At 48.7% G+C, this 143,453-nt stretch overlaps 4 protein-coding genes across 7 annotated transcripts; 2 read left to right on the top strand and 2 right to left on the bottom strand.

The window, feature by feature from the left end:
- Positions 1-21,444: 21,444 nt before the first annotated feature.
- Positions 21,445-55,839, bottom strand: ALPK2 (alpha kinase 2; the record flags this gene model as incomplete). The annotated part of the gene is made up of 11 exons (XM_080362568.1): positions 21,445-21,727; positions 26,871-26,919; positions 28,660-28,877; positions 29,773-29,861; positions 29,984-30,258; positions 32,373-32,408; positions 32,498-32,625; positions 33,266-33,413; positions 35,258-38,132; positions 44,701-46,215; positions 55,693-55,839. 11 exons carry the CDS (start codon positions 55,837-55,839, stop codon positions 21,445-21,447), a joined length of 5,763 nt encoding a protein of 1,920 aa, XP_080218694.1.
- Positions 55,840-56,418: 579 nt separating this feature from the next.
- On the top strand, positions 56,419-77,528 carry MALT1 (MALT1 paracaspase; the record flags this gene model as incomplete). Its single annotated transcript, XM_080362569.1, has 17 exons — positions 56,419-56,621; positions 57,703-57,869; positions 62,138-62,259; positions 62,757-62,907; positions 63,734-63,912; positions 64,046-64,142; positions 64,858-64,890; positions 65,880-65,906; positions 66,757-66,792; positions 67,484-67,687; positions 70,987-71,164; positions 72,503-72,577; positions 73,185-73,312; positions 73,901-74,050; positions 75,164-75,321; positions 76,169-76,294; positions 77,058-77,528. 17 exons carry the CDS (start codon positions 56,419-56,421, stop codon positions 77,526-77,528), a joined length of 2,505 nt encoding a protein of 834 aa, XP_080218695.1.
- A 5,933-nt stretch (positions 77,529-83,461) lies between these two features.
- Positions 83,462-109,169, bottom strand: ZNF532 (zinc finger protein 532; the record flags this gene model as incomplete). 4 transcript variants are annotated; one of them, XM_080362623.1, is made up of 8 exons in its annotated part: positions 83,462-83,956; positions 84,865-85,012; positions 86,246-86,358; positions 91,719-91,997; positions 94,423-94,585; positions 99,347-99,523; positions 103,159-103,340; positions 106,815-109,169. In XM_080362623.1, 8 exons carry the CDS (start codon positions 109,152-109,154, stop codon positions 83,462-83,464), a joined length of 3,897 nt encoding a protein of 1,298 aa, XP_080218749.1. The 4 variants fall into 4 exon arrangements, with proteins under 4 accessions (XP_080218749.1, XP_080218747.1, XP_080218748.1 ...); XM_080362621.1 differs by lacking the exon at positions 99,347-99,523 and having other exon boundaries at positions 106,815-109,154; XM_080362622.1 differs by lacking the exons at positions 94,423-94,585; positions 99,347-99,523; positions 103,159-103,340 and having other exon boundaries at positions 106,815-109,154.
- Positions 109,170-133,820: 24,651 nt separating this feature from the next.
- SEC11C (SEC11 homolog C, signal peptidase complex subunit) lies at positions 133,821-139,547 on the top strand. The gene is made up of 6 exons (XM_080363126.1): positions 133,821-133,972; positions 134,685-134,794; positions 135,990-136,139; positions 138,175-138,294; positions 138,933-138,990; positions 139,360-139,547. Exons 1-6 carry the CDS (start codon positions 133,931-133,933, stop codon positions 139,411-139,413), a joined length of 534 nt encoding a protein of 177 aa, XP_080219252.1. The 5' UTR covers positions 133,821-133,930; the 3' UTR covers positions 139,414-139,547.
- The last annotated feature ends 3,906 nt before the right edge of the window (positions 139,548-143,453 follow it).

Genomic DNA, 143,453 nt, shown 5'->3' on the forward strand with positions numbered 1-143,453 from the left:
GCTCTGGTTGTTTCATCAGCTTTACAGATTAAACTTGAAAGTCTAAAGTGTGATAAAATACAATTAAAAAGAGAAACTCGTCACAAACATAAAGAAATCTCTTCTCCCCTGAGAGCCTTTCAATGTTATGCGTCTGGCTTATTTTTTCAAATTCAAATATTTTTTCAGCGGTGTAATAATTTACCACAATGTGTTGCAAATAACCTGGTTGAAACATCCACCATTTCCAGCAAGTTACACTGTGCAACTGCACAAGGTATAAGCACAACTTCATTTTTGCCACTTATGTGCGGAAAACGGTGGGACGAACGCAGAGCGTGTTCTGCCATTTGGAGCGACTGCTCCATTTGACACGTCTGCCCGCGCCCCTGCCGCGGCTGTGCCGTACGGGTTACCGTATGGGCGCCGCACGTTTCCTCCAGCCGCTGCACAGCCCGCTCCCGCCCTGCGGGCTCCCACCGCTGCCGCAGCGGCCGCAGGACACCACCTCCCTGCAAAATCAGCCTTTAAACATGTGGTAAACTTTGAACCCTGGCCTGAGGTTAAAGAATAACAGAGATGGACACTAAATCAATGCTCAGCAAATATTAGTCGCATGCAGTGGACGGATGCTTCTCTGCTGTACCTCTAAATATTTCGGTGTGATGCAGAACGCATCTTTAGTTTAATAAGGGTTTCTTTACATGGAACAACAACCAAAAACCTACACACTTGGAAGCAGCTGGATGTTAATACTTTGTGCGAGTCCAGGCACTTCCTTCCTCCGCGGTCCATGGAACCGAGGGCTGCCCGTCCCCACCACTGCCAACACTGCCCCTGCCATCCCAGCACCCTCCTGCACTGCATCACCTTCCTGCTGTGAACAACAGCAATTCAAAGCACTTCAGAGGGCACTTATAAAATATTCACCGTGGTTAGGAAGCGACGGTTTCTTACATTTTGTACTGAATGACAGTTCCATCTACAGCAGCCTCTATGGAAACATTCCTGGTGCGGATCGTGCACCTTCTGCCCACACCAAGGCAGCGGGCGCCACGAGAGAGCGCGGGCGGCACCAGGCACCCGCGGCACAGCCCCGCGCCACAGAGCCCCGGGGGAGCCCAGAGCACGCACAGCACGGTACCGCACCAGCACTGCAGAGACCCGAGACTCATCTGGCTGTCACAGCAGCTCTAAGTTCATCTGCAGAAACAACTGTCATCAGGTTTTCCTGTGGGACAGTTGCTAATAAAAAACGCCTTTTCTCTTTCTGGCCTCTCAGGCCAACGTGTAGACACACGTACACATCTGTCTCTCTCTCTTTGTTTGCCCACAGCCGCCCGTGCCCCGGGGCTGCAGTCCAACGACCAGAGCCCGTCCTCCGGTCACCCATCGCGTGTCCTGTTTGCTCTGCTCTCCCTGTCCCATTGGTGGGCAACGGTGGGAGGGGAACACCACCCAGAAACCCAGACAGGGGCTCAGCAAAGCCCTTCACACTGTGACATGTGAATTAGACCCTGAAACACATGGAAAAGCCTGCTACAGATCATGAGAAACTCCCAGGCCTGGTTCGTGGAGACCGTCCCCCGCGCCCCAGCTGCAGCTCCGGAGAAGCCATTCCCCTCCTCGCAGATACAAAGCCCCACATGAAGCAGACTGCCCCCTCTGGGTGCCGTGGCTCTCTCTGGGTTTGGGAGCCACGGTTTCTCCATACAAAAGCATTCCAACTCTTTCCCAGTACCATACTTCTTCTTTCCCACTAACTTTTACACTTTAGTATAGCCTGTCAGACATGCCATAAGGTCCACAAGGTACATAGGCTCATGAGGTCTGGCTAACAGCACATACGCTCATTCATGAGGTATAGCTAACAAGATGAAAAAATCTTTAAGTCTAAACTGTCACACCAACAGTTTCAATAGGCCAATCAAATGAACTTGTTCAAATGCTCATCCATGGAACAAAAGGTCCTCTGGACTGAAAAATTTACCCTTAAAATAGCTGAATTAAAGAAACACAGAGAGAACGTTGATTTTAATAAAAATTAGGGACACAGTCCAATACCCGTCACTTCAATAGGTGCTGGATCAGAGAGCTCAAATAAGCAACACATATCAGCCTTCAGTGCTGTGTGCCGTTTTCTCCTCTTCTCCTCGTGCCCCAACACACGAACCACAAACCAACCCAACCACACACTGCAAACCACACAAACCTTCACGCAAATAAAAAGTATCATTATTATAAATAACACTTTAAAGCACTATTTTTAACTGTAATTCAAACTGCATGATCTCCAGCCAGCTCCAGAGCGCGGCAGAGCCGCCTGTCCCAGCACCGTGGTACCTGCCCACGAATCCCGAATTAGCACGGGACTTGATGTTCTGCTGGTGCTTAAGAAGTGTCAAACAAACTGAATCTTGCTACACCAGCCACTCAGTTTCATTAACTGCCCCAGAGCGTTTGCTCATTTACCTGAACTCAAACCAGCCCACTGGCTTACTGCTTACAGAGGGCTGATAAGAACGATTAATATTTAACATTCTCAAGTTCACGTACATGAAGTAGCTCCAACAAGCTATCCACAAGAATATCGTACCCCAAATCACCAGTCACACTGGAAACGCAGGTGCAATTCCCCAGCAGAAGGCACATTTCACAACACCAAAACACAGGTTCCTCTCCACACCAGGGCACACCTGTTCAGCATACCGTCCGTCTGCTGAGTGCCAGTGTGGCAGTGACAACCCCTGCTACCCCAGAGGCACCAAAACCAGCCCCGCGCTCCTACAACCCACCAGCAGCTGGGGCTGAACCTGCACCGGGCGCCAGAACCGCAGCCGGTGCTGCTGAGAGCCAGCCCTGCCGGGCACCCAGAACCACAGCCCTGCGCAGTGACAGGACCTGCACCGGGCACCCAGAACCACAGCCCTGCGCAGTGACAGGACCCGCACCGGGCACCCAGAACCACAGCCCTGCGCAGTGACAGGACCCGCACCGGGCACCCAGAACCACAGCCCTGCGCAGTGACAGGACCTGCACCGGGCACCCAGAACCACAGCCCTGCGCAGTGACAGGACCCGCACCGGGCACCCAGAACCACAGCCCTGCGCAGTGACAGGATCTGCACCGGGCACCCAGAACCACAGCCCTGCGCAGTGACAGGACCCGCACCGGGCGCTGGCACCGCAGCCCTGTCCCATCCCACGTCCCAGCAAAGCCCCGGGCAGGCCAGTGATGTTGAACAGCCGTGCCGGGCACAGCCGTGCCGGTGCCACTTCCGCACAGCACAGCTGCCCCACGGACACCGCGACAGAGCCTCATGTCAGTGCGAAAAGAGCAGCTCGCGGCCACAGCAAATAACCCCCTTCCCCGGGGACACAGACGCAGCTCGGTGCATGTGCTGTTCTGCTCTGTCCACTCACAGTGAGTTCGCTCGGAAGACAAAGCAGTTTTCAGGAGCATTCTAGAACAGCGGGTGAGTTCTACATTTCATTTCATACACAATCTATCCTGCAAACTTTTTTTAACTTAGTAAGCAGAGAGAACAATTTCTGAATCCCTGAATGAGCCCTGAAAGGAAATCACGTGAAATTACTGCAAATTACATGTTTGAGTCCTCACTTGAACATGAAAATAACTCATTTTTACTTGATCTTTATATGAACTCAAGTCTGCGTTCTACTTCATAAAAGTAAAACTTAATTCACTGAGACTACTATTAATAAAACAAGAACAGCATGTGCTTAACTGACTACCCATACAACCAAAAACCAGCCAGAAGTAGGAAAGTGTTGTTTTAGTGCCAGTAGAAAGCTTTAGCTTTTAAAATAAACAAGCAAACAATCCCAAACAAAATTCAAGCTTCTGTAGATAAAAACGATTCCTCTGAGACTAAACATAGACGTGTAAACGTTCAGAACAGAGAGACAATGGCTTAGACAGACGCTTTGTGTCCCGACAAACACCAGAAGATGCCGCCGCGATCACAGGAGACGCGCCGTGGGGCATCACGGGGACTATCGATGCCATGAAACACATCCCTACGGGGCTATAGAGACTAACGCAGCAGATGCCCTGGTCCAAAACCAAAAATCACTGAAACACCTCAGCAGTATCTCCAAATAAAAACGTTCTCAAGGCAGATATTTAGAGCAGACACTTACTGCAAACCAAAGAGAATTTTCCTCTCTCCCCTCCCCACTTTTTTCCTTTAAAAACCCTCTTTCACAAGTGGATCTTCATTTCTCCATGTCAAATTAAAAAAAGGGAATTAGTTTGGCCAGCGAACTAGTTCCTCTTTCAAACACCAACACCGACGCAGTGAGGTATTAAACGTGAAGCACAAAAAAGGAAGCCTCAAATCCATTTTACTTCCAACTGTATTCTGAGCACAACATTGTGTAACCGGGCAAAACTGTGAGGTCATGGCAACAGATTCAAAGCTCTGGTGATCTGAACTGCTATGCAGTTACATAGGCAGATAATTCCTATTATTTGCATCCAATTGCTAATAGCTTTTCGAAAGTCAGGCGTGCTTTTTTAAAGAGCTCGTGCACACAGTCACTAACCCAACCCTCCCCTCCCCACCCACGAGACCGTAAGAAACTCTTCTGGGTTCCGCAGAGCTCGGGCTCCTCCTGCAAACAAGCGCACATTGGTGCGGCCACACACCAACAGTGAATTACAGGCATAAGGACCAGCCACATTACTCCCTGGTTTTGTTTCACAGCACGTGTTTCACAGTGGGCTGTAGGATAAGATGTTCTTTGTTCTCAGACACCAGCACATGCCCGTTGGTGTGGAGGCCCCAGCACAGCCAGACCTGAACCGCCGGGGCAGGATCGCCTCAGCCTGGGCCACCACGCTCAGCACAACGCTTGTGGGAGCTCTGTGCACACCACTCGGTTAGCGGCTGCAGAGCCCCCGCTTCCAGGAGCTGCTGCTCCATCCTGAGAACCTCACCCAGAAAGCCCCAGCCCGCTGGGAACACCAACCACAGACACCATCACACACGCTCAAGCCAAAACATGCAGCCCCCTCCGATCCCATTAACCACATCGGTTTTTGCACCACCCTCAGAGAGGGCATGAAGGATGAGGGGGTGGGCAGGGGAGGGCAAGTTTTCCGGTGATTTACTTCTAATCCAGCTCATTTCCCATAGATATCTATTCTATCAAGGGCATCAAATCTAACACGCACCACAGGCACAACACCTCCTCTTTTAATTACTGAGGACTGAAAGGTGAGTCACCCTGTAACAGCCAAAGACCAGAAGCCCACTTACTTGTCGGGCGTAAGCTCGCCCCGACGCAGCCAGACCAGAAGGGCAGTCTCAAGAAATCCAGAGCTGTGCTATCCAGTAAATTTAATATCCAACGCGAGAGGCAAACTCCTCCAGCTCACCAGAGGCTGTTGTGCAGGCCTCACCACGCTGACCTTCAGTTACAAACTGAAAAGCCTACAGCACGGCCGCTAAGCCTCCCTCACACCTGATCTCACTAATCTCACTAATTTGCTGTTTGTCCGAACACCTGTGGAGCTCCCAATCCCCGTTTCTACAGCCTGTAAAGTAGATAATTAATTCTTCTTTCAATACTTTTGTTAAATAGTGTTGCAGTTCTCAGTGCTTGGCCAGGAATTGCTACTGCTTCATTTTGTCTGGAGCTCAAGATCCATATTTTGCTCCCTGTTGTTTCTATGTGCAAGTTACCTGCAGCACGTAAACTGCTCATGGTTATCACGGGCCAGTTAACAAACGCTATAGCCATTCAGGCCTCCAACCAAAAACCAGCTTCTGCTTACTGAAAGAAAATACTTCCACAGCAGTAACAAATACGCTTTTCTTGCTTTAGTCCTCTCTCCACTTCAGAAGTCTCTTTGAACACACAAAGGGAACTCAGAATGCCTGGCGCTCAGCACCTGCACCGATCTGGGCGCAGAGAGACCAGCTGCACCCGAGGAGCCCGTTCCCCCGCGGACACGCGGTTCGCAGGAACCGCCACCGCAGGACACGCCAGGGAGAGAGACCAGTGCCTGCTGTCTGGGGTCCTGGAACCATCCTTTGTGACAAGTGCTTCAGTTCAGCAGAGCTGTAGCATCCAGGACCGGAATAAACAGTATATTAGTAAACGCGGGATCTGTATAGAGTTTACATTTGGTAAGGAAAGTGTCTGCAAGGTCACGTAAAACAATGACTATTTTTTTCTTTTTTTGTCACTACTCTTTGCCTCCAAACATTGATACGATAGCCATGTTATTTTTCCGTTTAGCTGGGGGAACAGGTGCAGAGGAATATAGAAAAGAAAACCAAACCAGCCTACCCAACTGTATTCAAGCAGCCCTACCATGGCCGCTTGCTGCCTTCTGCACGCACTGCGCACACGGGCCGCAGGGCAGGGTTCGGCCGTGCCCCTGGCTGCTCACGGGATGTGACAGGGAGGCCCAGCAACCTCCTGGGAAAACGCAGGAGGGACGGGAGGCTACAAAACCCTTCTGTCCTTCGTAAATGTCTAAGCGGCACAGTTGGCTGCGGTTGCCGTGCCAGGATCGGCGCTGTGCCGGGCGCTGTGCCGCCACGGCGGCTCAGACGGGCTGGGAGGGCCTGCGCTCAGGGAAGCACCGCGCTGCCTGGGCAGGCTGAGCTCAGCACCCCAATAACTGCGTCTGCACAGGGAGCAGGTAAAGGAACCCGAGTTTTAGCTGCTGGCATCTGCTTACATCAACCTTGCTTAAATTCTATTCAGAACTATTTTGCTGCAGAAACAGAAATTTCATGGACAGTACACTGTTTGTCAGACTTTACACCCCTAACACGAAGATAATGCTCAACCCGAATTCTTTGTGTCGCCCGTGTCAGATGCTGAATCGTTATGTGGAATGCCAGGATGATCTAGAACTGATGTAATGAGTCTGATGATTGGGAAACTCAAATCAATTTCATTTACTGAGCCCCAGGAGGAACCAGAAGAGATCATGGTTTCCAGGTTAAAAACCTTTGCTCTACTTCATGCTGCTCTAAGTTAATCTTTCTCTAGTAGTCAGAGTGGCCAGAACAGGTAATTTTTAACCACTAGCCATTGGCTCACGAGGGTCACAACACTTTCCCTCTTCTGACCTAAACTGTCCCAGCAATGTAAGCCTCGCCTTTGTCATACTGTGGGATTAGTGCTGGTAAATGTGCTTCTTTGAATGTTAGAGACAGCTGATGCCCCTTGAATGCTATAGTAACCCGGGATAAACACATAAATACCAGCTTTGCCCACTTCGAGCCCAAGAATTCTTGTAGCAATTTCCTCTTAAAAATCGTATGGTCATATCCTAAACTGATGCAAGTCAGCGTGGATTCACTGAAATTAACAGGTCATAGGCTCTAGTTTCCCATCTCCCTCAAAACTGCACCTGCCTTTAACCTGAGGTTTGTGATAAATGAGCTGGATGACACGGGGTCTTAGGCCACCCCCGTGAGGAAGAGAAAGCTCTCCCCACTTACTCTACATGCGCACCACGATCCTCCTCTATGTTAGTTTTCTTTCACATGAAGTTCAGACTATTCTAAGTATAGGGGAAAGAAAGACAAACAAAACCAAGGAGAACTGATTCAGGTGAGTCTCTTTCATGTCAAGTAAATGAACCTGATTTGAAAGTCCTCAGTTTGGACTGAATGGTGAAACTGGCTTTTGAAACCTAGCCCATATAAATAAAGTAATAACTGTGCTTTTAAAGCCCTTTCAAACAGGCTTTCTAAATGAGCTTTGTTGAACACATAATCTATTAATGGTGAAAATTACCCAGCTGCAACAGTTTATTCTTCCGAAGAGATATATACCACTCACAAACCATTTTGCAATAGAGTAAAACAATCCTCCTAATACACTAATGAGATCTTCATGCACAGAATATTTAACTCCTTTGTTTTTGCCAAAATTGTTGTTCTTCCTTTAAGAATTTCCTAATTAAGGTTTTGCAGAGCCCAAACATAGCTTCTTGCTGTTTGTTAGATCCTCCCAGTGTGAAAAGCTTCCTACCATAGCCTGATTTTTGCCCTGTGGTAAGTTGTTATTCCTTCAGTTCTGGAGTTATTCTTTTACTTTTCCAGACAGAAAAGACTCCATTCCTCAGCCTTCTATTTCCCCCCTCATATTCTCCACATTTTATATAAGAAAAATGATAGTGAAGAACTCCCGTACGGATTAAACGTTGACCTCGTAGAGGGCCGCCCTGGTCAACAGGAGCTGTGCGCTCCGAGTGGAACCTCGGGGTGCGGAACACGTGGGCTGACGGGCCTGCGGGGGTCAGCGCACCCCGTGCTGCCCTCAGCGGCGCCACTTCAAAGCCGGACCGTTGTGCTCGGGGTCATACCTACGTATTTTCAAGGGAAGCAAAGAGTTTGGACCTCCAACAAGGGTGCAATGTCTATTGCATTATTTGTCCTTGTGTCAACTTCAGTAACATTTAAGCAAACCAGTTCCCTTTTTTTTCAGGAATTTCCAAATAATGTGGCATTTCATGTCAAACAAGCGCGGGTGTCGCAATGCGGCTGGACTCGGCGCTGGCCCCGCGCGTGGCGGCCGCCCCGCGCTCCATCACCGAGCGCCATCTCTGCCCCACAAGCACAGCCCTGGAAACAGCAGGGAAGCAGCGTTTCCTCTGGGACTAAAAGCAGCACATTTTAGTCTTTCTCTGCTGGTTTTGGACAATCTGTGGCATTTTGCCTTTTTTATTATTATTATTATTTGAGGTCTTTTGCCCTCCTTTTTTGATTAAGCAAATTGTCAGATACCTTCTGTAGACTTAAAATGCACATCTGTATTTTCAGAAGGGCAGATGGAGTTTGCACACAGAACTCTGGTATAATTGTATAGGTAATTTTTAAATAAATACTTTCCCCAAACCTTGTTCTACTACTATAGGCAGACCATGAACTAGTACTACTACTACTGCGAGTAATTCCATCACCTTTATCCTGTGTGCACGCACAAGCCCCAAATGTGAAACTCCTAATGAAAAATAAAGCAGTACCAGCATCCAAAAAGCAATCAATCCCTGCTTCAGGAGGCTTTTCTGGATAGATCAAGGGCAGAAGGTAACACCAAGGCTGGGAGCACCACGGAAAAGCCCCAACCAGCGGGACTCTAATCAAGAAAACCGCTGTAACTGGGGGTATATTTTTCCCCATATTACAGGAATTCTCTCAGTAGTACCAACCAGGGCAGATTCTGCCCCCGCTGCACAAGTCTGCACGAAGAGCATACGGCCGTACGATGCTCTTCTGGTCTTTCAGCAGCCAGGGGAAACATGTGTTTTGGCTTCAGCAATGCTGGTTGGTTTGACATCTTAGGGACCGGCCAGACAGCGATTCACTCCAGAATCCCCCCACCACCTTCCCAGTGTTTCTAAGGATGAGAACGGAGACGGGACCGGTGCGCCCGAGCGCTGCCCAGCCCGCGGCGGTGACAGGTGGCCATGGCTCCGCTCCTGCGCAGCCCCTGCAGTCCGGCAGCACAGATCACTGCCACTTCTATCCTAAAGCGAGTGACGAGGGTTGTGCTGTTACAAAACGCTTGATTCCACTGTGTTTCTCCAATACCCCACCATACGGCACAGAGCGCGAAAGCTAAAACTCAGGCATGTGCTCTTTTTATCTTCCTGGCTCATTTAATTCTCTGCTTCCCTACTAAATGTCACCTGTTGGCATCACTAATCTGTGCTTTGTGCTAATGAAAATCTTTTTCTTTAACAAAACTGGAAAGGGGTACGGTGAAGCAGTCGGATCATCCACACTGGGCAACCCACATCGCTTTTACAACTAAGGTTATAAAAACGTGTCATTAGATCCCTGAGAATGATAGATTTTGGAGTTCTTTTGTAAGGGAAAAAACTGTTCCTGAAGTGCACAGGCAGTGATGAGACTGCTGAGAAGCTACAAACGCAGCCTCACCATTGCACGGGAAGCACAGGGCAGTGCCTTTGTTCAGGACTGCTGGCGGTATTTGTGTGACTGGGGTACCATAGGCTGGACGTACCCACGCTGTGACTGGAAACAGCATCTCAGCACACAGCAGGAGCTGTCCGACTGTGCGGTGGTTCTCTGACGCTGCATGGACACGTCCAGCCACAACCAGTGAAGTCACCTGGCTCCTCACTTTCGCGAAGCATTATATTGAAAACTATGCTTTCACATAAAATATTACTACTCCTTAGGACTGTTCCAAAATATTTGTTCTAATGGAACAGAAGCACAGTAATGGAAGTAAGCAATGAAACGCTAATTAGTTAACTCTCAGGAAGGTTACTGCACAGAAGCTGTGACTTTAATTTACGTTTAGAGAAATCTCAGGTTCCAATCCCAAACTGGCCTTCACAAAAAATGTAAAACTGATCATGCCCTAAGTGTGGGGTTTATGCAGCGCTCTAGCTGTTGATTATCCAGCTGAGCTCCTGAAACGCTTGTTTGATTCCTGGTTTTGCCACTGGCATCAGACAGGCTAAACTGAAGTCAGCCTTCCTCCCTGCTCTCCTTTCTGCAGGACAGGAAAGCCCAACAAAAACGTGACACGGTCCTCGAGACTTCTAGAGGCTCCTGCACAGAGAAAACCAGTACGTCTGAATTGAAAAATCCAAAACGATTTGTAAGCCCCAGAAGTGCAGAGTAAGATCAGCACTGTGACGTGAGGAACCGAGGAAGCCAGCCTCACTGAAGAGGGAAGCAATTGCTATGAAGAGAGTCAAGACTCTTCATCTCGGGGTTAATCGGTACAGGCAGCTGAAAGAAACCTGCCCTTTGCACGTTTCCCTGCCCAGAGATGCGCTCCGAAGGGACACAGAACACTGAGCCCTGAGCTCTCTTCCGTTCTGTAGCCTGTCTGACTAAAGGTGACGCCGGCTCTGGGCAGTGAGGGCCGCCCCCCTCCCCCAGATCAATATTTTAATATGACTTATCAGAAAGAGAATTAATTGTTTACTTTAAAACCTCAGGATCCCATAAAGGGCGAGGGAAAGGTGCGCACTGGAACCAGAGGCTTCCAACCCCTGCCGACGGCTGCTGGGAACTCGTAAAAGCAAACCAAGACGGCCAAGACCTGAACACCGTGATATTCAGCACAATGTCGTGCACGAGAGCCTCAGATGTGACGAGCCCTACCGACACACCAGAGGGTCATTTGGCAGTTGTGTCAGATGGTAAGTGCCTTCCACCGCTTCCTTCATCTGAGCAAAAGGAAATGCTAAAATGTACTAATGTAAATAAATCAGTGCAGGAGAATTCTGAATAGCAAGCACTTCAGCATTCTGTAATATCCACAAATGCATGTGGCCTGTCTGCGTAATTTAACAGGATTTAATGTCTTGCATCTGGCGATCTCTGCCTGGACTTTTAAAGAGACTGGCTTTTGTTCATGTCAGTGGGCAAGCACCCCATACGTTTATTGTTTCAAAAAAGGGGGTGGCAGGGAAGCCGACGGCTCGAGCTCCCCGGGGCTACAGGGGTGCGTCCAAGTCCAGATGCACAAAGGGGCAGGTTCTGGGATCCATCGGGACACTTCTTGAAAAACCCACTTGTTCTTCACATTGATCTTCTCAACTGGAACATTCTAACAATATTCTTTATATAAATGTCTAGCAAAAGAGAAGCAAAAAGTGGATTTTTTTCCCCCTAATGTTTATACTTGGCTTTCTCCCCGTCCAGTAACTTTCCTGTTCTTTCAGGTTTCTTCCCCCATTGTGGTACCAAAAACTAGAGGCCATTTCTCCTCCTTTCATTACCTATTGTCTTGGAAATATCTCTGTGGAATTGCTAGAAACCTCCACGTAGCTGTGGAACTGTAAAACCACCTGCTGGCAGCCGCACCGTTTGCCTGGCTATCCACCTTCACAGACATTTCGCAGGAAAGTCTAGAGGCGCTTCTGCTCTTTGCGCCGCCAGCAATAGTCACTTTTTCTCAGAGAGCTTAATTAGAGTAGGATCCCGCACGACCTTTCTCCTCTGCTGCAGAGAGAAGGCCGAATAAAATGTGTATGAGGAAAGTTAAGGGGAAAACACAATAACATTGTGATGAATTATAAAGCAAGGTACAGTACTTACGTTCCTTTGGCATTCATTTCCCCTTATCACCTATAGGCATAGGCACATTTATTAAAAACAGACTTGCAGACCTCAGGTCTAGAACTGCAAGCTGCATCCTAACTAGACAGAGCAGGTTCTGGGTGTGCCTGTGCATTTGCCGTCAGTAATTCAAAGCACGGAACGCTGCTTTGGCGCTGCAGCTCCTTACCTTCTCCAGGAGACGCCTGCTCTGCAGCTGTGCTGGCACAGCGGCCTCACCCGTGGACGTGCAGACCTGTCCCGCAGGCCTGTGTGTGTGTGTTCACACGCACACCTCTTTCCACTACAGCATGTACAGACTCAGAACACAGATAAAACCAGTGAAAGATGAAAAGCACGTGGAAAAGGTTCAGCTCTGCCCAAGCATCCATAGGATTGCTTCCTTGACAAGGATGGCAATGACAGAGCAGTCGTAACAACCACGTTTGAAAACCACACCAGGCTGCCCTGGCAACCAGCCAGTGAAGGCTTCTTTCTCTGCTATTACCAGCCAAGGGCCACTCAGAACTCAGCTGGATGAGCCAGTAGATGCTTCACTGAGGCTTCATTAGATGTACTTGCAAATCAGTAGCTACACTAGTCCAGACCCCAGTGAGTTTGCATTGACTGATCAACACTGGTTGAACCAGATTACATTTAGGAAAGAGATCCAGAAAAGACACAGGGTTGGATCAGAAGGTAAGGATCGCAGAGGAAATACCTTGCTACACTGCGCAGTGTGCTGGCGGTTCAGATGTATTCAGTCCATGCAGGCAGCCAGGTAGTTCGTGCATTGGTGTCTCCTCTGCTGGCACTTCACCTCTTCAGGCTGTAGAACAGAGTGAGCTGTATTTCCCTACCTGAAAATCTGCATACAAATATCTGTATTTGAGAGCCCCGTGCCCTCATCCTTAACCATGTCTTGCTCCAGCTCCTTCCAGGGCAGCCCTCGCCCTGCGTCTCGGCTGGCGGGCAGTGCTTTTCTGGATCATTTCCTCGGGAGGCTGCCAGCCCCAGGGCTTCAGCTGGCACACACAGAACCTCAGTCTGGGGCTCACTGAGGTGCGCTTGTCACAAACTGCAGCGTGCCCTCAGTCAAGCTGGGTTCTGCCTCTCCCGCTTACACAAGCTGGCATTTAAAACGGTGACCAGTTGGTCGCAACAAGCACAGAAATGTGATTTTCCTCCCTAGCCGTACCATGTTCAGTGTACGTACCTCAGACATTCAGATATTACAAACAGCGGGTGACAGACACGTGTGCCTCTCTCGTTTGTAGCTGGAACGCACAATGGGAGCGCTGACAGCACACTGGGAATAAAGCAGAGGTGTTTGGGGGTTAATGTGTGAGTGGGACACCGCACCGGGCAGTGAGGTAGAAACGCGAACAATGAGGCTGACAGGAAGGCGAAGTGACGGGTGGAGTGCCCTGAGGATCTGACTTCTGAATGCTAAAATGAAACCAGGTCCAGAACTACTGGAGTCCAGTTTTATTACAAATGGGTAAGAAACGCTGCCAATTATGTAAAAACGGGAATGCATTTACTGAGCTTAAAAAAAGAACCAAACAACTCCATCCCCTCCCATGGTGCTTCTAACCAGTCCACACAACATTCTTATTTGAGCCAAAAATTCAAGTTTTCGGTAGCTCCAAAAACATTTCTGTACTCAGCACATACAAAATCTACTCAAATTCACACAAAATGGAACATAAACATTTCATGTACTCTGCTCTCCTTGAAAGACTTTTAAGAGTTCCATGGGAATAAAGGAATTCCACTCTGCGGTCTGTCTCCCCTTCTTGGTTCCCCCACAAGCTGGCAGATCATCACATTTACCACGCAGCCGCTGGCACTACTTGTTACTCTGTCACTGCACGTTCCCCAGCTGGCCTGCACTGTCACTGAGCTACCTTGTCTGCACAGGCCACTTGTTTCTTCCAGTCAACAGCCAATACGATCTTGCTGAGGAAAAAGTGGATCCATGGCAGAATGAGATACAAAGGCTACTCCTATTCACTCAAGCTCTAGGTTCTCATCTCCTCCCTTCCCCGTGCTCCTTTCTCTGTTTTCTCTGCAGTATTTGGCTGTGATGATGACACGTGACTGAATTCCCATGGTTTAAGAAATCCCTGTGCATCGTGTGACCCTCAGGTTCTTAGTCCACTCCTGACCAACAGGATCTTTTAGGGGATTTTCCATACTCGCTGAGAATGTGCGGAAACATTATCAGACCTGCAGGCTAAACAAACGCAAACCCCGCTCTGTGCTACAGCCTGTTCTGGGCAGAGCCGAGCCCCGGCGCTGCGTGCTGGCTCCAGCGCCCACTGCTCTGCCGCAGAGCCGAGCCCCGGTGCTGCATGCTGGCTCCAGCGCCCACTGCTCTGCCACAGAGCCGAGCCCCGGCACTGCGTGCTGGCTCCAGCGCCCACTGCTCTGCCACAGAGCCAAGCCCCGGCGCTGCGTGCTGGCTCCAGCGCCCACTGCTCTGCCGCAGAGCCGAGCCCCGGCGCTGCGCGCTGGCTCCAGCACCCACCGCTCTGCCGCAGAGCCGAGCCCCGGCCCTGCTTGCTGGCTCCAGCGCCCGCCGTTCTGCCGCAGAGCCGAGCCCCGGCGCTGCGCGCTGGCTCCAGCGCCCACCGCTCTGCCACAGAGCCGAGCCCCGGCACTGCTTGCTGGCTCCAGCACCCACCGCTCTGCCGCAGAGCCGAGCCCCGGCGCTGCGCGCTGGCTCCAGCGCCCACCGCTCTGCCGCAGAGCCGAGCTCCGGCCCTGCTTGCTGGCTCCAGCACCCACCGCTCTGCCGCAGAGCCGAGCCCCGGCGCTGCGCGCTGGCTCCAGCGCCCACCGCTCTGCCGCAGAGCTGTTAACGGGCAGAGTCAAACAGGGAAGCGGGACTGGCACTACAGACCAACCCGCTGTCTGTCAAGCGGGCTAGCTCTAAAATGCTGGTAAAAACAAGTATATGGAAAACAAGTATAATCTCTAGCGTCGTGATTTCTCAGATCTAGCATAGCCCTGTGAAAGTCAAGCACTTATTCTGAGCTGTCTCCGTCAATAAAAGAAAGACGAGAGTGATTCAACCCTCCCTCCCTATCTTTGTCTCTTAGGACAGGATTATTGCCCCAAGGTGCCTGTCCACCTCCTCTGGACGCTTAAAGTTACTTAGCTTTAGATTACTACAGCTATCTGAGACAGAATATTCATCCCCAAGAAATGTGGAATCCTGCCTCCCACTTCCTTGGTGAGAATCCTGATACACCACGTATAAATACGCATAACCATGGTCTTCTCTCTGTGCTTTGCAGACCTGTGACGTCCGTGCTGAAGTCTGCGATGTGTATATACTACTCTGCTGCTGCCCGAGCTGTGGAGTGTGACAATGGTGTTTGTGTCCTGGCTATCAAACGCCATTATCACACTAAATAGCTACTGGTAGACAAGACATCAATTCAGACAAGTATGTCAACTGTAGCAATACATCTTCCCATCGTGCGGAGGAATAAATAAACTTTTTACATATATGCCAGGATGACTCCGCTCTTTCTTTTATAAGCAAACCCACCACAGTATGTGGGAAATAGACGTTTTGCTACATGCACTTCCAGATTCCCATTGCAAAGCACACGAGTCATATTAAGGAATCGTCAGTACAATGTCATCCTTAGGAATGTGGATTTCGTCAGGGCCAATGGGGTTGTGATCACCTCTGAAAAACCAGCCCAGCCTGGGCTTCTCTTTTTGCTGTTGGACTGACCATGACAATAGAACACTGAAGCCAGTCGGCTGATGTACTCAAATTCCGCCTCTTATTCTGGCACCAAATCAGAGCATACGTTTGGAACATTAATTGACTGAGATGCTCATGACATTTTTCAAACACAACACTTTCCAAGATTCTGATAAAAAGCTACTACCTCTAACTTGAAACATCATATATTCTAGTTTCAAATGCTTTCAGCTTTGTTCCCTTCTATGTCACAATGTACATATGATTTGAGCTCCACGCTCAAGCCCACTGTCTTATATTCTAAACCTACGGGTTTGGGCGGTGCCACAATTTCCTCATAAAAATTCTTCTGAGAGCTATTACTCCTCCTTTCTAATGTTTCCTGCCTTACATAGGATGGTCATTCAAACACTTTTCTGTAGCAGCAGAACCAGCCTTTTGGCGTGTGCCACAAAAGCCTCCTGCCGGCTCCTGATGACAAGTCCATCCCTGCACGTCACCCGCTGGATGTGCCCGCCAGGTCACCGCCCGCAGCTGTGACCGCCGTGCTGCCCCGTGCGCGCAGCCCCAGCCAGGGCACGCAAGCCGCTCTCCTCGCCTGACCCCGCGCGCCCATCGCAACAGCAACCGCACATCTGCTGGGTGGGGAGGGAACGTGAACTTCATGCGGCCAGTGAGCTTCAGTTGTGTAAAACGGCTGCAGGTTCTTTGTGGGCAGGGCGGAAAGGGAAAGGTGAGGGCTGGGCTGCCCCGTGCCAGAAGCCTGAGCCCTATCCGTTTCTTTAGATAAATGAATTGGACAGGCTGATGTAGTGGGCCAGATCCACAACATCTGGCACAGACTGGGCATCTGTAAGAGCACTAAGCAGTAACACCAATGAGGAACACTGTTCTGACACCATTGCAAACGAAGCAACCTCAGTCATTCAGAAACAGCCAGAATCCAATGGCAACAGAATCTCTCCAAAAGCCAGTATTCTCCTGTTGTCCAAGACTCAGCAAATCACAGCAATTTCACACCCACTGTGTTTTATGGCGCACTCATAGTGAAATCAGCAGACCTGCAGATAATTACGGCTTATTTCTCCAACGGTCTTTGCTGAGAACAAGCTTCTAACTGAGGGAATCTTTTTGCAGGTAACTCGAGGGCGGGAGTGAGCAAGAGAGCTGGAACTCCTTTCCCTTTTCTCTGGCTTTGCAGGACGAAAGGACAAGTGACCTCGTCTGCAAGGCCCCCTGTGTAACGTTTTCACAGCAGCTACTTTTCTTCTCAACCTTTGACTGAGAGAGAAATGAAGCCCCTTCCCTCCCTCATCATGCCTGCAGTGCTTTCCAGGGAGCCTGAACCAGTCTTGCTTGCCCTTCTGATTACGGGCACTGCAGTTTTTCTTATGTGAAGAACATCTTATGCTGTTTCTCTCCTCCCACTCAGTCAGCCTCGTGCTGCTTGCCTGAGCACAATATCCATATCCCATTAACAGTAGGAGCTGGGGACCGGGGCTGTCATTTAGTTCTACGACTTGCAATGTCACCACAGCATATTCCACATTGTTGGTTCTTTCAGAGATGCAGAACGGGAATCTCCACGGCTGGCAGCCCGGTGGTGGAATGGCAGTACAGGTTCCCCAGCTTCTACTTGTCATGTTACTAAAGGAAACCCATTCAAAATATTCAGTCAAACATCTACACGGGCAAACAGTTCCTGACCTTCCTCTGGCGCTCGGTGGCAGGATAACAGAGGAGATTAATTCTCTCGCCCTATTACGCTCTTACCAGTGTGCTCTTAAAGCTCAAAAATGGAAAGTTATTTCCTGAGGCTTTTATTGTAGAGCAACATGACCTTTACAACACCCACACAATGTTAGTGATGCTAAGTTTCTTGACAAGAAAGAAATGAAGGCATAATGGAGCTGCATCCCTGCAGGTCAGTGTGGGGTGATGTGAGGTTCAGCTGCGGGAGTTACACTGGAACGTTCCTCCAGTAAGAACTGCATGGAATTTGCTCTTGCTATGTGTTATAAGGAACGGATTGGGAAACATAGCTTGTTTTCTAATGGGGTTCTGCACCTTACATCTCCTTGAAGCAGCTCAATATGCAAGGCAGAGCATTCGGAACAGACCGGCTGCTCCAGCCACGTCCTCTGGAGAGCCGGGCCAGCGCGGCTAAAGCTGCTGGATGAGCCGGGACGGCGGCGCGAACCGCAGCGCTGCCATGGACGCCGTCGCTCACTGGGAACAGTCCAGCTGCTGCGGCAATGATCTACCGTCCCGCACGGGCTAAGAACTGCTGCGAACATTTTGGTTAAAAGTTTCTCAGTTTTCCAGTTTTAGAGAAAATTCTACTGCACTTTAAACACATGTCCCCGTATTTCAGGACCAGGCTGACCGACTTTCTCCTTGTGGGTGAGACTGTTATTTTAGACCTAAAGCTGGAACCAGAATCTGCAGCTGATTCCCGGCAACTGTGCACGGGTTTGCAGAAGTGCAGCCCGTCTCCTGGCAGCCCCGCAGGACGGGTGCTCAGCTTCCGAACGCGCCACACGCACTCAGGGTCCCACTGCCAAAGGGACAGAGGAGGCCAGGATTCACTGAGCCGGGAAGTACTGATGATCACACACTTGTTGAGCAAAGATCAAAAAGCATGTGCCTGCTGCTCTGTGGACATGAACCTATACACTGAAACCCCACAAGTGTTTTTGAAAAACATTTCCACTGGAGCTCAGATGTTTTCTAACCCACTTGCAAACTGCAGGGAAGAAAGAAAAAAGAAAAACCAGAATGATCAGTTTATCTCTAAGGACACATAGCTCTAAAAACCCAACACCTATAGGCCATTCGTGTGATTAATTACTTTGAAAAAGAACAAAAATCCTGCAGAAGCTTTACTGACTCCATTCTTGAATGTTTTACCATTGCTGCTCTGCATAATAGAATTTAAATCACGAAGCATTAGAGCTTCAGCCTGAACTACAGTGCTGCCCTACGAAAAGCGTAACATTTTAAAATTGCTGTGAGCGCACGGTGCAATTCATTCATTCTGTGTGCACTTAAGAGTATTTATTAATATAACGGCACAAGTGCTAGCAGCAAGAAGTAACCTCTAAGTGCTCCTTTAAAACATGGGTTCCACTTTCTGCTTTTGCCGGTGTCTTTGCTGAGATTAGAACACGTTTATATTCAGTTGACTTTGTCACAAACCCCACGCTTTGGTTCCCTCATGTAAAGGCAAAAAATAGACTTTGGCTCAGATTGGAACCCCGTCTGTAAACCAAACAGGTTGCTGGTTCTCCCATTCACCTCAACAGGCCATTAAATCTAGAGCCCAAAGAGAATTCTGATACTGTCCATGTCACTGCTCCTGATCCTGCGGCCATCCAGCTGAGGCGCGCTGGTAACCGCAGCTCCACCAGGCCCGTCCTTCTCCTGCCACTGCAGCCAGCTGACGGAAACTGCACCCAACTTTCTCCTCCCGGTCTGGTTTCCTGGTCTCTGCACAAAGTTCAGCTTAGATGCACTCAGCTTTCATGCTTTTTCAGACAGCCCAGAAATACTTCCTGATACAGGTGTATGTACGCATTTTCTGTCACAGCAAGACTAAGGTGGGTAGAGTGGCTTGCTATCAGTCTACAAAGAACAGAAATTCTTAGCAAAGTCGCTCTGTAGAAAGTCTGACGTGAGAATCTAGATGGGCAGATAAACAGTCTGTCAATCGCCATTTCCCATCACTTTCCGACGCGCACACTGGAGTTCTCTGTGTCACTGTCTGAATGTCAAACTCCTCCTATTGTGACCGAGACACGAGTGAGGAACTGGGGATGTTTCTGAGGGACCTGCACAGCCAAGGTGTTCCCGTCACAGAGCCAGACAGACAGGAGGACAGCACAGGGAGCTCAGCCAGCCTGAGAGAACTGGGCAACGAGGAACCAAAGAGCAGGCAAAGCCTCAGCTCCCCACTTGCCTTAGATACACCAGAGCAATCCCTCGAGTACCCCTACAGAGCGAGGGCTTAAACCTCGTCCCGATGGCTTGAACCCGAGGTAATCAGTCAAGTATTTTCTACTTTCGGTAGCTATTAATGTATAATTATTTCACTGTAATTGCTTGTGTAGCTGAACTCAAGGGCAACGACTGAGTTTTAACAGGATCGTGTGACATTATTATAATTGAAACTTCTGTTCTATTACAGAAAAAATGACTGCTTTAAACCAGTGTATTGCCAGGTTCTCCTGTTACCATCAGTTAGACCTTCCACTGACAGAAACTCAGGAATTAGCTTTTGAGTATAGATGTCAAGTCTAGTTGAAAGATGAATGAAAAATATCAAATCCAACCAGAAATATAACCAGAATGTAGGCACTTTTTGGCACAGTCGATCTAACCTATTTCAAACGTTTGTTTTTCAGATGACCTGCACTTTGCTCTAAACCCCACTGAGATCTCCATTAACCGCACAGGGAGCCCAGGGTGACCAGCCCAGATTTACATCTACACTGCAGTCAGATGAGTTTCTGCCCCTAGTGTCAGCGGGTCCCCAGGAGTTTCCCTCTTTTTCGGTATCCACTGATGATAAACACCAAGCAGAACCTAGTCTGAAATTGCCTTTGCCCTCCTGAGCACTGAGGGGACTCGCACACACAGGGGCTGGTTTCCGGCACCACCTGCCGTTCAGAAATCCCGCGGGACGAGCAGCGTGACGTGCTCGGGGTTTGTGTTCTGTGGTGGGCGCCGCAGGGCGGCTCTCCGCCTGCCGCCTCCGGTAGCCCTGCCGCATCCTCTGGCACGTGCCGCTCCCTCCCCTGCCTGCACAGCAGCTACACTTCGGTTCAAGGGAGCAGACCGTCTCCCCGCAGTTCGGGCGCTGCCTGGGCGTTCTGGATGAATTGTGCCTCCTCAGCAGACAGGTCCTTCAACAACAACTCTGTGTTGCACAGAAAAGCCCCTCTCTGTGTAATGGTTTGTTTCAGACGGCAGCTGTTTGGCAACGGCAGACTCCAAACCTCTATCCCACGCGAGGACTGGTGCACGCACCGCTGTCCTGTGCCACGGGGTTAACTGTGGATCCAAGGAAGCCTGCATGGACAGCAAGGACAATCCCACAAGTTGCCCATCTTTAAGCAGATGACATCACTTTGTGAGGACCTTAGAGATGCCAGCTAATGTGGGGGGTGGGGTGTGCAGAAGACAGATACATCCAATCATGAATGGCTTTGTCTTGTATTAAAAGACATGTAAGTGGAAGAAAAAAATACAAGAATAGGATTATAGTGGGATTACAATATGCAAAGGTCTGGGAAAGAAAACCATTTTTCTACAGCAGCCAGAGTAACACTACTGTGCAAAACTTGTGCTAAGTGGCTTCTTAAATATACTGATATTCATGTAGCAGCTTAACCCACAGGGCCACAGACACACAGAAAGGCAGATGTTCTCCTCAGTGTGTGGTGCACTTGAACGTACAAGACACGCGCAGATACCAATACACAGAAGGGCTGTAAGATAACCCAGGCTGATGGCTTAGCTTGCCTTCAAAACCTTGCCCTGCCCTTAAATCTCAGGTACCCAGAGCACAGAATCAGCCGCTTGCTTTGTTGTTGGCATCTGCATCAGGATGACTTCAGAATAGTGTCATGAGGCAAAGCTCTGAAGCTGGTGCCTATCATCAGCACGTATCTTCGAGAGGAGTTTTCGCGAGACGGGACAGTTCAACTCCGCGCTCTGAAGAAATGAAGTCTCTAGGTTCTCTTGCTTTCTTGGGCGCTGTTTTCTTTATAGTCGATGAGTTTGATAGATTTTTGCTTTTCATGGATGTTGTTTTCCTCTGTTTTTGATGAGTGGTTCGCAGAGATTTCAGCCCCAGCATCTCACAGTACTTATTGCACTGGTGGAGGGCTCTGAACTGCTCAATGAAGGAAATCGAGCAATTGCCTTTAAAACCTTTGTATCTGTAGCAACAAAGAAAAGAAAAGCCAGATGGGATTTGAAGATTCATTTTCAGCACAGGGAGGCAGAGAATGACTGCTGACTCATAAGCAACTTGAAAACATTAAGCAAGTCTCTTCCATCCATGCATGCTGCATCTGCTTTTTAAAGGAGCAAGTTTTGGTCAAATTACCAGGGCAGAGAAGGGAGAAGAGAGAGCAGGATGCTCCTCTCCTTTTATCAGTAACCTTAGGAAGCGCATGTTCTATTCTATTCTCGTGGCTCCCTGGACATATAACATCCCCAGAGGTGAACTGTGAGTTATCACTGCACAAAACCAAACAAACAGGTTTAGCACTGAAGTTAACACGACATGCTCACTGCACAGCATTCCAGAGAACTTATTTCCTCATGAAGATTGCACAGTGCTAAGAACACACTGGCGCTCTGAGAAGGTCAAACTCCTCTTGACAGATAATCATTGCAACATAGTTTGCCAAATTTTCTTAGAAAGAATGGTACCAGTGGTGAAAATATAACAAAATCCTTTGCAACAAAAGGGGACGATATCTGCCTCCATTTGTACCTGACTGTCCTATTTTGCATCTCCAGTGTTCCTCTACAGAGAAGAAGTCAAAAAGATGAAACCTCAGGCCGACTGCTTTCTTAGATTGGTAATTGCACCCTGGGAGGGAAAATACCTCTTTGGCAGATAATGCAAATCGGAAAGTTTCTCTAGTGTATCTAAAAGGCAATATTTATTGCTTATTCAGGCACGTACCAAAATGGTAACGCAGACTGGCAGGCCCCCTGACAGCCAAAAAGTCATCTATACGCTTTGCTGCTGCTTTTACACACTGTCACCATTGCCCACCCATGGAGGATGAATCCCGAGTGAGGGCAGACAATCTATTTCAGCCATGATGGTGAAGACTTTGCAGGCAATTGTAAGGTGAACAGCAGACCTTAATCTTCTAAGGAATTAAATTATTGCTGGTGGTTAACTTCAACAAGAAAAACTATTTGAGAGCTCAACTTTCTCGTCATAAGTATTTGGGAGTCCTTTTTGTCTAATCATACCTATCTTTTATTTTCTGATTCTTCTTTGAAGTCAGAGTTTTTAATGTTTCATACGTATCTCAACGAAATAAAGCTCCAGATGTATTCTGCTATCATTTGCCAGTGAAGCTGTTCACAGCAGACACGGCTCCTGTCCCGGCTGAAGAGCAGCCAGCCTGCCCCGCTCTGCAGAAACCGCTCAGCCGGCTTGCTGTACGCAGCCACAGAACCACAGGGCCTTCCCAACTCTCTTTTCCTCTCCAAGTAACTTCTGTGCTCGTTTACCCAAAGGAAGCTTAAGAGCAGTGCCATTGTTACTTCAGGACTTACACCCTGGAGCTCAGCAAGAGAATGAACTGTTCTCTCTCTCCTTTGGAGAAATAATGGACTTGAGGCTTCAGACATGAGCATCTCTAATAGAGCCAGCAGGTGTGTGCTCCAGACACACCAGCAGGACATTCAGTTCCACGGGCAAACTGTGCTCAGTGAAAAAACCTCTTTACATCAAGCACTGATCCTGACTCCAGAAACTAGTCAGAGCAGAGCAATGAACTGCCAGCAAAGAGCAACAACTTAGACCAAACTATTCTGATTAACCTATCATGAACATCCAATTCACCGCTGTGTCCTTGCAGTGAGTGCCCATGGCACCACAGCGCTGTGCCCGCGCTGCGGGTCCTCTGCTCGGCTGCGCGCCGCCCGCGCGTGTGCCCTGCAGCAACGACACGGAACCCGTGGGGCTCCCACTGCACCGAAAGCTGGCTCTTTCCACCTGTGGCCGTGCGCTCTTTTTCTTTCTCTCGTTTTCTTAGTCCTTTCTCCTACACAGCCATTTTGTTGCAGCTAAAGAAAATTTCTTCCTGTGTTTTTCTCATGCTATAAAATTCTGATAATATTAATTTCTTTGTGGAAATAATGTTGGAAAGAAAAAGGTGAGTTAAAAAAGGTCCATTTTTATAATGAAGTAAATAAAAGTCTGTCTAAATGTCTCTCCTATCTGTATCTGGGTTTTGTCCCTTCCTGTGCGTCTTTGAAGGAACATCTGAACTAAGAGCAGAAGCAGCAGCATTTGCTCCGATGATACTACCAGTAAGAGACACTTTACATGAACGACTGAATGCTCTGCTAACTAACTTTAGCTTTAGAATTCAACAAATGCCAGAAACATTTGCAGCCAAAGAACATAAATATCTTGTGAACAAGAGACAGAACGTTTATATTAAAAACACGTGATCATTTTTATTTTAATAGCTCTGCTCCTAAGTCAAGCCATCCTCATTTCCCCTCTCCTAGAGCAACAGGTTTGCATTGATCCTGTGGGTACGGATGCGGCCCGAGCAGCAGCCCTTGTCCGCTCTGGAAGGCGAGAGGCACGACTGCGGCTTGCATGGCTCTGGGGTGTGCAGACAGCAGCACGGCTCCGACCGGGCCAAAGCGAAATTCACCTACAGACAGGAGACCAAAGCTTTGCTCCAGAGCTCTCCCAGCTCCTGGTGCTTGTCCGTCACGGCTCCCAGAGCCCCGTGTGCCTCCACACGGCACGTGCTCTGGACAGACCTGACGGCCACGGCCCCGCTGCCACTCGCAGCACGGGTGAGCTGTGCTGTGTGCACCTGGGAACGTGCCGCGAGCGCGTGGCTCCCAGACTGTGCAGCCTGTATTGACATCACACGCCTTGTGTTCAACAACACCAAACTATTGACCGTTTCAAGCCTGGAAGAACAGGAATCTGTTCTTTTGCACAGCATGCGCTATTAATTCACTGACTAGACTGATAAATAAAACCCGGACAGAATTCCATCTCCCAAACTTGACAGCTGGGGATTGGCTCGAGCCAAATCTTCCTTAAATCTGAAGGGGGAAGGTTGGATTTGTCCCCAGTGCCTCTTGTTGCCATGCTGAGTAAAACTAGATTTGTCAGACAGACATTCAGATGCACCTTTGGCAAACAGCACTCCTGCTAATCAGCGTGGGCACGGGTCACTGTGCTCCTCGGTCCTTCGCTTTTGTGTTTACTGTTCTTGGATAAATACTTGAGCACTTGTGCACAGCTTCTAAACTGGCCGGGTTGTTTTGTTTGGCTTCAGCAAATGATCTACTGAGCAGCTTATCGGAGGACTGCTCGCCTGACTCTGGTGCACCCCAGTGGCTACACCGAGAGTATTTTCCAGGCTTTCTGGTTTCTAGTTGGGCTTCGCCCTCTACCGACAGAAACTGGTTTGCAGCTGCTTCAGTGCATTGAATAATGACCCTTCGCTTTGCCTTCCTTTGGTTTCCAATTCACTGGTAAATCAGACACAGAAAGGATAAAAGATCAGAATTAAAGAGTGCTAATTGTTGGAAATATGAATTTCTCCACAGCCTCTACAGGACAGGAGGGAAAGAGGAAGGCAAAGGATACAGAAATGCTTATCCAGAAATGGTTGTTCAGACTTGGAATACAAGTCTGAACCCAAAAAAAGGGAATGAGCAATGCTGAATAGAGGTACAGAATTTTAATAGATGCTGTTTATTGTGCTTGGTTTACAAGAAACACTGGGGGATACAGAATGCCATGAATAATTCATGACAAATTCATCAATTAGAGTTGTACTACTATATGAGATGATGTGAAAGCTTGACTATACTACGAGCCTGGCCATGGTGGGGGAGATGGTGGTTGCTTTGATTGTTTGTTTTTTTCCCCTGATCACAAGTTTAGAGTGGAATTAGAATTGTATTTAATTTACATTCCAACCAGGAACAATAAGAATGTTCTCCCATTCATCACAGAAGCGTTTCCCAAGGATATTTTTCATTGGCTGTAGGGTGACAGCTCAGGCTGCGAAGACCCGGAGGCAGGGGCCTGTCTGGGGTCAGGGAGGTCATTACCTCTGCAAAGCCTCGTCGAGGAAAACTCCGTCAATGTCTGTATGCCACACAGATTTATACCACAAAATCAGCCTTGTATCTTCACTAATAATACAGCTAAAATCTTAACAGTATCATACTATGGTTTTTAGTCTCCTAAAGTCTCCCAAAAAAACGTGAAGTCATTCTAAAACTACCAGGAAACTGGCCTCTTTAAATATTACAAACAGATCTTTTGTTTTATCTCAGAATTACTGCTTTCGAGAGAGAAGGGAAAGAGACACCATCAGATCCCTTAATGCATTTCCTTTTTAATCAGGTAAGTGGCCTGTACAACACTGAACAGACACCTTCGCTCCACCCGTGCAGCTGACAAGAACACAGGCTCCATAAAAGCTCACAGCCACTGCCTGCTGTACGAAGGAAAACTGACTCATAGACTGCTAAACTGAGACTCTTCATAAAAGCTTGTGTCATAAATACACATATTCTAAAGCTCGGGCGCTTTTGCTGGCTGCAAGAGGGATTTCAGCTGTGCTCTCAGTTCCCCTCAGGCACGTCCTGCCCTGGCTGCCCAGCACGGCGGCAGCTCCCAGAGCACGAGGGCACCAGGAGGGTCACCGCGGCTCCCGGCAGCAGGAGCCGCCGGCAGGGCTGGATTTGCATTTGCTGGGGCAGGTGCTGGCTCCAGCAGCGCTGGCTCCAGCAGCGCTGGCTCCAGCAGCGCTGGCTCCAGCAGCGCTGGCTCCAGCAGCGCTGGCTCCAGCAGCGCTGGCTCCAGCAGCGCTGGCTCCAGCAGCGGGCAGGGTCCGGGGGATGTCCACAAGAGCACAAGCAGCAGGGCTGTCATTGTCCCCCAGGCTGGGGCCAGAGCTGGCCCTGCGCCTTCAGCCCCACCTTCCTCCAGCTGATGGACCACCACGTAAAGAGCCTATTTGCTTGCAAGTCACCAGAGACCTGGATTTCACTCACAAAATGCCCTTCAAATACACCTACTTTAAGGGAGGCATGAAGGAAAAGCAATGCCCAGTCTACAGTGTAGCCCCATCCTTTTAGAATAAAAGAAACGTGTTTCCCTTATAGGCAGGTTCCCATAATTATGAACAAAAGAAGTGAAAAAAGTCAGATGAGGATTGTTTTCTTCCAAAGTTAAAACAGGAATATATTTCCAGTGCGCCCTCCCCCAGCGTGTTTACACTGTGAAGAGATTGATGTGTAAAGCAAAACCATGCTGTTCAGAAATAATCTGTCACTCACCCTTTGGCCTGCGTTGCTATGCCAACATCAGTTAACTTCATTCCTACACCTACAAGGCATCAAGGAAAGAGAGCTTATGTTACCCTGGAATTCCCAGGAACACCTTCGGATTCAAAAGCAGCATATATAGAAGCATTAAATATTATTTATTGATTCACGGTTTTACTCATTTGTCACCATTTTTTCAAACATTTTAAGGTACCCCAATGCACAAGAGGATGTTTGTGCTCTGTATCACTAGCGATTCCTAGAAGTCAGTCTCACGCTGGTAGTTTACAGACAGCAAGGTGATAAACAGAGCAGAACTTGTTTCCTGTGCCAGACAGTTGGTGGGAAAGAGGGGCTACCCCTTGATGACTGCTTGTAGGAAACATACAGAATCTTCGCTTATGCACCTGTCCTGACATTTAATTATAGGGTCTGTGGTTTTGATGCTTTGCAAACTTGAGTACAATATCTACCAGTAAGAACTGGGTATTTGCTTTGCCAATCAAATAGCAATAGGTCACTCCACCTTAGTTTTACTTTTTGAGTGAGAGATCCAAAATATCTTTTCTCGCTCAGTATTTCCAAAAACTTGGGTATTTAACCTGTCCCTCTGTTGAGTTGTTTATAGGCAAAATCCAGCCCTGCAGTATGCAATTTTTTCTGTACAGGAAAATGAAGGTCCGAAGGCCATTTTCCTCCAGGAGCACTCTCAGAAATCTCAACTGGTATGCCTGAAAAAGACTCAAATGAAGATGACCAGAGGGGAGGGCTGCTCCTCTTCAACAGCAGCAGCTATACTGACCCTGGTGGCAGCAATCATTAGAGAGGCCCAGACACCATCTCTGCTGTTATGCTTCACTCAGGCTAGGATTCTGTTCTTTCTTCTCCCTTTAAATAATTTCAGGAGTTTTGCTGCTGATTTTCCTGCCCTCTCTTGTTAAAGAGATATTTGGGATATTTTCTAAGATTCCACCTTTCTTTGATTTTCTTTACCAAGAGCCTCTTTCCCCATTTCAAATAAACTTTCGCATATGCTGCCCAGCAATGCAGCAGCTGGGAGGAGTCGCGCCCTCAGAAGCTCAGGGCAGCATTTACTGAATGTGAGAAGGGTGTTCCTTCACCATTTTTCCTTTCTTGGTGAAACATGTTTCCTCAGACCTAGCCAGAACCTGAACGTGGATCATTCCACTGTTCAGAGACTGCAAGGAAAAGTGAAAGACTGGGCTGTTACTAACAACTGAAGTCTTTCATTCACAAGATATTTCATTAACCTCTGGGAGGTAAGACAATAAGCCAGGCTTGACTCATGCCGAGTGTCCCGATTTACTAAGGGGACTGTTAAAAATGTGAGATTTGTTTTTACCTTTCCAAACTGTCTTCTTGTAAGAACATAAACTGATTAGATAAAGATCATAATACTGCATAGGTTAATACGTGCTAGGCCCTGCTGCCACAGTAGGCAATTAATTAATGTCTTTCTGTGCCCCAGGGTGACACACAAATAAACACAGTGCACTTAGAAGAGGCTAGAAAATAAAGTGCCCTAACTCCCTCTCCCATCTCTTATTCTGATGAGCACAAGACTCCGTATAAAACGGGCACAAGGGCAGGGTACCGTCCACATCTGGAGGAGACTCTGCCCATTACAAGGTTGCTCAGCACTGCCAACAGGACACAGAAGGCCAAGAAAACATTGCTCAGAAATAACAGTCTGGACGTTCTGCAGCTGCTGGGATTGACTGAGTGGTCACCAGCCTGTATCATGGGAAACCATTTAACTGCCCCCACCCAGACAACTCACCTTGCAGGTCAGTGACCAGCAGACTCCCGCTGGTCCTCTCATACACCCAGTGCTGGAAGGTGCAGCACTTCTGGCCAGCCTCTGAGTCTCTTCTCAGGAAGTTTACTTCCTTGCCATCCCTGACAGAGTATTTCACAAAGTCCCCAACCAGCTCCTCCTCCACTGTCGCATAGGGGATGTTATTAGCAGGGCGATGAACAAGAAAAATAGGAATGATCCTAAAATCAAGGGATAAAAGCTCATCAAATCCAGAGTTCTGTCAATGAAAGAGGAAGAAACAGATAAAATGGCCAGTGATCTCAGAGAGTGAATGAACAGCTCCCAGGTCTAAACCAAGCCAGGAGACATCTGAATAAGACCTTGTGTCTTCTAAACGGAGATGGGGATTCAGCCTGCTGCCAAGCATGCAGGCCTTACCCCTCACGCAAGGCAGATGGAATTTCAACCATCGTTGCAAGTCCAACTCTGCACAGTAGCCTGACACTGGAACAGCAAATCCTTGCAAAAAAGATCTGTTACTAGCTCCTCAAGACACTACTTCCCAGCCTCGGAGGCAGAGGTGAACCTGGACCGAGCTACTGGTCTGACAAACACATTCAGGAAATGGAAAACTTCTGAAATGAAATAAACCAGCCTTGGGGAAAACCTGGAATCAGAGCTGGGTTTTCTGGCTTAAGCCTCTCTTTACAGAGAAAACTTGTGTAAGGAGTGACTTCATATCAGCTTCAGAATGCCCATGATTTCTCTCAATATTTCATTTCTAAGGGAAAGCTGGAAAGCTGAGTTATCCCCCACTGCTGTTACCAGATGATACCAGAGTATCACCCAGTGGTGTTACTTTACAAACACGAATTAATTCCTCTAAATTTATATAAAAATCATGCCTTTGTCTTCACTCCTTATCATCCTTCTCTAATGGGAATGGAATCTCTCACCACCTTGATACTCAGCATTATTTAGGTCGTGACTCCAGCTATAACACTGTTCTCAGGACTCCTCTTTCTTCTTCTTCAGTAATTACTTCTAGCTATCAGTGGGCAGCTATGGCCAGGATGACGTATCTACACATATGTGTGTATATATGCATATACATATATATCTATATATACTCACTCTGGTACTTCCCCAAAGCCTTCCAAGTGTTCAGCTTCAGCCGCGTACATCTTCGCATACTCTCTTGCAGTAGTCTGGACATAGCATTCCTGTATTACAAACAGATATGCCTATGGAATAATCCTCAAAACATTTAACAGATCATCTGTTTGAACGTTTGCAAGACAGCTTTTCCACACAATTCTCGCTTATAAGGGACAGGGAAGCTCACCTGCAGTGCGAGTCTGTAGTTCTTTTGCACTAGATCATCCCTGCTTTTGGTCCCGTAGGCGATGGCATTGTGCACTTTGAGCACGCAGGCATGGCCAGGAAGGAACATCGGCACGAGGCCCCGCAGCACTCTGCTGCGGAAAGCTCTCCGGTGCATGCCTTCACCAAAGTGAAGCTCTTCTGTAGCTATTGTGCCATGCAGGTTCCCACCAAAATAGCTGTCACTGATTAAATCTTCTCTGAACATGAGCTGCATGAACTCAATTTCTTCCGCACCTGAAACAAAACACCACTTTGTTCTGCACAACGTCCCTCTGCAGTCACGGGGAAAGGGGTGGACATGGGAGAACAAATGCATCTCTCCACAGAGTATTAAGGAAAATGCTCAATGGAAATAGAATACGTGGCCTAACTTGTGTCCATATGGGCCTGGGATCCTGCTCCTCTAAATGGAGCTTGTTGCCTCTGCCATCTAAAGCTGCCTGGAGAATGGTGGCAGTTCGGGTCCGTAAGGACAAAATACAGAGCGTAGCAAACAAAAAACAGGTGAAAATCACAAAAGCTGTTTTTAAAACTATTCAGGTGGTTTTAAACCGGAGCTTCAAATGAATGTGAAGTCAGTCAAGCTGGCTGAGAACTAAAGAGGCACGGAGAGAATAAGGAGATCCTGCCAACTCTGCTTTTTTGGGATTCCAAACACAGTAACAAAGCTAACGAGCATCTGTGTATGTAGATATGAATTTAGAAGTAGAACACAGTGCCGTGCCCCACTGTGCCCAGAACACGTTCTTGTGAAGCGAGCCTGTCTCTTCAGAAAAGCCAGAAGTAGCCGGTGTAACCACAGCCTGCTTTAGCTTCCAGCTTGGAGTGTTTTCAAGGGTGGTGCCCATGCGTTTGTAGAGGCACTCGGCTGAAAGGGGCCTCATGCCCTACCAACGTGACCGTGCCGGAAACGTGCCCTTCCCAGTACCGACCACCTTCACCGCACCAGCTCCGTGCTGCACACTGCCATATTAAAGTGTTCCTTTTCAACCTGGCAAGCACTAGCTTAAAAATAGGTTCATTAGCAAAGGTAGAAAAAAGCGCAAGATTTTGATTTCATAAGTCACTTTGAACAATAACCACATTTCTCTAAATGCCCATGCCAGTTTCAATCGAGAAGTAAACCCACGAATTGTAGTGATCTTTAAATTCAGGAGAAATTGGTACAACAATATGTCTCATCCCCCCACCTGTGGATTTTGAAGGTACCGGTGGCATAAGAATGTGTGCCTACATTTGTTACAGCTGCAATCCAGCAGGATTATGGATTTCACCCTTATAAATGGTGACTGGAATATAAATGGGAAAGGAAAAAAAAAGCGAGATTAAAAAGTGGTTAAGGTTAAACACTGAGAGAAACGAAAACACCCTAACCACTTCAGGTTGCTCTAATCGTAGCATTTCAAGGACCATCAGTGGAAAAGATACATAAGAGCACAAAAGGTGTACGCTCCGGACAAATGAAGTCCTCGCTCCCTTCATGGTCATCTCCGGGTTAGGTTCAGAACACTAATGACTCTGTTCGGAGCACAGAGGAAACAGCGCTCATCCCCAGCTGGACTTAGAAGGTTCCTTAACTCCACCTAAAACACTTTGTTGATCACAAGTGATACAGTGCTGATACATGAAAACTCTTGTCTTTATTTGAACAAGGAACTAAATGTTTCATTTCATTCTTCTAGAAAAAGAAAGAAAAACCAGTTGCCTAAGTGAAGTACTCAATTAGTACAGAGTGTTCAAAAATGCTAAACCAATTTGCAGTGCACTATCTATCTTTAGCTGCAGCACAGCAAGGCATATGCCGAGTGTGATTAAACACATGCTAACATATAGGGAAAGCATTCCAAATCTTCATGCTGCCTTTCTCTTGGAGTGAAGTTACACAGCAGGTGACTTGCAAAGACCATGTGTTTAAACACCCTGGCAAGTTTTTCTGCCAAAAGAGGGCTCTGCGTGTGGGTGCATCGCTCTCTCACCCTTTTCCGGCTGGGCAGCGCTGGTGCACCGAGCTAACGAGAAGTCACACGGTCAAGTCAGGCCAGGAATTTGTCATGGCGTGTGCGCCATAGCCCTGCACAAACCATTCCATCCTACGTGAAGGTGATTCACCCACAAAACCCCCACGAATTGAGGTGAATTTCAACTTGCATGGTACAGAAGAGGTGAGTGTGAAAAGGGAAAGACAGTTAACGAAAACCACAATACTGAATCGGTGGATTCCCATAGTTTCCCACAGGGTAACTATCAAAACATCTCCATCTGGTTATACTTTTCCATCCTTTGTTCTGTTCGGAAATTCGAATGAACAAAAGTTTAGAGCACACGTTCAAATAGATGTGTGTACATACCTTCACAATTCTGAAAACTCGAGAGATGTTCCAATACTACAAGGAAACAAAGAAACAGATTTTTTACTCAAAAAATGAATAAAAACTGCCATTATCATTAATCAAAATTATAAACTGGGATTTACCTTCAGAAGTCAGATTAAACTCAGCAGTCACCTTTCCATACACGTTATTCAAGCAGCAGTAATACATTCCCTGGTCTTTGTCAGTGGCTTTAGCTATTGCCAAAGAGACGGGAGAGTCATCCTGGGCACTGGAACAGAATATGTTGATTTTCCACATTAACACTTTTAAAAGATCTTCCCCAATTATATCTCTTCCTCCTTTCCCTGGAATTTCCACCCCTCACCACAAAGACTGCTTCAAATCTGACGCACATAGACAAAATACTTTATTTCACCCTACTTAGAAGCATTCAGCCTATTATGTGTTTCACAATAGATGATCCTTCTACATTCTGAGAGGAAAGTACCTCAGTCAAATCCCCAAATAATTAAATCACATCAAAGGCATTCTAATATTCCTACCAATAGCATGGCCAAAATATGAAGTATGACCATATAAAGCCCCAAATGCGGTACGCTGTTCCTCAGTCTTGACTCCTCACCCAACTTTCTCTGCTCCTTTGGTTTTTCCAAGCTCTCTGATGTCTGTGTATGCAACCTCACGGATGGACCCAGAGCAGACACTACCACTGGGGGGCAATGCCACGTGAACGCAGCTCCAGCAGCAGCCGCACTCGAGCAGGGCCACGCCTGACTGAAAAGTCCCTGCTTAAGTTGATGTTTTGCACCTATCATACTAATCCCCTTAACAGGTACAAGAGTGAATCACTGGTGTATTTCCCCAAAAGCTACTTGGAAACTACCAGTTCTTCAGAAACATTCACTCACCTTCTCTGCACGCGAGACAGTAACTTGGAGTCTTTAGTCCATGTAATGGTTGAATCACCATGAATGTCACCAAATTGACAGCATAGTTTAATGTTTCCAGAGCAGTCAGGGAACAAATCTGCTTGGATTTTCTTCAGCAGCTTGGGAGCTTGAAACAGAAGAGCCACATGTTAGGATTAGAAGAGGTTGCCTTGAAAACACAGCTGGAGGGAGGAACCCACACGTAGTGCTTAGATATTCGCACTTAATAACGTCAGCAGCCTTTGCTTCCCTCTTCAGTTTCAAAGGATTCATTTCCCACCTCTAAAGAAAGTCCCTACTTTTCCAGCCATAGGGAATCAACATATACGCAGGGAAAGGTTTTGGCCTCGTGACGCATCCCTGCGCTTAAGTGAGACAAGCCGCCAGACGCAAGGGATGTAAACACAAGACGTGCTGTTCCCTGCTGCGTTCACTCTGAGCTGCCGCACTGTGCGCGGGCTGGCCAGGCACACCTGCCCCGCGAATCCCGCTCCGGCCGCCCAGCCCTCTCCACCTCATGGCGAAGGAATGCCGGACCCAGCCCCAAGGGTCAGGCACCTGCAATTCATGGCTATGCTTAACTTGTAGTCACTTAAGTCCTTAGGCCTGAGAATCCTGCTGAATCAGGACTAAAACAATGCAGACAGTATGTGACAGAACCCTAAAACAGAACTCATGGCCCCAGATTCCCTGCCCTAACCACAAAGCAAACCCTCCTGCAGCTGAAAATAATATGAAAGAGACAGGGTATTTACCAGACTAACCATACCAACCTCCCCAGCACTCCACACCATACTCTAAAGCACAAACAATCGCTTCACAGTCTAGACTGAAGCACATCAGAAGCAGCTTAAGAAAATTCAGTCTTGTCTGACACAAGCCTGAATGTCAAAATCTTTTCCAAGCATGGCCTCAGGTATATGGGAAAGGCTCGGGCGCTTCTCGGTAAGTGTGGTTCGCTCGCTCTGCTGGGGGGGAAGGTGTCTCTCCTCCCACGCAGGTGGTTCTCTGGCAGGGGACACATCTTCAAACACAGAAAAGTTTGGGGCTTTTTAAAATGCGATTGGAAAAGCAGAACTCTCACCAGACCGCACTGCAATTAGAATCTCTGAAGAGACTCACAGCGGTATAGCTTACTTTTAGTCACTGTTCAGTCTTGCTCTAATAAATTATTTTATGATGTGAACATGAAAAGTAACGTTGAAAGGTAAAAATAAGACCTTGGTCCTTGCAAAGTATCCATAGAAACCACAAATATCTCATCTGTCTAGCTGTTGCTACTCCTGTCTGTATTTTGCTTTACCTGACAACAACATCTCGGGACTCTGACAAGCAACCTGAATCTCACTGCAATTCTATGTTTTCTAGGTCAGTTTAATATGCTAATTTCATCAGTGTTATTTATGACCAATGGCGGTGCAAAGGAAAACAGAAACAGCCACAATCATCAGAGAGGGCCACAAAACATTATGTTTATCAGTGGCACACTACTAATAACAATAGTATTTTCCTAGTAATAAAACCATTTGGTAACCAAGAGAAGGTAATTGCATGTGGAAGTCACAGTGCAGAAGCGTAACTGGGAACACAGCCCTGTGAGAACATTAACAACATGCAGGCAGTGGGCTTGCAGTTGCTCTATGGCGCGTAGTTACGTGGCACCATGCTATACAACCCTGAAAAGTTACCCAAAGAGACAAATGAAAAAGTCACTATTTCAAATAGGTTTAAAAAATCATAATGTGTTTGCCAGCTAGGAAAAGGATCTTAGGGAGGCTTCAGCTCTGTGGCACGGGCACAGCACTGGTTACTGAGTTCAGAGAAATGTAAATTAAAATCTGCGAGGGCAGGACACCTCCAGCTGACACGATTTAGACTAAAGGAGGCTTGCAACGTGTTTAATGAACTTGAATTTCGTCCTGTAGCCAGAACAATGGGAAATGACAGAAACGAAAATCAGTTTTCTCTTACCTTTGCTATCCTTTTTCAAAATGAGTTTCCTTTGCTCTTTTCTGTCTTCTTTATGAATCATGCCTGCCTCACTCTTCACAGACGTTTTAACACTGCCAAGATCCTCGCTGACACTTCCCCTCTCCTCCAGTCGGGGCTTTTTTGACAGTGTTGCTGGTGGCAATTTCTTCTTAGCTCCAGCAGCTGAATGCCCACTCTTCCCTGTGCCTGCTTTACATTTGACGGGCTCGGGCCCAGCAGCAGTGGGCAATATCTGGTAGGATTTTGACCCTTCTGGATTGCTCAGCCTTTCCGCAGTGACTGGGAATGGATGACACGTGGTCAGTGCCAAGGAGAATGGCTGAGTTCTGCTGCAGGGTGGTTGCTCTTGGAAATACTGGTTGTTCCCTGGATCAACTGGGGGCAAATTAACTAAGCCACTCACTACGCTCTCTGGTGTCATGACTTCATCTTTATCATGCTCAGGAGACTTAATTGAATTAACAACTTCAGTTAGCTTGTTGGAAGAGATCACGTCAGGACAGGACTGCTCAGTGCCAATGTTCACTGTATCCACGGCTCTCTGAGCCTTGGAGCTAACTGAAGTGTGCAAAGAAGACTTCGTTTCATCTTCATCTGGTTTATGTTCAATCTCTTGCTTATTTGCACACAATACTGCTTCCCCTTCGTTTTCTTCAGGTACCCTACGGAACTGATCCTGCAATGCTTTGCAGAACGGTTCCAGCGTACCCAAATTTTCATCTCCTCTGACTGCAGTTTGTGTGGGTTCAGCTTTTGCTTGAGCTCCCGCGCCAGGACAGCCCACTGCGGATCCAGCGGTAAGCAGGCCCTCTGCCTGCCTCACAGGGGTGAGGGACGGCCTTGCTTCTCTCACAGGCAGCTGCTGGATACCTAACTGATCACCGGTATCTCCATCATCCTTGTCTGCTATGCTCTGGTACTCACTTGGAGCCTCTCCAGGCAGTGGGGGACTAACTGATGTTACACTTCCAGATGCGTAGGTGTGATTTTTTGAAGAATCTTTTCCTAACTCTTCGTCAGACTTGAAGGTGCTGTCCACAAGAATTACACGTTGTTCTGATGTATTCTGAGGGGAAACCACAGTCTGCCTCTCTGAAACATGACTAACTCCCGAGTCACAGGAAGTTTCAGCCCTCCGTTCATCACCTTGGCAGATCTCTCTCTGTTCTTCTCCTGTTTTACATGGTTCACGTCTAGGCACTTCTACATAAAAATCTCGTAAAAATGGATCCCCAGAAAGGGGAGTGAATGCCACTTCTTCGTTCCCTATTTCTGTCAGTTGGTCTGTATTATGGGGTAGATTGTTACACGGTTTGGTTTCAGGAGTCTTCATTACATGAGCCAATTCTGTTACGTAACCATATTTCTGTGTATTAGAAACAACTTGAAAATCTTGACAGTCACTACTTTTTGAAAGATGACAGCTGTCAGAATTAGTGTCATTTTGTGCATTCAAGCCTGAGCGATTTCCTTTTTCTTGTAAATTCTCTTCATAACTTTTATATATGGTGTTAACAGAAGAGTGTTCTTCATGTGTAAACTGATTCGTATTTTCATTGGGGAAAATGTATTTCTCTTCCGGGCAATCAGCTGGTTCTTTTCTTGCAGGATAACAGTCTCTAAAGGGACACCCTTGACCAGCCACAGACTCATTTATCAAGGATTTGTTGTGCTCAGGATGAAGTAATTGTCCGATTGTCCCGTGCGACTTATCTGACATGTAAGCTGGGTTTTCTTTGTCACATGCTAAATTACCACTCTGAGCATTTTTTAACCTCTGAGGAGAACCTGCACCGCGTGTTTGGGAAGCATTACCAATGGGAAGCTTTCCTTCCCGAGCAACAGCCATTTGAACGGATCCATTACCGTCAGTTAACATTTGCTTTGGCTTCTGCTCCAAGAACTCCCCTGTATTTAAGATGATACTATTTGCTGAAACACAAATGGATGGTGTTTCCGTTTCATTTCCAGTGCTAGAATCTAGACGTACACCATCTGTTTCTACCACTTGTGTAAGACAAATGTTTCCTATGGATGCACCGTCACATGCTCCATCTGTTTTAAGTAGGATATTACACACACTGCAGTCTTCCTTCTCTGTTCTTGGTCTGCTCGCTGGTTGTGTAATAGGTTCCTGCATTTCTGTCAAATTTGTTGGCAAAGGATGATCAGAAGAGGTCTCCTGTACAAGGTTCAGTTCTGTGACTTGGATATCTGGTGGCCTAATTTCTAAACTGGTGATCCCCTGGTTTTCAAATGGGATTTGATAGCCTGAGTCATCTTCATGAAGAAGTTTCCACATCTTGTCATGCACTGCAGATATATCAGCATCTCCTTTGCACTCAGGGCTTTCGGATTCCAGGACTGACTTGGGATCAGCTTCAAGCAGAGATTCACCACATGACGGATGGCAGAGAAAATCTCTGTCATTGCTATGGTGCAAGTTAAAACTATAGCTGTGCTCTCCCTCCGTTGGCTCATCACACAGCTTTGCAGAGGAGAGAACAGCACATAAACATTCTTGTTTATCAGGAACAGCGTCTGTATCCCATAAAGAAAAAGATGAAATGTCATTCTTTGATTTGTTGCCATTAACAATAATATTATTTCCTTGCTCACAGACGACCTGTTGGTGACAACTTTCTCTGTTATCACAGGGAACATGGTGTTGAGAATAAGTCTGCAGATTTGCATTTTTATCTCGTAATGTCTTTTCAGCACAGAGCATTTCCAAAGCTGGATGGATGGTTCCTGCACTCGCACAAGTCATGAAGATGCCTTCCTTTTCTTTTTCGGGCTCCATACATAGTCTCTCATGACTCTGGGTAAAGACTTTAAGATTAGCCCCTTGATCCTACAAAGAAAAAAAGAAGAGAAATGTAATCAAAAATTAAAATTGCTGCTTGACACAGGCTTGAACTAGAGTCCTGGCTTGAAATGCACCTAATTTCATTTAAAATATTTGTCAGCAGTCAGAGTCGCATTCTCCAGGATTTTCTCTAGTCCTCTTCAGCACTAAATCAGTTCCATGGAAGTGGTGAGCATGTTTCACCCATAGCAAATCACAGATGAAAAAGCCTACAATTTTTTACTAGATGAAAATGCATTGTTTCCTAAACAAATTATGCTTTTGGTTACCATTACACAGAATCCCAGAATGTCAGGGATTGAAAAGAACCTGGAAAGCTCATCCAGTGCAATCCCCCCATGGAGCAGGAACACCCAGATGAGGTTACACAGGAAGGTGTCCAGGTGGGTTGGAATGTCTGCAGACAAGGAGACTCCACAACCCCCTGGGCAGCCTGGGCCAGGCTCTGACACCCTCATTGGGAAGGAGTTTTTTCTCAAATTTAAGTGGAACCTCCTGTGTTCCAGTTTGTACCCATTACCCCTTGTCTATCACTGGTTGTCACCCAGAAGAGCCTGGCTCCGTCCTCCTGACACTCCCCCTTTAGATATCTGTAAACATTAATGAGTCCCCCCTCAGTGTCCTCTTGTCCAGCTCCAGAGCCCCAGCTCCCTCAGCCTTTCCTCACACGGGAGATGCTCCACTCCCTGCAGCATCTTGGTGGCTGCGCTGGACTCTCTCCAGCAGTTCCCTGTCCTGCTGGAACTGAAGGGCCACAACTGGACACAAGATTCCAGGTGTGGTCTCCCCAGGGCAGAGCAGAGGGGCAGGAGAACCTCTCTGACCTACTGACCACCCCCTTCTAACCCACCCCAGGTCCCATTGGCTTCCTGGCCACAAGGGCCCAGTGCTGGCTCATGGTCACCCTGCTGTCCCCAGGACCCCCAGGTCCCTTTCCCCTACACTGCTCTCCAACAGGTTGTTTCCCAACTTATCCTGGAACCTGGGGCTGTTCCTGCCCAGATTTAAGACTCTACACTTGCCCTTGTTATATTTCTTTAAAGTTTTCCCTGCCCAACTCTCCAGCCTGTCCAGGTCTCTGGATGGCAGCACAGCCTCTGGCGTGTGAGCCATTCCTGTGCCAGAACAACCTGTAAAAGCAGAGAGGAATTTAGCAGTCAATCTTCAAAAAAAAAAGAATTACTTTCAGATAGCCATTAAGAGGATATCACAACATGGATTAGTTTATACATTTGACCATGTATCTTTCTAGTGGTTTTCTGAAGCTTTGTACCTACTCCCAGTAGAAATGAAGAAATGCTCAAAATCATCAGACTGAGTTTAAAAAACACCAATATTTGTACACATTTTTCATTTTTTTAGCTTTTATCCAGCCACAAACTCAACTTCATAACTGCTTTGGTTTTTTTTTTCCCCTTCTGAGTCCCAGTTCTACCCACTGTTATTTGTTAACGTGTAGTGGTGTGCTGGACAGCTGACCTTAACAACCATGATACATAATGAGTGAGTCCTCTGGGTTACAGCAGAGCTGTAAAAGTGCAACGAGTGCTGGCAGACACATAACTCAGAGAAGCCATTCTGAAAAGAAGCAAGTGGTGTTACTTAACGAAGGACATGTGAAGAAGGATTTCCCACGAGTTGCTGTGCGCACCGGTAGAGGAAGAGGCTGCTCAGATACTATATTCTTAGTTTCCACAAGTCCACGGTAAAAGCATTACCGGCTGTAGTAAATATTGCTTTGCTGCAAAAGCCACCCACTTCAGCTGCAATTCCTTTCACCCTCTCTGTTCTCTGTTCAGCTTGAGTGGGATGTAGAGCTGACTATATGCTGTGGACAATGGGGAAGGAAGAGATACAGAAAATTTGTCAATGACTTTAACTGCGGTTCCCGCCTCAAGCAGCACGTAGCTGCCACACTCCTTCAAACCTCCTTGGCCAGTGCGCACCAGAAGCCCTGAGCCCCACCATGGCTGCCCCTCTGGCTTCAGGCCGCACTCCCTGCTCAGGGCTGCCCTGCAGGAGATGCCAGTCTCCGGTCTGGGGGTCCAGGTGCGCACCTTCTCTAGAGGCAAGGGGGGTGAGCCTGCACGTGCCTCTACGCTCAGTTTCCCTGCTCTTCTCTGTTGGTTCTGAGAGCTTGGTCTGAGCTTAGCACTCCTGCTGGCACTTCCACTTCGTCCTCACACCTCTGTAAACCAGTTTCTTTTTCTATTCCGTACGACGTCAGCAGCCTCAATCACAGCTTTTACTAAAACCTGTGTAATTCTTGCTACGTATTCTAGACACATGATCAGTTAGTCTCTACCTGCTGTTGGTATGAAAGTGGAGTTCAGAGGGAAGCTCAGGTAACCCCTCCACCAGTCACTGTCCGGGCCATCTCCAGAGAGGTCAAATGACATCAGATACTACGGAGACTGGGGCTGTTCAAAACCCTGAACAAAATACAATTAATACCACACCTCCTGGCTTTAATTCATTAAGTACTTGATTCTTAAGGAGAGTTTTCAGTGTATGACACATGGGAATATAGCACCTGAGCAAGCTGTGCCAGAGGAGCCACTGCATCTCAACAGGTGATCGGCACATACCTCACATACAGACAACTCAAAAAAACATGAATCTGAGCAGGAAATAAAACAAAATTAGATTTGGAAAAAAGTAATGCACTCGGGAACACAATACATACATGCCGAGGTCTAAGTCATCAGGTAAACTACACTGCTGACCAAGGCACACAGATAACGGAGGGAAAAAATGAAATAGAGCAAGTAATGATAAGGTCAATGGAAGCTGTGGTATGATACACGAGCAGAGCTACAATTTCATCTCTTTATATCCAACATGTCACAAAAACAATGTTCAGAGACATTCAAAGAATATATGATATAGTTCCGGGCAAAATATTTTGACAGAATGAAGATTAAACAGAAACAACAGTGCAAGTGCTTTGATTTGGAATTAAGGCAAAATTTAAAAAACATACTTATGCTCTGCAGAAACTCTATGTTGTTAGCTAGAGCCAATACTGATACTGGTACTATCTTTACTGGTACTATCAGTATTTCTTGATAACAAAACTGCCAGGCACATCATAATTATCTCCTAAACAAAAATATAAAGTTGGAGTCTTTAGAATATGACAAAACACTACGGAAAGCCCAATACATCAGGTTGTGATAAAGCAAAGAACAGAAAAGCAGCTAAATCACCTTGTTGCTGCATGACAAAAAATATAGGAAACCAGATTTTAAAAACATAGAGAACTGGATTTAAGCACTATTTTTTCAAAATTCCAGAAAAAGAACTGTGAGTAGTGGCAAGTTGCACCAAGAATACATGTCTCATGGAAAATCATAACTGACCAGGTTTATATCTGAATTAAAAATCAGACAACTATAAGCTGATTGAAAATTATGTGTTGGGCATGGACAGTAATTCTTACTCATTACTGTTTTGGAAGAGAAGTCCTCACCCATTTTGTATTCAAAGCCAGCCATGAAACTAGTTTCCATCCAACAGCTGTTCACTGGCCTATGTGAAACCACTTGAGGGTTCAGTCTAACTCCTCATGGGCAGAGTTTACCCATCACAACTGTTCTGCCACCCTTTCTTAAGGGTTTCCTTTTGCTCTTCCTTTGTTGTGTAACACAGCTCCTTCCTCCGCTCTCACTTTCCACCCTTTTCCCCACATCTTTCCACCTGTGGGTCCCAGCACACCCCCCGTCCCTGCTGACAGCATGGAATGCAGTGCCCATGACGTGCACTTGCATTTCTGTACTAACTGCAGAGCAGGGAGCTCCAAATTTACAGGTGCCCCGAACACTCTACATCACGGTTCTCTGTTGCACATGGTGGCTGCTAGGATGTCACACACAAGAGCACACAGCTACCATCTTAACCCATCCTCACAGACAGAACAGGGCCAGGAGCCCAAAAGATGAACAGCTTCATTGGCCTACGCAGTTGTGGCTACCCTGGAATCTAACAAAGCAGAGGTACGACACGCTAAACAAAATACATTTTGTGCACAACCAGATTACCAGATTACGTGGAAGTTCTGTGCCAGTTCTGCTTCTCTCCTTTCTGTACAATAAAATTTAAAATTATCTAGAGCTGACATAAACTGACGTCAGGCAGGTCAAACCAAGCATCTCTCAAAGTTGATGAGAAGCGGCTGTTCTGACATGAGCAAACCCAAAATAATGCCAGGATGAACAGGAGATCTAATCCGCAGAAAAAAATCAAAGCTTTAGAAATACACAAACACCACATGCTGTTCTTGCCAGGGTATCAGTGTAAATGTTAAGTGTCTTGCCTATGCCCTGGAATCCCTCTGAATCTGCCAGTTCCAGCAGGACCTCAACAATATCACTGGCATTCGGCAGCCACAGACCTGGGCTTTGTAATTCAGGAGTGACACCAGCACCCCGTGCTGGGACTGCTGGCTACACACCGAACAGAGACCGGCTCCTGAATGACACACTGCAAACATGATGCCTCCTGGCTCTCTGTACAGTATGCTACATCATACAGTTGGCACAGTTGTTTTTTAGAACCTATGATTAATTAAGCTGCTTTGAAGTATTAGACAAACTAAGAACTTCACCTGGGGCCAGACCAGGAGGTCATGGGAGGAGTCAGGAGCCTCGCACCGTGACCATCTAATGGCAGAAGTCACCCAGAACAGCAGTTGCTGCACAAGACACACTGCCAAGGTTGTTGCAGGCAGAGCAGCTTGGCACTAAGGGGAGTGTAAATCCCTGCACAATTAGTGCTCTAGTTCTGTGGCCGCTATGGACCTCTCAGGAGCCCTGACTACCACAGGGAGGGGGAAAATCTAACGCTCTTCAAAAGCGGTCAGCTCTGATTTTTGCTACAAGTCCCTCACCCTGCTCTTGGCAGAGCTGTCTCAAACGCTGGGCTCCAGCTGATACCACAGTGAACTTCTACATAAGCCTGTGTGCAGCAACAGCAGGTGGATTCTTCCTTGCTTTTCTTAGGTCACACAAGCAGATTGCCGAGGAGTCTCTGGCTTACTATACAGGAGCAGTGAGAAGCTGTTCACATTTGCCTTGTGCTATGAAGAGTCATTTCCAGATGGGATGCTTTTGTTTGGCTCACTTTCAAGATCACATAATTTTGAACCTATACCTAAATTTCATCTTCATTCATGTGTTTTTAAAACCAATGACTTGGTCTGTGCTAACCTCTAGCCCTTTTGTGTATACCAATACTTCTTTCCCACTTAATTTTTATCTAATGTGAAGTTTTGGCCAAGGACACGCAAACAGAAGAAATACATACTGACTGCAGGTAGCAAGAGTCTAATTAGCTAATCTGAACTTTGCCCACAGCACTTACAGTAACCTGACAGCTGCTTTTTGCTAAGAGCGTTCTGGGATTTAAATTATTGTAGTGCACTTGGAAAAAAATGAAACAATGCCTCTAGCAAACCATGGTCATACATACCACCAAGAAATCCTCAGTAGGCTCATTTCAAGAGGGAGGTATTCCCTAGCATAATAACATCACGTGCTGCTAAAATGTGACTGGAATTTTATGGACGATCAAAACAGAGAAACCTATGGATGTTTTTCAGGTAGAAGAATTCAGTAATTTTTGACTGTTCAAGACATCCCAGTAGTGAAATTAAAGTCAGTCTGCTACCCAGAACTGGGAGACTTTTTGCTTAAATAATATAGATGAAGAAAAGTATGTGGAACTGGAAAAAGCTTGTGTTTGTCACAAATTATTTTTTTCTGTGCAATTAACTATGCACTTTCAAATCAATAAAGTCAGTGATAATAAGATTATTCGTGGTTTAATACTTATATATATATCTTGAGTCTTTACTATGCAGTTCTCGCACTTATGAAAACTCGTGGAGCATCGTATCAGTCTGTACGACTACACTGACTTCCTTAGTTGATTTCCTGCCAATAGCATAAAATATACAAGTACATGGAGAGTACCACTTTGGGTTTTTTAACTGGTTTTTACATTTCAACTGGAATATCTGACTCTCTCATTGTTTCATCTTTAAAAAGCAAAGCTCAATTCACCTCTCTAACATGAGCTCTCTGCATTAAATTCCTTTGCTTGTTATAAATTCAGAGCAAACCCATGTTGATCTGGTTTAGATTTTCAGCACCATAAGTAGATGACCATTTTGTTCTTTGAGTATAAACTGAAAAGAACCTAAACATTCTCTGCTCACAAAAGGTATTTGAGAAACTTTCTGGGTTGAAAGAAACATTACTTTGATAAGACCTGTGCAACAGCCTACATATCATATTTCCCTATCCAGCTGTCCAGAGTCCCATTAGTGCCTCTTACTATTATCAATCTCACTCTATAATTAGAACAGCTTATGGTTTATTTGGGCCTTTTTCAAAACCAGATTTCCTTCCCAGCCGTAGCTGTCATTCAGAAGTACATGAATAGTATCTTTCGAAGTAATTCAAATTGTACATTATTTTGTGACAAACAGGAATAAAATGCATTAAAATCAGTAGAGCAGTTCCTTCTATCAAATTATAAACACTTTACTTACCCTGGGTGAGACGTTTTCATCTGGCATCTGACTGTGCTCAGATAGGCCCCAAGTCCTTTTCCTTCCCCAGTGACAGTCTTTATCTGCCTCTTCCGTACGACACAAACCAGCCTGCATTTGCGAGCCTTCTGTCTCCTCAGGGACTTGTGTTGAAATGACACCTTCCTGACTGGGCAACGGAGCAGTGGATTCCCTAACCTCTGCTGCAGTCTGAAAAGATTGTCCTATGTTACTTACATATCTGCACAGTTCTTTAGGGTTTAACAACTTGAAAAGATTTCTTCTTAGACTTTCTGTTAAGGTACAGACAGCATGCCCTGAGTTTTCCTCCGGCAAATTTCCTTTCCCCTCCTCTTGCAGCAATGAGATTTCACCGAGCAAGTCCCTGTCCTTACTGTTTTCTGTCATTGTCTCTGAAGCCTGATTTGTCAAAGAAGCACCTATGGCACCGGCAGAGGAGTCCGCCTTGGCACATGTATTATCCTTGTTCTTTGATTTGTCAGTTGAGAAACCTTCAGCTGAGTGGCCACTGCCACTCTTTCCTTCTTCAGTTCTGGGATGGTCATTTTCAATGGCTGCAGCTGCAACAGGCACTTTGTTCTTTTCTTTGTCTTTCAAACTGGTGCTTTCATCTCGGTGGTGTCCAACAGCGAGAGTCATCTCCGACGGCAAAGTTGACTGGCTGTACATAGAGGGGTCTCTCCTTACATTTACTCCTTCGAATTTTGAGTGATGACCACAGAAGCCAATGGTGGCATCCATAGGCGTAGTGTTATCTGACACTTGGGACAGACAAGGCATTGCACTGAGGAAGTAAGCACACCCATCACAATCCTTACCCAGTTTTAAATCATCTTCATCATCACTTTCCAATAAAAACTGTAATTTCTTTTCCCAGATTTCATTTTCATGCATTGTCAGCACATCTGAACATTCAAAATATTCTAGGACATCGTCAGAAAAGTCGTGACTTACACTTGGAATTTTCTCTGCATAAATCTCCACAACAGCGGCAGAATTTTCAGAATCATCTTTTACAAAACAATTGTGATTTACTACGGGAGTATCTGCCTGCTCACTGAACCGGGTATTCGTGGTTAGAGCTCTACCGAGCCCAGGACTTTCGCATGTCTGGACATCTGCCAGAGCCTGACCCGATACAGCGTCTTCCGTGTTAAGGGAACAGTTGTCTGTATGATACACGATTACATTTGTAGGGCAGGAATGCATCTGTCTGCTGCAACACGTCTCTGCTTTTCCAGCAGTGACGCTGACCATACCATTAAAGTGAATTACATCATTCTCTGACAAATCCCTTAGGCAGGAAATATCTTCCTGGGTTTTAAATATATGTTTTACATCCATGTTGTCTTCTGTGCTAGGCAAGTGTCTGTGGGATTTCTCAAATGGGGACAATACTTCTGCTTTTCTGAGCTTCTCAAGCAGTAAAGCACCGATTCTTGAAGAGTTGGAATCTGGTGAAGTCAACACGGGGTCATTCTCATACTGGTAATTCTTGTGTTGTGCAAAATGTTTTTCATTCTGCTCATTTTAGCCTGAAGTCTCCACATTGTCATTTAGGTCAACAATAAATTGTGAGGAAGTTTCAGTTTTTGTCTCTGATTCCAGTTCAACAAAAGCTGAACCGCAGGTCATTCTAGCTGTCAAACTGCTTCCTAGTACTGTTTAATGAAGTGCAGATCTTGCTCTGTTTACCTGAAAATAAAAGAAACATAAAGTTTAAAATTACTCCTAAAACAGGTATACATATTTTCTAAAAGGTGCTCAAGTGACACACAGTTGCAAGCATTAAAAAAAAAAGAAGATAAATCATTATTTAGAAATCAAGATCAAATATTAAAGCAGTACCTATAACCCAGCTATCTATGCAAACACGTTGTAACTGTGCGGAGTGACATGTGCTAGGAAAAAAAAGCATGCCTGCACATACACAAATATAGGCTTTAGCACATCTCGCTTTGACATTTCTAAATGCAAGCACTAATCTGCAGACAATGTAAATTTTCACGTGCGCATGACTTCTGCAGGTACCAAGTATCTGCTATTTTGGTAGCCACATTAGCACAACAGTGGACTATTCCTTAAATTGGCATCATAGGGACATATTCCAAAATCTGTTTGTAGAAATACCTGGAACAATTTAACTGGTTAGATTTTATAGGGCTATTTCTGTTTAAAGCCATTCTATTGTACTTTGGCTTGTTGTTTGTAATTTCTGTGGCGAGAGAACAATGAAATGAGGCTGGTTAGTTTCAATTTCCTGTTCACACTGAGACTGCGCACTAGCAAAATGGTAGGGTTTCACATAAAAACAAAGAGAAATACACCAAAAGGTTTCCATTAGCTGAATCCAAAGAGATATGTAATCATGGCTCTCTTCTTGGAAAAAACACTTAGGATTTTTGATACTTGAGATGTTTTTGTATGCTACTAGAGGCACTCTGGGTCAATCTTCACCACAGGGTACCCAGGCTCATCCCAACAGGACTCTTCCACCATCCAGGGATCCACTCATCAGCAAAAGTAGTGTAGCAGAACTGAATTTCAACTAAATTTGATCTCAGGAAGGATGCTAGACTAAAAGCCCTGAAAAATAGTCATCTATTTTTATTCACCGAACTGGTATGACATGAAGAATGGCAGGGAAAACCTCCTTGCCATCCTGCTGGTCTGATGAAGCAATTTAAGGACACCTCTAGTCATTCTCCTTTTCCTTCTTTCTGCTTCTTCCATTGTGGCCCTTTTCAGCTAACATCTCTCTCCTGACTGCAAAATCACCAGCACCCTAGCAGAGCAACCTTTCGCGATGCCCTTTCAAGCACTGTGTAGCGCTCCATCTGCTCTCCGCGGGGCCACAAGCAGAGCAGTTATTGGACCTGTCAGCACCCAGCTTCGTGTCACAGCCCGCTGCAGATAATGATCAAAGTCAGTTACTAAGAAAATATGTGTGAGCTAGATTAGAGCTTAATGGCTAAACAGCAAGGGGCTTGCACGGAATCTGCCTCTCCCGTAAAGAGCACAAAGCAGCTGGATGTGCTCTCATTTCCTTCAGGCAAACCCTGCCACCAACACTTTTTCCACGAAGCTACCTGGGAGGTGAAAAGCAGGCAGAGAAGGTGGTTAACCAGGTGGATACTAGAAGGGACAATGCTAGGGTGTGCGACAAACAGTTTGACTTCCTGCACAAAAAGGAGTGCAGAGGAACAACAGCTGACAGGGGAACAAGACCAGCATCCTCTCCTAACGTACAACATGTATGTGTATTATATACGTGCATGCATGTGCCCACTGAGTACACACAGTCAGCCTCGCTGCTTGGACCTGTGGCCATGGAGCTTCAGTGGCTCCCAAGCGGCAACCCTGGCCAGCACAGGGCCTCGGGAAAGGAAAACCAGAGGAGGGTTCAGTGTTTGTGGTACGAGAAGAAGGGTAGGGGGAGGATGTAATGAAAAGGCAGTTGAGAGGCGACGTGTTTTATCAATTTAGTCTTAGAGTTAACTGGCAAAGGTCCAGCACGCAAGGAACTGTAGGCCAACAGGAAAGGCTGGTTTGAAGAGCAAGCCTGATGTGACGCAAAGGTATATTGTACTCGGGAAGTTGCCAGAAGACAACAAAATAGTTTTACAGTACTGCAAGCCAGCCTGGTCACAGTGGCTTGGTGGGAGATGCTTTGCAGCACGAATCTAGAAGAGGGAAAGACGCACTGCTGTGTGTGGCATTGCTGACACACAGAAGGTTTCAGATTATCCACACAGGAGGTACCGGACAGGAGACTGCGTGCAGGCTTCCTCGGACTACTGCCTTTGAGTCTAGCTCAAAACCCCTCGGAATGCAGGCTCCCCTGCTGCAGATGACAAGAGGAGGACACTTAGTGCATACTGGAGTGGTTTAAACAATGTGGACACCTGTCAACTGGCCCTGGGCCAACAATCTACACTTGCTTCATGCAGGCCTTTGAACTACAATATCGACCATGTGTGCAGCAAGAGCCTGGAGAAAAAAAGGCACATGATCCCATTATCTGAAGCCCTTCAGATCTCTGATCACATTTTGCTTTCCATTTCAACTCTAAGAAATATAAATATTTAACAGGGAAAAAAAAAAAAAAAAAGGCAGCAATAGAAATTAATCTTTTCCTCATCCGTTTTATTGCATTTCCATAGAATCATCCCCCAGCTTTCACTCATTGCCTCTTAAATACGCATTTGCCTAATGTTCCCTGTTGAATTCTTTCAAATCTGCTTTCATCTCTGCTTTTCAGAAGACCAGATGCCTCTTTACTCTTTTTTGGAGGGTATAAGTTATTTTAAAAGTATGGTAATTTTCCCAGATGAAAAGAGCCTTAGCAGCATTTTTTAATGCAAATTGACTAATGAATACTCCTTGCTAAAGCAATTGTACTATACAGTTACCATTCTCTTAGTTCAGCTGCATTTTAACATCCAGGAGAAAAGAGCTGTCAGATTTCTCGATAGGAAAATCAGATTAGATTTTGTGCATTTTGTCAGATCCAACAATGGAAATCCAAGCAAAATAATTTTCCACGTGGAAAACTGCAATAAATGCTGGTTTTCCACCCAAGACAAAGACATTATTTTGTTTAAACCTGGGGAGAAAATAGAAGATATTATATAAAAAACATAATTTCAGTTATTGAATTTAGACAGAAATCGGAAAGAGAACTGTTAGTATAATATCCTCCCAGCTCCTCAAGAAACATGCATAATGAAATGCGTGGAGGAAAGATGAATGTGAGATCATGATAATTTACCACCAGCTATTGACTAGTAGCCTGAAAATAAGTTCGATTCCTAATAAACTGGGGTTTGAACATTTGGTGAAGACAGGAGAACACTTCAATGCATAAGGGTGTTCCAGCTGCTTGTCTCAAGTCTTGCTCTGGAAATCAATGATGCTACCTGCTAAAAGCTTACGGAAACCTTCCTTTTTAAGCAATTTTACATTCACAGAAGTTATTTCTATAGAAAGCTTATCCATTTTACAAGTCCAGGAGGGAATTTGTGTCTTTCTGTGGGGTTCCGTTGCTCTGCAGTCAGTGGAAAAATTCCCTTTACTATGTCTCTGCAGTTTTTTTCTTTTCTTTGCTATCTATTCATCACGTAATCTCTGTTCTCTGTACAGTCGTCCTCAGCCCACAGCCTTGTTCAGCAGGATTTATTCCTATCTTTCAGATGCACTTGCTCCTCGCTCCCTTTCACAGGACCTGTCAGCCCACACCCATGTGCTGTGTCTCTCCTTATCATCCCCAGACCAGCCTTTTGGGTCAGGGGCCGCTCTGCATTCACATCCCGCCTGGCACAATGGGCACCTGATCTATGTCTACACCTCCTATAATACTGCAGTATGGTTCAGATATCTAAACACCCTTTGACAACCACAGCATTGTCCAGGTAGGTTAAAAGCTCCGCATCAGTGCATAAATACCCCCAGACGGCTATACATGCTCTGCAAACACCCCGCGCTTTACACCCACACCAGCGCAAAGGAGTGGGAAAGAAGAACCTGTGTTTGCCCACACAAAGGGTTATCTTAGCTACACACGTGGGAGGAATTAAACTGATAATCCTCTCATGTTTCATATCAAGAAATATCCTTCCATCAAGTAATATTTTGGTCTCTTTATACCAAGTTGACACTGGGTCTGTGATACCTAAAAGCACAAGAAAATTTGATAGGTACATAAATAACGTGTGTTTGTAATAGCCTTACATCTCACAGACCATGTCTTCAGTAACTTATCTGCTATTGTCCACACTTGTGGGGGCACACCAAATCTGCTTAACTGGTCCAGGATTAACTTTCATTGAACTTCTACACACAAACCTAAATAGAGAAAGCACAACCTTTCTCCTTTGTACGTACGTATACATGAGGAGGATGTGGATGCATGTACAATACAGTCTGCTCACCTATTCTTCTAACACTTCTCCATCAGACTGATCTTGTTGAGAAGAGAGATACTGGTCTGAGACAACAAACTCCCCAAATGCCAGCAGTCTCCTACTATCAACTCCACCACATAAACCAAACTTTGGGATCTGGATTTGCTTTTTTGAAAAACAATTATTATCCCCTACACTATCCTACTAAACTTTATATTTACCAATAGCTCCTTCTCCCTGTGCCCGGGTGTACTACATACATTTTCATACACCCCTTTAGAGATGTGTTATTGGCAGGGGGCTTAATCACAAAGGAAAACAGTGGATATAATTAGACTTAAATTAAGATAAACATGAAAAATCTCCAAACCAAAACACTAATAACCACAAAACCTTTCTTTATGATGAACAGAAATGGCCATATACCATGCAGATCCAATCAGAAAGCTAACTGGTATGGACAGAAGAATGTTATAAATATTATATTGATTAAAGGGAGAGAAAGTAGCAAAAGCAGAACAGAAACAACAAAAGAGGCAGAAAGGAATCTTCACTAATCAGATGATCTCAAGAAGACTCTAAATAGGCAGTGTCTAAAAGGTGGAACCCGGCAGAACCTCCCCCCGCCTGGGTCTGTACCCGTGTCCCTGCCTCACGCTGCATCGGCTCACAACGCGTGTTGCACACACGCTCTTCTCTTGCCCTCTCTGGCATAGACGGCAAACACGTGGTGTCACCGAGTCCTGCCGCAGCCTGGCCACTCTGCTCTGCAGGACCAAGCACTGAGGAATGCAAAGGAGCTTTAGTCTAGACATAAACAGGAAAGTTTGGGATGACGCGCTGGCCCCAGAGGCTTGTACATGTGATTATTGATTTCTACAGTGCCCAGGGAACAGGACTTTATATGCATTTTCTCAGTAAATATGGCTGTACTGCTTAAGATTAGGCATGAAAAGCCACATACCAGACAGAATGTCACAGCGATTCCTAGTGTATGCATATGAGAACTGAAAGAATAACATTTACTGCAATAGCTGGCATAGCAAATAACTTGCAGTAGCAGATATATCTTAAAATGAAATATTACTGCTAACAAAGCTTGTGTTTTTATGACTCTGACTCCTGGTTTGCAGAGATGCAAAGACATTACAGACATAATTGCTCACATAACCTTACAGATCCTTTCCAGAATGTCCAACTACACACCCCGCCATCCAGTCGGTCGTGAAATCTTAGCGAGCTGCGTAAATGCAGTTATGTTCCAAGGCTGATGTTAATTCCCTTTCCGTTCTCCCTGGAAATACTTCTCAAATATGTCTTAACTTTCTTGCAAAGAGTTTGCATACCGTTTGTATAGCTGCAATGTCCCTCTAAGAAATCAACAGCCATAACTGCACCCACTCTCCGTGCCCAGACTGCCAACTGCTTTGCGTTTGGGAAAACACACATTTTTTTCACCTCTCAACACAGATTTTTTTTTTGGTAGCAAATTCCTTAAGTTTAGCATTTTCTTCTTCCAAAACAAACCAAAATATGTTATGCAATAAACACAGAAATTACACAACAATTTAGATTTCTTGGATGAGGTACTATATTCCCTGTATGGAAATACATACAATATATATATATTTACAACTGGAAACATACAGGGTTTCTTTTGCAAAAAGGTTGCCACGCATGTTTTGCCATATTTAAATGCTTATTTTCACGTTCTCTTTTTAAACTTTCCCTTTAACAGAAATGAAAACTTTTATTAAAAGTTTTCCTTTAACAGTTTCATCAACACTGTCATGTTTCTGTGCATCTTTTTTTTCCACGCATCCACCAGTACTGATGGAACCAAATTCCACATGAAATTTCTGATCTGCTTTCCTCCACTCTTAATCTATACAAGCGTTCCAAAGTGATTGTGCCAGACAGCCATAAGGACAACTTCCAAAAGCGTTGTGATCATGCCTACATTCTTAAATGTTGTTACCTTGTAAAAGTTTACATCTCCAAGACAACAGAAACTGGAATTCTATAATTCAATTATAACTTTGTGAACTCTACTCACAACAGAGCTATAGTAAGTATTTATATAGCAGTTTTCTTACTACAGTCTCACATTCGACAGGGTAAGAGTACTGAGAACCCACGTGCACAAGAATTCACAATTACTGCATTTTCTACTTGTTTCTGTACCTCACAACAGTTCTGCCTGGAATCCCTAACACTGGAATACAAACAATAACTGTATTATTCTTCTATTCATACAAATCCTTCATGATACTGCAATCAAATCCAACACTTAGAACAGCATACTTGCCAAGGAGTGTGTAAAGTCAGAATCAAACCAGCAAAATACTGTATTATCTAAACCAATTATCACATACCTATTGTATTAACAAGGTTTGAATTAAAAAAAAGTGAAGTTCAAAAAACAGGTATCTGGAAAACATGTCCTTGCCAAATATACTGTGATATATTGTGTTTCTTCAACACCCAAGGCTGTTTGACAACTTTTACATTAGTGTACTACCCACTGTAAGCAGCATCACAGTATAAAGAAAACACCATAGCTATAACTTGTTGGCTAAATGTAAAAGGAATAAATGACCGGCTCTGCATATCTCTAACGAAGACCTTAATGTAGGGTAATTAAAATAACCAATCACAGCACAACTCTTAACACCGATCTGTCTTAATCTATTTTTAACATTTCTCAAGCATCTGACACTGTCAGCATGAGCAATTCATGCAGCCTAATAATCACCTACCTGCTACCAAGTGATCAGATCTTTCTCAGGAATGAAGGAAATTTTTACCTACTAATTATTAGGCCACACAATATATATCTAGAAAGAATAAAATGCATATTTCAGGATACCCAGTATCACTTACACATTCTTTAGAGAACAACGCTTTCTTTCATACAATTTTTGCAATTTTGTTTGTCTTGCTAAAACTCAGTGGAAATAGTACCAGAGTGTAATTTCAGAGACATTTAGCAGAATTCTAAATGCAATATGTTTATGAAAATAATCTATCAAGACAAGCAAAAATTACTATACTTTAGCAGAAGCAAATAACAAATCATATTTCCTGTCCAACAACAGTATAAATCCCTATATTCATGTAGTGCCTTAAGAATGAAGTAACTTGCTCTTTTTCGTTTATTCATCTTATACGACATGCGTTCTATTTGCACATAGAAGAGTAGACAAGCAATTTTTAAAGTATAAACATTTTGACCTCTCAAATCATAAATATGCACTTACCCATGAGTGGTCCTTCTTGAAGTTCTAGAAGCGGGCCAGGTCTCTGGTTTGACTCTGTGTAACAAGACAAAAGCCATTTAATTTATGCATGTTGTTTCAGAGCTGAGCAGCTAGCTGAAAGCTTCAGCGTTGTTTTGCTAGTGTGACCTTAGCATAGCGAGACTGATCACAGAACGGTTTGACTTTTAAGAGAGACTATTTCATTACACGCAGCAGATGGCTCTTCCTGGGAAAACCTCAGGCAGAGCAAGCGAGCTGGCAGTGATGAGAGGGCACATCCTACTTCCATAGAAGTCCACAGGCACTTCCTCATGGCCTGGACAGAGGAAGTGTTGGCATTAGCTTTTCAGAGTAAAGCACCAGGCTGTTTTTTAAAAGACGTGCTCAAGTGTGCTTAACTGCTTTGCTAGGCATGTTGGGAATTTCTTACTTGATGAAGTTAAGCACACAAAAGTGTTGCTGAACATGAGAAAAACTGCAATCCCTAACAAAAAGGCTGAGGAAACCAAAGTTGGATAGTAAACTTTTAATAATCACTGCATAAAAATTCTCCTAACAATTCACATTCCTCAAAGGCAAATAAGTGAATCCTGAACTAAGAACATATTCCCACTTCTGTTACCCAGGAAGTTGAGTCTCACACAGGAAAAACTTGAATGAATTGCACAAACTGCTCTGAGATCAAGGGATCTAGAAAAGGCTGAAAAGAAAATTTTGTACCAAGTTTTTTCCAGATAATTTTGCTGAAAGCACAGCTAAAACTGGTTATGAGATACTACAGTCATAAATACTTCTTGCTCCCAGGGTTATCTAAACCCAGATAGGAAACTGGTATGTTCAGCAACAAATATAGCACCTGCAACCTCCCTCACTGAGCAATAGCTACAGCGATATTTACCTTTTATATAATAGCCTAGTAGTCAAAATAACTCCCAAAGAAATGAGAGACCAGGATTTAAAACTATATTCAACCTGAGTTAATTTACTGTTTGATGTTGCAGGAAGACACCCAACAAGCACAGACCACAGGCTGAAGCAGGTGAAAGGCGCCTGTTTCAGCAGCTAAGCCATGCGCAGCTGGCAGTAACTACGTATCACCAGGAAGTCGAATTCACTGCCTTACCTGTATGTCTTTTGCCGTGCAGATTGGTTTTCCACCTGAACTAGGAGAAATAAGCCGTCGGTTAATGATGCAGGGGGAAATGACTCAGTGCAATTTCTTCAAGTTAAGTCTAACTAAACGGCTTGTTTTTTAGAGCTGCTGGACCCTGGAGAAGCCAGCAGAGATACTGTGCTGTCTGCTCTGCAGGCAGATGTGTATCTCCAAGCAGGTGTAAGCCTGTTCTGACCAGTGCAATGCAACCCATGAGACCAGAGCCCCACTGAAGCGCGACGCTTGTCAGCGTGCCTCAGTGTGCGCTGCCGCAGCCGGATCACCGGGAACGCACGCAACCTTGTGCTCAGCCACATGGAAAAACACCACAAGCCACATTTCAGTGCTTGATCCCCAATTAAAAATGTTCGTAAAACTACTTTCTAAGGCACTTTCAGTCCACCTTGAGCAAGCGGACTCCAGAGAAATGAGAATTCCCCTCAGATGATGGCCGCACTGCTCTCTCCATTAGCAGAGCTGGACAGCAGGCACGGGGACACCTGTCCTGAGGAAATCCTTCCCCAGCAGCACCTCCCCTCCCTCGCTCAGACAAAGGGCACCCGGCCCCTCAGGCTGTTTCTCCTCAAAGAGAGACCCTCACCCCGGCGTTGTACGATCTCCGCCCGGTTCATCTCCCAGGAGAGCTGCTCCGCACCTGGCCCCTCAGGGCCGGCTGCCCTCGGGCCTCCGACGCTCGGCTTTCCCGTGTCAAAATGGGTAAAATAAAACCCTCACCGCTTCGCTCACGCCGAGGGAAAACACGCCGGTCCCGAGGGGCCAGGGGCCGCCCGGGCACAAACATGGCGGCGCCACCTCAGGGCAGGGCGCGAGGCCGCGCCTCGCGACGGGCGGCACCTGCGCCTCGCGACGGGCGGCACCTGCGCCTCGCGACGGGCGGCACCTGCGCCTCGCGACGGGCGGCACCTGCGCCTCGCGACGGGCGGCACCTGCGCCTCGCGACCGGCGGCACCTGCGCCTCGCGACGGGCGGCACCTGCGCCTCGCGACGGGCGGCACCTGCGCCTCGCGACGGGCGGCACCTGCGCCTCGCGACCGGCGGCACCTGCGCCTCGAGCGCGGCCTCCTGCTGTGCTGCAGGGCGCGTGCTGCGCGGCGCGAGCTGCACGGCGCCGTGATACACCGTGATACACCGCGATACACCGCGATACACCGCGACACACCGCGATACACCGTGATACACCGCGATACACCGCGCGCGGCCGTGCTGCACCGCTCCCTGCTGCACCGCGCCCGGCCGCCCTGCGCCGCGCGCGCCGTACCATGCTGCACCGCGCCGCGTGCCCCGTGCCGCTCCGCGCGGCTGCGCTCGGCGCGCGCTTCCGGGCGGCAGCACCGCCCCGCGCGGGCCGGCGGGAGCCGCGATGGGGGAGCCGGGCCGGGGCGCGGCGGGCGCGCTGCCGCTCAGCCGCCCGGCGCTGCCGCTCAGCCGCCCGGCGCTGCCCCTCAGCCGCCTGGCGCAGCCGCTGCTGCGGCGGCTCAGCGAGCTGCTGGACCGAGCGGTGCCCGGCCGCGGCTGGCGGGACCTGGCGCAGCGCGCGGGGAGCCGCGGCACGGTCCGGCTGAGGTGAGGGGAGCGGGGCGGGCGGGCCGCGCCTCGGCCCTCTGGGGCTCGTCCGGGCGGGAACGTGGAAACCGCCTGGGGACTGTGCCCTCCAGCTGCTTGTGTCGGTATTGGGGTAAACGCGTTCGTTTTCTTCAGCTATGTCTGCCTGGGTCACGTTCTCTAAATCGCTTCCTGATCGTTTTACATCTGTGGCTTTTCAAGATTTTGTTTAGAGGGCAGTATCTCAAAAAAAGGTGAAGCACTGAATGTACGTTATGAGGATGTGTCCTTTCTCCATTATGACTGTAGTGATTAATATGGGGAAGTAGAACCTGAGGACTACAACGTGACCCCTGTCGCTGTGTTTGTTTCTCTGTGTTATCCCCTAAAACACTGAGGTCTGCATAATAAAGTATGTCGCCTCCAAGTCTGCATGGTGCTGCGACTTAATGAAGGAAACACTGCACAATCTTTTTAGCGGGAATACATAATCTTGTACTCCCTTTTTGTAGCTGCATTCATTTCCTTATTATCTGTGTTATTTTAGTCTGCTATGACTGGAAGTCCATGAAGAGTCAACTCTGTAATTTAAAACTAAGCACGTTAGTACCTGGAGATGACCTGGAGCAGGTCACGGCGCAGTGGCCGCGGATGGGTGCATCAGTTCACCCGCAGCAGCCGCGCTGAAAATCGGAGTCTTCCTGGACTTTCAAGTTAGATTCTGACTCACTCTTTACTGTTTCTGAATTATGCTCATGAAAGTGAAAGGTCCTGTACTTGTTTTTCTGCTGAGACTTCAAAAAGTGAAAATTAGATGTCTTGATACATTTGGTCAGAAGCTTTAGGTACAACTGTCTCCAGTTTTGTGGCAGGCAACTCACTAATACCACTTTCTGTCTGTGGAGGTTTCACTGTATATATAACCTCTGAACTCTTGAAATGTGAAGGAAATACTGCAAATATGTGCAAATCAGCTAGGAACTTCCATTCCCTAATTTTTTAAATGGTTTTGTTTGTCTGCAAGTGATTTTTAACTCAGCTCCTTTCTGAGGAGAAAGTACTGACAAGCTCTATGCCATGTCTTTCTCATGTTATTTTGTAGCCCCTCGGATTTAGAGCAGTGTTCCCTCAAAGTCCTGGAGCCGGAAGGGAGCCCCAGCCAGAGCCTCCTGAAGCTGCTGGGCGACCGGGGCTGCACGGTGGCGGAGCTGGTGGAGCTGCTGCAGGGCCTGGAGCACACGGAAGCTCTGCAGTGCCTCAGCCTTGCAGGTCAGTTCTGGAGCACACGGAGGCTCTGCAGGCCTCTCGGGTCAGTTCTGGAGCACACGGAGGCTCTGCAGTGCCTCAGCCTTGCAGGTCAGTTCTGGAGCACAGCAAGGCTCTGCAGGCCTCTCGGGTCAGTTCTGGAGCACACGGAGGCTCTGCAGGCCTCTCAGGTCAGTTCTAGAGCACATGGAGGCTCTGCAGGCCTCTCGGGTCAGTTCTGGAGCACGTGGGGGCTCTGCAGGCCTCTCGGGTCAGTTCTGGAGCACGTGGGGGCTCTGCAGGCCTCTCGGGTCGGTTCTGGAGCACATGGAGGCTCTGCAGGCCTCTCGGGTCGGTTCTGGAGCACGTGGGGGCTCTGCAGGCCTCTCGGGTCGGTTCTGGAGCACGTGGGGGCTCTGCAGGCCTCTCGGGTCAGTTCTGGAGCACATGGAGGCTCTGCAGGCCTCTCGGGTCAGTTCTGGAGCACATGGAGGCTCTGCAGGCCTCTCAGGTCAGTTCTGGATTGTGCTCTCACTGCACTGGGTGTTTCGTGCTGGAAACACTTGAAGTAATTATTTTCTACAGTAAGTAAAAACACCTGTAGTGTTTGAATTCCAGTAATTGGTATTCAGATGTTTATCATAGTAATTGGCTCACATGATTCTGAGATTAAAAGTAAGCCAAGTAGATAAGCAGGCTTAATGCAGTATTGTTGTAGACTTGGACTTGGCTGCATGGAGATGACAGGTGCTGTCATTCCCTCTGCTGATGGGTTCTGTGCCAAGCTGTGCCTTTGGGAGATGCTTATAGAACTGAAATGGTCAAGTTAGAAAGACAAGTAGTGTTGCCACCCGTCTGTTCAGGTTACAGGTTTCATTAACTGCATTTCATAGCTTGGCCTAATTGAATGGGAAGGGTCCAATTAGTATCAGTTCTGCTGCATATTTGATCTAAATCGGACAGAAAAACAGACTAACTAATCGGACAGAAAAACAGACTAACTAATCGGACAGAAAAACAGACTAACTAATCGGACAGAAAAACAGACCAACTAATCGGACAGAAAAACAGACTAATTGGACAGAAAAACAGACTAACCTAGGATAGAACTAGGTTATTTTCTGCTAACAGTCTTCTTGCTTCTTCACAAAAAGTCTAGAAGTGAGGCAGCACAAGGGAGTGCACAAGTAGGGCTGTGCGGACCAAGAGCTTCTTGCTACAGTGCAAAACCAGAGGTGATCTTGTTATAAATTAGTCCCTTAAAGAACATTATGATCTGTGATAGAATGGATTAAACTTCCTCAAAGGATGACTGGGTAGCTTCATAGAGACTGAGAAACAGCAACCAAGAGAAACCAAAGCAAAGGGTACCTGAAGAAAGTCTAGATCAAAAATAGTTTTGAACTACTTAAAAAGAAGTGGTATGCCTTGATATTTGCAGTGAGTTTGTTTCAGTGTTCAGGAGTGGCTGATGCTTGAAGTCAAAGCACAGATTTGCAGCTGCCCATTTGTTCTAATAAGCTGAAAAGAGGTTAAGTGTTGCTCACGTTCCTTTAGGAAGGGGTTTGTTTCGCGTAGGGCCTCTGTAGCACCGTTCTGCTTTGTTAGGTGGTTTTCTGCCAGCTTAGTTGGTGCAGTTATAGTGACAGAAATCTCGGTGAGCCTATGGGTGTGCGCGTTAATGAGAGCACAGTGTTGGTGTTGCGCGGTAGTCTGTTCTGGCAGTGGTGCTACTTCAGTAGCTTTAGGGCAGAGATGTGTTGTTAGAAGCTGGGACGTTGCTTTGTTTGCAGCAATACAGAGGATCTCTCAGAGAACCAGAGATTCCCAGAACCAACTTCCAGAACTTGTTTGTCTCAGAAGTCAGGGACTTGACTGTCACATTTGATTAACTCCGTAGAAGATCATCTTCCTCTTTTAAAGACATGAAATAGTAGTAATAATAATTTTCATACATCTCGGGTTTGGTAGTGAGAAAGCCTGGGCATCTTGTTCCTTGGGTCACTTCTCTGTTCCTTTTCTGCCCTTTTTTAACCTCATCATGTCATGAACTTGCACAAAATGAATGAAACGCGAAGAGCTTTCTCCCAGGCTAAGAAGGAAAAAAGGCTGAATATGCGGTTTGTGGTGTTACAGTCTAGTCCTTGTGCAGCCTCGCGGAGTTGTGGTGATGGAAACAAGGCCAAAGAGGTGGTGATCCTCCGCAGGCAGGTCTCTGCTCTAGCAATTTAGGCACTTCAGTCTGAATGTGAACAGTTGGGTCCGAGTTTCCAGAAATGACTGATAATATCTACTGGTGTGTCAGCTAAGGATGTAACAGTTGGATTATAGTTAAGATTGTAATTAATTTGCAGTGCACGTTTCAAAGTCTGGGAACCATAAATGTCAGTTTGCCATCCTAAATGGTAAAAATCAAGTTTTGCATTTTCCAGGGAAAATTGAAGAATTAATTATTTCTGTATCATTGTAATCATTCAGAAAATTGAGCCAGAAGGTTTTCTTTTTGAACCATTAGAATTCTGTGATGCTTGCAGGAAGTAGCTGTATCGTGCTGAATGAGTTGCAGGAAAAGAAATGAAACTGTGCAGAAATTATGAATCAGGTTTCTTAGAACTTGTTTGTAGTGCTTCCAAGGAGTGCGAAATACTAATCTTACAGAGAATTTGTTTTTCTCAATTACTTTCCTAAGGGATATTAGCAATGCGAATCAGGAGAGATTTAAAAAAACAAAGTGTAAGTCTTTGGAAGGAACAAGTCTTCTGTCCTTGAAATTGAAATAATAGCATTGCTGTTTGTCTTGGTTACTGATAGATGGTTATGATGCTCAAAACTTGTATTTAACACGTTCCTTTTAGCTGTGCAAAACAGCATGGGAGCGGTTAACGAGGAGGCGAGGCGGCAATCTCCAGGGCTGGGGTGCAGAGGGAAGTTACTGTAGAGAAAGAACGGCAGGGAACTTTCAGGTCTCGGAGCCGCCTCTGTGATCAGCTATTTCAGAGCAGGATGGCGTGTGGGGGAAGTTGATACAGCCGGCTTCCGAGGTCACGGAATGTCCAAATGTCACATCATCTCTGTTGCAGTCTGGTGACCACATGGGTTTCTGTTCGGGGTTCAGCCCCTTGATCAAATTGTTACCATTTCTTTCCTCAAACATTCTCTATGAGGAGAAGGTTCTGATGCGCAGCTCTGCTGTTAAACGTGGGGGGATGGAAAGTAAAAAGAAAACTCCTGGCAGAGTGTAATAAAGAGGCTGGGAGCAAGGGACAGCCTTGAGCCTTTTACTGGGACACTTGCCATCTCTTTGCAGCTTTATTTTACACAGCTTCTGGTTTATACGATTCTGTAGGATTACTCCCCCAGCAACTTGGAATGTTGCTTCTGCACCAGACTGCGCTTTCAGCTTCTGCAGTGTATTTTCACTAACTGTAAAGAAGGAACTACTTTCACCCAAACCAGGGAAAGTAAACTGCCTCTTAAAAAAACTGAGTATCTTGTACACACCCCTATTTTGTATCGGCTTGTTCGTTTCTGAGAGTAATGAAATGGTGATGAAGTGCCTCTGTACTGCTCACTGTTTCTGTGATTTTTCTGTAACTACTTGTACAGGGCCTGGCTAGCATGGAGTTTATTTTCTTCATAGCAGCTCGCATGGTTCTGTGGTCTTGATTTTTCACCACATCGGTACTGATAGGACACCGATCTCCTAGCTTTTGCTGAACAGTGTTTGCACAGCATCAAAACCTTCCCTTGTTTCTTGCTCTGCCCCCCGTGAGCAGATTGGGAGTGTGCAGCAGGCTGGAAGGGGGCACAATCAAGCAGATCAGCTCATAAAGTTGCATGAGAAATAGTAGAAAAATATACTATGTTGTCGTTAACCTATCCATCTGTCAGGCTGTGCTTGATCTTAATCTGAAAATTAACAACTCCAATAGTTGGGAGTGAGCAAACTCTTGAAACTGAGAATACCTTTCCCACAAAGGATCTGTGATGCCATTGGAAGTATTATTTGCTTGAGTGAGTAGAGAGCTGCCTGAATGATCTACTTCACATCTTCAGTAAACTGTAGAGTACTGATCAATTTAAGCATGGATTTTATGTAATGGAAGACAATTTTGAATGTCTTGAAGTCATATAACTAACGGGAACTGCGTGTATACACAGTACAAACAAATCATTTTCAAATATATTTAATGACAGAGACTTTCTTTGCTCAAAGGACAATTTAAAAGCACATTTCAATTGGGGTATTGCATTTCTTAAAAACATTTCTAAGTGTAAATTCTTTTTTAAAGGTATAAAGATTGTGGTACAGCCAGACTCTCAGGCAGTGCTCGCTGGTCAGGTCGTCAAGCTGTGTTGTTGGGCAACGGGACACCCATTTGTGCATTACCAGTGGTTCAAGCAGGAAAAAGAGGTAATAGTTGATACAGAATATAGATTTTTGTTTTTATAAGTGATCCAAATAATAGGTAATCATGTGGGGTGATACTTTTTTTAAAAAAAAGACTCTTACTCTTGTTTACAAGGAGAGAAGATTGCTATATGTACTAATAAAAATAGAAGTTTAAGAAATACTGCATAATGACCCTATCAATGTGCTAAACCAATAAGATACTCCCTTATATTCAGACCACTTCATCCTTGGAGGCTGATCTTGGAACATGGCGGTAAGGAAACTGTAAGGTTGGTTGTCTCTCAGCCTACCGAGAAGTTTAACACGGCCTGCTGGGAAACGGCCACCCTGGCTGTTAGTGTTATTTGTTTAAATGAAGTAAGTTTATGGTATTTAGAAAAAACCTGAAGGAGTTGAGGCTGGTGTTATGGACATTGCAATAAATATTGTCATGTTCGATCCTCGTAACAATTAGATCCATCTAAATGTAGATATTTCTTGGTTCACCTGTATTTCAGATTCCCCATGGTACCTCTCCAGAGCTGGTTTTGAATCCGGTGAACGTAAACGATTCTGGCTTTTACATCTGTCGAGTGAACAGTGAATCTTCCTTCGTGTTCAGTCGGTGGGCACGACTTGAAGTTTGTGATGTCCAGGGTACCTCTCATGGTGAGTGCAAAAGCATTTTCTTCTGGAAGTCTGTGTTCCCGCTTGTTAGAGGAACGTGGGTCCCTGGTGCTGTCTTGCACTGATGTGAAAGAGGCCTGATTAAAAATGCAGTGTCCACTTGCTGCCCCAAGTGCTCTGGCCTAACAATCAGGACCGCTTCCTCGTCATCCGTGTGCTGCCAGTTTGAAAATAAAGGTATTTGGGTAAAGGAGTATCTTATGAGGTTCTCTGCTTTTCTAGAAAGAAGTCTTTCCTTGCCTAGGCCAGAACAGCAACCTCCAGCAGAGCGTGTGCGTGCTGGAGGCCTGGACACTTCAGAAAACGTAGACACTGTGGAGCGGAAGGAGCTGACTGCTCTATGGGGAAATGGCTGAGGTCTGGAGTAAGGTTTGGCAGTCAGCAGAGTGAGGGATCTCCCTTCAGTCAGTTTTTCCGATCTCAATAGGCTATCACAATCTTAGAATTGTACCGACCAGGACAGATGAATCGGTCTAAGCCAGAGCACCCGGGGAAAAGAAAGAAAGGCTGGGGCTCCATGGGTAGCCCTGTTGCAGCATACATGTTCGCTAATACGGTCTTTTCAACTTCATGTAACCAAGCCAGATAATAGTAAAGACAATTTACTGAAATTGTCTTTAAGGAAGAAACACGTGAGTTAAACTGAGTCTTTTTGCTGTGAAGTGCGTGTTCACGGGTTTTATAGATGATCAGCCAACAATCAAATGTGTGTTACTTGCGTAAGGAAAGTCCATTCGCGTTAGTCTGTATGCGCTTAGGTTGTGTCACCTTCTCTTCTTTTTTCCTTCCTTTCTTATTTTTTTTTAAGGGGGCTTAATTGGTTTGCCTGAAAACAAGTTGCACATATGTATTCAGCCCCAACTGCAGAACCTGACAGTGGGGGATGCTTTGGTACTAGAATGTGGAGCCGTTGGAAACCCAGTTCCTCATTACCAGTGGTTCAGAAATGGATTTCCCTTGGCAAATGGGAGCAAAAACATCTACACGGTAAGTTACTGCAAAGTGCCAGCCTGGGGGGACTAATGCATAATCACCTTTAACTTAGCACATAAAGCTTCCTTGAAGAAAACAAAAGTCATTCTCTGGAGGCCTGGTGACGTGACTGGTGATGCTTGTGTAGGTACCTTCCGTGGACGTGGAACATCAGGGAACGTATTGGTGTCATGTATTCAATGACCAGGAAGATCAAGACAGCGAGAAGATAGAAGTCATTATAGGTAAGGAGTTTTTCTGTTCGATATTGGTCAGTCGGTTTATCAATTTCTTCTTATCGATTGAATTTATCAATTCAGTTAAGCCAAGCACATAATCTTCTGTATTTTTAGATTATGCATGTGTTAAAACAGCTGTGCTTGCTTGCAGCAAATGGAATTTGAGAGATTTATCAGTTTTAAAGTGCTTGGAGTTTCTATGGTAGCCAGCATAGAAATGCTACCAATTTTTAGCAATGCTAGCATGTACATGGCTTGTCAGCAGATTCTTCATGGTTTTTGACAACTAAAACCAGTTTAACTCTTGTTGGTGATATGGGCCGAGTTACACTGAGTCCTTCAGCAATCAAGACAGGTGAAATTGTTCATAGCAAACAGAATAAATGAATATATGAATATAACATGGTTTAGTGTGCGTACATGTATTTGCAGTAAACTGAAGAGAAGGTGATCTGTTTATATAGCTTTCAGATACATCTGGGAATACTATTGCATAATTCATATGAAAAGTTTTTTCCTATCCTAAGAAATACTCTAGTTTAGTACTTCTGAGTTTTAGTAATAATTACTGTGCAGTGCTGTGGTCGGTGCTGATTTATGCTGCTTTAAAATGAGCCAAATTGCAGAGAAGCGTGGAAGTGACCGTTGTGTTCCACTTTGTGTGCTGACTCTCGTAACTGAGAGCAATTGTCTCCCAATTTTTCCCCCCTTAAAACACAAGGAAGGAAAGCTATGGCAGTGGAGTGCACAGAAGGTAAAGTAAATCTTTGGTTGTGAATCAATTACTAAAAATTAATGGCGGGGTAATGGATTGCTGAGTGTGTTGCTGGAAAGCATGTCTGGCTTTGGAGCTTCAGTCTATTTTAAAACACGCATGTGTGATGCAACATTCCTTCTGCATGTGCTTTTCTCCTCTTTGCCTTGATACCATGCTCTAGAGCACAAGGGTGAAAAATAAAGCTACTTTCTTCTTCTGTAATACAGGGTGTTTCAAAAAGATTGACCCAGTTTGAAATCACTGTATATTTGAAATTGGGTCCATCTTTTTGAAACACACTGTAGTCAGAGGTGTCCGTTTTTGCACTGGTTTCGTGTCACGTGCTTACAGTTTCTAGTGAAATGAGATTTCTTTGGCTGGGGTCCGGAGGCAACATCCTTACGAGAAGAGCTGAAGCTGTTCAGGAGCCCGGGTGGCCCAGGATCCCGAGTCCGCCACTCGCGTGGCACGGCTGCTGAGACCAGTTGAGCCTTCGCGTCCTTCTGGCTTGGGGGTGTCTGCGTCGCCTGGTGGGGTGCGGTGCAGAAACCTCCTACTCACCTGTAATTTAACTACCCTGAAAAGTAGGATTGCTTGCTCAGGATGTTGCCTTTCCAGCAGTCCTTCAGGCATCTTTTTGAAACGGGTGATTCCTGTGTCTTGTTCATTTCTCCCTCAAGCTGCCTGCATGCCTGGGCTTGAGGCGTAGTCTGTGGTTTTCCCTCTGTTTCGAGATCTACTGTGTTCTAGCGCTCTGTCTGGCACAGCTTAGTGTATTGATGTAGCATTGTCTTTTCTCGGTGTTTGGAATAAACATTGAAAGTTAAATTTACAGAAATGCAAAGCCAAAAGTATTTTAGAAAGGCAGTTTGTTTTCCACCGTTCAGCTTCTATGAATAATGGCATGACACTTTACAGTTTTTATTAACAAAAATCTATTTTTTTCTTTGTGTTTAAACTGATCTTATTGATGTACTTCTCCACAGAAGAGCTAAGTGATCTTCAAGAACCAGGTAAGTGCTACGTTTTGGCAGACTTATTTTCTCATCTTCATTTTATGTTACAAATCACTGAAGCTTAGCTGGGTTACAATATATAGTTTACGTTATTTGAATGTATTTATAAGTGGGGATTTAATATTGACATATATCACATAAAGAGCAGCACAGGTTTCTGATTCCAATAAATTAACTTGAAGAATATAGTAGATCATAGGGCTGCTGTTATCTTTGTAAAATCACACAAAGCTTGTCTTTTATACTGTACGTATACTTGTACAGAAGAAATTATCTTTAGCTTTCTTGTCTGTGGCTTCTTTGGTCCCTAAAGTTTTAGTTTGTTGCTGCTCTTTCAGGTGGTGAAGGTGAAAAGATGGAGGTGTCTCTGACTGTCACCCATGACTTATTGAGTTGATACATTTCTTAAATTCATGTTGGAGTGAGCTAATGTGATTTGAAGCCTGTTTGATTTTTATTCTAGAAACATAGATCTAGAGTAGTGCTCCATAAGGGGTTATCCCTGATCCAGCGCTCCCAAAATCTCCAGTCACAAAGCTCATCTAATTTCCTGGGTTAGACATCAAAGATACATTTACTTTTGCCAAGACTAGAACTAGTTATTCACATCCTAGTAGGCTATGCTTGCTGGAAGGGGGTGAAGGAAATCAGGTAAACAACAACCACAGAACAACACCCCAAAACCCCACCAAAACAAACAAAAAAGAGCCCTTTTTTTGTCCTAAACTGTTAACTTGTTAGGCAGAGCAGCACCAGTAGACTATGGTGTATGGAACACACGGTTCGTGTTCTGCCATTGGGAGCTATGGCTGGTTACTGATGATCTGCTCTTTCAATCTGTTTCAAGCAGACCTGCTAGAACAGTCAAATCACAGACCTGTTGGTAAGTAGTTTTGTATTTATTTGGGAATAGATTTTGCTGCGTCTGCCACTGCTAGTGCAGTAATAATGCATGAAAGTAGCTGCAGGGAGTGAGGCTCGTGTATATTTTTGTGGTGCTTTATAATGCTTGCATGCCCTTTCAGTAGTAAACCGTGGTGACGGCACCAGTATTTTTAGTGACTCCGGGAGTGTCTACAACCTCTCATCTGTTTCAGTTTACTGTTTCGCATTCCTCTGGCCACGGCCTTAGCCAGCGTGTCACTCCCTTGCTTTGAATGCTTCAACAGTGTGGTGGATTTTTAAGAAACATAAGAAAATTTGAGGGTTTTGAGAAAGTATACTGGCCATAGCTTTGGCAACGTGTTACATTTCTTCTTGCATGGGGGAATTCAGCGATTGTCTGCTCTTTCGGCAAAATGAAAGAAATGGGAGATGTTCTTAGTGACAGGTTGTTCGGTCTGAGATGCATCACAGTTCAGGTATGTTGACTGTCAGACCGCGCTGAACTGGTTTTTTGAATGAGAAGAGAATTGAGCTGTATGTTGGTGTTGGATGACACTGAAAATCATATAGTGTTGTGCCTGAAGTGAAACTGGGTACTGTTTTCAGTTTAGAAGAAATTGAATTTAAAGATATTGAACCCATGGAGTATATAAAGGTGCCGTGGTTTTGTTTTTCCTTGATCTTCGCAGCAACAGACAAGGTAGCTCTGTTAATAGGAAATATGAGCTACTGGAATCACCCCCAGCTGAAGGCGCCGATGGTAGATGTCTATGAACTGACCAATTTGCTACGACAGCTGGATTTCAAAGTTGTTTCTTTGCTGGATCTTACTGAGTCTGAGATGCGAAATGCAGTGGATGAATTTTTACTTCTTCTGGACAAAGGAGTATATGGTAAGAACGCGTGATCCCCCTTCCGAAGTCGGTCAGCTTGGTGATGTATGAAGGACACAAACATCTAGTATTTACCTCTGCCAGCTCAATATATGTGACAGCAAAACGAACTTCATGGCAAATAGCACATATGTAGAATTGGAAAAGCAGGTAAAAACACCCACCAGCATATCCTCGCCTTTGGTTAAAATGTTATTTTTTATTCTTACGACAGATGAAATGTTTGCAGTTTTTTCTTTAACCACTCCTAACACTGCAGTGCACTTTCCTGTTTGACAGCACTGATGTGCTTATCTGCTAAAAGCTGCTGCATCTGCAGAGCGTACTGGACAACATGCGGTGCAGAAGATGCGTGTCTGCACTAAGAGGTCGTTAGCACTCATTTGCAGGAGTCTGCCAGGCAAGAGCAAGAACAGTCTGTTGTGTGACCTGTATTAATGTATAATGAGGACAAGCATGCAGCAGAGTAGCTGGAAGCTGTGTAACCGCGGCTGAGAAGACGAGCTGCAGGCTGGGGCAGCAGCCCCTGTGCCTTTAGGAGGCCTCTTGGACCCCTTCATAAGCTCCTCTTGTCCGCTCGTCCCGTGCCGCGGGTCGGTGGTGTGGGCAGGCCGGGCCCGTGGCGCGTGGGCTGCTCGGTTGTGTTCTGCTGGGGAGGCCCGGGCAGCCCTAAGGACAGCGTGCAGCCGTTCTGGGCCTTCTGGTGGGACCGTTCTGTTCATCCCGCCGTCTGCTGTCTGCAGAATGCTCTGGTTGTGCTGCAGCAGCTCGTCAGGGTTGGTTTTAGTTACGGGAGGACAAACGAAGCCAAGTATGCATACTAGAAGATGTGTGTGTAACACATTGATGTTTTTTCTATAAGTTTTTGTTGAGTCACACATTCATTCGTAAGATACCTGTAACAGAATATTGGTAATAATTTTAAGCTCTGTTCCACATGCTGCACAGGAGGGCCCTGCTGGGATAGCGGCTAACCCATCGGATCTGGTATGCTTTGCTACTACGGGTATGCAGCGATTCTTCGGTGATTACTCATGTATTGGGATTCCTTGTCTTGCCTGAACTTGATTTCGAGGGACAAAGCACGAGACAGAGCTGGTGGCTGTTCTGGCCAGGGGAGGGCGTGGAGGAGTGGAACACAGAGCAAAGCCCTGTCCTGGTAGAAAGGGCCACGATGACCTGGCTTGGTGCGGAAGAACCGTTCTTCTGTGGACTGTGAGGTGTTCGTTGCTGACTGCTGCTATTTGTGTCATTTTTCTAAAAGCTAAGGTCGCATAAATGACTCCAGAAGTAATTTAGAACAGAGGCCAAAAAGTTCTGCCAGTTGTCCTGTTTAAAATGCAGAATTCCTATAGTAACAACCACCCGAGAAAACATTATTTGATTCTTTTTTGGAACGCAAAGTCAGATTATTTCTTAGAATGACTTTTAATGGTGTGTTACCTGATGCTCTGTCTGTGCAGAACTGGCTGATCTGACATTTGGGCATTTATGTCAGAGCCAAAACTTGCATGACATGAAGACTAATTATGGCACTAAAGTTTAGTGGGCTTTCTGATAGCAGTTTTCTTTTTTAGTTCCCTGGGAAACAGACGTGCTTATATATTTGAATGAGGTTTTAGGTTCTTGCACCTTCTCAGTTAGAATTTAGAAACTAAAGTACCGAAAGGCTTATGAAAGCCCTTATAAGGCATATTTTTGCAGTTGTATTTCCCCAACAAGTTGATGTTTCTGAAAGGTAAGCAGAGCATTCTTCTAGTAGTGTTTGGCAATAACTACTTCAATTTAAACGATCATTTTATTCTTTCTGGATAGTGGCTATTAATGGCTCAAAGCATGTAAAAGATGCTGTCAGTGCACAAATAGATGGTGATTTATTGCATTTTTAGTGGGCATAGCTCCAAACAGAAGAGGCACAGCGGCAGCTTCTGTTTCGCCCTTGTTACACATATTGGCGATGCCTGATATGACATTGTGTAATTCTTGCTTACTGCCAGGAAAGTGGCATTTCAAATACTCTTCCTTAACAGCAGGAGTAGTGAACAAACTGATGGTGATTGTCTCCTCTAATGTCTTAGTTTATGTGGTTCTAAATGTAGAGTGCAATTAATATTGTATTCCCCAAAGGGTAAAAGCATAGACCCGTATTTTTAAAGGCTAAAAATAGTTAGGCTACTTTATTGAAAACAAGAGAGAGAGAGAAAGCAGGAGAGAGCAGCAGATATCATGTAGACGCTGACGTCTGTGAGGAACTTGAGCCTACTTAGAACTGTTGTGTCGAGGTGTCTGATGAGGCCCTCCAAACATGTTTACTGTGCTTACTCTGGGTATGCACAGATTTATTTCTGATCGTGAGCTCAGCGTATTAACCGTTGCAGGTACTCATAGGGTAAGCATAGCACAGTCATCTGCCAAGGGTATAAAACAAATATTGTCGCAATTTCTGAGATATTTGTGTTCTCTGAGGAAATACTCTGATAAATTGTGCTTTACATGAAAGATACTTCTTCCATTCTGTCAGTCCAAGTACTTATCTAACATACACTTGGAGATCCATATAATCTCCAATAGAACCTTGATTTATGTCCAGATCCAGACTCTGTGGAAATCAGATATAATCGTTCTGCTTTAACTCAGTACCTGAGGTGCAGTCATGCACTTGGCCTTGACTTCCTTTTTGACTCTCTTGAAACCACTCGGTCTTGGGTAACCACTGGAATCTTATGAATAGTCCAATAGTCCCTTTATTTGTTCAGGTTTTTAATCATGTGCTTTACATTCCATGCCCTTTAGAGGTCTAACTTTTAACGGAATAAAGGTGTTGCCGCTTCGCAGGGCTCTGGCAGCGCTGCCACTCGCAGCTTTGTAACTGCGCGTGTGGAGAGCGTGTTTTACAGCTGCCCCTTTCCTTCTTCATGTGTATGGCTTTTATCTCATACATGAGATTATTTCTCATATATAAGATTGTTTCTGTTAGAGATCATAACTCTCTGTTTTCAGGGAATTTAGCTTTGTGGTTTTGATGCACGTATCTAATTGATTCTATTGCATGAGTGATTTTTTGGTAACCTGATGTGTCTGTGTATTGTGAAGTTGTTTACGTCGTTCCCTGCCTCCCCTTCCTTCCTGTATTAACAAAGACATATCGATATTAAAAAATCTGTGTGGAGTAGCTTGAATGTTCTTCATCTCCCACAGACACGTAGTGCGGACGTAGTGCGTGACGGTGCTGGTATTTACAGAGGTGTTCCGATGTGCTCTCCAAGTGTGTTTCCAGCCACATATGTTTTAACTCCCAGGTCTGTTATACTACGCTGGCCATGGCTACGAAAACTATGGAAACAGCTTCATGGTTCCTGTCGATGCTCCAAACCCCTACCGATCTGCAAACTGCCTGTGTGTGCAGAACATCCTGAAACTGATGCAGGCGAAAGAGACGGGACTCAATGTGTTCCTGCTGGATATGTGTCGGAAAAGGTATCATCTCATAATTCTTGACATTACATGTTTGTAGGATGGTTTTGCTTCCAATAGAAGGAGGGGGTATAATGACAGTACTTTTGGGAAGTGACTGTGAAGTTCAGTTGATTCACTGCAGCAACAGATTAAAATGGCGCCTATTTTAAAAACAAATAGAAGCGAACAGCCTCTTGGAGCAGACCTGGGGGTCCTGAGGAGAGCCGGACGTCGCGCAGAGGAGAGGTGTCTATTCGGGCCGGGAACTCGCTGCCCGCGGGAGCTGCGGGACTGTCGGCCTGCGCGGGCGCGCTGGTCAGCGGCGCTCACGCACGCCGGCGCTCAGCGGCGCTCACGCACGCCGCGTTGCCTTGGCCTTGGCGGAGAGGGGGAGGCTGGTGAGGAGGCTGATTCGGTGGGCAGATACTTGCCTCTTGATTTGACTTACATTTATTTCTTCTTTGGTTGTTGTTGTTGTTTAAAAGTTACAAAGTGTCAGTCTTATTAGATAAAAGTGAAATTAGGCATCTTAAAGAAGACAAGTTACCCTTTCCCCTTGCATCGTTATCCATCTTCATGGTTACAGGGAGGAGGCAGAATCCATATGATCACAGACGTTAATTTGGCAGGAGGGCTCAGGTGAAGTGCATATTTCAGAACTCTTTAGGGACGTGGATTTTGTGGACTGTGTTTATGCTGCGGATGTTGTGTCTTTATTTAGAGCTTGGAGATCAACTGGTTTATCCAGTTTTTCTGAACAAAGTACTGTTTTCTTTCCAGGGTAGGAGACTACTATGCCCGATTAAACTTGCCTTTGAAATCGGTTCTCCAGTCAGCACTTCTGAAAGCCGGTCTCTGAGGACTGTTCCATAACAGGGACTTGCTAGCGCTGTGGTGTTTGTGGGTACTCTGAGCTTCCCCACTAATGCAATGCCGGCGACCCAATTCAGGTCCACAGTCCGCTCTCCAAACAGAAAGTACAGCTACGTTAGGCTCATGCTGACCATGCAGACACCATGTTTTGAAAACAAATAGTGGAGATTTGGGTAGTGTTTGTTATAACCTAAAATGGCTACTTATCAGGAATTATTTTCGAGGCGATTGCAGCTGAACTCTGTATTGGTGAACATAGCATGCCCTCATCTGGGTAACGCATGATGTAAGTGTCTTTACATTGTCTTCATGCGAAGTGTTGATTTTTGTCTTTTAGTAGTCAAGATTCATTCCAGAATTGTAGGAGAGAAAAAAGACACCGTTTCTGAACTGTGCTGTTTTGGTAGTTTGAAGAACTGTAGAATCTGTCACCGTTATTTTTTCTCTAATTATTATTGTACTTTTTTATGTTTCCATTTATTGCAGAAATGAATATGATGACACAATCCTTATCTTAGATGCTCTGAAGGTTACAGCCAACATCGTTTTTGGATATGCAACGTAAGGAAGTTTTTCTCTTGCTGCGCCACAGAGGGTTTGAAGCCAGAAGTGGCCGCTGAGATTGTATAGCTAAGCTGTTACAGAAGAGCAGGAACTGTGGTGTTAAGGGACCGCTAATTTATGTGCATGTCCGTGTCCTCATGCTCTCTCTTTTACGTCGTTCCTTAAGTCATTCCACGGTGTGACTGTGCAGATGCGTCTGTAATGGTTGCCAGTATTTCACAGCACCACACACGGGCTGGGTGGGAAGGGAACTCGAGGTCACCTGGCCCAAGCGCCTGCTGGGCCGTGTTCACTAGAGGAAAGAGCTGTTGAATAGCAGTAGTTGCGCTTTAAGGAATTCTTCTGTGACAAGTTAAAGCTCCTCCGATAAACAGTTTGACTTCAGCTCTGGTCGGTGGCTTGACTGCAAGTGAAACCTTCCCAGGATGAGCTGCTTGCGAGGGAACACGAGGAGCAGGTTGGCCTTAGGCAGAACCTGGTTTTCAAGCTGTAGGGTTTCTTTCCCCCATTTTGTGCTCATTTTTACTCCTTTTGTCCTCATGTTGATGTTGATCATGCAGATGTTTCAGGGTTTTTCCCTCCTCTGATCTTGGTGATCTCATAGGTGCCAGGGAGCAGAAGCTTTTGAAATTCAGCAATCGGGTTTGGCCAATGGGATCTTCATGAAGTTCCTGAAGGACCGCTTGCTGGAGGACAAGAAGATTACTGTACTGCTTGATGAGGTTGCGGAAGGTGAACTCCAGCCCACTGCACTGAGTCTTCTCAGCCTGCATTACTAGAAACCTTTTTGCTTAAATGTCATTTATCTAATGGTGGATGTGTTAAACTATTTTAAGCTCTTTCTTGTTGCATTTCGGTAAAGCAGCAGCTCTTATCGAGAAGCAGGTGCTACTGAGCAGCACATTAGCAAAGATCATGATATTATAAAGGGATGTGAGCATCTTTAATAGTGATCAATTTTATGCTCTTCTTATTAGTGAACCATATTTTTCTGAGTGTCTTTCTGGATGGAGCTTTGAGTTGTCATGTTACTCTTGTCCAGTGGTGTTAGCTGCTGATGCTAATCCAGTCATTTCCACATTCGTTTTAACAGCTGAGTCCTGCCTACTTCAAAGAGTGCTCTAATGACCATAATTATTTGCTCTCTATCAAAGGATGTATGGATACCGTAAAGGGCAATCCACTATTTTAATATGCCTGGTTCAGTAATTGTCTTTCCTAATTGATAGGAGAAGTGCTAAAGTGAAAACGGTTGAGGGAAAGGTACTGCTTCTGTGCAAACATTGATTTTGAAAGAAAACATATACATCTTATTTTTAGATATGGGCAAGTGTCACCTTACCAAAGGCAAACAAGCTTTGGAGATCCGCAGCAGCCTGTCTGAGAAAAGGGCATTGACTGATCCCATCCGACAAACCGCATCTTCTGCAGAGTCTCTGGCACGGAACCTGCAGTGGGCCAAAGCTCACGGTACGGTACAGTCTGATTTGGGGTGATCCTGCTGCTACAATGGGAAAAATAATCTCTAGCCTGCGGGTTATGATGCTGAATGGAAGTGGAAGAAATTCAATTTAATCTGAATTATTATAATGAACAAGGTGACATGCAGAATTTGCCCTGAGTGTCTTTGAGACCTCTCAAAGGCTGCAGGGGAGGCTTGCATGACGTGTGCCTCCAGGGATAATCTCCTAAGAGTCCGTTTGTGTCTGACAGTGACACTTCTGAGCCACCATTAATCCCCTTCTAAAGTCGTCACCTACAATAGCCAGGTGAACTCTGTGGTGAAAGGGCATGATGAAAAGTTTCAATGTATACAACCAAGAACACTAAACTAAGAGTGAGATCAGTTCCAGGCTTTCTGGGATTCTTTTAACAAGGGTGCTGAGATTTGAAACCTTTTTATGTTTTTCACCTAAATATGCTGGAGTATATTTTGAAATTTCTTTGACGGATTGGGCAGAGGGTCAGAGGTGGCGTTTTCAGAAGTAACTAGTCATGCCGGCAGACCCTTTCAATTCTTGTTTGTTAATTGGTTGAAATGCAAAACAGAAATTATGAAGACATTATGGTTTATTTGCGTTAAGCCATGCATAGAAGAGAACATCTTTGGAATTTAGGAAAAGAGTAGCCTCTATATTTGTATAAAGCTCTGTCTACAATAATGATAAATAACCCACTTCAGTGGGAGCAGAAGAATCAGTGCAAAGCATACACGCACAGAATGGTGTCGTTGATCCTAGAGTACTTTAGGGTATATTCCTGTGGGCTGAGAAAGATCCCAGATGTAAAGAGGACAAACACTGCAGGCTGGGCTTTGTGAATGTGTGCATAGGCTGTGAAGGGAAAGATTGAATGGGAAACTTGTTCTGCAGTCAAATCCAAAGGTTCTTACCATGCTATAGCTGAGTCTCCTATATGTTGGATATATACCGTATCACCGTTCCTGGTTTGATTACGGATACGGAAACATTCTTGTGTCAGTAAGCCATGTCTTAGTTACAGCAGCGCGGAAAAAGAAAAAGAAAGAGAAAATGCAAACGCTATGTTTTATTTAGAATGTGATGATACATTATTTATTTGCAGAGCTTCCAGAAAGTATGTATCTTGAATTCAAATGTGGTGTTCAGATTCAGTTGGGGTTCGCAGCCGAGTTTTCCAATGTCATGATAATCTACACGCGCATAGTAAAGAAGCCACCTGAGATAGCGGTTTGCAGAGCCTACGTCACGGACTTCGCGCTCGTAAGTGCTCCCCGCGGCGCCTGGCTGATCGCTGGTCTGCCCGTCCAGCTGCGTCTTTGGGGAAAGAGCGGGTCTGCGTGCGTGTGTCTGTACAGATGCACACGTACTGGTTTTTAAAATGCGTATTTTTAAGATAGATGAAAATCCATAAAAATTAATCTGGGAACATCTTTTTCAAAGTCTCCTTTGTTTTTCATTGTCCAATGTTAAGTATTTGTTACATTAAGTAAGGAAGTTGAATGTCAGTAGCTCCTGAGTGAGCTGAGGACACGTCTGCCTTGCAAGACAAGCTTTCTTAGGCTTTAGTTCTGCAGTTCTTTGCACCTGAGTGATCCTGTCGAGTTACATTGATGTTACTCAGCCGATCTCAGTAAGGAGAAGGATAGGAGTAAACCAGAAAGCTCCTCGGGGCAAAAAACTTTCTTTTTTGATGTCTATGAAAGAGGACGTGGGGCAGAAAACCTTCGTAGGTAGAACAAACAGGACACTTCTGATGCCTTATGAATAAAATATTTGAGTTAATGTGCATAATAACTACATGTATTTTTAGCCCACAGAGTAAGTGTTAGGTGCTGTCCCTCAGGGTAGAGGTTAGGTAACAAAAAAGCAGCCCCGAAGCAAGCACAGCAGGTTTGGCAGGAACTGCGGGCAGAGGAGGGTGACCTGCCCACATGTGGCCCCTCTGCCTGCCACTAACAGGGGTTTCTGCAGCTTTGCAGGTAATCCAAGACTGGTGTTCTCTTTTCTTTTAAGAAGAAAGTCCTGACTTTATAAAAAGAAATATGGCTATTTTATGATGTACAGATTCTGTACCTTCAACTAAGTTCTCATTTCTTTCTTGCAACAGGACCTGGATGTGGATCCTAAAGAGGCCAACAAAGGAACTCCTGAGGAAACGGGGAGCTATCTGGTGTCCAAGGACCTTCCCAAGCACTGCCTCTACACCAGGCTGAGTTCGCTGCAGAAACTGAGGGTTAATATCTATTATTCTTCACAAGTTTTTTCAGATACTTTAGATTAATCGTGTCGCTTTGCAGTTCTGTTGAGGTAACTCTGTATTGTCTGCACTCTAAGTAACATGTTCTTTGGAGGGAAAAAATGGCTAATAGCATAATTTATTGACTTTAGTTTCTTAGCTGAAAAACAAAAGCCATGGAATTGATGCATGTGCAATCTTGATAGCATCGTGCAAGGCACTTCGTATTTTCTAGGCCCGTACTGAGCTTGGGCAAGGGGATGATTTTTGCGAAGATCTGTTATGCACTGCGAGGATGTTCCTGTGCCCTGTAGTACAAGCAGAATGTGCCCTGAAGCAGAGCTGCATCTTGCAAGGTTATTTGTAGGAGAGGAAAATGCTCCGTACCGTCTCCTTGCGTTCCAACCTGTGCTCTTGGGCACGCAGTTTTGAAAGGTTCTCAACATACTGTGGCACTGTTAAGTTGATCTGTGTATCTTTGCGTCATGAAAATCTGGTGCTGGACGTCACTTGGTATCTCTTCTTCAGCACTTTTGGCAGCTGGTGTAATACAAGTGCTTCTAGAAATAAAGACTGTCAGGTCAGCACGAATTAACTGAAGGATGCCCTTGGTAAACAAGCCTTGCCTGTGGTACGTGTGTAGGTTAGCCTCCTTCTCCAGCACACTCTGCCTCTTTAAGTGTTTCCTATGTTGTTAATTTGGGGTGGAAGTGTAACTTTTTTCCCCATCTCTCCCCCCTCCACCTTTCCTCTTCCGCAGGAACACTTGATCTTCACTGTTTGCTTGCACTATGAGTATCCAGGAATAGAAGATACAATGGATGAAAGAAAGGAAGTTAATGTTGGGAAGCCCCTTATTGCTAAACTAGGCCTTCATCATGGATTCAAAACCAAGAACTGCCGCCAGACCTGTTGCGTGGCTAATGATCCTTTTCATAATCAGATGGAATCAAGTCCAGTGGCAAGTCAATACTACATCCCTAGTCATTGCCAACCAAATTCCTGTCCAGGCGTTTACCATCCGAACCGTATGTGCTCGGGCAACATCAGACAGCTGGAGGCATGCTCTTGCAGTGGGACTTCCAGGATATTGGCTGCCAGACATGAAGTACAGAATTACTCCCGCCCTGTGGGAAACAGTAACGTACCCGTGGAGACCACTGACGACACTGTTGAACTGGAATTCCTTCTCTCCAGCAGCCTCAGGTTCCCTGCGCAGCAGCAGCCGTGACGTGCTGGGGCATCTCCCTGAGCAGGGGACCTGCCGCTGTCTGTCTGTCCGGCTGTCTGTCTGCTGGAGTTCGGGGCTTCCGGACGGAGGGACTGGGTGGTCTGGAGGTGGGACCAGGAATGAGATCATGACCAAAACTTTTCAGATGCAGAGAGACAAAACTGGACTGGGAGATTTAGGAGTGAAAAAGGCATGGGTTTTATGTTTTTCTCCTACCGTTTGACATTTGTTACAGGGAAGTACCTGAACTCTATTTCCCATTCCATTCTCTGGCGGTCCAGCTAACGAGCTCCGGCAGTCATGGATTTCTGGGAGGGAGCTGTTAGGGGATGAGTGCAGAGAATCCTGGCTGTGGTGGGTTCTCTTGAGATGGTAAAGGCTTGGATCCTTCCAGCTGCGTCTCCAGTACCTACGGGACTTATAGGATTGACCGTAAATCTATTTTTCATAAATCTTCTGTTTTCAGAGAGGAACTGCTCGTCCTGTACAGAACCAAGATAAACACTTGTAGCTGTCAGAGGAGAAAATGTTGACAGAATTAAGCAGGAAGATGAATTTTCATGTCCTCTACAATTTAACATGATTTTAAAAAATGCATTAGCTCCAAAATGGTAAATGTACCTTTCTTTCTTCCATCTTTCAGTTTCAGTTGTTCAATATCCAGGGATTTCTTTTTACATAACTGTATTAAAATTATGTGTTTATATATGTTGTAACAGCCTCCTATTGAAAATGTAAATGAATGAGCAAAGGGGGAGCTTTGCAGAAGTGAATGTACTGTGTTTGAATACTGCAGCGTTCAGAACTGTCTCCTGGCAGCCTCAGATTCCTTCCCTCCTCGTGTCTGTGCTAGGCCAGCGCTGACACGCCAGTCCCTGGGGTGCCGCTGCAGCCCGGCCTGGCCCGCGTGCCGCGGCGCTGGGGGCGCGGGGCGCTGCGCGGGAGCCGGGCCTGCGCTCGGTTAGCGGGCAAACAGCATCGCTTCTTTATTTTTCCTTTTTTTAAAAAATTTTTTTTAAGAGAAGTACGAATTATCAGAGGGAGCAAAGTCACAATTCATACTGTCCTGGGTTGTTTTTATTATGATCATGTTTCTTTTAAGTAACACACCTGAGATTTTTGCTGATCTGATTTCTGGAAAGGTGGTCTTTTCATGTTCCGGAAGAACACTAAATGGAAATAGGGGGGAAGGTGCCTGTTCATAGCAAGCAAAGTATTGTAATTGCTTCTGCCCTGGTAGTACTGATAAGCAGTATTGCTTTCATTAACATCCCTGTCATCAAGTCATTTGTTTTACGTTAGAGAAATTATTGTAGCAGTTTTCATTAAGCAGGTAGCAAAACTAGAATAACTGAGTCCTCGCCGCGGTGGATCAGCCCGTTGAAGCCCGAGCTGCGGCGCGGCGTGCCGGCGGGGCGGGCGCAGGCGCTGGGGCGCTGCTCCTGCAGCGTGAGAGCTCTTGTCTTCAGGCTGCTCTGTGCTGAAAGGTGGAGGTATGTCCGTGGGTTTTAATGCAGTTATTTCCAAATGACAGCTGTGCTTGAAGTGAGCTGGAGTGTCTGACTTTCTGCTTTGGAGGGTATTACATAGTGAAATACTTATTGATGGGCGAGATGTGCCTGTGCATTAATTATCCTGTGTAATTGACTTAGAAATGTGGTGAGAGACATGACCTAGTACGGTAATATTTAGCTGATACTTTGTCACAGTTTTCTAATTTGTATGAAAGCTTATTCTGTTTCTTACTGTATAATAAACTGTTGCTCACAAAATTACATAACTGTGCATATGTAGTTACTATATTCTTCTACTCTTCCCAGTTTAAAAACCCCCAATCTGTATTCAAACAAGGCATATAATAAAACAGTTTCCTTAAGAAAAAAGAAGGGGCAATCTGAATCGTGAGCTTCAGCTGCAGTTCAACCTGTCTGTGCCCTGGGCCTGTACAGGTTTTGCACACTCTGCACTTCGGTTTTTTCAGTTTTGGGTTTTTTTGCCTTCTGGCTCCTAATGTCTCCCCTGCACTGCTGGCTGAAGCAAAGTGGCCCTCGTCCGTCACCTCACAAAGGGATCCCAACGAGTTTCAGTGACACTCAGACCATTTCCTTGGCAGATGCGGCTGGAGAAGGAATCCCGTTACGAAGGCGGCGGGTTGCGGGCTGGCTGCGCGCTGGCTGTGTGTCGGCAGGTCGGCGCGGCCCGGAGCGGCGGCACCGCGGGAGCAGCGGGCGTCTGGAGCCGATCGGCCTCGGGGATCTGCACTCAAACCGTAAGTTACCTGAACACGGTAAAGGGAACGTCACAGAACCGTAGAGACCAGAGAGGGACGTGTGCACGTGGTCTGACAAACGCTGCCTGTGGGGGAAACCCTGTTCTGAGCCCGCTGGCACAGGGAATGCTCACGGGAAGGCATTTCTTACCGTGTCCCTGCCTTCAGAAACCCCGTAACTGTATCCATCGTTGGCGTGGAGGGTGAAATACGCTGGTTCTAAAGGACAGGCTGCAGGAGGCGGCCGTTTGCTTTGGCCCCGATCCAGTGAAGCACTTTAAAAGTTCAGCATGCATAAATTCAGCCAAAATTTAAATGCCAGTGAAATCAATGGGATTAAAACACATGACTAAACGTGGGCATCTGTTAAAGCTCTTTGCCTTGGGGTGCCCTTTCTGAACTGAAGCCTTGGGGTTTTTTTCTGAAGCGCAGTTGTTTAGGGATAATACTTTCTGCTTGGAGTACCTGCTAGGTTAGGTTACTTAGTGTTTGTTGTTTGGTTTTGGATGCTGGATAGCTTTGGAGGAAAGGTTTCCAGGTAGTCAAAATAAGCTCGTGCTTCTCTGGCAAAGGAAGAGCAGACACGCTTCAGAAAGGCCGGTACACTTGTGCCGCTTTCCCTCCCCACGCCGCAGTAATGTGGTAATTTAAATGCGAGAAGCCGTTGTTAATGCAGCATTAAACTTCTGAGAGTGATCCTGTTTCTGGTGAGTGATAGGAACAGAGGAGCATGACAGGCTTATAAAGAACTCTCCAAAAATAACAGCTTAAGATTCATTTGGTCTTTAGGTTTGGCATTTTGGATTTCATGCCCTTGGCCTTTGCTGGCTGAGCAGCTCCCCATCTGGAGGAGGCGGCGCTGGGCCTCATCGTGGCGCCCGCCGCCCCGGCTCCGGGCGAGAGCCGACAGAAACGGCGTGTCCGCGCCCGCTGCCGCGCGAGGCCGGAGCCGCGGGCACGCCTCCGCCGGGCCCCGCGCCGCAGCCGCAGCCGCGCAGGACGGCGGCAGGGCCGTCCCGGCGCTGCTCACACGGCCCGGTCAGTCGTTTGCTTCTGTTTCAGTGGCAGTGGAAATCGGTATGGAAAGCGTTGGTGCCAGTCAGTAGAGATAATAAAGTTAATACGTAATCATAGCTGTCCTGAGAATGACATGGGTAATATTTTTACATATACAAGTGACACTGAGTCATCAGTGACAGCAGCTTCTCAAATTGGCAGATGGTGGCCCTAAAAGAAAACATGTTTTTGTGCCTTACCCCCCCCTTTATTCCCAGACTGAACAAAGGTAACTAGGTAGCAGCATCTGCTGATGGGACATTTCCTGTTAAACTCACCTGTCTGCCAGAGCCGAAGGTGTTCAAACTAGGGTGTATATAAGGTACAAAAGGTATAATTAGAATTTTGATGTATCACAAACTCGAGTTGGTTTTAATTATGTAAGACGGACATTTTGGACAGCTGTAAGAAATAATAACAGAATGTATTGAGCAGAGAGATGATGCCTTTGCTGCCTCCACTGCTGTTTGCACACATGAAGTGCAAAATGTAAATTTTGCCTTATCTGAAGCTAAGCCATTTCCTGCGTGTCGCGCATGTGTCATTGTTTGCGTCGTTCCCGCGAAGGAGGTCGAGCCAGGCTTTCAGAACAGGTCAATGCAATTTCTCTGCCTGCGAGGGCTGGACCGTGGCATTTGAACCCGGCTCGGGGGCCTGGCGGGCTGAGCGGGGCTCAGATCAGGCTTTGCTGTTCACCATCCTGTTATCACACGTCCACGGCTCGCTCACTAACGCCAGAGCTGGGGCGGTGAGGTTATCTCCTCTGCCCAGGGGGCCGCGGGCCGTGCGGGGGCTGCGCCCACCCTGCACTGGCAGCCGCCCAGCCTGCGACTCTGCGCTCAGCACCGCGGGGGCCTCAAACACGGGACCCTCCGCCCGCTGTCGCGCTGCTGCAGCACAGCGCGCAGGGAAAGCAGACAGAGGTGTTAACGATGGCTGTGACAACTCAACTTTTATTATCTGTTCACTGTATACAAAACACCGTTCTGCATAGTGATCACCCATTTGTTGTGCAGTTGACAGCGCACATCAGCACACAAGCGCTGGGAGGCGAGCGGCACGAGCCGCGAGGCCAGCGCGGCCGCAGCGAGGGGACGGGCGCCCTGTGACCCCCGCCTGCGGTAAGAGACGGCACAGAGCACTTACCAACCAGCCCAGCTGAGAGCGCGGATGACGAGAGAAAGCGAACGAATGTGTCCGATACGCAATTTCCAGAGTGATTAAGGGTTTTACAGAGGTGGCTGAGAAGGATCAATATTTTTTCAAACACTTCTGGTTTTAAAACTGTTAAAATTTAATGATAAATAACAGAATCTCACAAATCTTTAGGGGCAAAATGCTCCACATTTATTTACATATGAAATGTGTTTAATACAGTTGTAATGGACATAGTGTATAGTAACATCTGACAGCAGCAAGACTTTTAAGGAACCAAACAATTACTACTGTATATCATGCAGCTATCTATATATACACAGTTTGTTTTAAAAAAAAAGTACAAAATTGGTTTTTTAGGGATACATACAAGGTATAAAATGCAAAAAGAAACCAAAAATATAACTCTCACAGAGAACTATATATGAAAGGGACAGTATGGTACCTTTTGTACTTCGTGGCGCTAGAGCCACGACTGCAGTGGCCGAACGAGCCGCGTGGGGCCTGCGCCGCAGCTGGAAGCCCCAGCTGCACCGGCACAGCTGGTGTGTTGGCCGCTGGACCGAGCACCAGAACGTCAGGCGTGAGCACACGGCGCTGGGAACGGCAGCCCCGAGCGAGGGTTACCAGGGACAACGCAAAACACGTACTGCCGCGTGCTCACTTCTATGTAACGTTTAATAAATTACGTGACAAAAAACACCCTTATAAACCTATTCCTCTAATTACAACTTATTTGTTAAATCCAGAGCAGCCCAGCCCTTTTGTAACAATTTGAGCTTTGATCACAAGCACCTGATGGCCTAAAAAATCAGTTCATGATACACAGTTGTGCAATTACACTTTTCAGAAGTACTTTATCGCTCTAGGGGGCCTGCACCCGTTCCGGTGTTGCCACCTCAAACCAGCGCTGCATTTACATATGCAGTGGTACTTTTTCTTACTTTTTTTTTTTTCCTTTTTTTAAAATATATATCTCTTAAGAGAAAGTTTAAAAGCTTCCTTGAGCATTTAGAAGCACAAGTTCGTAGAACGTCAGTCTCCCCCTCGCCTGCCTCTGCAGCTGCAGCTCACCTTCCTGCAGAAGCACCCGCGTAAGAAACAGCTGCAGAGAACCTCAGAACTGCCCCGGCGTTCAGAACTCTGATAAAGGAACCTACCGGGATCAAAACCAAAACAGAAGAACCCAAACTTTCCACTACATACTGATACAAACACATAACAAAGAGTATAAAAGTTATTCGTTTAAATATATACAAACTCTCTTGAACTCAGATACTGCTTCAGTGGGTCTGAGGATATAGACAATGAGGTGACGGGGACACTTTTATGTAGAATATATTGCAACAGCCTGAACAGTATTGTTAACACTGTTATACCTTGAACTTTCTGTAGCAAAAATGTCACTAATATTCCAATGTGGAGAGAGACTTCTGCATCCCAAATGCTCTGATCACTTCTCAGCTGAGCTCATTCTTTTCGATTTGATGAAGGCCATGCCATGTGTTCTCATGTGAGTGTTTAAGGCCGCTTCCGTTTCAAAAGTCTTTGCGCACACCTTGCACCTCCTGTCCGCCGCCGCGCTGTCGGACGACTCGTCCTCCTGGTTGGGTTTATTTTCTTGCTGACTATCCTCCCCAGACCCGTTTTGTTTGGACACCGGCTGAGGCTCCTTCAGCTTGTGCACGATGAAGAGGTGTCTGGAGAGGGACACGTGGGACGTGTAGCAGAGTCCGCACTCCCTGCACTGGTACGAAGAGCCATCGGATTTATGCTGAGGAATGTGTTCATGAAACTGGAGAAGATTTTCTGTTGTAAAGCCACAGACAGCACACTTGTGAACTTTGAAAACGTTTATCTTGAGCTTCTTCAGCGGCTGCGTGATTGCGCCCCGCGGAGGCCTGAACTCCAGCACAGGTTCCTCCAGTTTGCGCTTTGGGCTGGGAGCCTAGAAGAAGCCGTAAACGGTAAAGACAACGTCAGCATAGTCACGCGGTTCTGTTCAGAACTACTTCCAACTTGCAAACTTCAAAAACTTGCCCTCGGTAGATTCCAGTACAACTTGGATAGATACAAGATTTGAAATAATACAAGCAAATACATGTTATACGTGTTGGAATACTAGGGGTTTTCTTTACTACAAATTGCACATAAGATTTGTTTTGTCAGCTCTGATAGAGAGCTCCAGTATCTAATATGCTGTATAAACTGAGTAACTGCAGAGTAACTGCATCCAAGTCCACACACCAGTGAGACTCGAGTTGTGTACCGAGCGCAGCATACCAGCCTAGAAACTGAAGCACCACCTCTAGAACGCAGTTTGAATTACTTAGTATTATTCCATGCCTGAAATCTGACTTGACCGCTTATCTCCTGGTTGTCAGTACCTAAACTAATGTCTTGCCAAAGGGTGGACCAACAGGCACAATTTTTACAAGTAAGTATACTGATCATTTTTATATTCTCCTGGTTATTCTTTGACACTAATGTTCCCCAAGAATCCTCTGCATCTCGTGTAGCTCACATATGCTCAGTGATGTTTATGAAGACAATGTATGTAGTTGCAATATTTTCAGTGCTTAAATAAGACCACAATATATTGGGCTGAAAGAGTCACGTAAAGGACAATAGTGCATCAGACATGTTCACGTCTCTGCTGTCAGCTTTGGACTTGCCATCACAGGTGAAGTTCTTGATCACTTTGAGCCAAAACCCATTAAAAACTGTTGTTAATCTCTGCATGTAACAAGCCTTTGGACGGTGCTGTCATCTTAGTTTTGCCTTCCTCCTAACACTCATCACCAATAGAAGGACAATTCCATTTGAAGGGACCCACACGGATCTCCCAGTGATTACCTTTGCGTCTTCCTTCACTTCCCTTTCTTCCATATTGGTTGATTCAGTCATCTCCTTCACATCAGGGTCTTTAATGCCGTGCATCAACTGAATGTGTTTCTCCAGCATCAACCGCTTGGTGAAAGTACGTCTGGAATCCGGGCAGTGCCTACATGAGCACAGAGCAGACACAGATTCACATGTCAGCTTAACAAAGGCCGTAGTATTCTGACGGATATCAACAGGACTGGTACATAAATCCAGACCAGAGTTCGACCTATTGAAGACAGTGACAATGTTTTTCCAGTCACTTGGAAGTGTTCTGAGAAACTGATCACAATCACAAAATAGAACTAGAAATGTTTGAGCAATTTAGAGCAAATGAGAAGTTCTCTGAAGATAATATCCAAAATGGTACAACATGTGAGTCAGAATAAAACCTGGGAGCACCAAGTTTGCTTGTTGGACCTCTGCTAACACCAAACTGTACTTTCTATTAGACACCTTCCCAAGTTCTCCTCAATTTAAATGCCATAGGGAAAGCAATCACCTTCCTTGTAGGATGAATTCTAGCTGCAAATGACCTTCATTCTGCATTCAAATACTTTGTTTCCTTGGAACTAGTAACTCCTTCTCAGGTCCCTTTCCAGCTTCCCAGTAACCAGAACAAACTGGTTTTCCACAATCCGTGATTTGTTCTCCCACTCAGAAGCAGCTGCACCACCTTGGAGCCCCCGTGCGCTTTTGGGAAGAGCCTTTCTGCTGAGCCCCGCTCCGTAACGTGTCGTACGGCGTCTGGAGGGAGGACAGCATCGCGCAACAGGAACTGAGGGGAAAGCTAAGCTGCAGTTCTCTCTTTACAAATCTCTCTCCTAAGGTTTTTAACTTTTTAAATGCTGGGGTGTGGGGGTTTTTTTAGGACAGTTCTGCAGGCCTTCTGAAATGGAAACTGAGCGCCACCATGCAAATACATACACAACTACCACAGCCTCAGAGAATGTCCTGAGCTGGAGCGGACCCACAAGGATCGTGGCGTCCAGCTCGTGTCCCCGCACAGAACACCCCACAGTTCACACCCTGTGTCTGCACAAAGAGATACAACAGAAAGTTCATATCTTATCCGACAGAGTTTTCTATTCAATTATGTATCATCTCTCCAGCCGCTTTAACATTACTAAGGACTTTTAGACATTACACAGTGGTTTATGTATGAGAAAAATTCTACAAATCCCAGCTTTTGTAGGCGAGAAGCGTGGGCTGTACGAGCGCTGCCCATGGGTCTCAGCAGCTGACTCGACAATGAACGGGACATGGCTCTGATGTAATCAAGGAAAGAAAGCCAGCTAACAGCGTTTATTGTTGGTTTTTACTCCGTTTCTAAATAAATAAAAGTAGAACTTACGAGCATGTATAAACCTTCCTAATGCCTTTGTGCTTGATACGATTGTGACGACATAAACTATGAGATGAACTGAAGGATTTGTCACATTGTCGACACGGATGTTTCTTCATTTGCTTTAAAAAAAAAAAAAAACAGAAGAAAAATCCATTAATTAAAAAAGCTCAGTAACTGCAGTGTATGAGCACTTTCAGTAACAGGAACGACCCGTCACTTACCGCGCGGGCACCGTGTCCCAGGTCCGAGCCCTGCCCACGAAGATCAGAGGATTATTTCTGGATCAGTAAAGGCCGAACAGCGAGAGACTCACTGTGAAAGAACCTTCCCTCCCATCCCCAAACTGCGCTTGCGGTTCCTGAGGGAGCTCGTCAGCCACCTAGGCGGGGGTGAAGAGCACATCACGGACACACTGACAGGGCTCAGAAAGGCGTGAAGAAACGAGAGGCATGGCCTGATGGCATCCTGAGGGACACCTGCTCCTTCGGAACAGAAGGGGCAGGAAGCGTCGCCCCAGCTGCTCGTGGCCACGGGACCGCCAGGATCTGAAGAAATCACATCTGCAAAGCCGCGGACTATACAGAGTGAACAACGTGGTTCTGTCCCTTACACTCCACCAGCCCCAGCACTCAGCTCAAAGGACACATCTCATCAACCTGAGCAGCTGCAGGACAGAACTGGAAGTATTCCCAGTCAGGTTTCCTGCTTCCTGTGCAGGTAACTACATTGTTCAAGCTCATATCTGTAATTTTTGCTATTTTGGCAGTAACAAGGGAATTGAAACAAGATCTTGGAAATTAAATCCGAACGCTGGCCAAACAAATATAGTTGAAGACCTTTCCAGATTACTTTTCCAGTTTACTTTTCAAAACCCCAGTCCAGGTCAGGATGCCACACTTGTCACTCAGTATAATAATTCCTGCCAGAATCGAGGTGTCCTGGGCCTGAAGAATAAATGGATTTTATTGGAACCTCACTTATTCTCACCTTCTGAGGAAGTGATAAGCTCCTACACAATGGAGATGCACAATAATCCACACGGACATTGTAATATTACGAGAGTCAGCTCTAGTGCCTGTTCACCAGTAATAATAATAATTTAAAAATTCTCAGTCCTAAACACTAACACGCTCAAGGCACATGGAAATGCTTACGGAACTGAAAAACATCCGTCTTCCATTTATGCTCCGAGTGCTGCACTGTGTCCATGCTCCTGTTCTCCCTGCGGCTCCATGCCCAGAACAGCCCCAGCCCGCCAGCGTGGACGGCGGCCGCGCCATCGCCGACCGTGAGCGGGGACAGCGGCCGCGCCATCGCCGACCGTGAGCGGGGACAGCGGCCGCGCCATCACCAACCATGAGCGGGGACAGCGGCCGCGCCATTGCTGACCGTGAGCAGGGACGACGGCCACACCATTGCCGACCGTGAGCGGGGACGGCGGCCGCGCCATCGCCGACCGTGAGCGGGGACGGCGGCCGCACCATTGCCGACCGTGAACGGGGACAGCGGCCGCGCCATTGCCGAGTGTGAGCGGGGACGGCGGCCGCACCATTGCCGACCGTGAACGGGGACAGCGGCCGCGCCATTGCCGAGTGTGAGCGGGGACGGCGGCCGCGCCATCGCCGACCGTGAGCGCGCACCAAGTCTGGGCTGAGCGGCGGAAGGTTTGTGCAGCAGAGAAAGTGTCTGGGACGGCTGGGGGAGCAGGAGCTGCTGCACTGGCATGAGAGACCTATCAAGACCAAAATCACATGGAGTGTGGCGGAGGGAAAGAAAAGCAGTTCTGAAAGGTCGTCTGTGCAAATGCGAAGCAGCTCATTAGGAAACATGAGATGGTAATTTTACCAGAGCTAGTCAGTGCTTTAGAGGCACAGTCCTGCTCAACCTAGACCTCCTTTTCATGTTTAAAGGCCAATTAAATCAACATATTTCACTCCTAAATTGTTACAGGTGAAAACCTGGCAGTGTTTACACACAGTGCGTACTCATTAATGCTGATACACTTTGCAGTATGGGTTTGCAGTATGCTTATGACTGCAGTGCAGTCACAGAATGTATAAAACACAATGGAACGTGGAGCCGTCCGCACTGCGCTGCACAGACAGGCTCCAGCGAGCAGCCGCGTGTCTGTGCCGAGGCCGCGTCCACGCAGCAGGCGCAGGGTGTGCTCAGCTGGGCCCCGTCCCGCCCGCCACACCTGGCAAGGTGCCGGATAGGGACCCAAACAGGATTTGGGAAGCACTAGTTTGAGCAATGGCAGCCAGCACCAAAAGAACTGAAAAATCAGTTGTGTAATTGGGTGCAGGATAACCTGTTGTACAGCACCTTGTCTTTACTGGATGAAAGAGGATGTTCAATTAGATGTACAGCAACTCCTGCTTAGAAAACATCTGTCCTTTCATAGGAACACCTACACAGGAGCCGTGGGGAGCTCAGCACGTCAGCCCAGCCGAGCGCAGACACACAGCGTGCAGCTCCAAGCCAGGAGCTCTCCAGACTGCTCAGAACCACCTTGGTCTGCACCAAGGACTTCCCCTCCGAACAGCAGACAGTGAGGCCAAGGCAGCTCCAGCCCTTCCTGCCCTAGGGCTGGCGCACGCTCAGCCAGCTCAGGGGACTCAGCCACTGGAACCTGGCTGTGCAGCCGCAGAACCCGTCCAGCCGGGACACAGGCGGCACCTCTGCTCCGAACAGCCCCGTCCAGCCGGGACAAAGGCGGCACCTCTGCTCCGAACAGCCCCGTCCAGCCGGGACACAGGCGGCACCTCTGCTCCGAACAGCCCCGTCCAGCCGGGACACAGGCGGCACCTCTGCTCCGAACAGCCTCGTCCAGCCGGGACACACACCTCAGCACCTCTGCTCCGAACAGCCCCGTCCAGCCGGGACACACACCTCAGCACCTCTGCTCCGAACAGCCCCGTCCAGCCAGGACACACACCTCAGCACCTCTGCTCCGAACAGCCCCGTCCAGCCAGGACACACACCTCAGCACCTCTGCTCCGAACAGCCCCATCCAGCCAGGACACACACCTCAGCACCTCTGCTCCGAACAGCCCCGTCCAGCCAGGACACACACCTCAGCACCTCTGCTCCGAACAGCCCCATCCAGCTGGGACACACACCTCAGCACCTCTGCTCCGAACAGCCCCGTCCAGCCAGGACACACACCTCAGCACCTCTGCTCTGAGCAGCCCCGCCTGGGTCTCCTGCGAGCGCTGCAGCTCCAGACTTGCACTCTGATCCTGCAGAAGCAGCAATCAGAAGATTGAAACCAACTATCTTCAAATACATGACAATGGACTTTGTGAATAGTTAATGAATTGCTTACGTAAGTTTTTAACAAACGTTCTCCATAGATCGTTTTAGAGCATTTAACCCACACCTATCATTCTTAAGAAAAATAGTCTACAAATTAATTCCATTATTTATTAGACCCATTTCACATACTTGGTTATCTTATGCTCATTTCTAGTCTCTCTACAATAAAATGTATTCACAGAAGTTTAGTTTTTTAATATAGTAATTTTGAAACTCAGCAACTGCTGAAAATTTCAAAAGGTCAGCAAGGAACATAGCAACTGGCCTTTTATCACCCATTTCTGAAAGACACAGAGTTGTGTCTCTATTCATTTTAATATATATATGCCCCCCATTATTTGAGGAACCACTTGAACGGGGATTAAAAATAGCACATAAACGCAAGCAAAGAGACAAGCCTTTAGGCCAGGGTTTGAGTGCAACACTTATCTAATATTTGATGGCAAGGGTTGTTCCTGAAGTAACGTTGCATGTTCTTATTAAACATCGGAAAGATACATATTTAAAGCTAATATTTAGATAGCATTATCAACGTGCTACTAACCTTATCTGACATGCCTCGTGCCACTTTGCTGCAGAGGTGATCAGACTGGAAACCACTCTCTGGTTCACTCTGCAGTGACACTTTCATTGGGAGGTTCTGGGGTGTTGTTTTTGAAAATGGCATCGATGTGAAGTGCACCTGGTCTCACACTTATTTCCTTGCCAGTAAAAGCACTGACGTGTTAATATTTGAACTAACAGGCAGAACAGAGTAGACCGACAGTTTATGTGCTGCTAAAGAGACTGACGTAGACAAAAAACTAACCTATGACTGTATGAGATACAAGATCAGGAACAAGTATTCACTGCACGAGCATCCCACAGGGGCCATGACACGTTGTACGCGTTTCATTAGAGACCCCGCCCAGCAGAAATGTCAGGAGTACACCTGCTAGGCTCAAAATGGGAGAAATTAACAGCTCATCGGTGACTTCAATGGACAGAAATGCAAAAATTGTCTTTTAAAGCAACTGAAGAAATCATATGGCGACCACATGATGTCAGCTGTTTGCTTTTCATGCCCTCAGGCTGTAAAACGTGGTTCTGCGAATCATAACGCTTGTGTTTGTGTTTGGCCGCAGGGGCCGGCGGCGCGGTCGCTGCGGGGAGAGCGGGAGCTGCGGAAGGACAGTCACGGTCTGTCTGCTTCGCGTCCTCGGGAGAAGTCGGAGGTGAGACTCGGCCGTTTTCAGCTTTTCCATAAAATGTTTATAAGCAGAATAAACTACTTTGCACAACAGCTTTAGACATAAGCACTGTAATCTGAAGGAACCTCTTGAAATGTGTTATCGTTTACCATAGCATATTAGTATCCCAGAAACAAGAGGTTTTCACGGAGCATGACCTTCTTCCACTCAGACGCTCTGCTCTGCCGCTGCAGCGCAGCACAGCACCTCAGTCTGGTTCCGCCCCCAGCGCAGGGCAGGTGGGAGCGAGGCCGGGGGCCCAGCACCGCCTCAGCACCACCGACCCGGGGGTTCTGAGCGCCGGCTGCTGGGAAAGCTGGGGGTGCCGCAGGGACAGCCACTGCAGACAGATTTAAAGGGAGACACAGGCATGTGCGCTCATACAGCACTCCCATATTTCACTTCAAATCATCTCCAATCCTGCTGCTTTCAACTCCAAATTCAACATGTCAGTGCGCCTGTTGGCTGAACGTACAAGGGTAAGATTAGACCAAGAGCTTGGCCTCGGAGAGAATCCGCCTTTAAAATGCAACGCCGTGCGGCCCTCACTGCACCCAGAAAGCAAACGCGCAGTGCCCGGTCAAACAGCTCAAGAGGGACCCGAGGCACCGAGGACCGAGAGCCTGGATCAGACCACGTCACTCGGACGGCGTCCCGCAACACCCTTCGCTCTTCCCACCTCCAAGAAATTCTGGTACAGGATGAAGAAACCTACAATTAAGCAGGAGTGCATGGATTTTCTCAACAGAACTATGCAGAAAATGACAACAACTAAGCAGCCAAAGACAGGAAGATTAAATCCATGTAAGACTGGAGAAGAGTAACCATGGAACTTAAAGGAATTATTTGCAAAAACACAACCGAATTTTGAAAAAAATACTTCATATTTCAAGTTTAATTAACTTTTTTGTAATTGAATATTATTCATTTACCTTTCCGTGTTCTTTCCTCATGTGAGAGATGTAAACGTCTCTCTGCGTGAAGAGCCTGTCACACTCCCAGCACGTCCAGCCAGGACTGGACACTTTCTTGGGTTCAGCTTTCCGCATGGGAGAAGCAGATTTCTTCTCCAGCTTTTCCGTTCCGTTCACAGCCTTCGTGTCCTCTTTGTTGTGACTGGCCGAGTTCTGAGTTGTGGGTTTGGTGCTGAGGGGCAGATTTATCCCCAGGTTTGGTGGCCCCTCAACACTTTTCAAAGTTCCATGCATAGACTACAATAAAAGAGAGAAAAAAAAGGTACAAAACTAACACAGACACGTACAATTGTATTGAAAAAATGAAAAGACCATCCAAATCAAAAGCCTTCATTTACTTCTTTGTCACACTATTATCAGATCACATTCTTAACATGATTAAGTAAAGGCCAGGCCTCCCATAAAGAGAAATTAGCCAAGAGCAGTAGCAGCCATCATGCGTAGCTGAAGAGTTCTGTTCAGTGGCTAGGCATTTTCACCAAAAAAAGACACTGTATGTTAGGTTTAAATCGCTGCTTCCTAAGGAAGAAAAAAGGGCTCACGAAGTACTTAATGTCGGGCTTCATTTCTCGCTTTACTTACCTACAACAGTTGAGCATGCTCCTTTCAAACTACCTGACTAGAGACTTCGGGCAAATTTTGACTTGGCATGTGGGTAAACGAGACAAGAAAGGCAACTCCGTTGTTTAGCATGCAGGATGTCAGGCGCTGCTGACCCCGGGGCAGGAGCGGCCTCGCCGGGCGGCAGCGCTGGCAGGCCCGGCGCAGGGACAGCGGCGCCGACGCTTCCTCACCGCGTGTAACTGGACACGGAGGGGCAGGGAAGGAGCCCTCGCCTCCCCCGTGCCCCGTTCCTGGAGCCGGCGTCCCACGCGGGGCCCCCGCCTGCCCAAAGCGGACCGGCGCGGGAGGCGCGGGCGGCCGCGGCGCGTCCCAGCGGAGCGGGCAGCGGGTTCGCACGCGGTCCCACGTGCGGCCCGTGGCCGAGGTCTGACACCTGCAACACCAGACATCCCTAACGTAGTTACTGCTCCTACAGGTGATCTCAGAAACAAAAACATTCAGTACATTCTTGATTCTGAGAAAGCACAGATTCAAATCCAGTACTCCAGTAAAATACTTCATTATGAAGTTCTTTCAGAAATCCTGTGGCTTCTGGGACGACCTGTTGGCTCTACGGCAAATATCGCCCTGATCTGTGGAACGTGTTCGTCTATTTAACAACTTCTAAAAGAAAAGTCACTAATTAAAAACCCTAAAACGTTCCTGGGAAGCGAAGCGCGGGCCTCCTCTCCCTGAGTCCTTTTCTGTTACACCTATACCCAGTCTCTGGTCTTTTCATTCCCCCTTAACTGACAATTCATGCTTCTCCGCTGCTGTCCCTACTACGATACACACGTCCCACATGTAAAAGCACTAGCAATCCTGAATGGAAGCAGCAATACTGTTGCTGCACCTGTATGTTCTAATCCTCTAATTTTGTTCTCAAAAATGTCTGAATCATTTATAGTGAAACATGCTAAAAAGCACTAGTTGAAGTAGTGGCGTGGAACACTAAAGCCAAAAGAGAACCCTTTATGGTACCTGTAAGACGATTCTCACAGTAAACGTGAACTTGCTCAGAAATAAAGAAAATGCCTGGTCCTTGCATTTCTGAATGTCAGGGTCAGCCCTTCCCTGTCTCCTCCTCGAGTTCAAGACTGGCCTGAAGACCAACTGTTTTCTCAAGGCTTGTGGTCTTGTTCCCAACACGACTTCAGATACTTCTGAGGTGACAAGCGCCACAGTTGAGACTAAATCGCAAAAGGATGCTGACAGCAGACGGGAGAGACGGCTGGTTTCCCACTAGTCTGCATTCAAATGGTACCAAGTCTCATGTGTCGCTGCAAGAGAAACCCCTGAATTAAGCTCCCATTCTGGACTGTAACTCCGTGCAATGGTGTGAGTAACTCTGACTGTTACCAGGCGCCAGATCACGTCAATAAGGCCTAAGAAATTTCAGCACTGCTGACAGATTTGGTAAAACAGTGTATTTAAAATACACGGCTAACAAATTATAGCCAGGGGACTGCTGACTCTTAGTAACATAATTTGCAAGGATGACGGTAAATCTTCAGTTATAAGGTTATTTATGAGAAGACCCACCTCAAGTATTTTAAAGCGTGCACGTGTTCGGGTTCGTACGTGAACACACCAATAACCGCCACATTAGGCAGGAACCATTCCGGCTCCTCCTGGTGCGTTCTGAACACCGAAGGTTTGAGTTTCCAGTGTACTGAGCATTCTCAGCTCCTAACAACTGCAGTAATACTTAGATACTGTCAACAAGGATCAGTACTTATTGGCATCGGGCTATATCCATTGTTATTTTGATCAAACGGCCTATTGAGTGCAATGCACTGAGATATTCCTAGGGTACCAAAATGAACATTCATACAGACAAACTGGGTTAGTGATTACATGACAGATATGCTGAGGATCATATGAAATATAACATTGAACATTTGAGAACATTATTCAGAGATTACTCTCTTGGCACTGTTAATATCTCTCTCTTTCAGCAGAGCCCTTGTTACTCTGTGCCTTTTTACAGTATTTTCTCACAGCATATATTGCATGACAAATGTATCTATGAATGAAACAAGAGAAGATGCCCACACACCTTGATATGATCCATCATAAGCTGTTTCTGTGCATACAGAAGAGAACAGTCTGGACACTTGAAAACAGACACCTTCTGGTTTTCAATGTGCTGATCAAAGTGGCGATAGAGCAAAGGTTGTAGAGTAAACACAGTGTCACACATAGAGCATTTATATATTATTCTAAAAACAGAAGTACAATAAACAACATCAGTCATGTTGATGATCTGTTTGCAAGAATCATGATGTTAACTGTTTTCTGAGCAGAGATCTGACATGTTCAAGCAATCATTTCACACTACCTGAAAAACGTTAATATTAAACCAATTCAAAACACCCTCCAACTTCAAAATACGGGAGCAGTACAAAACCCAGAAAAACAGAACAAAAATCGTTAAAAAGTGCAAACAACAGCATATGGCAGTTACACGTGCAACACCAACATCTGCACGGGATGCTCTGAAGGGACTTTGGTTTCTGAACTCACTTTATAACCAAAGGACAATACTCCTGTTTTGGGTGGCAAAGGCAGGACGTTTTAAGGGAGTGAGTGATTCGATCATCACTGGTAGCTCACCAGGATTTAGTAAGATACATTTGTTGTTGGCAGTGCATATGGCTTGGAACCCCGTGAGTGCTGAGCCTGGGCTCTGTGAGTGCTCTGAAGCTGAACCCTCGCAGGACGGTGCTTCTGTGTGTTGCAAACACCAGCGGCACCACAGAACCCGCAGCTCCCCCCCCAGGGCAACGAGCGTTTGAAACAGCTGCCAAACCCCGTTCTATGGGCAACATCCCCCTCCCAGGGCACACGAGCGTTTGAAACAGCTGCCAAACCCCGTTCTATGGGCAACGTCCAAAGAGAAAGGGGCAACAGAAGCCACTTGTGGTTTAGTAGCTGTGTAACTGGCAAAGCAACGTGTCCCTTAACATCATCTCAAAGGTACTTCAGAAACAGATACACTCATGAACAAAGAACTAGGTAAGAACCGGACACTAAAAGCATAGTCCCCGAAAATGAGTATGATAGCCAAAATCCTATATTACAAAATCCTAAGACAGTTATTACACAATCTGAAAATAGTTGTATTTTAGCATATCCTTGTCAGTGTCTGTCCAACAGACAAGAACCGCATGGAAATCAGAAACAATCCTCTGATCTAAATGCTGTAACAACTGCTGCATGACAATATTTGGAAGCTGGTTTCATTCTGCTGAGGATTTTATAAGAAAAAGTATAGTTCAAGTTGCATTCTAGGTAACTATTGATACTTTGCTTCTTGGTTTTGATTATCTGTATGTTTGATAGCATTAAGAATTATTCTCCTGGCAGCTAAAGGCGAGTCTCCAGACTCGCCGCTCAGCCCGCAGCCCTGCAGTGTATCTGCTCACGAGCAGGAATAGTTCTGTTCCTCGGGAGCACCGCGTTTCCGGACCCCAGCGGTGACGGGCTGAGCTCTGTCCTGACGGCTTTCCATCAGAACAGGCAAACCAACGCCTGCCTGCCATGCTGAACGTCCTCGTTATCCACAGCAGCGTTCCAGGACCTTCCCGTACCCCCCTAAGGAATTATCAATAGTTATTGCTCACGCGCTGTGAAGACCGCTCTGCACTCCGCTGGGGGATGGCAAGGACAGGGACATTGCTCCCATGTCCAAGCCATCTGGCCAGTGCAGATACTTGAAATCATGAAAAATGGTACACTTAATCACATTACCTGTGAAAAATATTATTTTTGTGGTAAGAAAGAAATCCCAAGTTTCTAAAATGCGGTTTCACCTCATGTACCTGCCATCAATTTAAGGCAGTGATTTTACTGTCAGTCGTCTTCCTTGCAAGAGAGATCAGCCATGAAAAATGTGGTGCCTCTCCTATGAAGTTATGCTGTGTACTGACAAAAGAAAATCACATATAAGCTCTGGTTTCCCATAAAAACCATGTCGCATCCTAGGTATGCTACAGGAGGGAGCCTCACTAAGCTGAAATGCAAGACAGCCACCCATTTCCCTATATTAAATCATCTAATTTCATCCCACTGAGAATCGCTGCACATAAACTTCATTTTTCATACACCAAATAATTGACCGTCTCTGTTCTGAAACCACCGTCTGCAATGCGACTGTGACTCCCGCGGTTCAGCCAGCGCCAGGGACACGGCCCGCGCAGCGGCCGCCGGCGCAGACACCGGCAACGGCACCAGGGGAGCCAGCAGCAGGTCGCTCAGACGGGAACGTATTTCCCCAAGCACAGCAGCGCTGGTCAGCCCAGGCCTGGAGCAGTGCCCGCAGCTCCAGAAAGACGTGACAGACTGGAGAGGGTCCAAAGGAGGGGCAGGAAGGCGACCAGAGGGCTGGAGGACAGAGGGGAGAGCTGGGTGCTCCGTTCCAGAGAAGAGGAGGCTCAGGAGACGCTCGTCACCGTGCTCAGTGCTCACAGGGAGGCCACCGAGAGACCGAAGGTCTCTCTTCGTGAGACATCGCAGGGAGAAGACAGGGAGCAACGGGTACAAGTTGCTCCAGCAGAGGTTTCGTGTTGATACAGGAAATCTTGTACGGTGAGAACACGAACTCAGTGGAACAAGCTCCCCAGGGACTCGGTGGAGCCCCCGTCACCAGGCACAGCTGGACGCGGTGCCACAGTCCCACCGCGGCCCCGTCCCGCGGAACGCGGGCCCAGCGACCCCCCGGGGCCCCTTCCAGCCTGGGCCGTTCTGTGGTTGTAACACAGAACATTACAGCAGATAAGCCAGAATTTGAGCCATGCCACAAGCATCTGATGTCACCTTGACCGAGATATGTGAGAAATATCCTCATAAACAAGTAATTTAAACAACGAAACCAGTTCCTTTTTGAATCGCTACTGAGCAGCAGACAGGCGGGCCGTCACCCGAGGGCACGGAGGGCAGCGCGGCGCCGCATCGCGCGCCGGACGGTCCTGAGCCGAACGCGTCTCAGCAGCCTCATTGAAAACGGCCAGTTCAAAGCAAACCGCACTTCTGAAGAGAAGCGCTCAGCTACAAGTTCCATGATCACAATACAGTCGTACTTCATAATTTGTTTTTTACTATTTTTAGAAACAAAATTAATTAATAAAAGAATACAATTACAAGCACATCTCTGTGGAAAGAAAACTAATGCAAAATACTTAATTTACAAAGTTTATCACAAGCAGTTCAGCAGATCCAAGCACAATTCAGGAAATCTGCATTTTTCCTGTGTAAAGTATCTAACACAAATGCTGATCTTAATCGTCTGGTTTTCCCCAATGAACCTCACGGAACCTGAAACAAGTTTTAAGTTAAATGCTGGTATTTCAAAGCCTCTCACTGCAGATACGGGCCCGAATTAAAACAAGGTATCATTTGTCCCTGGGTGGAAACACCTTAGTCTAGTGTCAGCAACAGAAAGTTCGCTGCCATTTTGCCTTAATGTAGGTTTAAACACCCTGAAGAATAAATCATCTGTTTAAATGTTAGAAGAAACAGTGATAAACCAAATTCTACTGAAATCTGGTTATTACACTACATGGTACCTTGTTTTTCTCATCTGTCTTCTACTTTATTGAGTCTTCAAGCCGTTAAAATGTACTAATGTGCTCTGTGCACTCCAGAGAAATAACAGGGAGTTAAATCCCCGAGTATTTACTCCCAGGCCTGCACTCCTGCCAGCGGGAGAGGACACAGAACAAAAAGGTCTGTGACGAGAAGACCTCGGGCTCCGACTGATAAGATTTGGAGCCTGATTTTCCCGTCCATCGGCCCCTGCGGCTCCAAGGGGCTCCAAGGGGCTTCCACGGAGCTCTGGGTGTTCGGTTCTACCTTAATCCAGGAAGAGACACCGACCCCGGCACAGCCGGGACCACGGGCACCGAGACACCAACCCCGGCACAGCGGGGACCATGGGCACCGAGACACCGACCCCGGCACAGCGGGGACCACGGGCACCGAGACACCAACCCCGGCACAGCGGGGACCACGGGCACCGAGACACCGACCCCGGCACAGCGGGGACCACGGGCACCGAGACACCAACCCCGGCACAGCCAGGACCGCGGGCACCGAGACACCGACCCCGGCACAGCTGGGACCGCGGGCACCGAGACACCGACCCCGGCACAGCCGGGACCGCGGGCACTGAGACACCGACCCCGATACAGCCGGGACCGCGGGCACCGAGACACCGACCCCGATACAGCCGGGACCGCGGGCACCGAGACACCGACCCCGGCACAGCCGGGACCGCGGGCACCGAGACACCGACCCCGGCACAGCTGGGACCGCGGGCACCGAGATACCGACCCCGATACAGCCGGGACCGCGGGCACCGAGACACTGACCCCGGCACAGCCGGGACCGCAGGCACCGAGACACCGACCCCGATACAGCCGGGACCGCGGGCACCGAGACACCGACTCCGGCACAGCCGGGACCGCAGGCACCGAGACACCGACCCCGATACAGCCGGGACCGCGGGCACTGAAGGGGAAAAACAAAACCAACTAACCAAAATAAAACCAGTTCTCCCACCTTTTCAATCAGACGTTAGGAAAACGACTGCATAAGACCTGATGAGTTCTAGCAGTTCTTTTTGGAATCACGTTATCTTAATTCACAGTAAAAACGCAGATGAGCGAAGCGGATTAAAACCAAGCATGAGCAGCACGCTGGCTGCGCGGCCGAACCGCTTCCGAAACCGCTGCATTGCTCTCCTGTAGAGTGCGGTGTTTACAGAACTGCTGTTGCTACGTTCATAGCAATTTAACCTTTGCCAAATAAATCACCAGCTAAAAACTCATGAAAACATCACACAAACCCCACACGTTACCAACGGGATGACAAACTGTTGGCTGTACAGTACATGACATTGACGGTTACAAGCACAGGACAGAATGCAATTTCACAGGTTACTGAAACGCAGGCAAGTGCAGTAGAAGATGAATTTTGCTTACTTTGGTTCGCCTATCTTGATACCCGGGTGTTGTGTGTAGGCATGGGAGTGTGTGCTGGGAGCAGATTTAAATGCCATGGGACAGATAGGACACTTGTAAAAGACTTCACAGTGAGAACCTTGAATGTGAGACTTGAGAGCCGCCACGTCAGAGTAAACAACATTGCAATGCACGCAGCTGCAAGAGAGCGGAGAAGAGTCAGGTCAGCCTGGGCCAAGCGGCGCTGCAAGAAACCAATCAACACTCATTGCAAGCAAGTGGAGGAGATAAACATACATACAACCAGGTAAAACTACGGTATTCCGACAATTAAACAACCCAGTAAGAATCGACATGAAGAGATTTGCATATTAGGAAGTAAGAAAAGACATTTCCCAAACTTAATGAAAATCTAGGAGATATGAAGGCAGAACATGTTTTTGTGGCATTACAACAGAACAGACAGAAGGGTCGACAGATATTCTATCGATTGTAAAAAGAATGCTTAAATCCTCCGCAAATCTGTAAAGAGATTTCACAAAACGCATTTTTATCACATGCATGGATTGTATAAGGTACGTCAATACAGAAACTGCCACCAACATGGAAAACCAGTTAGCAAAAAATTTCCCCCATTTCCCTTGTTTAGATTTAATGAAGACAAACCGTAATGATTTCTGTTCATGTAATCAAATCAGCGCTTGGATTTAAAACAAAAAAAGAGTAATTTCAGTTCAGGACAGCTAAACCCAATCTCTGCAATCAGATCAGTCTATCAGATTAGAATTCTGAAAATATTCTTCAAACACATACTTCCGCTGTGTCGAAAATTTGTGACCTTTCCGCATCTAGTCTAAAATAAAATTATTAAAAAATTGCATTAATATTAGTACATAGGAATTTCTGCACACAACGGTCCCTTTTAGTGCCACCCACCTCTAACAGTAAGTGCCACCAAGTCAGCGCAGGGACACGCTGCTGGGGCAGTTACGAAATAACCTGTCAAATCAACAAGTTTCTTATTTACCAGTATTTTGCATAAGAGTTTTACAATTTAAACATAGAAGGGCCTCTGTCCTTCCAAAATGTTCATTTTGGCATCTATCATGGTAGCGATTGTTGTCACATAAACGTCACATCCTTTTTATGCTGTTTTAGAGCCCTGCAGACGGCGACAGGGCAGGGAACACAGCGACACAGCGCATGCGAGCGTCCCGCTGTCCTTTTAAAATCTGTCACCTTGGAATTTGATGAAACGTCACCCATTCATTTCTGAGCACTTGCTCTACATCCTTGATACTATTCATCAGGTTTACATCTCTCAAGTCTCCGCTTCCCGAGGCGTTTTCTGGAGTAACTGGTCCGTGTCTGTGCTGGGTGCGTTCACTCTGCGCGCAGACGGTGCTCACGGCCCCCGCCAGCCCCCCCGCTGGGCTCTGTTCTCCAGCACCCGCCTTTGTGCTCAGCACCCGCCTCTGCCCAGCGGACCAGCTCCGCGGCCCCTCCGGGACTGCCGCACCGGCTTCCCCGTTCCAACCAAACCCACGGCTGCCAAGTTCAGCTGACTTGGTTCAGCCTACAGCGCTGGGACCAGACTGAGCTCCGGCCCAGCCCCTCGGGCCGTCGGGACAGCCCGTGCTGCTCCCCAGGGAACGAACCACAGGCCCCCGAGACGCTGAGGGGTGTGACAAGGAAAACGTAACTTTCCCAAATAGTGCTTTTCTTTGCCTTGGGATTTTTGGTTTAGTTTCACCATATACAGAAATTCTGACTCAGTGTGAAATCAGATGCTTATGATACGTCTTGAACGTTTGGTAACTTCAGTCTGGATTCACAGTGAAGGGCTGATGAGTCCCGTGGTGTTGCTGGTGCACACCGGGGTCCCCAGGCAGGATCGTGTGAACAAACCCCAGACACGGGCTGGAGGGAAGGGGAGCGGAGGCAGCAGGTGCAACAGCCGCAGGAGCGGACAGACAGACTGCTGCTTGCAGAACAGAACCCAGAGCAGCGCTGCCAGGCAGGGATTCTGTCTGAAACGGCCGGCCGGAGCAGCGCGTGCCAGCAAACGGGTGGCGCCGCACGGGGAGGAGCGGCCTGCTCTGAGATTTCAGATGGCCCCTCTGCCTGCTCTGAGATTTCAGATGGCCCCTCTGCCTGCTCTGAGATTTCAGAGGCCCCTCTGCCTGCTCTGAGATTTCAGATGGCCCCTCTGCCTGCTCTGAGATTTCAGATGGCCCCTCTGCCTGCTCTGAGATTTCAGATGGCACCTTTGCCTGCTCTGAGATTTCAGAGGCCCCTCTGCCTGCTCTGAGATTTCAGAGGCCCCTCTGCCTGCTCTGAGATTTCAGATGGCCCCTCTGCCTGCTCTGAGATTTCAGATGGCCCCTCTGCCTGCTCTGAGATTTCAGAGGCCCCTCTGCCTGCTCTGAGATTTCAGAGGCCCCTCTGCCTGCTCTGAGATTTCAGATGGCCCCTCTGCCTGCTCTGAGATTTCAGATGGCCCCTCTGCCTGCTCTGAGATTTCAGATGGCACCTTTGCCTGCTCTGAGATTTCAGATGGCCCCTCTGCCTGCTCTGAGATTTCAGATGGCCCCTCTGCCTGCTCTGAGATTTCAGATGGCCCCTCTGCCTGCTCTGAGATTTCAGATGGCACCTTTGCCTGCTCTGAGATTTCAGATGGCACCTTTGCCTGCTCTGAGATTTCAGAGGCCCCTCTGCCTGCTCTGAGATTTCAGAGGCCCCTCTGCCTGCTCTGAGATTTCAGAGGCCCCTCTGCCTGCTCTGAGATTTCAGATGGCCCCTCTGCCTGCTCTGAGATTTCAGAGGCCCCTCTGCCTGCTCTGAGATTTCAGAGGCCCCTCTGCCTGCTCTGAGATTTCAGATGGCCCCTCTGCCTGCTCTGAGATTTCAGATGGCCCCTCTGCCTGCTCTGAGATTTCAGATGGCACCTTTGCCTGCTCTGAGATTTCAGATGGCACCTTTGCCTGCTCTGAGATTTCAGAGGCCCCTCTGCCTGCTCTGAGATTTCAGATGGCCCCTCTGCCTGCTCTGAGATTTCAGAGGCCCCTCTGCCTGCTCTGAGATTTCAGATGGCCCCTCCGCTCAGACGGGACGAGGCTGAAACGTTTCAGAGTGCGGAGCGGAGCGCGGCCGCACGAGCGGCTCCTCACCCCTGCTGTGCTGCGCGCCGCTCTAACACTAAACCATGTTCCCAGCCTTTCAAAACTTAACATTCCACGTAATAGCTCTGATCCCATTTTCTCAGTGAGCTGCAGGAAGAACGTAATAAAAGAGGAGCTGAAGGGTAGGAAAGAACCAGCGGAAGGCCCGGCCGGCCAAAGGACAGCGGCCACTGCCAAGGGAGGCAGAGCTGGGGATGCTGCGCCCCGCGGAAAGGCAGCGCGCCGGCGCCGCCGTCCGCACCGCGGGAGCAGCCGCTGCCAGCAACCGCGGGAAACGGCTGTTCGCCACACAGAACCACCTAAAATCCCATGCTCTGAAACACCCAGAGGTGTCTTTAAGAACCTGAAATTAAGAAAATACATCTGAATTCTCTAGATCTTATAAACTGTGACGTCCTGAATCTGACATTTTGTGGCCGGATGAGATCAGCCAATATTCTGATTTAATAACACACAAAAGCGGATGCCCAAAACAAAGCAGAATCCTAATGTGGTATTTATTCCGAAACTTGTAGTACTAATAGCACTGTTGCCATGACAACCTTAAACTATGAAGCTGCATTCTACAAACAATCCTTATGACAATGGAAAATTACTTTTAAAAGCATAAATTATACATTAATTGACAACAAAAGTAACCATCATACTGACCGAAAACCAACTCTTCGGGTATAATGCAGGCAGTTCTTAGTGACATGGGTCTGGAAGTGGACAGATCTGCAGATTGCTCCACATTCGGGACACGTGTATGGAGATTTATGCTGATGAATTCTCTGGTGTGATGCAAAACTGCACTGGTTAGGAAGCAGCATCTGGCAGATATTGCATGTCTTCTAAACAATAAACCAAAACAGATGAAACAAAAGGTTTGGTTCAGCTATGCATAACGTCTTGGGTCAAACACTGCAATATATCAAAGAACAGGTTAAACGTCACGACACGTGGAGCAGGGAGCAGGCAGCGCGCGCTGCGGGCCCGGCCGGCAGGGCAGGCCCAGGCTCCCCGCAGCGCAGCGGCGCTCAGCACCACCCCAGCTGCAAACCTGCTGGTTTACGTCCGTGCAGGGAGAAATTCTAAATAAACACTTAGGAAATAATCCCCTTCCCCATGTAAAACAAGCTTCCTAGTAAAAGACAGGCGCTTCACAAGTCACCCCGTCCTTCCAATTTAGGCAACTCTTCGTTACATCTCTTTTAAAAACCAGTAAGATCCAGAGCATATAACAGCAGAACCGGAGCTACCGTAGCAGAAACAGCTCAGTGTTACACGCAGCCTTCACGGGACTCTGGCTTACCAGTGCTGGCAACTGTGCCGCCAAAAAACAACCTGCTCCCCGTCAGTGACCAGGAGACTGACACCAGCTCCGGACACAAGGAAGAGGCCGCTACAGGCCCTGCAGAAAGCGTTTCTTTTTCTAGCAGAACACTCTACAGTAACAAGGTCTAAAGTACCTTCTTGATTGCCTTAGCGTTTGTACAGTATTACTGGTATTCTAAGAACAACTATATTTTTGTATTACAATCCATACACTCCATTATTTTTCCAAAACAGCTTAATCTAAATGCTTTTTGTGAGGACTCATGTAAATACTTTCTTTTTTTAAAAACAGTAATTTTAAGTAGAAACATCAACGTGAAACATCGTGTGGTGACACACACAGAAGTGTGTTTTCACGTGGTTCCCTCTGAACGCTCACTTTGTGAACACGGTGGCCTGGCACATCTGAACACCCTCCTTCCAACCCCTCTCCCCGTCGTCCCGACGGCAGCGAGATGGCCAACGCGGAACACGGACCCGGAGGGAGCGCGGCACTGAGCACCCCCCGTGGCTCACATCGGCCCCGCGCGGAGCGGGCGGCTGGACCCTCAGGTTTGCCCGAGCCTCCCCGGCCCTCAGCGGAGCCGCCGTGGCACAGCCGGCCTGTGTGTTCAGACACACAGAAACAGTCACTTTGCCAAGACAAACCCCCGGCTCGCCCTCCAGCGCTGCACAGCACTGCTTCGGGCGAGAACTTCATCCTCAGCGGGGCTCACACAGCCACAGCTCCTATGGATGAGCAGCCATGCAGCCCCGGAGGACCTGCAGCACTGCCTGATCACCTAAGGAAACAGCAAACCGCAACCCTTACTGCAGTAACAGACTCGTGCGGGCTCCAGGGTCCCGCTGCGCAGCACTGCGAGCTCGGGCCGACACCACGTGCTGTTTGCTGTGTGAACAACTCTGAACTTCAGCATGTTTGCTCAGGTGGAGAGCGAGTGTCACCAGGACAGGCATCGTCGTCACCAGGTGAGAGCGTCTGTCACCAGGACAGCCATCAACGTCACCAGGTGAGAGCGAGTGTCACCAGGACAGGCATCGACATCACCAGGTGAGAGCGTCTGTCACCAGGACAGGCATCAACGTCACCAGGTGAGAGCGAGTGTCACCAGGACAGGCATCGACATCACCAGGTGAGAGCGTCTGTCACCAGGACAGCCATCAACGTCACCAGGTGAGAGCGAGTGTCACCAGGACAGGCATCGACATCACCAGGTGAGAGCGTCTGTCACCAGGACAGGCACTGACGTCACCAGGTGAGAGCGTCTGTCAGCAGGTGAGGCATCGAGAGCAAAGCCAGCAGCAACAGGGAAACAGCACCGGGAGAGGCAGCAGGAAATGGCGATTCTACAAACCCGGTTATTTTACCTGCCCACACAAAAAAAGGCCCCACAGAAAGTGAGTACATCACTTTTTAATCTTTGTTCTTGTCTATTGTTTTCATTTTATCCTCACCTCATCTTCCCAACCTATTGTCAGTACATCTGCCTGTCTCTCATCCACTTGCTTTATTTTGGTGCCTTGTTAATTGCTTGATTTCGTTGTACCAAGAACAACAGTGTTTTCACAAGGACTACTGGTTCCTATCATACCAAATGATAATTAATGAACCTATTACGGAAAAAAGGACAAACCTAAACCAGTAAGCACCAGCCAAGGAGTTAGCTAAAAACCAACCCCTGAGTATTAGGTAACTCAAGAGCTGGTGCAGAATGTACTCGTGGTCAGACACTGTTCAAAACCGCAGCAAGGTCTAAGGACGGAATATATTCCGCTAACCTCTGACAAAACACTCCGTAGGCTCGCGTTAGGTGGGCACGTCTGCGGGACCTTACAAACTGAAATCCACGCTCCGCGCACGTCACCGGGAATCCAGGCAATTCAGCCCGAACCCACCAGCCAGGCCGCAAAGCAGGACCTGAGGCAGAGCCACGTAACCCAGAGCGGAGACCACGCCGACCCCTGCACGCTGCTGCGGCGGTGGGCGCAGCGTAACTGCTCCACGCCTGGCTCAGTGAACGGACCTGACGGGCCCCGTCCGCGCCTCCGCGCCTGGCGGTTTGTCTGCAGCCGATGCTGCGCCCTGCGCGGCTCCAGGGAACGGGCAGCCCTGTCCGAACCCGCCCCTGCGCGACTCCAGCTGCAACGCCAGCTCGGCTGCGGCTTTGAAACACACCAGAATCCCTTTAATTGGCACACCCCAACAGAAATCCAGCCTTTATAACGATCTTAGCTCTCGTGGGACTATAAAATACATTGCACTGATAAATATTAACTTCTATTGAATGACGTGTTTCTTTTGGATTAGGCCACATACATTCAATGGTTTGTAAACTTAACTTCTTAGCAATGGTAAGAGGAAAGGAAAAGCAACACAAAGAAATGTCACACGGGGGGAAATGCACGCTAGGGAACACTCTCACGTGTGCAAGAGCGAGCGGAAGGAACCAGCGTGCGTGTCCTCCGAGCGCAACCTGCGTGCCGTTCACCCGCTGCCCGGGGTCCCGGCAGGCGAGCGGAACGGAACGCCCGGCTCGCTTACACCACCACAGGAACCGGACAGAAACTGGAGACAACTGGAGCATGAATCGCTTAAACTGTCATTCAGATCTCATAGCTAATGAGGGTGCCAATTAAGTGGATTCCACAGGATATTCAAATTCCAAAGCACAGAACAACTAATTGGAAATTCTAAGACCACTATTAATTTCAGTGTTGTAATGTTCAGCGGTAAGAAAGCTAATGCTAAATTCTAGTAAAAACACACAGTGTAGATTTCAGACTTCAGGGCCTAGAAAAATTCTAAGAAAACTCTTACTTAAAAAATATTGACAGTGACTGTATAAGTGTTGCACGTTTTTCTGTGCTGTTTGTTTATACATTTAACCATGGAGGTTCAGATAATTAACAGCTAAATGAAAGTAAAAACATATCCGAAGTCTCCTAGGCCCACAGATGAAACACTGGAATGTAAACGTATGATACTCTACTTGTCCACCCGTGTCTGCAGCCTGCTGGAAATGAGTGGCAAGAGACGTCTCATCTTGGAAAACCTCGTTGCACTCCAGACACTTCAGACTATGTCTGCAGAGCTTGGACGGGTCCTCGTCCAGGGGCATGGCTGGAGTGACGGGAGCGCTGGCGGGGGCCGAGATCACCGTCCCCGTCACGCCAGGCTGGGTCTTGGTCACGGCGTGCGCGCCAGCCACCCCGGGGCTCTGCAGCACCGACAGCGCGCTATTGCTTGGAGGAGATGCTATCATCTGATCTGCTGGGACCGGCTTTAAAATCAGGTGGGAACACTGCATCACAACGCCTTTTTCCTTGTGCCCACGAGCATGGGAAAGAAGACTGCATTTATTGTAGAAAACTAAGTTCTTTGTACAGTGATTGCACGTCACTTCGATGCGCACGCTCCGCCTGTCATAATGCTGGGTCAGGCTCTTCTCAAGAGCAAACGAGTCACCACACTCCAAACACTTGTACCCTCGCGTGGGTAACGTTATCCCGGCATTGGCGGGGGGACTAAGGTTCGGGATGTAAACTGGTACGGGATTGACACTACTCAGCACCTTATTGAACGCTTCCACTACCGAACTCTGCAGAGATGACACCACCTGGACTCGAGACACTTTTTTAGAAGGCTGTGAGGCTGCTGCAGAAATTATTGCCTGCTTTATTTGTTGCTGAGGTTTCGTTAGCACTTGGCGGAGTTCAGAGGTGGTTTGAGCACCTTGAGGCAGAAGATTAAGGTTGGCAAGATGGACCGTCTTTGGCACAAGTTTAGCACTGGCAAGGCTTGACGCTGGCACCACAACAGTCTGCTGTTGGATAGCGTTGGCAGCTTTGATAATAGCGCTGCTGGCACTCTGCACCGAAGCGGCAGATATTACGGTGGCTTTCACTGTGGTATTGTTAGCAAGCTTCAAATTGATAACTTGTGAACCCGCCGTTTTGACCGCTGAAACGGGGAGAAAGGCGGTAGCCACAGGTTTGATAGTGACCTGCTTGGGCGCCAGTTCCGCGGCCGCGACGGCGGTGGTGGCAGCGGGGGGCTGCAGGGCAGCTCGAGGAGGAGAGGACAGCGCGGGCGCGGCGGCCGGTGAGGACAGCAGGGACGTCACGGAGGTGACCAGAGAAGCGGTCTGCTCCGGCTTCCTGCCGCAGTCCGCATCCACTTCGGGCAGCACTCTCGTGACAGTTCTCTTGATCTCCCCCGAGGAAGTCTTGATGGTTTTTATGCGAACTTTAGGAATTGCTGGTGTTGACCCTGCGGGAGAGGACGGAGACCCTCTGCTGCTGTTTTCACTCGACACGCTTCTGGGACTGTCAGGTGATTTGACAGACGGCTTTTTAGCACCATCGATGAGACTCTGAGGTTCAGGCGATTTTTCAATAGCCCGGGGACTTTCACTCATGTCTTTTGGTAATGGAGAAGATTCTCCTGAATTAGACTGTAAATCTTTACCGGTGTCTGTAGCTGCCTTTTTAGCACTCAGCGCTGCGATTGCAGCGATGCACGAAGAAAGCTTTGCTGACGACTTTGCTTTGGACTGGGAAATGCTGCCAAGATTTGTTTCACTTTTTTCAGTACTCAGTTTTCCATCGAGTACCCTGTTTTCGAGAAGCTTCTCGGAATTGTCTTTTAGCAATTTGTCCTCTGTTTTTCGAGCTTTAAAAGGCTCATAGACACTTAAACTCATGGAGGTTGCCTCTGTTTCTCGTTTAGCAACTTTATTTTTATCTATACTGCTTGAAACTGGGATTCCAGATTTAATCAAGTGCTCCCCTCCAAGTGCCTTTAGTTTGTCGTATTCCTGCTGAGATGCAGATCCTGCCAGGACGTTTGCTCTGAAATTTGCACGCAACTCCTCTTTATCCAGAGGATCGTCCACCTCAATTTTTTCATCATCATCAAATTCTTCAGCACTTGATATTGGGCTAAACTGGTTGAAAGCCGAATCCTTCAGTGTAGTCTCAGAAGCTGCACCATCATCTTTAAGTGACTTCCCCTCATCCTTACTGTAAGTGTCAAGAGCTGAAGACGCCAGGAAGCCGTTGTGCAAGCCATTGCCTGTGGAATGGTGCCCATCCTTGTCCACCCCTTCCGAAGCATCGATAGTACGCACGTTTTTCACAATGACGCTCACCCCCACGTCAGAGGACGATGGGGCGTGAGAATCTTCATCTGCGTGAGCGTTCTGCTTTATGTGGCTCTCATGGTCATCATGTCCAGATTCAATAGCTGCTTTTGGATCAACCATGTCTGGTATGTCAAAGGCTGCGAGAAGGTCATCGAAGTCTGGGGTCTTCATATCCCCCATGGTCATGTATTTGATTGTAAGCAAATCTGTAAAATAAACAGAAAGCCAGCGCCTCAGTATTTTAGGCTCTAATAGCATAGTCTTACAAAAAATAAGCGCATGTTCACATATGCCATGCAAAAAGGTGTTTTTTCACTTCTGAAGGAATATTTTCAGAACTTATAAATTTCAGAAGCTTTGCAGTGCAAGTGTACAGCCAAATTGTTACACCAAGAGCTACAGTAATCCATCAGCTTCACGGAGCGTAAGCCGGTCATTTCAGCCTAGGCACAAAGTCCTGGCCGCTGCCGCCCCTCCTGTCCCCCTCCCACACACACTTTGAGCAGGATACCCAGCCTGCCATGAAAACCACCAGAGGCACTTGCAACTCCTCCAAGTCTGGATTTGCCTTGACATTTGCATTACCAAACTCGTGTATTTCTACTAACAGTCTGAGGCTGCTGCACTGTTTTCTATACATTAACTTGCTTTGTAAGAGTTACGGAATGGGTGGCTCCCAGCGGTCACAATGCTTTTTCCGCAGCTACAATGAAGGACCTGCTGTACCTGCACCACTCCTGACAGGTGTCTCACCTACCTTAAAGACCTCCCAGCACAGAGATTCTACAACCTCCAATGTAATTTGTTCCAGCCATTCACAATTTTCACTGTTACATGTTTCCTACTGCATAATCTGGATCTTTCTCGATGCAATCCACATGAACTCCATGTGGTTCTGTTCGCCCATGCTCTTTCCCACAGCACCTCACCGAAACCGTTGTGTCCCTTCAGTGTTCCCTTTCCAGACTAACACCAGCAGATCCTGAGTGCTGCCTTTCCCCTCCCAGACAACATCCTCCAGGTCCTGTTCTCTTTGTTCTCCGCTGGCCTCTGCTGTTGGGTGTTTTCCTTCCGATTCTCAAACCAAACAGGTAACTCAAAACTGCAACTTTACCAGTGCTGTGTAAAAAGAAAACCTCACTTGGAATGTACTTTCAGATTTAAATTCCACTGTGACATTTGCCTTTTTCCACAGATGTTTCAAGCATACGCAGAGGTGACCGGGGGAATCACCTGCAGAGATCTAAAACAATCACGTTCGGAAAGCACAGACACTTCCGTTCTCTTTCGTAACCGTGCACAGGTATGACTGGTGCTGTGACAGAGCTGTTTTGAACATACTTTCACTGTTCAGTCATTATCAGGGCGAAGTCAGCACACAACGTGAAAAGATGTTTAACCAAGGAAGCGCTGTTGCTGGAAAGCGCCCGTTTAGGAAGCATGCTGCCTGCCCTGCTGCCTCCGGACCAGCGCCAGAGCGCTGCAGGACGCCGGTCCCGCGGGACTCGGCGCGGTGCGCGCGGGAGGGACGGGCGCAGCGGGCACAGTGCCGCAGCGGCGCCTCTGCCCGGCGCTGGGGCACGGGCTGCTGGGGCCGCCTGCCCTGGAGCCGCAGCGGCGCCTCTGCCCGGCGCTGGGGCACGGGCTGCTGGGGCCGCCTGCCCTGGAGCCGCAGCGGCGCCTCTGCCCGGCGCTGGGGCACGGGCTGCTGGGGCCGCCTGCCCTGGAGCCGCAGCGGCGCCTGCAGCAGCTCGGCGGCTGCTCCGCGCTCACCAGCCTGGGCTCTGACACGAACCGTTCCCCGGCTGCTGCGCTCGGCCTCACAGCGCCAGGAAAAACCCGTCTGAATGCGGAGATGTTTAAATACGTATTTCCACACACATCATTACCCACACGGGCAGCACTCGAGGTGCCCCTCAGAAAGACACTCTTCATTCAAATGGCATCATCCCTTTACTTGACAAAAATCTGCACGACTTACGTACTCATCAGCACCGGCTACCTGGAGGTCATCACGGACTCTAGGAGAGGCACCTGAAGAAACTTCTCAAGGACGCTGGAACACACACAGGCGTTTCATGTAACACCTTCACATAGTAATAGTTTTGAAAACTATTTACATGGTCCATTTAATAGTTTTATTGCTTTATCTAACTAATTAACTCCTTTCCATTACAGCAAATCCTTCTGCAGAGCTGAACCCAGCACGTGATTCTCTAGAAACTGTAAGTATACTGTTGCAACTGATTAATTTACTCTCTTAATTAACTCATCATTCTGTTACTTAATGGACAATACATAGGAGCCTATAATGGTAAATGCTCATTATCGAGACTTCACTACTTCTGTAAAGCTTATAGCCATAATCCATATTTATCACACATAAGACTATTTCATAATGCTGGTAATTCTGCTTTTATTGTTTATTTAACTAGAAAAATTTAAAATCCATTTATTCAAAAGTAAGTTTTTAGCCCTCACGCTTTTCAAACTGGTAGCTGGGATAACATGAAGGTGAAGATTTAGGAAAAGACACCAGCCACGTAAGCGGCCCAGCTCAGGTCCCGCAGCACCGCCAGCAGCGCGCCCCGCGCCCACAGAACGCGGCCACCACGCAGCCCCACGCCCGCAGAACGCGGCCACCACGCAGCCCCGCGCCCGCAGAACGCGGCCACCACGCAGCCCTGCGCCCACAGGACGCGGCCACCACGCAGCCCCGCGCCCGCAGAACGCGGCCACCACGCAGCCCTGCGCCCACAGGACGCGGCCACCACGCAGCCCCGCGCCCGCAGAACGCGGCCACCACGCAGCCCTGCGCCCACAGGACGCGGCCACCACGCAGCCCCGCGCCCGCAGGACGCGGCCGCTGCCCAGCACAGCCACGGCCACACAGGCGCTGTCTAACAAACACACAAATCCCTGCGCACATCAGATCAGAATTACAAAGTTTGTGTAGGAATTGAATGGAAATTATTCCAGAGACCAAAGCATCTCAGATCCATTGAAAACAACACAAGCAAAGCCTTAGTTGACACAGTTTTTCATTATTCAAGATACTATTTGCACTCTGATCATACATCTGTCCAGAGGTGTCTTTTTACAGTTACTATATACACTCAAAAAGAACTAGAAAGTCCTCCTAGCCTAAAAGTTGCTCTAATTCCATGTACTGGAGTTGAATTAACCGTTAGCGGCAGCAATGCACTGCGGGAAGGCCCGCGTTCACAGTATTTCATCCGAGTACGTTCAACAGCAACACTGGTCGCACAGGAGCTGGAAAGCCTAAGGACCTATTAGAAGATTCTCAAGGGCTGATCTCCAGAAAAGGGGAAAACATCTGGAAGATGTAGCGCAGCCGGGGGGTTCCAGAGACCCTTCTGGAATACCGCTGTCCTACAGCAGCTATTGGTGCAGATGTGAGGCCGGCTCAAATACCAAATGACATAAATACTACGCAAGGAACTCGAAGTAACCGTCTGTTTCTGCAGGACCAGCAGAGGCCATGCTGGCTCGCGGTGCGCAATGCCGTCGCTGCTCTCCAGCCCCGCGCCCGCTCCGGCAGGGACTCCGGCCACGGGACGAGAACCAGAACGACAACCCGACCATCAGGTGCTGCTGAGACTGAAAAGAGACTGTTTGGTGTAAAGCTGAGCCGATGTAAACACTCAGACCAGGCTCATTTGTGGCAAGTTCAACAGCCTAATGAAGACAAGAAAAAAGAATCATCTGGCAACTCCCAGACAGGTCGTATCTCCAAACTCCAGTAATATATATCCCAACGTTAGGCAAACATCAGCCTAATACACAGATTATGAGTGGTTCATTAGTTATAAAACATATATTAGTAATTGTGACTAACGGTTCTGATTATTTACTTTGAAAACTAAGTGCCTGAAAGACAAAAGCAATGTGCTAACTTAACCGGCAGAGCTTCTTCAGGAAATGAGAACCACATCTCAAATCACAGCTCAGTGCGGTCTGAAACACTCACAGGCAAGGAGGATACGGAAGAGGCCACTTCAACCACAACCAGCAGCGCCGATCACCTTCACATAAAATACAGGTTCCTTTTTGCTCATCAAAGGTCCCTTCACTCGTTCTGCTGCAGAACTCGGGCAGACTCCTGCTCCCAGAAGCACAGCTTTCATGGCAGGCAGCGTTTTGATTTCTTAGCAGAAAGGTCCCGTTTACCCTCCACAGTGTCACCAAGGTCATGCCAGCCCTTATGCAAACGCCTTTGGGAAGTACGCAGCGGTTTACAGTTAAAATTTACACCAAGCAATCTGTTATTTCAACGATATGCACTGTATCTATCTGCCCTCAGAGAAAACAAAAAGAAAATCCAAACTGTCTCTGTGCACAAACCCCAATGAGTAAGAGAAATCTGAATCTGCACTTCTGGTTTTCTGAGAGAACATTCCAGAGAGTTTCCTCCTCCTTCCTTCCCCTCCGAGAAGCTTTGGAGGGGAAGCACCAGCCCAGTATTTCAGGTACGAAAACATTCAGCTATTTTTTCCTTCCCTCAATGCAGCAACCCAGCTGTTGACAGTTCCAGAAGAATGTCAAGATTTATTCTTTACTAGCCAAAATAGCTTTCAACAGGCACCTCACGGAACCTGGGACGAGCCGGGGAGCTCTGAACTCGAGTGCTCTGCTCCAAGCGCCGCAGATGCTGCAGGAACCTCCGGACGCCGGCCCGCCCGGTTCCGGGTGCTTCAGAAATGCGGACGCCAAAAGCTCCCAAGGGAACGCGTCCCAGCGTCTCACTGCTCTCACGGTAGGAGATTTAAACCATTAGTTAGCATTCACTTGCCTTACCACCCACTTGTGACAATGGCTAAATGCATTCTTGAGTGTGCCAGCTATGGAGGCTTCTGGAACCAGACGCTGCTGATGCACAGATTCAGCCAAGGCTTTGGGCTCAGCAGCTTCCCACGTTTCTCTAAAAACTGAGATGAATTCATGAAAAACAGGTAAATCCCCATGCCATTCTTTTTGCACTCAACTTAAAAATTAATTATAAAAATGGCTTAATTTGGTACTTCTGTATTTAAAATGGGCTGGGACAGTAAGAAGTGAGTAATTTGGATGTACAACAATAATGCACATGATGTCAGGATTCCCAATTTACAGCAAATTTCAGTCACATTCCAAACGACACTTGCTTCCTGCCTGTGTCTTTCAATGCACTTTTTTCCGTGGATGGCAATTCCTGCTCCGAAGCAGCGCGGAGCAGGCGGCGCCGCTGAGCACCCCCGGGCAGGCCTGCTGAGCACCCCCGGGCAGGCCCGCTGAGCACCCCCGGGCAGGCCCGCTGAGCACCCCCGGGCAGGCCTGCTGAGCACCCCCGGGCAGGCCCGCTGAGCACCCCCGCGCAGGCCTGCTGAGCACCCCCGGGCAGGCCCGCTGAGCACCCCCGGGCAGGCCCGCTGAGCACCCCCGGGCAGGCCCGCTGAGCACCCCCGGGGCAGGCCCGCTGAGCACCCCCGGGCAGGCCTGCTGAGCACCCCCAGGGCAGGCCTGCTGAGCACCCCCGGGCAGGCCTGCTGAGCACCCCCGGGCAGGCCTGCTGGGCACCCCTGGGCAGGCCTGCTGAGCACCCCCGGGCAGGCCTGCTGAGCACCCCCCGGGCAGGCCTGCTGAGCACCCCCGGGCAGGCCTGCTGAGCACCCCCGGGCAGGCTGCCGCTGCACCACCCGCAGCAACGGGCCCGCGACGCCCGCCTCAGCTTTGGGGCTGTGTGTGTGTGTGTGTGTGTGTGTGTGTTTTTAAACATACACTCCCAGAAATCCAAACGCATATTCGTATTTTAACACACACTCATCATTCATGCGTCTAAGAAAACCAAAGGTAGTTAATTCTTTCCAAAGAGGCTTGGAACTTGATAAATCATTGCCCCTATTCTCGAGATCAAATACCCGAGACAAATCTCAATGCACAATGAGATCGCGGTTGCCGGTACAGAGCACCAGCCCTCTGGCGTTAAGCAGCATCTGCTGCTGCAAAGCTGGCCTGCAAGCCAAAGCAGGATCTCCTGCTGAAGAATGGCACAAATACTATTAGACTAAAAAACGCAACTCACCAGGAACACTGCGGTGTCCAGCAGCTATCCAGGGTTCTCATCCCACCGCCTACAAACACCCCTGCAAATTCAAAACTGCCTTTTGCTAGAAATAAAAATGAATCGCGTTCAGATCGTATTCAAAAATCCAAACAAAACAGACACATCGAATTTTGTGACAATTCAAGAACTTACCATTTTAAAACTGCTCGCTGTTCTGGTGGATAGAAAACAAATAGTCTAGGAGGTGCCCTGATGTAGCATACGAATTTTAGCTGACACTTGGAAAAGAACATGCAGCAGCAGCAATAGGTACTATTCCTATCATGCAACAAGAATTCGTGTTTGCAAGCATGATTTTGCTATGGGTGTCTATAGTCAAATATAGAACCTCTGCATCCAAATTATGAAAAACAGGAAGAGAAACTGGCAGAGTGATCTGTCAGGCATTTTACTCCACCACACGAGCTATTTACTGCCCTATCGCATCTGAGAAACAACACATTATAGCTGCCTTAAAAACCACTAAACCGCAATTTCAGGCTAAACATTAGCATGCTATTTTCACTTTTCTACAATTAATATCTCAATACCTTACGTAAGCTACTGCAGGCAGACATGAAAAGGTTCCCCTTCCCTGCCACTGCGATGCAGGCACCCTGCCTGTCGCCACACAACTTACCAACATCCACAGCCTCTCAGGGCTCCTGTGTGCTGCATTCTGCTGAGCACGCAGCAGAGACCCCCGCTGCACACCACAACAACACTGGCAGGGCTTTGCCTCCATGTTTACCCCGACTGCAGGCTGCCAAGCCAGCCAACACAGCCAGGACTGGTCAGATTTTTGAAAATCACACCGGATAATTTTCTAGAGTGGCTGATTTCCTGTTATAGGAAGTAACAGCTCCAGCAAAAGAATCCCCAAGGCAAAATGTTTAGTGTTCCAACGTGTAAGCCCTAACAGCCTTTGTTCTTCCCTGTGCTGTACTCATTACTGCCTGCTCCTCTCCCCTCCCCACGCTCTGAGTCCTTCAGCTTCACCGTTAGGTACAAACGCCAGCTCAAATCTAAGTATACGCTTGGTTTTTAGACCGGGGGGGAATCCTGTCCCTTATCCATTGCTCTCAGTTAAAAGCAGTTCTCCCCCAGGAGCTGATGCACTGCCCATCCGGTTTCCTATTCTTATTTGATTACTGCACAATATTATAATTCATGCCACTAATAACCCACTGGAGCTCCATCAGCCCTCTAAAATACATCTTTCCACTTGGCTGCTGCAAAATCCTCCCTGGGTTACAACAGTTTAAGAAACACCATCCATGCTATTTATTTTATATGGGTTTTTTTCTATGTAGGCTATATTAAGTACACGTTTAACACTGAAGACTTTAATTCAGAATCAAGTATTGGGTTCCTCAGACACGGCCAAACAAGCAACCTTTAAATAATTAGCCAGCAAATTCCGAACGAGTAATGCTGTAACACAACACACACAGTACACTGCCATGTGGCTCACGATTTATGACTGTCACAGAGGCCTATTCCACATCACTACATTGTGAGAAAATGTCTATCTGGATATAAGATATTTCAGTGATAATACTGTATTTAGCTAAGATATCTGTAAGTCTTTACAAATAATAGCCTTAATCCTATTAGAACTGGAGGACGATAATAGCATTTCTTTAGTAGCACTTAAACAATCGCCTCCTTCCTAACGTGCCAAGTGTGCAATCGGGAGCCAGGTTTACTTTTCACACACAGGTACCCTCACGCTACCGTCACCTCCGCACCCAAAACACCACGTCTCACCTTGCGAACCTTGACCTCTGAAAGATTTTTTAGCCCATGCTCAGTTACTGCCAGGGATGCATTACCTCTGCAAACACGAAAGGGTTAACGCAGCCCAGATCAATAGGCCTACAAGGAAGAAAACACAAAACACCACACAGCACAAGGAGGAAAACGAGTTCGCCTCACGGCATCTGTGCAATGCTTTCCAAGCACAATTCTACAATATTGTTTCCCTTTGGCCTAACAGAAAGGCACAGCACCCCCCCCCTCAACATCTCCTAAAGAAGAAAACCACAAGACAGCACCCTGTAAATAAAACAGCATGCAAAGCAGCATTCGTCAGTCACAAGCACAACTACAATTACAAATCATTCCATCAATTTTATTCGGTTTAGTTTTAAAACAGACTGCATAACCAGTGTCCCACCCTTGCAAAGCAAAAATATTTTAATAAGGGTCATAAATCTCAGCTCTTGCCCATTCCTTAAGCATAAAAAGGCACGAAAAGCCAAAGTAATCTCAGTTACTGCAAATATGTACATTCACATACAGAAGCCTTTATGACTATATTAGCCACATACCAGTGCTGTGTGTCTAAAGTGTGCATTCACATACTGGTTGGGGCTGGTATCTTTCTGCAAGCTCCTCTGCCTTTGGCTGCCATGGAGGGAGGAAGCTATCCCACTGTAGAGGCTCAGTGACTGCATTGTGTTCAGAGCTGCTCTGCCTCAAACCAGTTCCAGCCGGTTCTGGTCACCCTACATAAAAAGCTATGGCAACCCTCGCTGAGTTGCCAACAAGTCCCTGAGAATCGCAGGGGCCGTTTCTGCCGTGGCGGCCGCAGCCCTGTCCCCCGGGTCCCCTGTCCCCGCTCCCCGCGCTCCCCGCTGCCCCCCACACGCTCCCTTCTCTCCTCCCCCACTTACCTCCCGCAACCTGGCTGGGAGCTGTGAGCGTGTGCGTGCCTGGCTGGAGCTAACAAAGAGACCGCAATAAAATCCTCACAGGATCTCTGTGCAGCACCAGGCAGGCTCGGCCACAGCCCCGGGAGCCAGGCTGCGAGCCCTGGGCTGCTCCCCCCGCTCCCCACGGCCCGGGGGTGGCTGCTCGGCACGTCACGCCGGCCGCTGTGCCCACGGCCGTGGGGTGGCCCAGCCAGGTGCTCTCCATGCGCCCTCCCCACTCCTGCCCGCGTCGGGGGCCGCTCGAATGGCATTTTCTCTCCTCTGCACAGCGTTGCTCCAAGATTACCCACATACACCTCCCTCCCCTCAAGAAATCCATTTCCGCAGCGGCGGATGCTGCAAAACAGTTCTCGTGCCCCCTCCTTGCAGCACCGGCTTGGCTGCTGCTGTTTTTTCTTTTCTTGCTGTTCGGCTCTCCTTGAGGCTCCGAAATGGCTCCAGCTGCAGCCCGCGCCGGGCCAGCCCCATCCCGCACCGCAGCCCTGGGAGGCCAGGGCGGCTCGCAGGGCACCCTGGGCACAGCTGCCCCACGGCCGCCCCACGGCTGCCTCGCTGGCCACCCCACTGGCTGCCCCACAGCTGCCCCACAGCTGTCCCACGGGCTGCCCCACAGCCGCCTCGCTGGCTGCCCCACAGCTGCCCCACGGGCTGCCCCACGGCCGCCTCGCTGGCCGCCCCACAGCTGCCCCACGGGCACCTCGCTGGCCGCCCCACGGCCGCTCCGGGGTGACTCGTCAGCAAGGCCAGCGCTCCCCGCGTGGGGGTTCTGCACCCACCTCTGCCCACGCCAGCCTTGCTCCTGGCCCGCTCCCTTCTTTCTCCGCCAGCCAGGGCCTTCCTGACCGTCACCCCAGCCCACGCACCATCCACCCCACTCGTGGCGTGGCTACTCACCCTCGCACTGGTACCACCAGTAGCCGCCTACGCGCCAAGCCCCATGCTCGGGGGTCTGCGGGACGGTCCTGCGGCAGGGCTGCCCGCGGCCCCGCGCCCGGCTGCACCTGTAACCGCAGCAGAGGCCTCGGGCGCAACCCCTCACCCCCCTGCAGAGCTCGGTCTGGCACTCCGCGCACCCTCATCCCCACCCCGTTCTGGGCAGAGCGACCATGTTCTTCCGCTGCCTCAGCCCCGTGTCCCCGGCGCAGCGCCGGCAGCCGGCCCTCCCTCGCCCCAGCCCGGCTGGGCTGCCCCCGCCTCTGCGGGCCGCCGTGGCCGCGGGCACCGCGCTGCCGGGCCGCGGCCCCCTCCCCTGCGCGCCCCCCCCGCCTGCCGCTCCCGGGCCCAGGGTCGGCCCTGCCCGAGCGGGCCCTGCGCGGCGGGATCGGCCCCGCTGTGCGCGGAGGCCGCGGCCCCTCCGGCACGGAGCGCGGCCGAGCGGAGGAGCGAGGGGGGCGGCGGGACGGCCACGTCCGAGCGGCGCCCCCCGCCCCCGCCGAGCCGGCCCGAACCGCCGGCCCTGGCAGCGCTGGCGCTCGAGTGGCCGCGGGGCTCCGGAGCCGCCGCCCTCGCAGCGCCCCGGCCCCGAGCAGCCCGAGCCGGGCAGGCCGGACAGGCCGCGGCGGGGCCAGCGCGGGCCGGGCGGGAGCGGGGCCGCGGGAAGGCGGCCCCCGCGTGCACCCCGCGCGAACACACCTGCGGGCCGCGGGCACGGCTACGGGGCGCGGCGCCTCGGCCGCCCGCGGAGCGGCCTGGCCCGGAGACGGCGGAGCATGATGGCAGCGGCTCCGCGGGGCCGGGGCGGGGGGCTGGCGCGCACGGACCGGGAGACGCTCCCGTGCGATCCGTGTGAGCGGCTCCCGGCGTGTGCCGGGCCGGAGCGCCGGCTCCCAGCGGGGCAAGGGCCGGGCCGGGCCGGGCAGGTCGCGGCCTCCGCAGCCCGGGGCGGGCGATCCCGCGGGGGATCCGGCCCGACGGGCCGCGAGCGGCGCCGGGGCGCCCGGGCAGGGCAGCGCGGCGGGCCGGGCCCTGCCCCGGGGCTCCGCCGGGGCCCGCGGCACGGCCGGGGCTGCCCCGCTACGGCGACCCGGCGCTGCCCGCGGCCGCGGGGCCTGCGGCTCCCGGGCGGGAGCGGGTCCCCGCCGCGCCCCGCGGCCCGGGGGGGCGCATCCCCGCTCTGCGCTGACCGAGGGCCGCACACGCGGCCGCAGCCGCCCGGCCGTGGGGCGGCGCCCCGCCTGCTGCTGCCGGCCCGGGCACCGCGGACCCGCAGCACCGAGCGGGGTCCTGGCGGCGCCGCCGGGCCGCAGGGGAACAGGAACGGGCATGAGCGGGCCCGTCCCGGGAACGGCTCACAGCGGCGTGGCGGCTCTTACCTCTCGCCACGGGCTGCGCTGGCCCGCGGGCCCTCGTGTGCGGCACAGCCCGGCGGGGCGCCGCCTCGACGCCTCGGTGCCACGTTCCCCTCGGTGCCACGTTCCCCTCGGTGCCACGTTGCCCCGGTGCCACGTTGCCCCGGTGCCACGTTCCCCCGGTGCCACGTTCTCCCGGTGCCACGTTCCCCCGGTGCCACGTTCCCCCGGTGCGACGCTTCCTCCCGGGCTGCCGCCGGACCGCCGTTCTACGGCTGTGCAGCGTCATTTCTAGCGCTTGAAGCTTCACACGTGAATCACTTCACTGGGTCCTATTGATGGCTTTACGTATAAAACACCTATTTCAAGGTTATGCTTTAGGACTTGTTTAACAAGCTACTAGAAGATAACCACACGTTCTGGTGTTGCAGGGACACCTCTCCCGCGCCACCCGGGCGCAGCACCGCCGCTGCGGCACGCGTGGGTCCGGGAACTTACGGAATCTGAATGTAATGAATGGATTTGGTAACTTGTATCAAAAGCAAATGGATTTTTGTTCTGCACTAGTTTTAATGTTCAGGGAGCACCATGAATTTCAGCTCACGCGTGCCTGGGGCTCATCCTGCAAGCGACTTGTAGAATTAGCCTGTCATATTTATCACACCCTATTTCTTCCCAATTAACTAGTGAGCTGATTAGATTTAGAAAGTGAGAAGTACAGTCTGTTTTCTTATGTTGCGTTTCTGTGGTTGGCTTGGATAATAGCATAAAGAAGATGGCAGCTGCTGCTGCTACTTTTGTATTAATATCTGAAATGTTAATTGATTTCACAGTTTATACGTGACATAAAGGTCCTGTGCGTGCTGCCTTTCAGACAGATTTACTTGTTTTCTTGTCAGGCAGGTGTCTTTGACATCTCCGTGGCAGAAGAAGTCTGTCACCCCAAGTATTTGGCTTTCAAAAATAAAATGAAGAGAATTTTAAGTGTCGTGTAGAAGCGGTGCCAGGCTGATAGCTCTTCCGCGGTGGCTTTTCAGTTCGAACACACGGAACAGCAGGCAGTCGCCATGCAGGTGTCCCCGCAGCGTCACGCGTGCTGTGCGCGGCGTCACGCGTGCTGTGCTCAGCGTCACGAGTGCTGTGCGCGGCGTCACGTGTGCTGTGCGCGGCGTCACGTGTGCTGTGCTCGGCGTCACGAGTGCTGTGCGCGGCGTCACGCGTGCTGTGCGCGGCATCACGTGTGCTGTGCTCAGCGTCACGAGTGCTGTGCTCGGCGTCACGCGTGCTGTGCGCGGCGTCACGAGTGCTGTGCGCGGCGTCACGCGTGCTGTGCGCGGCGTCACGCGTGCTGTGCGCGGCGTCACGCGTGCTGTGCGCGACCTCGGTGGGTTTCCAGCGCGCGGAGCTGGGTGCTGAGCTGCCGGCTCCGCGCGTCCCGAGCGCTGTGGGTGCGGAGGAAGCCGGTTCGGGGGCTGCTGGGGGGCGGCGGGGGGGTTGGGTCACTCCAGCGTCTCCGGAGGTGGGAACTGACTCTAAAACGTGGTGTATTCATCCCACACTGTCCGTATAGGAGCCAATTTTAACTGTATCAACTGTAAATAGTGCCAAACGTAGCTTTTACACATTAAAGATGTGCGGGAGCCAAAGCTGATTTTGCAGGTGGATTGACACAATAAAAAATAAGGTAAATTTACATTTAATTTTTTTAAGTCGGAGCAAGTGACGCCCTTTTTGTCCTCTCCCAGTGTTGTGTGTTGGTTTTACTCAATGACGGAACATATCCTTCCTGGCTGGTTAAACATCCTGAGCTTAAGCAAGAAGACTAAAATGCAGGTTCCGTATTTCCAATCGTAAATTGCATTTTCAGACCAATAGCTTTACAACTTTTGGCAAAATTTAATACTGTCTGTTACTTCAGCTGCTTTTTTAGGTGTTCACTTGAAAATTTCCCGTATCGTATTATCCACCAGAGCAGAGCAGAAGCCCACATTTCTTGTTTTACAGTCCTTATCTTTTTATTTTTAGTCACTGTTTAGACTGCAATGGTACTTTAGTTTAACCTCTATATTTAAGCATTCAGTATTAAAAAACCAGCTTACAACCCAACTTAGCCTTTTCAGATGCTCCTATTAATATTCTCTAGCTATTTTCTTGGCCAAAAAGAAGAATTCCTTTCCCGGTTATTAAAATAAGTCTCCCATTATATGTTGGACTAATGGCTCTGGGACTGCGTTAGAAAGGCGGGATTTATTAAAAGCAAGGGGTGCTCGGTGGGACAGCTGAGGGTGGCGGTGTGCGGTGCGGTTCCCTGCGGGCGCGGGGGGCTGTCCCATCGCCCGCAGCGCGGCACCGGCCGGCCCGCGCCGCTCCGCGAGCGGCTGGCGGATCTCCCGCGAGCGCTGCCGCCTCCTCCGCTCACCAGCACCTTCCAGACGCGGGGCCAGGAGCGCCCAGTCAGCGTTCCCGTCAAGCATTAGCCACCTGCGCGATTAACATCCAGCACAACAGCGCTCATCAGCCCGGCGCGCTGAAAAATGTCTGGTTTGTTCCCTTAACGTGCCATATGTATGGGTTTCTTCCTTCCTTCCTTCTCCTGATATTTATTCAAGTATACGAGGACTATTTCTGAATTATTCATCATGCAATATCTGATTAGACTGGGGTTGTGCTGGCTCCCACTGCTTAATGAATGAGCCATTAGCCTTTTGCAGATGGTGCTATCAACAGCTATTTGAATGTTGTGTGTTCACCTGCATTTACACAGCACCGTGAGCAAGAGGATAGAGCCGAATCGAAACGCAGGGCTGGGAGATGGGTTTTTACTGTAATATCCATTAATCGTCACGTCATGTACAATGCCTGGCTCACTCAGAGTCCCCGGGACGCCCTCGCTAGGCACTCCCTATAGGAGCTATAGGTGGAGTTTCCACAGGGCAGCTCCTGACGCTGGATGCACCTTCTCAAGGCTGGGATCCTACAAACAGGAGAAGGAAAGGAAGTATTTTTGCCACATGTAAATTTTGTTTTAGGAGGTATCTATTCTAGTTTTCTCAGAACAGAAAATCTGTGTGTAGTTGAGTATGTATCCTACCGAACTACTCATGGCATCTCTTCGAGCGATGGAGTAAAGCACATGGAAAGAAAACGCCAGCAGTTGTAGGCATTTATGTTCACGCTGTCTTTCTGCAGCAGTGCGCCCTGCAGGGTCTGGTCGCTGCTGCTCCCCGGCCCGAGCGGAGGCGGACACTGTGTGTCCAGATGCTTCTTTCTCCCGAACTGAGAATCGCAGCAGCGAAAGAAGACGCTGTCCCGGATGACCCGAGCGCGGCACAGCTGGCACGGGCGCCCCCGCGCTCCGGGAAGGCCGTTGGCTGCACTTGGGGGACGGCGTCGAACTGCGGAGCACAGCAGAGCTCAGGGTGCCAGTGAGCTTGAGAGATTCCGCCCGGGGGACACGGCGTGATCCGCACGCTGTCTGGTGGGTTCCTGCAGGTGCCCCAGGCCCCACCTGGCAGTCTGGCACCCAGACAACCGGGGAAGGCACCGCAGTGACACCTTGAGACACCCAGCCACCATGGGCCACCATGAGCCGCCATCAACCACCATCAGCCACTGCAGCCACCATCAATCACCGTCAGCCACCATCAGCCACCATCAGTGACCATCAGCCACCACCAGCCACTGCAGCCGCAATCAGCCACCATCAGCCACCGCAGCCACCATCAGCCACCGCAGCCATCATGAGCCACTGCAGCCCCCATCAGCCACCATCAGCCACCGCAGCCACCATCAGCCACTGCAGCCACCATCAACCACTGCAGCCACTGCAGCCACCATCAACCACTGCAGCCACCATCAGCCACTGCAGCCACCATCAGCCACTGCAGCCACCATCAACCACTGCAGCCACCGCAGCCACCATCAGCCACTGCAGCCACCATCAGCCACCATCAGCCACCGCAGCCACCATCAGCCACTGCAGCCACCATCAGCCACCATCAGCCACCGCAGCCACCATCAACCACTGCAGCCACCATCAGCCACTGCAGCCACCATCAGCCACCATCAGCCACCGCAGCCACCATCAGCCACCGCAGCCACCATCAGCCACTGCAGCCACCGCAGCCACCATCAGCCACTGCAGCCACCGCAGCCACCATCAGCCGCTGCAGCCACCATCAGCCACTGCAGCCACCGCAGCCAGGGCGCCTGTCTCTCTGCAGCCACGGCAGCCAGGCAGCGCTTCTACTGCTGCCTCTCCGTAGCATGTGCCATAAAATGGAATAAGCACATAACAAAATAGGGTAAAGGGGAATCCGGACATCCAGAGCTGGGCTCTGAGCGAGTCGTCAGAACTAAGCAAAGCCACCAGCAGCCAGTTTGGAAACCTCAGCGGCGGGGAGCAGCTCAGGTGCAGCATTGCTTCCAGCAAGAGCAAATCGCTGCTGCCTTTCTCCTCTTTAGCTCCGGAAGCCAGTCCTCAGGGATGAGGATGCCAGGAGCAGCTCAGCCTGCCTGTGCTTGCTGATCTCGAGCTGCCCGTGACGTTCTTTCTACAACTGAAGCAAACAAAAATAAAGGCAACTTGCTGGTTTGCAGCCAGCACAGCCCGGGAGTCTTTCAAGCAACCTCAGACTTCCAGTGCCGGTACTTGGTATCTCCTGCTGGAGGAAGCGCATCTGATTCATCACCACCCAGCACTGCAGAGATGAGTCAGGATTATACAAATTCCATTTCGTTTGTGTAACAGCTACTACTTTCTGTGCTGAAAACTTCCTTTTCTGCTGCCGTAAAGATCTCTACCAAACAAAACCCTAAATGTGCACGATTAGCAATCTGTCACCCAAACTGGGGCTGGTCGCTTTCTCAACCTGTTTTTGGTGCTCGCGGGGTGTGTGCTGCCCAGCCGGGGTGCGGCAGGAAGGGTGCTGAGCCTCTTTGGGTTTGTTCCACGTGAAAGAAACAGCGAGGGGACCGTTCTCTCGCTGGAAGGGACCCCGGTGACAGCGTTCCCGTGGGGTGGGAGGTGGGCAGCAGCCCCAGCCCCGCTGCTCGGCCTCGTTACCTCCCGTCAAATGCGCGTCTCTGCGCGCAGCGGGAGGGCATTGTCCATGGCGGGGCGTCCGTTCCGTCACCGGTGACAGTACGTGGGTCGGAGCGCGCCTGCTGCCGCCCTGATTAGATTGTTTAACGGCAGGCTGTGTGCGGAGATTACAAGCCTGTCGTGGGCATCGGCTCCTCCAGCACCCGCGCCCTTGTCTGGGGGGCTAACCCACCCGCCAGGCCGGGGTATCGTCCCTCTTTGTCCCTTCACCTCTCAGACAAAACATCTTTTCACTAATGAAGAAATACATCTAAGACAATCTCAAAGCACAGACATTATGCCAACAACAGTCTTCAAGAAAAATATCTTGATTTTATTGAAATGTTTCATCTCTTCTCTTTTTTCCTGTGAAACTATTCCCTAAACATCTCATCTTTGCGGGGGCTCGCTCTCCTCCCCCTCAGCTGCATGGCGCATGGGAGGAAGGGAAGAGTAGACTTCTGACAACAAAACTGGTGCCCAGGTTACAGCAACAGTTAAAACAACACCGAGAAACCGCGACTGAAGGTCCGGGGAGCTGGAGGTGTGGAGCTCTGGCGCTGCGGAGGCAGCAGCGCAGGCCTTGGCGACGGGCGCGGCCCCGCCTGCCCGCACAGCGTGAAGAGAGCTGACTTCGCCTGCTGGTGTCGGTCGGCACCGGCAGTGCTGGTGCTCAAACGTGCCCCCCTCGGACCGCTCTACCCACCGAGGTGTCCCTCGGTGTATGAAAACAACGCTTTCCGGAGTGCTGAGCCCTCCTCAGCTGTTACACTGTGGGGTGTACAGACGTTTTGCTGCAGTTCGTAAGGGCTGGCGGTGGGTGCCGGGCACCGGGCGGGCGCTGGGTCACCGGAGCAGCCGGCACGCTGCCAGCTCGGGTTGTCTCAGGGACCCATGTACGTGAGGTCTTTGGGAAACGGCACAGAAACAAGTCAGTGAGACACTAGGATGTGTGGAAAAGAACACAAACCACACGGGCAAGTTTTGCATGCATCTTCTTGGGGACACACGGGCACTTATCAGTGGGAAAGGAACAGAAAATGACAGCCTGGGAGGTCACAACGGCCCAGTGAGGCAGCGTGGAGCCGGACGGCCACATTGTGCACGGGGCCACACTGAGATGCTTTCCAAAATGTTCCATTTGCCAGCAACAACAATGCCCTTGAGAAAGGCTGTGAGGCTGGCAGGGAGGAACAATGAGCAGAAGTGGGACAGCGGGCGGGCAGAGCCGCCTCGTCCCACGCAATCAGCGCAGCGGGGGCCAGAACGCGCTGCCGGAGAGCGATGGGGGCGGCGCGCTGGGGCACGGGGGGCGAGCGAGAGCACACACACCTGCTCCCTGCACCCTGCCCCCTGCACCCTGCACCCTGCACCCTGCCCCCTGCCCCCTGCACCCTGCTCCCTGCACCCTGCCCCCTGCCCCCTGCCCCCTGCACCCTGCCCCCTGCTCCCTGCACCCTGCCCCCTGCACCCTGCACCCTGCCCCCTGCACCCTGCCCCCTGCCCCCTGCCCCCTGCACCCTGCCCCCTGCACCCTGCACCCTGCACCCTGCCCCCTGCACCCTGCTCCCTGCACCCTGCTCCCTGCACCCTGCACCCTGCCCCCTGCACCCTGCCCCCTGCACCCTGCTCCCCTGCACCCTGCTCCCTGCACCCTGACCCCTGCTCCCTGCACCCTGCACCCTGCTCCCTGCACCCTGCACCCTGCCCCCTGCACCCTGCTCCCTGCACCCTGCACCCTGCCCCCTGCACCCTGCTCCCTGCACCCTGCACCCTGCCCCCTGCACCCTGCTCCCTGCACCCTGCTCCCTGCACCCTGCACCCTGCCCCCTGCACCCTGCTCCCTGCACCCTGCACCCTGCTCCCTGCACCCTGCTCCCTGCACCCTGCACCCTGCACCCTGCTCCCTGCACCCTGCACCCTGCCCCCTGCACCCTGCTCCCTGCACCCTGCTCCCTGCACCCTGCACCCTGCTCCCTGCACCCTGCACCCTGCTCCCTGCACCCTGCACCCTGCCCCCTGCACCCTGCTCCCTGCACCCTGCACCCTGCACCCTGCACCCTGCTCCCTGCACCCTGCTCCCTGCACCCTGCACCCTGCTCCCTGCACCCTGCACCCTGCTCCCTGCACCCTGCTCCCTGCCCCGCTGCTCCCTGCCCCCTGCACCCTGCCCCCTGCACCCTGCTCCCTGCACCCTGCACCCTGCTCCCTGCACCCTTCAGCTGCTCCTCCGCGCAGCAGCTGGCGCTGGGCCCCGCTGTGGCGGGTGCAGCAGAGGACTCGGGATGTGCGAGGGAACCATGTCCTGCGAGGAGCAGAACATTCAAAACTGATAGAACACATGGGTTTAATTCCATCGTACAGTGGAACAGTGACACTCGATGCTGCAGAAAATGATGAATATCAAAGTTTCAGCAAGGGTAAAAAGTGTATTTATAGCAAATAAAATTATTTGTGAAGGATTCCTTCGGTGGTTTTGGCTTTGTCAGAGCTGGGCTTGAGCTGGACAAGCGTTTGGCCGGATCCGGGCAGGTATATTGCCCCTGTACGGTGCGGTGGCCACCCCGGTACCCCCCATCGGTGACTCGCCCGGAGGGTCCCCGTGCCGGCGGCAGAGCCGGGCAGAGCCGGGCCCGGCTCGGGCCGAGAGCGGCTGGGCACGCTGCCCGCGCTCGCTGCCGAGGGCGGTCACAGGTCACGGCTTCACCCGCCCAAGGCCCCGACGTTCTCCGTTCTTCCCTCTGCGTATCTGTGGGGAATTCAGCACAGCAGGCCTGCTCGGCGTTAAAAGGATTTTTATATAACTCTGACCTTTTCATTCTGTTAATATTACCTTTCTCAGAACACCCAGCACACACACGCAGCTGCCAGGCCAGTGATGGGACACAGAACAAACCTATTTTGTTTTAAAACCTTTCTCAAATATTGGGGCACTTCGGGAGTCAATTCTTTGTATTTGAATTTCAGATTATTAGTAAAAGGTTATCCGTCTAGGCGCCCAGGAGGACAAAGGGTGGGTAATGGAGTGAGAAGATAAATAAGTACAGAACGTGGCAAACGTAGCAGGCACAAGCACACCCGACCTACATCCCCGGGCGCTGTGTGCAGACGGGGTTCTGGGGCCGGAGGGGGATGCAGGAGCGTGAAATACGGAGCACGTCTTGTCTGCTCCCTGCGCGCTTCCTGCCTTTGAGAACAAGCGAATTGTGTCCTCAAAAGTGACCCTACAGAGACTGGTGTTACTGTTGCCTCCTCCACAGCTTCCCTGCACGGGCCAGCGGCAGCGGGACGCCCTGCGGTGCGGCCGGGCGGGCGGGAGGGGACGGCGGGGACCCGCGGGACCGCAGCACCTTGTCCCCGCGGGACCGCGGCACCTTGTCCCTGTGGGACCGCGGCACCTTGTCCCCACGGGACCGTGGCACCTTGTCCCTGCGGGACCGCGGCACCTTGTCCCCACAGGACCGCGTCACCGTGTCCCCGCGGGACAGGCCTGCACAGCAGCAGCTGCCAGCCCATGGCAAAGCCCCGGCACAGGTGCTGAGCGCACGCCACGCATTCCCTGCTGGCCGGAACGCCCCTGCACAGCGCTCTGCCCACGGCTATGGGGTGCTCTGACAGCGCCTGGTCACCAAGGCATTGGGAATGGCCCAGATTCACCTGGAAAACAAACCGGAGGCACTACAGCTTGCTTCTCTGACCCTCAGGTTTCTGGTTTGGATAAAAGAGATTTATCTGGAGCAGTAATGTGACTATTGGCAAAATAATCTGAACATTGTATCCTTCACAGATATGTCCCTTAATGTGATTTGGCAGGAGCCTTTACCCAGTCCGTTTATTTTATTGTCTCAAGTTCTGCTATTGCATATGCAATGATTGCAAGGCGATGGCGGGGTGTGGGTGCGCTGCGTGACCGGCGCTGCTGCGAGCGCCTCCGCCGCTCGGCTGGCACGGCCACAGCTTGTGTGCCGGTTAATAGTGAAGGTCAAGTGCAGCGATATTTCCTGCTTTAAGTGACTGTCACTTTCTCAGTTAAAATGCAGAGCAGCTCCTGATGGATGCAATCAGGCTGTAACTGGAGGAGCTACAGTCTCAAAATAGCACTTGGTCATTACATTTACATACTGTTGCTGTTAGCAGAACAAGTGGAGCCCTTTATATGCAGAGAAGCGCTGGCGCAGCGAGCCGCAGCGGCGCTGCTCCGGGGGGTTCGCCTCCCCGGACGTCCCCACGCCGCGGGCTGCTCTCGGGGCGGCGAGCGCGCCGGGGGCCACGGAAGTCGAGGCACGAGCACCACGCAGCAGGCGCTGTGCCAGCGGCCAAGCCCAGCTCACCGAGCCCAGTGCCCGGCGCCGGGGCCTCTTGTCCAGCGCTGTGACCGAGGCTCCCAGGTGACAGCACTCCCCGTCGTTGCTGTTGGCAGACGCGTGTCAGCCTCGCTCGGCCAGCGCAGGTGAGCCGATGGCAACTGGTTAGTGAGCGCGACTGCCAGCCGGCTCGGTGCCGGGGGACAGCGGGGACAGCGGGGACAACGGGGCACGAGCGCGCTTTGCAGGTGCAGACAGCGGCGCTGCGTCTTGGCCTGGATCCGATGGTGACAGGGACACGGTGGCAGTGACAGTCTGTGGGCTGGTACCCGGCACAACGGGGTCGGTGCAATGGGGCTGTCACCAGAGCTGACCCACTGCAGAGGGCATTTCGGGCGTTTCCCGCTCGAGGTGAGCTGCTTTTATGCAAAAGTTGTAGCAGTTTTCAGAGGAAAGGGAAACTAAACTCCCACAGGCCGCCTCAGTGTTCTCCCCTCCCCGGCAAACAGCCAAACCCGACGCGTTACACGCAGTTTCACCACCAAGAGATTGTTCCTGAATAAGGATCAAATAGTTCCTTTCGTTAGAGTTTTTAGAAACCTTTTAACTGTCTCCTCCTTTGCTCGTGGGCAGTTTTAAAAATGAACTCTTTTTCACTTGGAAAGGCCTAAACGTTTTTTCAAGTAGTTTCTGGTTTGGTTGATTCCTCGGGGTAAGGGGACAAAGAGAGAACATTATGAGCTGAATTCGATGGGACGTTCGGACAGAAACAGGAGGTACAGTCTCAGACTGCGCCCTGCAGCACGCGGGTCTGCCCCGGCCAGCCGCGCAGCACCGGCTCGCAGGGCGCGCCGCGGCGTCGGCTCACCTGTCCAAACGCACCCGCGCCCCGACGCTGTTGGAAACTCCGCCTGTTTATAGATCCCGGACAGGCAACGGGATTCGGGGGAGGAGTTCCCCGAGACGGAAGCCACGCGTGCTCTAAAGCAAAATATCTTTGTACCATTGGAAAATGAAATTAATAAAATATTTTGTAAAAGATAATGTTCGTGTCACCTTTATCTCACACTTTTTTATTTTTCTGTATGTTTTATAACGTGCTTAATATATTAGTACAGTCATACATTTCTGTAATTTATAATTAAGTACATACACGGATATTGAGGGTGCACGATCACAAGTTGCTGCTGGGATGTGTGATCGGGAGCGTCTGGCAGCACGGCGCAGGGCGCTGCAGAACCGGCCCGCGGGCGCAGAGCGGCTCGGGCGCCGGGCGCCGGCCCTGCCGCCGGAGCGGCCGCGCAGCCAGCGCTGCCGCCGGACAGGGCGCGGGTGCGTCTGCACGCAGCGCAGAGCCAACAGAGGACACCGGCGAAGTCTGGATGCCCCTTGGAGGCACGTGCTGCAAACAACAGGTGAGGCAGAGCCCCCACGAACCCCGGGGAAACTGCACTTGGATTTCTCAGAGGCTGAAAGAGCCCCTCGAGAGCGAGACGCCAGCAAGTGCCATTAACAGCGGCGTGAAGGGCTGCATTGCCAGTGACAGGCCGCTCCGAGCCCTGCCTGCTGGGCGCCCCATTTTAAGGAACCTTAATGGTACTTCAAAGGCAGAATTGCTTGAGACTACTTGGCGTGTGGTCTGACGGAGGCAGCTGAAATTACTTCAGAAATAACTTTTAAGAGCGAAGGTGTGCAGCTGGGGTCACATCCCACAGCACTGTGCTTCACACGGGAAAAACAACCCGCAGCACCTCAGTGGGTACTGTGAAACGTGGCAGTGACTGAGGGTGGTGAGGCGCACGTAACCCACACAACACGGGGACGCTGTGGCCGCTGCAGCACGGCCACGGTGCTGTGTCAGACACAGCCCTGCGCGTGGGGACCCTCCCGGGACGGGTCTGCAGCGTGGCCAGCCCGGCCCGTGCGGCAGCCCAGCTCCGCGCCCCGGGGGACAGGACAGGGACAGGGACAGGATAGGGACAGGGACAGGACAGGGACAGGGACAGGACAGGGACAGGACAGGGACAGGGCTCAGCTCCGTGCCCCAGAGGACAGGACGATGCCCAGAGACTGATTTTCTGAGGACTGAACAGAAGTAGACAGGGTCTCGTATGGAGTCCGCTGCAGCTTTGCTCAGGTGTGTAAAGTTGGGTGAAAATGAGGAGTAATGAGACCTGAAGACGTCTAGACACACCTGGTCCTGCACAGCTCCTCTGACAACAGCCTGAAGGTACCAGTGAAGGTATCAGGACCGCGATCTTGCTTATGGACATGGCAGAGGACAATCCAACCGCGCTGGCCGGAGGACGAGGACACTTGTGTACAGCGAGCCTGCTGTACACGGGCCCGGCGGAGCTGTGTCCCCTGGACCCCGGACTGCAGCCCCGTCCTCCGGCACGCGCCTTCTCCGCCTCGCCCCGTCCCTGACGCCCGCAGGTGGAGCAGAAGCCCCTTGCGGAGCGCCCCGCTCGCCGCAGCCGCTACGCGGGCAGCTCAGCGCCGCGGTGCTACGGGAACGCCGGGAGGGATCGGCGCGAGCGGCACCCCGGTGCTTTTGGGCGCCCTGTGCGCAGCACGGCCGCTCCAGCCGCCCGCTGAGCGGCGCGAACGGGGAGCACGACAGTTCCGATGCGTTCGGAACCAAGAGTGCTCGCCTGGGAAGTCGGGCGTCGCGTTTCTCCCGCGCTCTACTCTGAGCAGCTGCAGGTGAACTCCTGCGGCTTCGCCTATTAACCTACATTTTTCAGCTCAGGTGCAAGGTGCTGGTTATTTGCCCATGGCCAATCTCTTCGAAAACAAAGAGCTGTAATTCAAATATTATATATGCAGGTAGCTCTAATGCCTGGATGTTCGCAAAGGTCTGGCAAACCAGCCAGAATGTCAAGAGCTACATTATTCTGTGTTCTAAAAACGTGCATAATTTTGCAGCCGCAGCGCTCCAAAAGATCCACTGTACAAATATTGAAGTCAAACATCCAGAGAGCGGGAGGATTTCAAAACACAGGTGACCTTTAGCAACCTAAATCATCCAGATGATAAAACAGCAGAACCACCAGCAGAAGCGTGGGTGAGTGGTTCCTGGCATCTGTGGAAATGGAAGAAAAGCCCATTGCTGACGTTTCCCTTTCCCCACCATGTACAGTGGGTGGCTAAGAGTGTTTTCTGAGCTTTGGAACTCTGATCGGTAGCAAAGTGACAGGCAATGGTCTCAGAATCAGGTGTGGGTCTGTGCCTTGCACAAAACCGTGCGGCCTCTCTGTGCAGAAAGAACAAGCGGCTTCAATGGCTTTTCCCTCCACTTGTTACAAAATTAGGTTTTATAATCTGAGCTTCCGCTTTTAATTGTCTCCAGCACAATGACTGCACGAGTCGCAGTGTGGGTGCGGTACGCGCTGTTTTGGAGCAAAAGCTGGTTTGCTGTGGTTTCTTTATATTAAGGCAAATATTATATTCTGCATTAATGTAATTAATTATTTGAATAGCTAAAGATAAATGTACATCTATAACCACAAGAAATAACATAAAGATTTCATTGCAATGGCAAAGTAAATTTGACACAGATTTATCTGTCAGATTGTCTACAACTGCCTGGTCTGAACTCAGTTCTGCTGCCCTGCTGTAAACTGGTGGTACATTCAATGAGGTTTTTAGGTTGATTCCAGGTAGAATGATTTCTGGTGTAAACGAGAATTTGGCCCTTTCTTGCTGGGAGCGAAATGTAATTAGACAACGGTTCCTTATGTGTGACGGATGTTAATTAGTAGTCTCGCGATCCTCGTTTCCCAGTTGCACAAGTGCCAGACGAGTTGCAAACGCGGCGGCGGGCGCGGGCGGGGCCGAGCGGGCACCGGAGGGTCCGCGGGCGCGGACACCGCCCCGCAGCGCGCCGGGGACCGGGAACCCGCGCGCCCGGCCCCGCCCCGCCGGCCCCGCCCCGCCGGCCCCGCCCCGCCGGCCCCGCCCCGCCGGCCCCGCCCCGCCGGCCCCGCCCCGCCGGTCCTCCAATCAGCGGCGCACACGCAGCGGCGGCCCCAGCGAGGGCTGGCCGGCAGCCGCCTGACCCGAAGGACGCGGCTGAGGAGGCCGGCGCCGCCGTCCTGTTGCTTGCCAGACGACTCTGGCTCATTCCGCCATGTCGTGGGCTCTCAGCGTGCACCGAGAGCCCCCTCGGACCGCAAATGGGTTGGGCACCTGCAGCGACAGGAGGCGAGGGCCTTCGCGTTCAGGCCCCTCGGCGCGGTGCATGCTGGGAGTTGTAGTCCGGGCGGCGGCAGAGGCCGCGGCGTGTGGGCGGGGCGGCGGCGCACGGGCACTACAAGTCCCGGGGAGCAGCGCGGTGCCCGCGCCGCGGTTCCGCGGTTGTTGCGGTGAGCGCGGGGGTTCGGGCTGTGAGCGGCTCCCGCGCCCGCCGAGGAGCCGCCGGAGCTGCCCCAGCGGTGCGGCCCTGCCCTGCCCGGCCCGGCCGCCATGGATCTCTTCGGGGACCTGCGGCGCATGAACAAGCGGCAGGTAGCGGAGGGGTTGCCGGTGCCGCCAGGCGGGGCCCGGGGCTGGGCCGGGGGCCGGGGCTGGGCCGGGGGCCCGCGGGAGGTTCTGGGGCTGGGGCGGGTCGTGCACTTGGGAGTCCCAGCGGACGCGTCACCCCGCTGGAGTGCGGGTGAGCGGAGTCGGGCGGGGTCGCTTTTGGCCGGTGTCTCCGTGTGTTGCCGAGGAGAACAACGAAGGCGGCGGTGTAAGGTGTATCCGCGCTGCGGGGCAGCAACTCAAGTTATAAGAGATTTTCCACGTAAGATATTTCTGACAGACCGTGAAGGAAATGGTCCCTTGTTGTGTCTCTTCTACACTCACAGCTCCTCTGTCCAGAAGAGAGAGCTGCTCACAGTGCAGCGGCTGCTGCGCTTACTGTATTTCTCATGCCTGTTGTGAGCGCGGGAGGGGTCAGCGACCCGCGGTCAGACCCGTTAGCTGACACTTCAGAGGTGTTTCCAGTGCGCCCGGTGGGTTCTGCGCTCGCCGGGGGGTGCGGAGCGGGCGCCGGACTGACCGTGCCGCGCGTGGCCGGTGCAGCATCGGTTCCACCAGGCTTCTCCTGGAAAGCGGTTGTAGTGTAACAGTCCCCTGCCTGGGTTGTGACTCAGTGCTGCATATGGGTTGAAATTCTGTGTTGTGCTTTGAAATACAACGTGGTAACTCTAAGCAATACTTTTCTCATTTTATCTAGCTGTATTACCAAGTCTTGAATTTTGCTATGATCGTGTCTTCTGCCCTCATGATATGGAAAGGGCTGATCGTCGTTACTGGAAGTGAAAGCCCTATTGTTGTGGTGCTCAGGTAAGTCGATGTAACGGCGTTTCTGTTAAAGTCCAGATATTGCTTTGTCCTTCATCTCCTTCCTTTCCCCCTTGGATAGATTTTGAGTTTGAAATCTCACCTCCTTAAATAAATATTCAAACACTTTTTTCTTTTAACTCGGTTTCTGGACACTTGGGCTGTTTCCATAACTGCAGTCTGGTTTCCATTGAAGTTTGTAGATATGTGGTGTACGGAGTCAGCCTTGCAGACCCTGAATGCTGATCAGACGCGTGAAGTTAAACACGTGTTCATGGAACAGAAATTGAGTGTTTGTCAGCAAGGAATGTGTGCAGCAAACACCGTTATTTTCATGAGAGTTATCTATTCATGTTGTTAGTTATGGAATCTGGAATCCTGCCTTAGAGGTTGTTACCAAAAAGCACTGTGCTGGCTTTGAAAACAGGCATGGGGGGTGTTGTCGTGGTTGAGACGGACAAACCACACAGACCGCGCTCTTCCAGGATGGAATTAGTAGATGCCATTTATTGCCACAAGTGCATTTTGATACAGTTTTACCAATTCATGTGTCTCTTCACTGTTGGTTACAAGTTGCAGTAGTAACATCTCATTGGCTATTTCTGCTGTCATCAGTGTTACTCTTTTACTCCCTTCTCTCTGGCGGGTACATCCTGAACACCTCCAGATACTCCGTTACTCCCATCTTTCTCACGGGTGGGCCTTCATATCTTCAAGGCTGATTTCTGTTCCCATACCCTCCATCGGGGAATCCACGGACGCACCGTAGTCCCCCACAGGGTGTTCTGATCATTAATAATAATTGCTGATGTAAGCATAACTCCTGCTGGTGTTAATTGAACCCTTTCTGTGTTGAGAAGTACTTCTGGTTGTACTGGGAGACGTTTTTTGTCTTTTCACTGATGGATTGGGTTTTGTAACCAGAATGGCTTGTTTTGTTCCTCCGTCATAGCCACAATGCTGTTTCCTCTGCAGCTTGTTTCCTTTCATTGGGGCAGTAAGCCAGGCTTCTGTAGGCTGGCTCGGAGACTTACTGAGGTCTGGTTGTGTTGAGTGTTGGCGTGCTGTTAGTGAACGGGTGAAGCTACAGACTTATGTTGAAGTTGTCACTCTGTCTGTAAGAATTAAATGTTCTTTGTTTTCATAGCTCTTCTTTCATTCACCACAACGTTAATAAACCCTCTCTCTTTGTTTGTAGTGGCAGCATGGAACCAGCTTTTCACAGGGGAGACCTGTTGTTCTTAACGAATTTCCATGATGACCCAATCAGAGCTGGTGAAATAGTTGTTTTTAAAGTCGAAGGCAGAGACATTCCAATAGTTCACAGAGTAATCAAAATACATGAAAGGTAATGCACCTTGGCACTTTCCTTGTTTCTAAATGTAATTGCCTTCACTGTGACTTCCACTTACATTTTAATTTGGTGGTATTTTGTGGAGAAGACAGGTGAGGATACGCTGTAAGATCAAAGCCACCTCTGGGATGTGATCTGCATTTCCCGCGGTGCTGTGGCACGGTTGACTCCTGTCCCTCAGCAGAGCTGCTCAGCCGGGTGTAGGTAACCCCGTCCCAAAGAGGAGTCGGGGAAGCCGTGCGCGTTATCCTCGCTGGCGGGAGCAGAGCCCGCTGCTGTGCCGGCTGTCACGGATCTGGGATTTTGGTGTGATAAATAGCTACTTCTAAACACAAATCTCTGAAAGAAAGTGAAGGTTCAGAGCCAGAGCTGTATATGAAGTCTGACAAGTATGTGATCTTTGTTATGTGAAACTTTCCAAGAAAGAGGTTTGACTAAGAATGAAAGAAGAGATTGTTATTCTCTTGGTGTGTATTAGTCTCAATGCCAACAGCAATTTGTGCTGGGAAGCAGCAGGTAGATGACTTGTTTTTACCTTTATTCATGTGCCTGCGATGATGAACAGTCCCGGCTGCAAACGGCGGCAATTCTGTTTGTGGTTCTGCACAGCAAGAAGCCAGCCTGGAGGTGGCAAGCACTGACATGTTTGCTACTCAGGAAATCCTGGCTGTGAACTGAAGGTGATTATGTTTTGAGTAATATCTGTTCTTCAACACTTTTTTGAAACAAATGCGTATATCCAAGAACTACCTTTTTTTTCTTAAATACCTAATTTGTCCTCATAAAAATTCCTTGTCTCTTGATATTAATTACTTGCAGTTGGCAGTTCTTAATCCAAATCAGTTTGAAGACTGTAAACTCAATGATTTTTTTGAAGTGGGAGTGTCGAACTGAAGTCTTGCAAGGGCACGAGACGTGGCAGGTTTCCTGACATCAGTGATTAAATCATGTCACGTTCAAAACCTGGTGTAAGAGACTTGGTTAATTTGAGACGGCAGGGAGAGGGTCGGGGTTTAAACCGCTGTTGGTGCAGAGAGGCTGGAGAGGGTCGGGATTTAAACCGCTGTTGGTGCAGAGGGGCCGGAGAGGTGCGGTGACGGGTGCGGGAGCAGCCGGCTGCCCAGGCTCTGTCACCTGCCGCCGCCTTTTGGTGCCGTGGGCTTCTCCGTATGGTCCCCAAAGCCCAGCGGAGCATCTTGTGTGCATTATGTTACATAAAGGCTGGTTACACGTTTTGTTTGCCACACTTACAAATATCAAACATGAGTGGGGCTTTGCCTGGAACTCACTGGATCGTTTAACAGTTAACAAGTGACCTAAAACTGTGTTGTGGTGCTAGTGACAAAATAGTAAATTTGATGCAGGTGTGCAGCTACTTTAGAGACTCTTCAATAGCTGTTTTCATCAAAAGGACAAAGCTTTTTGACATAAACATGATTACTAAGAGTTAAGCAAGTCCTAAAGCCCTGTATTGTAGCCCTGTCTCTCCTAAGGGAAGACTTTCAGGGTCTGCCTCAGCTGAGGTTTGTGGTTCGTATGCAGTTCCATTTATTCTGTACTGCGTGATGGCTTCACAGGATCTTATTCCACAATTTGTTAAAAGCAGAACAAACTTATTAGGGTATCATTCAGCATTTCAGAGTCAAATGCTTTTGCTGTTGGGGGTTCATTCAGTTGGGTTTGTTTCTGGTTTGGTGTGTTTGGCTTTTCCCAGGCAGGCAGACGGTGCTGCTGTTGAGGTTCAGTGCCCGCACGGGGTGGACAGTGTCCCTCTCGTGTTCGCTGTGTAATTGTTTATACAAACGATGATCTGGGGTGGTTTTTAAAAACATTTCTGGTTAAAATCTATTGACTCTGTCAGTAACAACTGCAGTGTTAATGATTTAATGGTGTTTGTCAAATACGCAGGACTGGAAGTGAACATAGTTATCTAATCTCGTAGCACTTTTCATCTTCATTGTGCTTTGTAGATGTTAATTGAGGTTTTTAAATTAAGTGGTGTTTGGTTTGTCACCTCGTTGCCTTCTAGAGAAAATGGGAACATCAAATTTCTGACTAAAGGTGATAATAATGAAGTCGATGATAGAGGTTTGTACAAAGAAGGTCAGAACTGGTTAGAGAAGAAAGACGTTGTTGGAAGAGCGAGAGGGTAAGTAATGTGAAACGTCTGCGTTTGTAACTAAAATAGAACATCTAGGGTTAGAATGTAATTCAGTTCCACTGTCGGTACAAACTAGATCTGGTGTAGTATTCTAAAACTTTATTACATGAAATGATAAAGAATCACTTCCTGGGGAAGTTCCTGTGGTGCTGTCGCTGATGGCAACAGTGGAATCTTTAATTGTTTCTTAGGTAATGGCACATTTAACAAATCCGTCCTTTCTGTGCTGGCTCACGGGGCTTTTGTAGCTGCAGCACAGGAGCGAACCCCGAGGGCCCGTCCCTGTGCTGCGGGACGAGCTTCTGGGGGTGCCCCTCGCTGCCGTGGTGTTTATTGCCATTTCTGGGATCCGTGTGGATGGATTACTTAATAATTAGTGAACTAATAATAATAAATAATGCTATCAGTATGCAGCAAGAAGAAACATGAGACAGAAATCTGAGGTCTTGCTCCCAAATTTTCATGAAGTACATGAAGTCTCTAAAGCTCTGCTTCGGGTTTTGTTTAGTTTTGGTGCTTGTTGTTGTGGTTTTTTAAATCTGAAATAGATCATCTAAAATATTCAATACATCTCCATGTAATATTTGAAGGTTAATTTTACATTTGTCTGCTTTTGTCCATTGTAGGTTTTTGCCTTACGTTGGTATGGTAACTATAATAATGAACGACTATCCAAAATTTAAGGTATGTACACAGACATTTTGAGTACTGGAGTTTAAAATTATAAAATAGCGAGGTAGTAAGAATCTTGCATGTAAGAGTACGCGTTAGTAAATCTGTGTGGTTTAGTACCTAACGTAAGATGAGCTGTGGTGGGTGGTTTTGCTTGTTTTAGCTCGTCTGTTATCCGGTAGAACTCTGCATTTGTAATCATTTGAAAACCTTTTTCATAGGACTGTCATAAACTAAGCGTATGCAGTCGTGTTTACCGTTAATAGGGTCATGTTAAAATATTGTGTGCACCTGTGCGGAAGGTGCGATGTTGGAGAGCGCTTCGAGCCACTTCAGAACGTGTGTGCAGTGATACGGTGCTTGTTCCCTGTTCTCTTCCAGTACGCCCTGCTGGCGGTGATGGGCGCGTACGTGCTGCTGAAACGGGAATCCTGAGGAACCGCTTCTCGAGAACAAAGCGAAAAGCTAAATATGCAGGGGAAAAACTAATATATTTCAGATGTTTTCATTTCTGTATACAGTTACAAAACTGTACAAGCTTTTGTCTTGTCTAAATAAACCATACTAATGACTAAAGCTTTCGGCTGTTGGTTAATTATGTAACAGCACACGTACCATGCTCCGCAGCTGCCGCCTTGCCTGGGGCAGCTCTGGGGCCGCGGGCCGTCGGCGCTGTCGCCTCGGGCCTCGCTCCTCCCTGCGCGGCCGTTTTTAAGTGGTGCTGCATCCGAACCCACTTTCTGCCTCCTCGTTGTTTTTGTGGGTTTTTCCTTGATTATTTGTGGTCTGGATCGGTTCCCTCTCTTTCCCAGCCATACGAACTGTTCTGTCGGTGTTTGTGAGGACACGCAGGTGGGTCGGAACAGGTACTGAGCTGTAGGTTTAATCAGACTTACGCCTACAGAAAGCTGTCTAGAAGTGGCCTGACAGAATGGACCAGACAGGCTCTTCCATTCTGATGGGAACCGAGAAATGGAAACTTGGAGGGGTTTCCTGAATTCGAAGCCTGATCCTTGGTGGTGTAGGGACAAAAATCCTGACGGCCTGACTTTCAGAGGCCGGGTTTTCAGGGACTGTGTATGTTTCTGTAATCCAGGCTGTAAACCGTTCTGCCTTTCATTCCTAGCTGTAAAACAAACCCGACAAAAAGGTGGCTTCGGCGCTTTACTAGCGCTCGTCAATTACTGGATGAATAGCACAGTCGCATGCTTCGCTTCAGTGATGTTGCCAATGAGGGCGAGACAACTCAAGTTGCAGGTTTGAGAATGTTGTTCCATCATACGATACCTGAATGGTGTTAAATGTAAAAAGTATTTTTCCTTGTAAAACTTACCTGATACTGTCCTGTGTCAAATTCTGGACTTTTCTCTGGTCAGCGTTTTTACCTTCAACAAAGCAGAACTTGTTTTCCTCGCTTGCTTTGATTTTGTAGCTTTGATAAGGAACAGCAGGATGCTTTTTTCCTATGGAGTTTGGTTCTTCTGTAATGCCTTACCTCCACAAAGATACACTATTAACCAGTAATGGCAGCTCTTCTGTTGTAACACCCAGTGCCGAGAGGAGACACCTGCTGAACTTCTCCAAGTAGTATTGCTTCCTTTATGTCCTGCTAAGCAGTTTTCATGAGAAACTGTGTTATAAAAATTACTCATTTTGTGTCAAATTGTGTAGAAATAAAATTGACTCCGCTAAATGGCATGGCAGGATAATGTACGTGTCCTTAATGCAGTATCTCAGAGGTGTGCCGCCACAGCTACGGAAAAATCATTCCATTTTGGAGACGGTTTGTGTGGTAAGGCTTTCTGTTGTTCTTCCCAGTGTTGCTGAAGTCGGTTTGCTCCCAGCCGCCTGCCCCGCTGCACCCACGGTCCGCGACGGCGTTGGGAGCTCACTCTGCGCGGGACCCAGGTCAGGAACAGCTGCTGCCCGGGTGGGCTCCGGCGCCTCCCGCTGTGGGGCTGCGCAGCGGCTGGCGCGCCCGGTGTGCGGGGCGCTCCGGTTAGCGGAGCTCTGACGGGGTCCAGCACGAGCTAGCAAATACCTGTGCCTTATTGCATAAACAGTTATTTCATATTGTTCAGCCTGTGTAAAGCTGTGGAGCTCTTGTGGAAAATGTCTCCGGTTCTTCAGGGAGCTGTTACGGCGGAGCCTGTTCGGTATTTGCACAGCGCCGGCCCCAGCTGCAGGTCTGAAGTGCTGGAGATGGGTCAGCTCAGTGTTCACCATTTACCAAGTATTCCGTGGTGACTGTGCGCGCGTTGTCGGCGAGCGCTGGACCCGGCGCTTGCTCTGCGCACACAGCGCAGCCGCCCCGGCACCGGCAGCACCGCGGGGACGGGCACGGAAGCCGCTCCATTTCTTACACCCCTTGTTTTCCCTTAAAATCTGCCTTGCTGACAGAAAAATTGTAGTTCCCCAAAATGTAAAGGAAGCAAATTGAAGTCTCTTATTCTGGTGAAAGCATTTAAAACCTATTAATGATTTCCTGACATGGAGCACGACAGTAGTTCACTTTGCCATGGGATATGTGAAAAGCAGAAAGGGATTTTTAAATGAGTAAATCTGATAATCAGACACAAATCTGTTACTGGATTTCTTCAAGAGAGAAAAGTTGCGTAGAATGAACGAGTCACTCACAGTTGAGAACGTGTTTATTGTACCGTCATCCTTCTCTCTTGGGGAGTCCAGTATATTCTGTGTATTATCAAATATTGAAAAAAACCTTTTTTGAAAAGGTTCATAAAAATAATTTAGAATAAATCTATATTACCTTTTTTTTATTCTTATGACCAACCAATGGCAGTAACGCAGGGCTGGGGCCCTGCTGTCCCTGCCACCGGCACACGCGGTGCCCGCAGCCCCGAGGCTCCACTGCAGTTCAGCATGACCCCCAGCGTCACCCTCAGCCCCACACGCGCGTTCACCCCGGCCCCCGCGCTCCGGTGAGTTCTGGTTGCAGAACGTTGCCAGTTGTTCCCAGAGAGGGTGAGGAGGGTCCTCAGAGTGTCCTGATAGGTGTCTTGGCCCCAAAAGCCACGCAGAACAAAGCCCCGGCTCTACCTGCGGATCGGACAGGGCTCGGGATGCGTCCAGCACAGTCTGCGAGAAACGCGGTGTGCTTTGGGGAAGGGCCACGCAGCCGGGCTCTGGAGGAGCACCGGCCGCCCGGGGGGCCCTGCGCACCCGTCCCGAACCCGCGGGGGGCCCGGAGCCTCGCGCGCGTTATCGTGCGTGGGTTGAGATGCGAGCAAGTTGTGGGAATGAAGATCTCACCGGGGTCTGTTTCTTTTGAAAGCAGAATAAACCTCCTTTGAATGTGCTCAGTTAAGAGAAGGCTCTCGTGATGGCTCTCAGCACAAAAGGAAAGGTAAAACTAAAAGGTAATTAGGGTTGCTTTAGTTTGGGAATATTATTGTCTTTTCCAGAAAAACAGGAAAAATCTCAAAGTGAGTTTTTGGTGGTGGTTTGCTTCAAAAAACCCAGTTTGATTGGTTGAAGGGGTTAAACAGATTTTTGTATTTGTTTTATGACAAAAATGCTGAAAGTGTGTTTTTCTTGGCAAAAACATCCCTCCACTCCAGAAGGTAACGCCAATGAAAAAGAAAATTCAAATCCATATTTGACCGACTCTTTAAATCAGAATTTTTCACTGTAACTTTACCTAAAGGGCAAACTAATTTAGATTTCCGTTAAGTCCGTAATACAAGGCATAAAAACGGGAGAGCGTAAGGAACAATCTCGAAGCAGCTCAAAGCCACACAGAATGAGATTTAATGTGAAGGCACAGCCTTTAACGCATGAAATGTACAAAGTGTATATAGAAAATAGGAGAGAGGTTTCTTTGTTTGCAGGACTTCTGGGCAACGAGTGGCTGAGTAGGAGCTCCTGGCTGGGCAGCACCGGCCAGAGCTGCGCCGGGCGGCAGGGACCGGCCGCTGCAGCCTCGGGAAGCTGGAGCGGGGTCTGCGCTCCGTTCCTTTGGGTTTTAATGGACACTTTCCTGAATTCTCAGTTCCTGTCCCGAGTTGCAAGGAACAATTAGACCTTCCCATGGACTGTATTGTATTTGATCAGCTGTCTGTACTGCAGGCTGCGCAGTGAAACTCCTGATTGAGGCAGGAGAACACAATTGTAAATTAAACAAGAATGCATAATTAATAACCAAAATAAAAGAATGAATCACATTAATCTGTAAAGAAGATGCAATAAACTAAGACAAAACAAGGGAACAATTTAGCTCATACAGCAGGATACACAATGGACTTCAAAAGTGATTGTACCAGGTAGTTTGCCCAGTAACCACGTTAATTCGGCTCTCCACGGGGACAGCTCGGTCCCAGCCTGCGGGGGGAGCGCGAGGAGCTGGCGCAGCCCTTGCAGTCAGCTCCGTTAACGGCGCCTTCTGCCCTCCGACGTGTTCTCCAGACAGCAAAATCACCCCATAAACTGCTCCAGTTCCACATGACTTCATCCCT

This window comes from Nesoenas mayeri, assembly GCF_963082525.1.
Source record: "Nesoenas mayeri genome assembly, chromosome: Z".
In the NCBI taxonomy this organism is placed as follows: Eukaryota; Metazoa; Chordata; class Aves; order Columbiformes; family Columbidae; genus Nesoenas; species Nesoenas mayeri.

What these genes read in the sequence shown, in the direction of transcription:
- SEC11C (XM_080363126.1), top strand. Translation starts at nt 133,931, where the DNA reads ATGGATCTCTTCGGGGACCTGCGGCGCATGAACAAGCGGCAG. An exon ending in GGCGCATGAACAAGCGGCAG is followed by an intron (nt 133,973 to 134,684) that starts GTAGCGGAGGGG and finishes CATTTTATCTAG; the next exon opens with CTGTATTACCAAGTCTTGAA. An exon ending in CCTATTGTTGTGGTGCTCAG is followed by an intron (nt 134,795 to 135,989) that starts GTAAGTCGATGT and finishes CTTTGTTTGTAG; the next exon opens with TGGCAGCATGGAACCAGCTT.